This window comes from Tamandua tetradactyla, chromosome 3, assembly GCF_023851605.1.
Source record: "Tamandua tetradactyla isolate mTamTet1 chromosome 3, mTamTet1.pri, whole genome shotgun sequence".
In the NCBI taxonomy this organism is placed as follows: domain Eukaryota; kingdom Metazoa; phylum Chordata; class Mammalia; order Pilosa; family Myrmecophagidae; genus Tamandua; species Tamandua tetradactyla.
This window is the reverse complement of record NC_135329.1, coordinates 77,953,073-78,080,449: the sequence shown is the minus strand read 5'-3', so window position 1 is coordinate 78,080,449 and position 127,377 is coordinate 77,953,073. Positions and strand designations below refer to the sequence as shown.

Here is a 127,377-nt window from a genome sequence, read left to right as displayed (position 1 = left end):
TCATGACACCTTTTTTGTAATATAGGACATTTTAGGGTGGAAAGAGGCCAAGGTGTACATTTAGGACTGGCCCATTTTTGAGTTATAAATATTGTTATAACCTATTCTGTTTTCTCCCCAACCTTTTCTTGCCAAAACTATTTTAAAATTATTCTTGTAATACATTCTTCTCTTGCTGGCCTTGCTGACTTATTCCATGTTATCCACTCCCAGTGTGATGAATCTCTTTATAATTTTTTGTGACTTTTCTTTGATATAAGCTGGTGGTGTCTGCTGGCAGTTGACATTTGCTCAAATAGTCAGGATCACCCATCATATCTATTCCCTAAGAACTGTGCAGAAATCAAATAATCCTTTCTTAATCTCTTCATTCTCAAAGTACATATTTCTTCTGAAATTTCCCACTTTTACTGGATAACTGTGTTCTTGAAAATATACCTTTTAGTTAATACCCTATCTCTGTCATTTCTAAAATAGTAAATTTATCATAAACCAATTTGAATTTGAGTATTTCATAACTAATATTTCATATTTACTTCGCTTGTTATTCCTTCCATCCAATATGAAACTTAGCTGTCTCTATTTTAGGGAGAAAATTCAGAGTTTTCAGGAATTCAAAGGGTATATTCTTAATTATCTAAAAGTTTGATGATTTAATGACTAAGTTTTTTAGAAGAATGAGGGGTAAAAGATAGAGGAAAATAGCAAACAGCCCTTAAATCCATTATAAAACCAAAACACTAATAGATTTCTTTTTAGAAATAAAAAATGTCTTAATGTATTTGAGATTCTTTATTTATCCTGGGCATGACGTGAGGAATTGTAAACAACCAAAGTCAACTAAATTAAATGGCAGCCCCATAACCCCACCACACACAAATACACTGTCCTTACTCCACCTGGAGAGCCAGAGAGGTTTCACAGGTGAGATGTTACAGAGAGGTTTTCACTCACTTAGAAAATAAGCAACCAAGCTAAAACAATGCACGTGGGAATATTTCCCCTCCTCATCTCTTTATCATCTCTCTATCAGTACAAGGGTAAGTTTTACTTTCCAGAGCTCTAATGCCATGGATTCTCTGTTGTGTACTGAAGTGATATTATTGATCATAAATCCCAGAAAACATTGTAAACATGTTGACCACAAGTAGAACATAAACAAATTGAGAAAAAGTGTTTTTGTAATAAGTGATAACCAGACAACTATTATTTCATGAAGAAATGATGCAGATTGTCTTGATACCAGCCAGATGGGCACTCATAAAACCCAGGGCAGACACCATTTTGGTGAACATCAGGTTGAGTCAGGCTGACATCCGGTCAGTCTGAATTGTGGCTTCAGTGCCTGGGCTGTGCTACGAAAAAATGCACTGCCACTTTCACTGCAGCCCTGGAACCAGCACCTCCTGCCATCAGCTGTGGATTCTCCACTAAATGCTGTGTCAGACCTGGCTCCTGAGCCCCCTCATTAAAGGGATCTACCTGCAGTCCAGCAGCAATCACTCCTATGGCTTTTAAAGACTCTGTGTCCTCTACTTTTAAATGTGTCATGTTCCCCCGACCCGGTTATTGTGTCTTGCTCATATTGGCAGCTTATGATTAAGCAAGCAAATAAGCTGCATTGAGCATGCAAACAAGGGTTGTGTCAGATCTGCTTCCAAGAGATAAATATACTTTTGATTTTGATCTGTCTTTGGTTTGTTACAACAACTACATCTACATGACATTCTCTTCCTTAGAATGCCAGAAATTATAAAATCCCCAATCAGCTTGTCACCCACATGAATACCTCTCTATGAACACCAGCATTCGTCTTCTAGTCCAAGTTGACTCTTGACCTTGAACTACAATTTCTTAGCTCTCTTAGGTGCTTTACTCTGATCTTACTTGCATGCACAAGGCTCTATCACAAGCAAGTACAGGGACACAGGAGAGTCTCTTTAGCCAGTGGTATTTTTGATGCATATTAAAATTGTAACTTTGACATTTCCAATTGCCCTGATCCATCAAGCCTGACTTCTCAGCTTTTTGATGCCCCTACTGGGGTCACACAAGTCCATATTTATGAGCACTTGACCACTTTACTAAAAACAAAAAAGAATAATCTTTGAAATTTGGATATCAAATAGTAAAATGTCTATTTCATACTTTAATCAAATTACCATAGAAATTCATTTTAGCAAGGTAGTTAAAACCTCTATACAAGGAATCTCTTTCCCTCCCCCTCAGTTTCTTTTTCTTCTCCCCTCTTTTCAGTGCATTCTCTAAATTGTTCCTAGAGTAATTTAGGGAAGTAATAACATAGCCCACTGGATCTGAATTTCACTGGAGCTAGACGAAATGGAAAAATAATGACAAAAGGAAATTTCAATATCTATCTTTGTTGCAGTGAAGAAAAACTAAGCAAACATCCTGAATTATTAACTACTGATAACTAACTTCCTCCTTTATGAGTTATGTGTGAATCAACTGAGCAAATACTGCACATGCATATTATCTATTTATTTAAAAATACTTATTGAGCATCTACTCATATTTGCATACTGAATATGCAAAGCCCTATTTAATTTTGTCTAATGCTAAACACACACCATTATGAATTTGACCCAGCCGGGAAAGTCATTGAAGAACTGCTTGTGATGGGATTTGAAGGCCAAATAGAAATTAATTAGGCAACACTGAGAAATAAGAGAACCCCAGGCAAAAGATGAAGGCTCTTCTGTGGTGGGATTGAGTGAGACAAGGATGGGAACAGAAAGAAAGCCGGTGGGCCTGGAATTCAGAGAGGGACATGGGGTGCAAGATGGAGCCAGAGGATGGCCACTGAAGTAGGAAATGAGAATGCAGAAGTGGAAAAGGTAGATGGTGTCTGGTTCTCATCCTCCACAAGTCAGAAGGAGACATCCACCTCCAAGTGAATTGCGAGTCAGACTCAATAGGGACTCTAGCAGGGTTTAGAGGCAACAAGGTGGGGCAATGCAGTCAGAAGAACTGGTTGGGAGAAGACCTTGCCTGGGTGGGCAACTTCTGAGTTGGATGCTGATGGATGAGAATGACAAAGGAGGAAAAGCAAAGCAACAGCCAGAGTCTGAACCAGAAGGTAGAAAATACCTGACATTAGAAACAATTGGGTTATCAAGTAGCTTCACATCGTATCTCACAATTTCCTTTTCCAACTTTCTAATTTTTTTTTCTCGCAGAGCTTTAACAAAGCTCAAATTCCACATCATAGTTTTTTCTTTGCCATGTACCTTTTTACAAAATGGAAGGGACCGAGGTGGGAAGATGGCGGCTTAGTAAGACGCGCGGGTCTTAGTTCCTCCTCCAGAACAGCAACTAAAGAAACAGAAACAATACAAAATAGCTCCCGGAGCCACAACAGAGCCCAAAAAGACAGCTTACCCCATTCTGGAACGGCTGAGCGGGCAGGGAGAAGCCGCTGCAGTGAGATACCTGAAGGGCGTGTATTTTTCGGCCGGGGTGGCTGGCGATTGCGGTCCCCTCCACGCATGTGGCTCCCCGGTCTGACTGGGAACGTTGGATAGTGGGGCCCTCCCACCACGCTTGGCGTCTCGTGCCAGCTGGGCAATTTGGACCGGCACTCCCCCAAGCCGCGGCGGCTGGCGACCCCCCTTCCACGCGCGGTTTCCTGGGTCGACTGCGAGATTCGGATTGGCAAGTTAAAGGAGTCACAGCATCTTTTACTGGTGGGACCTGCAGACAGACGAGTGCCACAAGCGAAAAGAAAAACAGAGCCCAGAGATTTCACAGAAAAACCTTTCAACCAGCCAGGTCCCACACCCAGGGAAATCTGATCAAATGCCCAGACACCAGCAGAAAATAATGGATGATGCTCGGAAAATTGAAGATATGGCCCAGTCAAAGGAACAAACCAATACTTCAAATGAGATACAGGAGCTGAGACAACTAATGCTGAATATACGAACAGAAATGGAAAAACTCTTCAAAAACCAAATCAATAAATTGAGGGAGGATATGCAGAAGACATGGGCTGAACAAAAATAAGAAATAGAAAATCTGAAAAAACAAATCACAGAACTTATGGGAGTGAAGGACAAAGAAGAAAAAATAGAAAAAACAATGGATACCTACAATGGTAGATCTAAAGAGACAGAAGATACAATTAGTGAACTGGAGGATGGAACATCTGAATTCCAAAAAGAAACAGAAACTATAGGGAAAAGAATGGAAAAACTTGAGCAGGGGATCAGGGAACTGAATGACAATATGAAGCACACAAATATACATGTTGTGGGTGTCCCAGAAGGAGAAGAGAAGGGAAAAGGAGGAGAAAAACTAATGGAAGAAATTATCACTGAAAATTTCCCAACTCTTATGAAAGACCGAAATTTACAGATCCAAGAAGTGCAGCACACCCCAAAGAGAATACACCCAAATAGGCATTCTCCAAGACACTTACTAGTTAGAATGTCAGAGTTCAAAGAGAAAGAGAGGATCTTGAAAGCAGCAAGAGAAAAAAATCTGTCACATACAAGGGAAACCCAATAAGACTATGTGTAGATTTCTCAGCAGAAACCATGGAAGCTAGAAGACAGTGGGATGATATATTTAAATTACTAAGAGAGAAAAACTGCCAACCAAGACTTCTATATCCAGCAAAATTGTCCTTCAAAAATGAAGGAGAAATTAAAACATTTATAGACAAAAAGTCACTGAGAGAATTTGTGACCAAGAGACCAGCTCTGCAAGAAATACTAAAGGGAGCACTAGAGTCAGATACGAAAAGACAGAAGAGAGAGGTATGGAGTAAAGTGTAGAAAGAAGGAAATTCAGATATGATATATATAATACAAAAGCCAAAATGGTAGAGGAAAATATTATCCAAACAGTAATAACACTAAAAGTTAATGGACTGAATTTCCCAATCAAAAGACATAGACTGGCAGAATGGATTATGACCCAGCAATACCACTGCTAGGTATCTACTCAAAGGACTTAAGGGCAAAGACACAGACGGACATTTGCACACCAGTGTTTATAGCAGCATTATCTAAAATTGCAAAGAGATGGAAACAGCCAAAATGTCCATCAACAGACAAGTGGCTAAACAAACTGTGGCGTATACCTACGTTGGAATATTATGCAGCTTTAAGACAGACTACACTTATGAAGCATGTAATAACATGGATGGACCTAGAGAACATTATGCTGAGTGAGTCTAGCCAAAAACTAAAGGACAAATACTGTATGGTCCCACTGATGTGAACCGACATTCGAGAATCAGCTTGGACTATATCATTGGTAACAGAGACCACCAGGAGTTAGAAACAGGCTAAGATAATGGGTAATTGGAGCTGAAGGGATACAGACTGTGCAACAGGACTAGATACAAAAATTCAAAAATGGACAGCACAATAATACCTAAGTGTAATGTAACTATGTTGGAATACTGAATGAAGCTGCACCTGAAATATAGTTTTTTGTTTGTTTGTATCTTTTGTTTTTGTTTTTTTTCTTTTTCCCTTATATATATATATATTTTTATTAGTATTATTATTTTAATTTTCTTCTCTATATTAACATTCTATATCTTTTTCTGCTGTTTTGCTAGTTCTTTTCCTAAATTGATGCCAATGTACTAAGAAATGATGATCATACATCTATGTGATGATACTAAGAATTACTGAGTGCATGTGTAGAATGGAATGATTTCTAAATGTTATATTAATTTCTTTTTTTTTTGATTAATAAAAAAAAATTTTTAAAAAATGGAAGAGACTTTTCACATGATCTATTATGAATCTATTCTAGGCTGAAGCCTGGTATTTATCTTCAAATGCTCTGTCTTTATTTCCAATTTGTTTTTCGGTTATTGTTGTTTTTTTAGAGAGAGCGTCAGGAGACCCGGGACTTCAGGAAGCATTCAACCCAGTGAAATTCACTGAGTTTTAAAATCTTTTTTCTTTCATTTTCTTTCTAATATAAAACATGCATCTGACTCTGCTGCTAAAAGAAACTGTTTAAGATCTCTTTGGTTACCTCTTTTACTCAGGGGGGTAACTGAGCACTTGAATCATTCAACTGACTCTTGTTGCAAATAAAAGATAAATACTGTTACCCTTTGGTTGATTTGTCGGTACTGCCTACTTCCATTAGAAATTTTATTTTCAAACCTCTGATTATAATATAGGTTGTAATTAAGAGAAATATACTTTTTAAATTACTTGCTACTTTCATAACTGATTAGGGAGTGTTTCCTTGATGTTCATTTTGCTGGCTGGGGCATCAAAAGGCCTTCTTTTTTTTCAGAACTTAAAATAGAAGCTATAATACCAAGAAATATTTATATGCTTTATTGATGACATTATTCCAGAATCAATTTTCACCATTTTTGGGTCGTCTTATTAATAATGTTGATTTTTTTATGATACGGTATACCAATGTACCAAGTATTTTTACCACCCGAACTTTTCTTACTAGAACTATGATCCCTGGTTTCATTAGGTCTCCCTTTTCAAGGATTTCTTGTATAAGAGTGTATGTCTGGTTAATTTATCTGGTTCCATTTCATGTAGACCAAGTTCATGAGGTTAATTTCTTTGGAGGCAGCTCGGTGTTGTAAAGGAGAACTAAATTTGGTCCTAAACAGACCTGATTTTCCATTTCAACTTCCCCTGCCCCCACCCTACCCCACCCCATCCACAGGGCCCAGGAGAAAGAGCACCCTGTTCTACCTGGTCCCAAGACCCACCCAAGTCAGTTTTACTCTAAAACCCAGTTCTCCCTATAAACCCTAAAGCCCCAGATTCAGCCTTTTCTATGGGTTTACTTGTTTCTTCTTCTGGGTCAAATTAAGGTGTTTGGGCAGATTTCTCAATTTTACTAAACCACAGTTGCATCATTGTTAATTGGAGATTTTTTTAAAAAGCAATCTCACAGGGTACATGTGAATCATAAATGTGTTAAGCACCAAGTTAAGTGTCTGGCACAAAGCAGTTCTGAACAAAGGTAGCACTCTCCTTTCCTGTGCTTGACACTTCCTTTCCATCTATGGACCCGTCCACACTGACAGTGGCTCTCTTTATACAGGCCCCACAGCACTCTCGTTGGCTTTCTAGGCAGTAGCCTTGGATCATGCCCATCAGACATAAGGAGTTTCCACAAATCCTATCTGGATAACTCCATGTCCAATCCTGGCTTTCTCTGAAAAGACTGACAGCTTCCATCCTGACATGGAGCACTATCCTCTGGGGTCTCCCTGCCAGGAAGCCCAGAATTTTCCAGAACATCAACTCTGGCTTTCTCTCTACCCAAGAGTTCAGGTCTCAGCTTCTCTCTCTCCAGTCACATTTCAAAATAAGCTGTGAGGAGGAACCAGGCTGCACACTCAACAGTGAATTTGGAGATCTCTTCTGCTAAATATCCAAGTTCATGGCATTTAAAATCTACCTACCAGACAAAGCCACTAGTCCATTCTGCCCAAATATCTGCTATTTGAAAACAAGGATTGTCTTCCTGCCAGTTTGCAATAACACATGCCTCATTTCGGTCTACAGCCTCATCAGAGGTATCTTTAGAGCCCACATTTCTACCAACAGTGTTTTCATAGCATCCTAGGCCTTCTCTTTCAAGGTTCTCACAATTCTCCCAGATTCTTCCCCTTATCCATTTGAAAAGGCATTTCAACACGTGTGGCATTTGCAAACCACAGCAGCACCACTCTCTGGTATCAAAATCTCTTCCAGGTTGCTAGCTGCAGGAATGCAATACGCCAGAGACAGAAAGGCTTTTCAAAAAGTGGATTTAAGAAGTAGCAAGTTTATAGTTCTAAGGCCCAATTGAATTGGAAATGTCCCAATTCAAACAAGTCTACAGAAATGTCCAATCGAAGGCATCCAGGGAAAGATACCTTGGTTCAACAAGGCCAATGAAGTTCAGGGTTTCTCTCACAAGCAAGAAGGCCATGGCCAACACAGTCAGAGTTTCTCTCTGGTTTGCAAAGGCACATGGTGAATACGGTCAGGGTGCTTCCCTCAACAGGAAGGGCACATGGTGAGCAAAGTGTCATCAGCAGGCTTCTTCTCCTGGCCTGTTGTTTTCAGGAAGCTCCATGGAAGGCATGTTCCTTCTTCATCTACAAAGGTCCACTTGTGGGTGGACTCTGCTCCTCCTGGCCACGTCTCTCTGCTCTGCTCTCTGTGAATCTTCCATTCTCATTCTCCAAAATGTTTCCTCTTTTACAGGGGCCCAGAAACTCATCAAGACCCACCCAAATGGCTGGGACATGTCACCACCTAATCCAGTTTAACAACCACTCTTGATTAAATCACACCTCCAGGGAGATGATCTGATTACAGTTTCAAACACACAGAACTCAACAGAGACTATTCTGTCCTTAGGAAAGAGGATTTAAATTAGAACGCAGCTGCTCTAGGGGACATGCATCCTTTCCAATCAGCATATTCCACCGTTTGGACCCAAAAAATGAAATGATTTTCCCCATGCACAAAATACATTCATTCCATAACAATGTCAGAGAACCTTAAACCATTTCAGTAGCAAAAGACATGAAACACAATGTGAGAAATGGACAAACTCCTATCAAAGTTACTTGTGGGCCCAGTCTTTCTAAGGCAAAATTAACCTCTGGCTTTAAACCTGGAAAAACCCAACACAAGTCATTTGCTACCAACGTACAAAGGAGGAACACTCGTTGGACACACATATGCATTCCCATAGGGTGAAGGGAACCCAGGGGACACAGGACCCCGGCTGTTATGAAAACCTGCAGGGCTAAGTCCCTTAGATTTCAAAGTCTGAGAGTCATTCATCCTTGGGGCTTCAGAAAACAGCAGTCCGGCCCATTCCAAAGGCCTATGCACAGGTGTGCCTCTGTCCAAATGCAACTTAGGGGAACACTGGGGAGAACACCATTTTCTTTGCACCACCCTCTCCCATCATGGGGGCTACACCCGGGCTCTCTAGCATCTCTATGGCACATGCTCAACCCCACCATGAGGTGGCAGCCAGGCTTTTCTGAAACCCCAGAGAATGTGCTTCACTCTCTGCAAGGCCTGAGGTGGAATGACTCTGCCACTGGAACAAAGTGGAAAGCCCATCCTCATGTTGTTGGGCAAACTTATCCTCTCCATGGCCTTGGGTGATTCCCCTCTCCTGGTTGGATTTGTCTCAACTTCAGACCTCAGCCTCCATGGCTTTGCCCTGAAGTTAGTTTCCATCTACTGGGTCCCTTCTCTGAACCGCACCATCCAGACTGACAGTGGCTCTCTTTATACAGGTCCCACAGCACTCTCACTGGCTTTTTAGGCAGTAGCCTTGGATCAAGCCCATCAGAAATAATGAGTTTCCACAAATCCTTCCTGAATAAGTCCATGTCTGATCCCGGCATTCTCTGAAGACTGACTGGTTCCATCCTGACATGGAGCACTATTCCCTGGGGTCTCCCTTCCAGGAAGTCCAGAATCTTCCAGAACATCAACTCCTGCTTTCTTTCTACCCAAGAATTCAAGTCTCAACCTCTCTCTTTCTCTCTGGTCACATTTCATGATAAGCTGTGAGGAAAAATCAGGTTGCACTTTTGACACTGTATTTGGAGATCTCTTCTACTAAATATCCAAGTTCATAGCATTTAAAATACCCCTGCCAGAAAAAGCCACTAGTCCATTCTGCCTGAATATCTATTTGAAAACAAGGATCGCCTTCCTTCCAGTTTGCAATAACACATGCCTCATTTTGGTCTACGGCCTCGTCAGAGGTATCTTTAGAGTCTACATTTCTACCAACAGTCTCTTCATAGCATTCTTGGCCTTCTCTTTCAAGCTTCTCACAATTCTCCCAGGTTCTTCCCCTTATCCATTGAAAAGCTGTTCCAACTTCTGTGGTATTTGCAAACCGCAGCAGCAGCACCCCACTCTCCGGTACCAAAATCTCTTCTAGTTTGCTAGCTGCAGGAATGCAATATACCAGAGATGGAATGGCTTTTCAAAAAGTGAATTTAATAAGTGGCAAGTTTTCAGTTCTAAGGCTGAGAAAATGTCCCAATTCAAACAGGTCTACAGAAATGTCCAATCGAAGGCATCCAGGGAAAGATACCTTGGTTCAACAAGGCTGATGAAGTTCAGGGTTTCTCTCACAAGCAAGAAGGCCCATGGTGAATACAGTTAGAGTTTTTCTCTCATCTGCAAAGGCTCATAGTGAACATGGTCAGGGTGCCTCTCTCATCAGGAAGGGCATGTGTTGAGCACAGCGTCAGCAGCTAGCTTCGTCAACTGGCTTGCTGTTTCAGGAAGCTCCCTGGGAGGCATATTCCTTCTTCATCTCCAAAGGTCGCTGGTGGGTGGACTCTGCTCCTCGTGGCCATGGCTTTCTGATCTGCTCTCTGTGTATCTTCCATTCTCCAAAATGTTTCCTCTTTTACAGGTGTCCAGAAACTCACCAAGACCCACCCAAATGGCTGGAGACATGGCGTCACCTAATCCAGCTTAACAACCACTCTTGATTAAATCACACCTCCAAGGAGACAATCTGATTAGAGTTTCAAACATACAAAACTGAACAGGGATTATTCAGCCTTTAGAAAATAGGATTTCAATTACAACACAGTTGCTTGGAGCCCAGCTGATGTCAGTGTGAGATGTTGGTCAAGCTAGAACTTGGAGACGGTCATGGGAAGTCAAGAGATGAAAGCTATCCCTGGAAAATCAAAGTGAGAAAGCCCTATAGAAGCAGAGGCTGAAAGCAATGAAGCCCAGGAGAAGGGACCAGCAGAGAGCTCCCATGTGACTACCCAGCTTACAGAGTGTTCCTGGACCGTAGGCCTTTCTTGAGTGGAAGTAACCTCTTATTGGTGCCTTATATGGAAATTTTTATAGGCTTTAATCTGTATTCTTGTAAGTTATGAAATACCCCCCTTTAAACGCTGTTCCAGTTCTATGCATCATATTTCAGCAGCTTCCAATCTACAGCACACAGTAACAGGGAAACATGGGACCAAAGGATATTTTGCCATTAAATCCAAGGTGAGAAGGAAGAAAGGCATTTGGTTGATGGCTGGACATACTGGAATATCATTTCAAGCATAAGGAGAAAACAGGAAATGATCCATGTGAGTTCAGTAAACCAGTGTGAGGTCATTTCACAGTGGAGGGAAAAAAGTAGACACAAACTAAAGAAATTCAAGTCATCCTAATGTGATTTTGCAATAAAATACTTGAACGGAAACAACATTACCTATATTGTCTGTACGTCTCTCCTCCCACACTTTTCTTATTTAAATTGGGTATACAAAGGTGGCACTCATCATTTTCCTTGAACACATAATACTTCCATGAAAAAAAAATTGGGTATACACATAAATACTTTTGTAAGAAATAAGTAAAGTAGTAACCTTAAAATGCAAATACTCAGATAACCACAGTTATTAACATATTTGAATCTATATAGATTCTCCTCACCTATGCTGGGTCCCCTTTCCACCCGAAATGTAACTTGATCATATATAATTAGACCCTATTTTTGGTATAGAAAACAGGAGGCTATTTACTTTTTACTATTTCTAAGCCTTATTAATTAAACACAGATTTCTGAGAGTCGCTTTTACCTATATATTTTGATTCTTAGATATATTCTGGCTGCTATCCATAGTTTATGCAGTACACTATATGAAAATATGATTTATTTGTAAGTTGCCTTGCCAGAACACATACAGATCCTTTTTATATTTTTTCTCCTTAAAAATGAGGTTGACATGACCATTCTTTTTACCTGGTGAACACATGCAAGAGCATTTCTAGAACACTAAGCCTGGAAGTGGAACTGCTGGGACAGAGAAAATGAATGCATTCATTTTAAGGATAATGATCACCTCTTTCCCCAGGTTACTGTGCCAATTCTAACTGCTGCCTGCCTTGTGAAGTTCTTCTCACACATTCCTAATTCCTGGGCAGTTGTCAGACTTCTGAATCATTGACAACTTACTGGGTGTAAATTTACAATGCTTTGTGTCAGATTATGATAAAGTAATAGCTATGCATGGTAGGTATTTGTGTTTCCTATTCTGAAAAATGTCAGATCATTGTTCTCTGCCCATTTTTCTTCAAAATAATTTGCTTTATAAAATATTTTTATGGTGTTCAATATGTAAAAAATACTGATTTCTAACTACGAGATAAGATCTTGTCCAATTACCATGGGAATGAAATGGTAAATAAAATTGAGAAAAATCTTACTCTTTGCACTGGTTTCACCCACTGAGGGAAGGCACCTGTAGTTCTCCAGCATCACGTCACTGTACAGGGTCCTCTTTACAGGGCCCAGGAGCTACCACTCCTCCTGTGGGAACACCACAGCCACATCTGTGAGTGACATGGAGGCCTGTAACAAGACATTTCTGTTCATTTTGAAAGCCTCACAATTAGGTCACACAGAAAAATACATTAGAAGTCTATGCTTAGGATGTTTACTGTAAAGGTCTTAAAGGAAATGATTATAAAGAATGCCTATTTTGAATGTAATTTATCATATCCTTTGATGGTACTCAATTTGTGAAAATTCATACAACATAATATGTATATATTTATGAGTTATACATGTGTACTATCATCAAATATATTTGAAAAGATACATTTTTTAAACTATTTTTTACAGCATTAAAAAGCGAAAATATACTTCCTACAATTTTCATTCCATACCCCAATAGACTATCCTCAGCATACTCTAAGTCAGGGGTCAGCACATTATAGGCCAATTCCTTCTGGACTCAGTTTTTATAAATAAAGTTTTCCTGGAACATTGCAATGCACAATCATTTATATATTGACTGTGGTTGCTTCTGGGTAGGGGAAAGGAAGAACAGTCACTGCCTAAATCCCCTCAGACCTATTGTTTATTGTTATATCATATTTACACATTGACTGTGGAGCTGAATAAACTAGAGATCTTATGACTCTCACAGCTGAAAATACATTCTACCTAATGCTTCAGAGAAAAAAGTGCCAATTCCTGGACTATATATCCAATTAAAAAAGGACTGTCTTATTATATTCAAGTAACGAAGAAAGCACATTTTACAGAGAGAGAAATGTAGACATGTTTTTGGGCTTGGTTTGCATTCTGGTGGGGGTAGAACTACTGTAAATAAGATATCCTCAAATGTACTTGTGTTAAGGTTGGGTTCTAATCCATATTACTGGAATCCTTTATAAGCATAGTGAAAGTCAGACAGAGAATAAGTCACGAGAAGGAGGTGAAAGGCAGTGGAACCTAGAGAGGCCAGGAGAGGCTGCCACAAGCATTGCCATGTGAAGTAAAGACAAGGAAGAAGGACTGTTGGTAAGAGACTCAGAATGCCAGTGTTCTAGAGAAAATGTCACCTTGATTTTGAACTCCTAGCCTCAAATCTATGAGTCATAAATTCCCATTGTTTAAGCCAACCCATTGCATGGTATTTGATTTAACAGTCAGGAAACTAAAACACTAACAGAATATCCTTGTTCACGGGAAATGTACATGGAACAATTTTGTGTTCAATGTGTATTTGTGTAACCTGCTCTCAAATGTTCAGAAGATAGAAAGCATATACTCAGCTACAAATAGGAGTAGCCCAAAGGAAGAATGAGTAAACATGAATCAAAGTCAGTTGGGAGAATCCAAACTGAGGGATGGAAAGTAAAAAAGAATGAAGAACAATGAACTAAGCCTTGGAGACCAGTGGGACATCAACAGACATGTAGCAGACACTGCAGAAGGAGAAGAGAAAAAGGAAAGAAAAATTTGAAGGAAAATGGCTAAAATCTTCCCAAATTGGATGATCAGTGTTCACATACACATTCAAGAGTGTCAATAAACTTAAAGTATGATAATTCAAATACAAACACTCTTTATCACAAACATGATAAAATACTGCTGGAAGCCAAAGACAATGAGTGAATCTTGAAAGCAATAACAGAGAAGCAACTCATCAATTACAAAAAAATCCTGAGTAAGACCAACAGGCATGTAACTAACAAGTTTCTAAATACATGAGGTAAAAATTTAGTGAATGGAAAGAAATAGACATTTTGCCAATAAATCTAATGAAAGATGTCCAACATTTCATTCACCTCTACAGTGAAAAACTCCTCAGCAGCATTTTCTGTGGGAATTGACAAAATTCCTAGGACTATGCAACAGACCTAAAATAGCCATAAATTCTTGAAGAAGTAGGACTTGGGGACTATACACTACCATATTTTAAGACTTACTATAAAGCAACAGTAATTATGACAGTGAAGTACTAGCCAAAAGACAGATAACTGGGGCTTTATAGAATATAAAGTTTAGATTAGAGCTGCTCAGTCAATTGATTGACAACACAGGCCCCAATGCAACTTAGTGGACCAAGGATGGTCTTTCCAACTTGAGGGTTGTTACTGAAAAGATCTGCACTGTCACCTACATGAAAAAAATCAGGATGTTTTGCCAGACTTCAGTGTTTTGTTTCCACGAGGTTTGTTTTATTCTTCCCATCAATTAAAATCTTTAAGCAAATATTATCTGTCTTCTGTGGCTTTCAGAAATGTGAGAAATAAACTTGAAGCTCCACTTTAGAAATCTACACCAGAGGACCTGAATTTTCCTGGATGACAACTTTACCCACAATTCTGCCTTTCCTCCCTAATGAATCTTACCTAATATTTCTGATCTATTTCGAATTCCACTTTTCCATTTTAATGTGTGGACCCATAAACATTTATAAAATTCACCATAAAAAATGTTAAGAAACAATTCACCTGAGATATGTCCAATTTCTGCTCCTTTTGGAAGAGTGTAGAGAACGGGAATGGATAAGCTGAGGTACAAAAAGAGGAATTGAGTCATGAGAGATCTGGTGAGCTCCTTCTCTTCCTGCCTCAAAATCTTATCACAACAGCTTTCATGACCTGAACTTGTGCATCTCCTATAGGATCACCTGCGCTGAACCCCACAGTTCTTCAATGGTTGAATTAAACTCTTTTCCTATTGATGTATGAACAATCTATGTTCCCTCTGACCAACTCACAAAAAATTAAAAGAGGATTAATATTAATAGCTTCTTAATATTATTACATCTCAAGTTAGAAAATCAACAGAAAAAAATTCTGAAAAAAGAAAGATGGGATTTTTAATGACAGAAAATTTCTTAATCCTGTTGTTCTAACTGGTTGCTGTTTTTCAAGAGGACTTTTTGATCAGACACTTCTGTTGACTTATTGAGACAGACTGAGCACCAGTACTACTAGCACTGTGCTAAGTGATCCTGGAAAAGCCACTCCTTTGAGGCCTGATAGTTTATTAAGCTTTCAAGAGTCAGAAGTAAAATCCCCTACCTGTACTATTATTGGTGACTTGATATTCATGATAGAGGGAGCCACAGACAAGCTCTAGATGCAACCTGTGGTGATTGACAGGGTGTGAGAACAACTCAGAATCTAAAAAGAGTGAGGGAAGAATGAAGAAACTGGGAGGCCCTTGAAGGAGGGGTGGAGGCAGCATTTCCTCATCTCTGGCTGGTTCTGTCTTCCCTGCAGATAATGCCTTCATAATCCCTCCAGCGATGTGGCTGTTCCAGGCCAGTCACTCACCCCTTTCAACCCGGGTCACCACCTTCTGCAAGTTGATCCACGATGTCCACTGTCACATGGACTGGGACTGCTTGTGGATGTGGCCACATCACCACCTGGCTCACTCAGGGCAAGGGGATCAAAAACTACTTCTGGTGGACCAATTCAAGACCTGCTTTTTTATGGACTCTTCTGCCCTTCTCTGTAGCTCTGCTGAGTAGTCTCTGGACAGTGAGGCTGTTCTTTCCGGTAGGTCTCCTGTTTGTGCGGCTCTGTTCTTCGTGCCCCATGAGCACTGCTTCATTCCAGAGAGGCTGGGACCTAGGCCTGGGGAGAAAAATCAGGTTAGCTGAAACCTTCATCTAGAGTAGAGTTGCTCAAAATCAGCAGTACTGATATTTTGTGCTGGCTAATTGTGTGGGATGGGGGGCTGACTTGGGCATTGTGGAATATTTAGCTATATCTCTGGCCTCTTCCTAATAAAGGCCAATAGCACTTCCCTTCTCAGTTGTGACAAGCAAAACTTTCTCGAGAATTCCAAAAAGACCCTGGGGAGAAAACTGGCCCCCCCATCCCCAGAGAACTAATACAGGGTCTTAAACCTGACTCTTGGACTTCAGGACTATACTACCCATGTCTGTGGTCAGTGGCCACATGTGACCAAAGTACATGAAATGTGACTAGTGTAACATGTTGAAATAATATTTTGGATGTTTTGGGTTAAACACAATGTATCCTTAAAATTAATATCACCTATTTATTTTACTTTATTAATGTCACTAGGAGAAAATAAAAAATTACACACGAGGTCCCATTACCTATCTATCAGACAGGTGCTGCACTAGAACATCAGGCTGTGCCTACTAAAAGCAGACACAGACTTGACAGAGCAGGGAGGGCAAGAGCCTCAGTCTGGCCCAAGGTATTTGGAGAGATGCCAGAATTCACAGCATAAATGCACCTGGCAGAGAGTCATTGTGTCCACAGTCACTTCACCATCATAGTCTCGGAGATTTGGGTGCAAGTCACTGCTAAGTGCTGGTAACACTGAGTTGTAGGCATGGAGTCTATTAAGAATAGCCTGAAATTGGGAGACACAGCTGCATTTGCATCCTAGCTCCCCCACCCCTGAAAGTTATATTTAAAGGTTATTTAACCTTTAAAACTGTTTTCCTTTTTGAAAATATGGTGTTCAAGTTCACTAGCTGCCAGAACGCAATATACCAGAAACAGAATGGCTTTGAAAAAGAAGAATGTAATAAACTGTAGTTTACAGTTCTAAGGTCAAGAAAATGTCCCAATTAAAACAAGTCAGTAGAAATGTCCAATCAAAGGCATCCATCCAGTGAAAGATACCCCGGTTCAGGAAGCCTGATGAAGTTCAGGGTTTCTCTCTCAAGTAAGAAGGCACATGGCAAACACAGTCAGGGCTTCTCTCTCAGCTGGAAAGGCTCATGGCAAACATGGAATCATCTGCTAGCTTTCTCTCCTGGCTTCCAGTTCCATGAGGCTCTCTGGGTGGCATTTTCCTTCTTTATCTCCAAAGGTCGCTGGCCCTTTGGAGCCAGCTTTGGACTCTCTGCTTTGTGGTGCTGCAGCAATCTCTGCTCTCTCTGAATCTCTCTCATTCTCCAAAATGTTTGCTCTTTTATAGGACTTCAGAAACTAAACAAGACTCACCCAAATGTGTGGAGACATGCCTCCAGCTAATCCAGTTTAACAATCACTCTTGATTAAATCATATGGCTTTAAAAAACATGGCTTTTCTAAGGTACATACAGCATTTCAAACCTGCACATATGGTTACACCTATAATTACGGCATTTGTAAGGATTCTATGAAATACTAAGTGAAAAGAACAAAGCGGTGTCTGAATATGATGGAAGCCAACATTTACACATTACTTATTAAGTGGCCTTTGGCTGAATGATGCACAGGCAACACCTCTGCTCTGAGAATGACACCATGAGGGAGTTTTACTGACACCCTCCTTTTCAGATGAGGGACTGACCTGTAGCTCCTGTGAAAGTGCTGGGATTTACCAGGGTGTCTCTGACTGTAGAGCTCACTTTCCTGGAACTGCCCTATGTGTACTTGTGGTCCCCTTTATAAACCTTTACTATGCTTTGCTCTTCGATGTAGCATGCTGCTCTTATACTGAGCTGTGCAGAAGTCTGGGAGGTCCTGGAGAAGCAGCATCAGACAAGGGGGAAGGAATGGAGGGAGAAAGGAGGGGAGTTGTGGACAGGGGGTGGGGAAAGGGATGGCCAGGTATACAACCAGCTCTCCTCCTGGCTCAGCTGACCAGGGCTGTGTTGGGGTCACAAGCAGAGCTGGGGGAGCTGAAGGCAGGGACTGAGTCTTCTAAGTTGTTGGATTTCTGAAGGTCCTGTGGATTTGTCCTCTTTATAAATGTGAATTTCAGTCTTGGACAATTTGGGCCCTACTCAATATCATATGAGCTTCCTTGGAGAATAAAAAAAAACTTACTTTCCCTTAAACAGGTTTCATTTCCATTTTATCTATTTAGGAGAGTCTTTCACTGGTGCATGCTCTTAGTTGCTAGAGTGAAAGGAATTTTATTTCCATTTAATTTGTTCTTTGTTGGTGTACATAATCACAACTGATTTTTTCATGTTTATCTGGTAGGCTCCAACTTTGCTGACAATTTTTTAGCAGTTAGTTTTCCTGTGGATTCTTTGGATTTTCTATGAGAAGGATCATGTCATTGGGGAATAAAGTTTTATTTCCTCCTTTCCAATATGGGTGCCATATATTTCCTTTCCTAGCCTAATTCATCAGGCCAGAATTTACAATACAATGTTCAATAGAATTGGCAGGAATAGGCATCCATGTCTATTCAGATTTTAGTAAGAAAGTTTTGTTTTTCATGGTCGTGCCTTTTCATCTTTATTGACATATATTACATATTCACATGTGATGTAATCATCCAAAATGTACAACAAATGCTTCACAATATCATCATATAGCTATGCATTTATCATCACAATCAACTTTTTTTCTTTTTTCTGAAAAACAACCTATATACAAAAAAGCAATTAATTTCAAAGCACATTGCAACAATTAGTTATAGGTTTCAGAGTTTGGTATGGGTTACAATTCTACAATTTTAGGTTTTTAATGCTAGCTGCTCTAAGATATTGGAGACTAAAAGGCCTTACCTGGACACATATCCTGCATGGTCACAGACTCTAGGACACACGTCCTGCCTGGACAGTCTCATGGACACACTTCCTTTAGGACTCAGTCTCTAAGACACAGGTATGTCCTGGATACAGGCTCTAGGATGCATGATCTTCCCAGACATTTTTTAGGACACACACCTTCCTGGACACATGTTCTAGGACAAACATCTACCTGGACACAATACATCATGGACACGCTTCCTCCAGGACACATTCTCTAGGACACACATCTTCTTAGACACAGTCTCCTGAGAAATAAACCCTCCAGGACACAGTGCCTAGGATACACATCATTCCTGAACACAGCTATAGGACACAAATCCTTCCAAGACACAGCCTCTAGGACACACACCCTCCTGGACATGGTTTTGAGGACACACATCCACCTGGACACACTGTCCAGGACACATGTCTTCCTCGACACAATTTCTAGGATACACATACTGCCTGGATAGAGCTCTTGGACACATATCTTCCCTGAACATGGACCATAAGACACACATCCTCCTGAACTTAGACTCTAGGACAGATATTCTGCCTAGAGACACTCTCTAGGACAAACATCATCCTGCACACAGACTCTGGGACACTCACCATACTGGACACAGTCACTGGGACAAATGTCCTCCGTGACACATTAATTATGACACATGTCCTGCCTGAACACAGTCCCTAGGACACAGGTTCTACCTGGACACAGTCTCCAGGACACACTTCCTGCCTGGATACAGTCACTAAGATATGACCTGACTGGACACTGTCACTCGGACACACGTCCTCCTGACATGGCTTCTAGGATGCATGTCCCCATGGACAGAGACTCTAGGACACACAACCTCCTAACAGTGTCTAGGACAAACATCCTTCCTGGGCACAGACTCTAGGACACATGAACTGCCCAGGAAAACTTAAGGACACAAGTTGTGCCTGGACATAGTTTCCAGAACACATGTCCTACCTGGACAGAGCCTCAGACACATGCCCTCAAAGGCATAGTTTATAGGATACCTGCTCTGCTATGGACACACTCTTCAGGACACAATTACTCCTGGATACAAGCTCTAGGAAATATGCTGTCCAGAACACTGTCCCTAGGATACATACCTGGACACAGACTCTAGGACACACTTTCTCCTGGACACAGTTCAAGGACACACATCCTCCCGGACACAAAATCTAGGACTCACATCCTCCTGGATACAGTGTCTAGGGCACACATCCTGCCTGGGTTCAGTCTCTAAGACTAGAAGAATGAACATTAATAACTACATATCGAAAGAAATGTCAAGAACAAAAAGATAAATATTATCATACTGAATCATATAGACTAACTACAATATAAAATTTGTTTAACTAAAGTTGAGAGCATGGGATATCAGGTTGGGGTATATAGTAAAGGGTCCTAGATTACAAGCTCTTATAGCAGTCATATATATTCAGGAGGTATAACTATTAATTCTAAATTTTGAGATAATTAACAGTTTGTAATTAATGTGGTCTTTCCCAGAATCTTGGGCATTTATGTGACACCTGAGACTCAGAGTTAGAGCTTGGAAGTGCTAAAGGTCAGCAGTACCCTGTACAGGAACTGTTTTAAAAACATGAAAAAGTGATCAGACATTATGTAGAGATGTGAATGAAGCTGAACTGTACAGGACTAATGCATAGCAGAAGACTGGGTAAAGGATAATATCGTCCATATTCTAAAATGTCAACTTCTGTGTGAAACTAAAGGGAGAGGTGTTTCTTTGGTGTAAAATTTATATTTTGGGTAGTACACTTCACAATTTAACTTGCATGATCAGTTTAGTTAATACCATAAGCACATGGATTCTTGAATAAGGCATAAGATTTTGTTGGTTTGTCCAGGTTAGCATGATGCCATGATGAATCCCAGAGTGAGGTGGACAGTGAATGAAGAAGTATTTGCAAAGTCCCCTTGCAGGAATGAGGAGAAAAGGAGAAATATCCAACTTCTCCATTTGGAGAATTTCTGATATTTTCACAAGCAGTGGGGACAACCAAATCAATAGGTTGATCCCTCCATCTTGGGGTTCACCTTATGAAACTAATTTCTGCAAAGGATAGGATAAGCCTACTTAAAATTAGGTGTAAGAATCATCCCCACAAAACCTCTTTTGTTGCTCAGATGTGGCCTCTCTCAGTTGGCATGGCAAGTGAACTCACTGCCCTCCCTTTCTACATGGGACATGACTCCCAGGGGTATAAATCTCTGTGGCCACATGGGATAGACATCCTGGGATGAGATGGTACCTGGCAACAAGGGATTATGAAAACCTTCTTGACTAAAACGGGAAAGAGAGGAATGAGAAATAAATCAACTGTCAATGGCTGAGAGATATCAAACAGTGTCAAGACATTATCCTATAATGCATAAGAATAACAGCTAGAGGGGAAGTACATGAAACTGTAGAGCTATATTCAAGCCTTGTTTCTTGAGAGGATTGCATAATGATATAGCATTTACAATGTGACTGTGTGATTGTGAGAACTTTGTGTGCAATGCTCCTTTTATCTAGGATATGGACAGATGAGTAAAAATAGAAAATAGGGGGGACAAAGATTAAAATAATTTAGGCAGATGGAAATACTAGTGGTTGATGAGGGAGAGGTAAGGGTGTATGAGTTTTTTACTTTTTTCTCTCTTTTTCTGGAATGATGCAAATGTTCAAAACAATGATCAAGGTGATGAGTACACAACTATGTGATGATACTGTGAGCCACTGACTGTACACCATGTATGAAATATTTGTATGTTAAGAATGCTCATAGCTTTGTATATTGTTTTAGCAATAAAAATATATATGTTCTAATATATGATGTTAAAATATGTGTATAATTATCTGCTGAAGAGATAAAATTAGATCCATTCTTCACATCAAACACCAGAAAAAAACTCCAAATGTACCAGACCTAAGTGTAAACAAGCAACAACACAACAACAACAAAAAAACAGGAAAAGGAAATATGGGTAGGCTCCCATTTAAAGTGAGTATTGGGACTATATAGAAATATTTATTTTTACATCACATGGCAAAACTTGCTGTAAGTCAAAATATAGTAAACTGACAACTGGCAACATACAGCAATTTGTATATTCTTAATATATATAAAAGTTCTAAAGCCTGAGGAGAAATATAAAAAAATATTATTTCAATTGGCAAAAATGTTAAATAAACTAAAAAAGGTACTAAAATGCCCTGACACCTCTGTAAACTGCTCAACATCAATCATGGCAGAAAAATAAATAGGAACATACTCAAAGAATTTCTTTTTCACCCATCAGATTGGCAAAATTCAAAAGGTTGACAATATATTCTTTTGGCAAAGCTGTTGGGAAAAAAAGATATTCTCAAACAGTAACAGCAAGAATGCAAAATGATACAACCCCAAGGGGACAGAAATGGTAATTTCTAACAAACCTATGCAGGTATTTGTGTTTTCACTTAGAAATGACACTTGGAAGAATTTATTTAAAGTGATGCTTCTTGTGAATCCAAAATACCTGGGTACTGGTCAGTCCTTGCAGTATTATTTATAATTGTCAAAGGCTGCAAATTACCTGAATGCCCAACATAGGAGAGTCGCTGAATAAACTAGAAAGCAGTGTGATGGTGGCTCAGTAGCAGAATTCTTGCCTGTTATGCCAGAGATCTGGGTTCCATTCCTGGTACCTGCCCATGCCACAAACAAACAAATAAAAAATAATACAAATCTTTGTTTTTCAATGAACTGAAATAGAGTGCTTTCAGAGGATAATACTAAGGGGGAAACAAAAAGTAAACTGCATGGGTGGGCCATGGTGGCTCAGCAAGCAGAGTTCTTGCCTGCCATGCTGGAGACCTGGCTTTAATTCCTGGTGCCTGCCCATGTAAAAAAAAAAAAGTAAACTGCAAAAGCACATGTTTGGGGTGGGCAACACCTGCCATGCCAGAGACCCAGTTTGATTTCTGAAGCCTGCACACAGCAAAAATAAAAAGCAAATGTTTCTTTAGCATTCTATCTTCTGCGTAAGAAAAAGGACTAACCAAGGAGGCCTGTATCTGCTTATCATATCAAATGAACTACTAGGATGAGCTCAAAAAAATTCAGCTAATTACCTTTATGAGGTGCAGAGAATGGAGTAGAAGATGGAAGAAATAGCTGATATATTCAAAAAAAAATTCAGACCAATTGGTGGCTGCAGCGGTGACCTTAAAGTTTCCCAGGCACCTCTGACCTTTCTGCAATCCTCCCGCCTACTTGCAATGCTGGGGTGTAACCGCCATGTTCAGGCTATGCAGTGACAGTCCACCTTCCCGCTCACCTCCGGCTTTCCCCAAGATCTTCGGCCATCCACCTTACTCTCAGGCCCTCTGCGGTCCTTTGCCTTTCCCGCGCACTGCCCTTTTCGCAAATTTCCGCCTACACCATCCACCCTCACACCATCCTCCTCCTGCTGGCACACTGCTGGCCTTCCCATGCACAGCCCACCTTCCCCCATCTTCCAGCCACCCAGCGATTCTCCAGCTTTCCCACGATTCTCTCGACTAACCCATCTTCTGGCCATCAAGCAATCCTATGGCCTTCTGGCCCACCTCTTGCCTTCCGGCCCACCTCCAGTCTTCCAGCCCACCTCTAGCCTTCTGGAGAATTGCTGCCTTCCTGCAATTCCCTGTTTTCCCATGCTCCTCCAGCCTTGCCCTTGTGAAGGATTGAGATTTTCCATTGCTAAAAACTTAGGTAAAATCAGGGTCACAAAACCCAGCAAGCATCCTGTTATTGCAAAAGAACTAACCTCTCCTTTTCCACTTCTGTAGCTGCTGGCTTGCTTACTTGCTTCAAAAAACCCCAGGATGTGGTTTATACCTTTAAAAGCCTACACAAATTCAGGCTGGGGGCTGCACTCTGGTACCCCAGTAGTGGGGATGGAGGGCAGACTCCGGCTGGCTAATAGAGACTCTTAATTGGCTTGCAATTTGATATTGTATGGTCTGTTTGTTGGTGCACCCCACTACATTTGGAGGTCCCAGCGAGATGATCCCTAATGGGACATTTGGTGGCCACAGGTCCAGGGAGTCACCCCTGTGACTGGGTCCAACCTAGGCGAAGGCCTCGGAGAGACATTCCTCTGCCCCAGGTAAGGACCAGGAACCGGGCCGATTCCCCAGGACTCTCCAAAACTGTACAAAAATTGGTGGAGTCATTTGTTTCTGGAAATCTTACCGGTGAGTATACTATTTGTTTGGATCCATTTGGGGACCACCTGGAAGGCTGGACGCAGCGTTAATTCCATGGTCAGATCCCGTAGCAAGACGTTGCTCGGGATCATTGTTTAATTTGGTCGGTTAGTCTCATTGTCAGTGCCGTTGTATGGTAATTTGTGTCTCCCTCTCCTTGCTACTTTCCACCCTGTTGCTAATATGGGCCAGTCTAAGTCTTCCCCATGTACCCCTCTTAAATGTTTTCTTAAGAATTTCCAGGACTTCCAGTGGAAGGCAAAGGATTATGGAGACTCTGTAGATCGTTTCCACCTTCAGCTTTTTTTACTCATGGGAGTGGCCGACCTTTGGAGTGGGGTGGCCTCTAGAAGGCACTACAGATCTCAATTTAGCATACAAGGTTCATAGGATTTGCCTTTGGCAACCCTGGCCATCCTGACCAAGTTCCATATATTCTGATTTATTGAGACCATTACAGAAAAACCCAACTGGTTAAAGTCATGTCTAAAAGGAAAAGACAAAAAAAAACCCTCAGACTAATCAGGTCCTATTAGTGAAATCTGATAAGACAAACAGGAATGAAACGTCCCAGTCCCCATCTTACTGGGAGCCCTTGAGTATCCGCTTTTAATGGATCCCCTCCATATCCTTCAGCCCCTCTGTTTTCTAGGTGCCCAAATCCAGGGAACGGCTCAGGCTTCTGGAACGATCTGAGCTGGGAGGTCACCTTCAGTCTTCCTCACGTGAGGATCTGATCAGCCTATCACTCTTCCCCAGGTTTACTGTCCCCAGACTCTTCTGGGGCTCCGATACTCCCCTTAAGACAAGTTGGTCCTGCCCCCGGGAAGGAGCTCCCACTGTTCATGATGTATGTCCCTTTCTCCTCTAGCAATCTGTATAACTGGAAAAACCAGAATTCCTCTTTCTCTGAAAAGCCTCAAGGACTCATATCCCTCTTGGAGACTGTCTTTTTCACCCACCAGCCTATATGGGATGACTGTCAACAGCTCCTCCAGGCCCTTTTCACCTCCGAGGAGCGAGATTGAATCAAGAGAGAGGCGAAAAAGCTGATTCTGGGGCCTGATGGACAACTTAATACTGACACCACCAGATTGGAGGCTGTGTTCTCCTCCACCCGCCCTGGATGGGATCCTGATACAGATAGAGGTAAGGAGGCTGTCGATCAGTATTGCCAGACACTGCTACAGGGAGTATGAGCAGTGGCCAAGAAGCCGACCAACCTGTCTCGGGTAAGCAAAACCATACAGAAGCCAGATGAATCTCCGCTTTTACACCCCTATAGACCCAGAGGCGGCCGAAAATAGGTGGGCCATAAATACAGCATTTGTTACCCAGTTGGCCCCAGATATAAGGAAGAAATTACAAAAATTGGAAGGATTTGAGGGAAAGGTGCTGTCTGAGTTGGTAGAAATAGCCCAGAGAACTTTTAACAATAGAGATGACCCTGGGACTACGCAGTCCAAAAGAATAGCCAAAATTCTAGTATCAGTAATGTCTGAGTAGGAGAGACAGAAAAATAAACAAGGAGCTGGAGGAAGACAGAGAGGAGACCAAAAGCAGAAATTGGAGTTAGGCATAAACCAATGCGCCTATTGTAAAGATGATGGGCATTGGAAAAATGAATGTCCGAAAAACAGATCAAGAGGACCAAAACCCGCCCCAGTCCTAACTGAAGAGACAGACTGATGGGGCCAGTGCTCCATTCTCATGAGCCCCCAGGAGCCCAAGGTCACCTTACTAATCAGGGGCAAGCCTGTGGAATTTCTTGTGAATACTGGGGCAACCTTCTCTGTCCTTCAACAAGCAGAAGGGCGCATATCTAAAGACAAAATCTCCCATGCTCCATACAGGGAGCAATGGGGAAAACACGGTCTTATCCATGGACCAGAACTAGAATAACCAATCTGGGAAAAGGAACCATCACCCACTCCTTTCTTGTGATGCCAGAATGCCCATACCACCTCCTGGGGAGAGACCTCCTCCAAAAATTACAGGCCACCATCTCGTACAAAAATGAGTCAGCTGAGCTTTCCTTCAATGCAACCCCCTTGACACTCCTCCTTACTTGCCTGTTATCAGAGGAATACCTACTGACCACAGAACTAATGGAGCAGGCCCCAAGTCCCTATTTGCAGAAATTTAAAGACAAAATACCAGGGGTTTGGGCAGAAGCTAACCCACCAGTATTGGCCATCCACTGGCCCACCATCATTGTCCAGCTAACAAGTACCACCACCCCAATCTGGGTCCGGCAATACCCAATAAGTTTAAAGGCAAAAATAGAAATTGAGGTACACATCAAAAGACTCTGAAAAGCAGGAATTCTAGTCCCCTGCCATTCGGCTTAGAACACCCCTCTTCTCCCAGTTCAAAAACAAGGAACTGATGACTTCCGGCCTGTACAGGATCTCCGGGAGGTGAACAAATGAGTTGAAACCATTCACCTCACTGTGCCTAATCCTTATTTGCTCTTGAGTTTATTACCTCCCAGTCAGCAGGTGTACACAGTACTGGATCTGAAGGATGCCTTCTTCTCACTTCCTCTAGCTGCGGTAAGTCAACCCATCTTTGCTTTTGAATGGACAGACCCACAAGGGGGTTTTTTGGGACAACTTACTTGGACACGGTTGCTGCAGGGTTTCAAAAATTCCCCCACCTTGTTTGATGAGGCTCTGAGCCAAGATTTGGCCCACTTCAGACAAAAGCATCCAACAGTAACCCTCTTACAATATGTGGATGATCTCCCTTTAGCCACTGAAAATCTGGCTGATTGTAAGGAGGCAACCGAAAATTTATTACAGGAAATAGCCCAGTTGGTTACCAGGTATCTGCAAAGAAAGCCCAGCTTTGTACCAATGCAGCAACATACTTGGGTTATGAGTTAAAGGAAGAAAAAAGAAACCTGTCCTCTAGCAGAATTGAAGCCATCCTAAAAATACCCCAACCAACAACAAAAAAAAAGGTGCGAGAGTTCTTGGGGGCTGTTGGGTATTGCAGGCTCTGGATTCTGGGCTTTGTAGCAATAGCAAAACCCCTGTATGCTAGCACAGGGGGCAAGGAGGAAGCTCTCACCTGGACTGAGACTGAACACAAAGAATTCCACATGCTAAAACAAGCTCTTGAGCGCACCTGCCTTGACCCTGCCAGACTTGTCCAAACCTTTTCAACTCCAAGTTGCTGAAGCCAAGGGAATAGCGAAATGGGTCCTTACTCAAATACTAGGAACATGGAAAAGGCCAGTTGCCTATCTGTCTAAAAGACTGGACTATGTAGCGGCCAGATGGCCAAGCTGCCTCCGGGCCATTACTGCCATGGCCATCTTAGTAAAGGAGGCAACGAAACTGACTTTGGAGCAGGACTTACACAGAATAGCCCTGCACTCAGTGGAAACCTTGCTTAGGAGTCCACTGGAAAGATGACTTTCAAATGCCTGGATTACCCAATATCAGATTTTACTACTGGCTCCCCCAAGAATCCATTTCCTAAAAACAGCAGCCCTTAACCCTGCCACTTTGCTCCTAGATGATGACCCTTCCAAGCCCATCCATGACTGTCATGAAATTTTAGACTCTCTCACAAACCTGAGAGCCAACCTCACTGATATCCCCTGGCCAGATCCTGATGAAGAATTGTATACCAATGGAAGCAGTTACATCTCGGAGGGAATCAGGTATGCGGGAGTGGCAGTATTAACTGTGGACTGGGTCATTTGGGCTCAGGTTCTAGGGCATGGGACTTTGGCCCAGAAAGCTGAACTAATAGCCCTCACTCAGGCCCTAAGGTGGGGAAAGGGGAAGATAATCAACATCTACACAGACAGCAGATATGCCTTCACTACCGTGCATGTCCATGGGGCACTCTATCAGGAGTGGGGACTTCTAACTTTGGAAGGAAAGGAAATAAAAAATATACCAGAAATACTCGCCGTACTAGAGACTATCTTGTTACCAAAAAAGGCAGCCATTATACATTGCAAAGGACTTCAGACTGCCGAAACCCAAATTGTCAAAGGAAATACCCTGGCTGATAAAATGGCAAAGGAAGTTGCCCAAAAATCAGTGGGGACGCTGCAGATACTTCCAGTTTTACCAGGGTGAGTGCTGCTGAGCCCTCCAAAATATACTGGGGAAGAAATTAAACTGGGAGAAACTCTGGGCACTAGAACAGATTCAGATGGTTGGGAAATCCTCCCGGACAGGAGGATCCTAGTACTGGAGTATTTGGGGCACAATTTGATTGCCCAGGTTCACCGAAGTACACACCAGGGCAGTATGAAACTAACTGAACTCTTGCAGAGGGACTATTACATTCCCTGTTTGCAGCACCACGCCTGGCAGGGGTCATCGAGATGCCTCATCTGCGCCCAGGTAAATCCCGGCTGGGGAAAGAAGATACACCAAGCAACCAGGCTAAGAGGACAAGCCCCAGGAGAGCAGCGGGAAACGGACTTCATGGAAGTAACACCTGGCCTATATGGATATAAATACTTGCTAGTTTTCACTGATACATTCCCTGGATGGGTAAAGGCATTTCCTACCAAAACTGAGACAGCACAGATAGTAGTAAAAAAGCTAGTTTCCAAAACTGTCCCCTGATTTGGCCTCCCAATTGCAATGGGGTTCAACAATGGGCTGGCGTTATCGCCCAAATTACTCAATTAATAGCAAAAATATTGAATATCAAATGGAAATTGCATTTATAGACTGCAGAGTTCAGGGCAAGTGAAAAGAATGAATAGGACAATAAAGGAAACCTTAAGCAAATTACAGCTTGAGACTGGTGAAAACTAGGTGTCTCCTTTCATTTGCCCTCCTGAGGGCCAAATGCACTCCTTATATTAAAAGAATCACACCATATAAAATCATGTTCGGATGACCACCCCCACTAATTCCTAAATTAGGGGAGGAAAGGCTAGCCGAATTAAATAATCATTCTCTTTTAAATTCATTACAGGCTTTGCCCTCCAGTACTCAGCTAAATCAGAAGCTAATAAGGGCAGCTCATCCGGGATCAACTAACCCTGCCCCAAACAAACATCTGTTGCACTTGCAGCCTGAAGATCTAATCTGGGTTAAAAAACTTCAGCAAGCCACCTTGGGGGTCCAGTGGACGAGACCTCTGCCAGTAATCCTCTCATCTCCAACGGCGGTGAACGTTGCAGGAAAGCGGCACTGAATTTATCACACTCAAATCAAAAGGGCAGCTCTGGACCAGGCTCCGGCAAGATGGACCATCCAGTGGACCAGAGATCCACTAAAGATAAGACTCTCCAAGTGTCCCTCTGGGCCCTTAATTCTTCTGCCAGGAGCCACTGGGAAAAAACCCCACCAACTCACAAACTATACTTGGGGGTTACATAGAACAGTGGATGGGCAAATTATTGCTAAAACCTCCACCCCAGCGCAGCCCACTCTTCATTTTGACCTTTGTCAACTGCTTGGGAGCCCGTGGGACCCTCTTTTGTATCGGGCTAGAAGATTCAGCTGCAGCACCCTCTCCTTAGAACAGGGTCTATGACATACCCAACACTATGTCTGCCCTGAAGGGGGGAATCCTAAGTGTCTGGGGGAGGGTGAGTTTTACTGTGCAAAATGGGGTTGTGAAACACTTGCCCTCTGGAAAAACCAAGACCCCTTAATCTCTCTGACTAGAATAACATCTCCCGGTCCAAATGCCAGCACCACTGGCTCGTGTAACCCGACCATCATCAAAATCCCCTCCTGGCATATGCAAACCTGGGCCAGTGGTAAAACTTGGGGCCTCAGATTCTATGTAGCAGGCCACGACCCTGGCATCAGTTTTACAATCTAGATTTTCTCCCCGCAAACCAGTAAATTCCATTGGGCCAAATAGGGCCCTCAACCTGGCCTATGACCTGTACAGTCTATTTTCCCTGCACCTAGGGCTATACCTTCACCTAAAAACAACTCCAGCCCACCGAGCCTCATTACCCGAAACCCAAAGACTGACTTCTCCCCTTCCCCTAGAAAGTCCCTACTCGATATGTTGAACTCAGTCTTCCAATTTATGAATAGCACACAAGTGAATACTATTGAAGATTGTTGGCTTTGCTTAAATCCTGAACCCCCTTATTACACTGGGATAGGAGTTAATGTTTCCCTAGGTCTCGCAGAAACTCATGTCAGAAACCTCTCAGCACAAGAAGCGCACAACCAGCATCTGTGTAAATGGGGACAAGAACCAAAGCTCACTCTAGGCAATCTCCAAGGCCAAGGAACCTGTATCTATTCTGAAAACTTTAATGAAATCCCCTTACAGTAGCTCTTGCGGACTCCTCATATCTCTAGAGGACACCCCAGTTGGTGGGGACTACCTCCTTGTAGCCCCTGGAATCACCCCCTTCATAACTCCTCCAATCATGACTGCTGAAAGGGAGTTCTGCATTTTAGTTCATATTATCCCACAAGTATATTACTACTCTGGGGAGGGGGGTAGAGAACACTTAGGAATTACTTACCAGTCCAAGTGAGCTCCTATCCTAGTGCCCCTTTTAGTCGGGTTAGGCATTGCTGGGTCAACTGCAATAGGAACTTCTGCCCTTCTCACTGGAGACAAGAATTTCAAAATCCTCGGTAAGCAAGTAGATTCGGACCTCAGTGAATTAGAAAGCTCCATGGGTCGACTGGAAAATTCCCTAGATTCATTAGCCAAAGTAGTCCTCCAAAATTGGTGAGGGCTAGACCTCCTATTTCTAAAACAAGGGGGACTATGTATGGCTCTTGAGGAAATGTGCTGTTTCTATACCAACCACTCAGGAATAATCAAAAATGGTCTTTCCTTAGTTCGTAACAGGTTGCGAGAGCGAGAAGAACAGCACAAAACTGAAAGCAACTGGTATGAAAGTTTATTCGCCTGGTCCCCATGGCTTACAACTCTGCTTTCCGCTGTGGCAGGTCCAGTAGTCCTCATCCTACTGGGGTTATTGATTGGTCCTTGTATCATAAATTGCCTCACCACATATATTAAAAAAAGAATACAAGCTGTAAAATTATTAGTCTTGCAACCCCATTATCAGCAAGTCCCTCTATCGACAAAGAAACAATGATTTGATTCTATTGTAAAAAAATCAGTGGGGAATGTGAAGGGTTGAGAAAATTTTCCATTGCTAAAAACTTAGTAAAAATCAGGGTCACAAAACCCAGCAAGCATCCTGTTATTGCAAAAGAGCTAACCACTCCTTTTCTGCTTCTGTCCCTGCTTGCTTGCTTGCTCAGTTGCTTCAGAAACCCCAGGATGTGGTTTATACCTTTAAAAGCCTGCACAAAATCAGGCTGGGGGCTGCATTCTGGTACCCCAGTAGTGGAGATGGAAGGCAGACACCAGCCGGCTAATAAAGACTCCTAACTGGCTTGCAATTTGATATTGTGCGGTCTTTCTGCTGGTGCACCCCCCTACAAGTCATTTACCATGTACAACATGGAGTATGCTAAATGATAGTCATATGTAATTTCACTGACTTCTTATAGAAAGCCAGAGAGGGAGATGCTGCCATTATTCCTTTTTTTTTGCAGGTGAAGGAAGGGAAGCATGGGGAGATTAAGTAATTTGCCCAAGTCAAGATTTCAAGGCAAGCATTCAGCCTTAACACCTATCCTATACAGCTTCAGTCATAATTCACACCCCTCTGTGACTTCTGAAGACTCCAAGTCCAATAGCAAGGAAACGCCTTTTGTCCTTTCAATTTCCTATTTGAAACATCACACATATATATCTCTTGGCAAGTAACAGAGTGACTTACACTTGGGCACAATAAGATGTGAACAAAAATTAAGAGGGTAGGAAAATCTGTCCCAAGAAAAAATAAAGAATTGGGGGAACAACAAAATGCAAGCTTTGCCAACTTAATAACATTAAATAATTGTGGACCTGACTGTTGAAAATGGCCAATTATCAAGGTTAACATGGAAGCCAGTAATGGTTGTCATGAAACTATAGATAAACTGTTCAGTGTAAGCACACAAGTTTGTTATAGTCATCCAAATTTTAGGCAATGAACTGTAAATGTTGACAGCTCATATTTAGCAACTACACCTCATAGTTTTGGACCTGCTCTTGGGAATAAAATACTTTAAACAGTCCTTCGTACTATGCATCATACTGCTTTAACAGCCTCATTTATATAAATTGCTGTGCCCTTGTCTGTTTTAAAATGTCTGTGTTTTCTTTGCCAAAAGTCTAGTATCATTTACTCCTTAAATTTAGCTTCATTTCAAATTTCACTTATTGCTTCACTGAAACTTTTATGTGTTCCTGCTCTCTGTTGCAATTCCAAAGGTTATATGTAGCAACTGAGTGGAACAAAGCTTTCCAAATACCTCCCATTGCCACTGCCATTTTAAGCAGGTATCGCTAGATAACTATATTCCCAGCGATTTCAGTAAGTCAAATTCAGAGGGATAATTTTCTTAAGCTATAATAGAATTTTCATTGAGGCAATTTGTCTTCAATCCATGAGATATGAATTGCTCAGCTATCCCCAAGATTTTGTCTGAGAAATCAGAGTAAAGATACAGTCAAACAGTGGCATTTGTTATTTTGATCATAGGTACAAAGCAATATGATGACAGTTTGCGGGTTCATTTGCGGGTTCAATTTACATAAAGCAAAATTATCATTTTTGTGCCAGTATGTGGTCACCAGAGTTAATGGGTCTTTTAAGAGCCTCAGTTTAATAACAATAAAGGCCATTTATACATGACTTAATGTTGGAAGAATTAATACACCTCACAGCATGACCTTCAGTGGCTCCTTTGATGGCAACTAATGTACAGTCCCATGCTCTGAGATCCTCTGGATTTGAAGTTGACATTATATTCTCAGTTGTTTTTAATAAAATGAGATAGTAACTGTGGGTAGAAAGATCAGTGTGTTTAGTATGTAGATAGCACTTTAATAAGGGAGGAATTTTTACCAAGATTTAGACTATACTTAACCTCCAAAGCACCCAAATCATTTGTACTGATATCCAGGTGCTGGAAATGCTTGTTAATACACCACCATAACTGGTCTGGGAGGCTGTTCACCAGTCAAATTTCTTTTTTGACAAATAAGGAAGTGATTAAGGAGTTAACAACTATCACCTCCTGCAGCTCCCTGAAAAGGATACATGCCAAAGAGAGATGCAGTAGAGTAGTAAATATTCAATTGCGCTGATCAAGGACAGACACAACAAAACAAAGCACCACCATGTTCTTCAAAAATAGCAAGGTGTCAAGACTCTTCCTAGGCAATGTGAATTGTTAACTTGAGCCTCCATCACAAAATTGCATAACAGGGTCTAGTAGCCTGTGAAAGTGTTTTCCGACACATCAGCATCAAAGAGGTCCTAGCAAAGAGTCACCAAGTCATCTTGATTTGCCAAACAGAGTAAACAAACCTCCTTTGGCTGACAGATGCAGGAGAAACTATACTTTTCTGTACTGGTTGGCAGAGCTCAAATTGCAGAGAAGTGAAATACCAGGCTCAATAAAATAAATGAAGAGAATTTCCAGGCTAATCTAAAGTCTTCCTGAAAAAGTATAGGGATATATACATTTAAGACCAATGATCAAGCTTTAAAAATTTGAGATTAAAAAGGAGCCTAAATGTGCAATTATTTGGGAAGAAGCTTCTTTTACACATGTGGTAATCCATGTCCTCCTCTTGAAGAAACAAACACAAAGAAAGGATAAGGTGGGCACAAGGTTTATTGAGGGACAGGCCTGAGGGAAAATGGAGGGAAGCTAGAGGAGGCTCGGAGAGCAGTTCCACCATGATGCATGTCAGATCTGCTTGAAGCAGAGGGGAAAGGGAAAGGAGAGGAAAAGAGGGGGATCTTACAATGTAGCACAGGCTAAGAAAGTTTCAGCAAAGCCCAAAGGGAATCCTAGAGTCAAAGTCACTATCAGAGAAGTCCTGCATCTCACAGGAGTGGACCCACTTTAGTACCCACTGGCTGGGAGTAGCCCATGGAAGGCCACCCTTCCTCAGTATCAAAGCTGGGATAGATCCACCTGGAGCCAGCCTTTGGATTCAGCAGTCAATTATACTCTCTGCAGTGGGAGATGAGAGAGGGCATTTTCGTTACAGCCACCCAGCATTTAGTCAGACACTATACCTTCAGGAGACAAACCATTTTGAAAAAAATCTGAGTTTCAACTGGGTATACAAACATGAGTGATTTTACTTCACAATTGCAAAAATCAAATAGTTTTCTCTTACAGATAAATGAAAATTACTGTAGAAAACAGAATAAACAGCAAATTTCAGTTGACCACAAAAACTGAAAAAAATCCCAATTAATCAATCACTTTAAGTTTGTTACTTGTTTGTGCACATCATATTTCATACACTTTTAAGATTTTAGTCCAACAAGAGAGCAGTGGCATCAACTGAATACAGCCAAGAGAGCACACAAGGGAGGTTTGATCAGAGAGACAAAACAGAGTCTCATAGGCCAGGGCACACAGGTAAATGGAAACCTATGGGTCTAATAGGTAGAATATAAGATTTGCAGGTTACTATGCTATGTTTTCTTCAAGGAGGGACAAAGATGAACAATAAAAGCATCTCTGTACTAAGCTAAATACAAGAGGGGAGCTCCATTTTTCTCTGAGACTGCTGCACTTTAGAGAGACCCTGGGTAAAGCAAGAGGTCAAAAGGGCTGGTTTGTGCTGATGACATCTGTGGAGACTGGTAGGAACCTGAGTATATGGGCTGTTGGCATTGAATACAGCTGAGCAGAAATTGACTCTTCTTCCTAGGGTCACAAAAAGTAGCTCTCGTAGTCCTGACAAAAAATAAGGTACATGGATGGATGTTGATATGATAATTTTGGGTTTTCTAATAAACATATACACATGTTTTGATACCCTATGCAATTCTGTGCATTTTCTATTATGTCCAGAAAGCTGGACCAAATGTTTAAGAGCCTCTCAGATGTAAATGTGGGAACCATATTGCTATGTGGAGACCTTTTCTTCCAAGTAGAGACAACTGATGTGGTATAATGCAAATAACAGGGGAAACAGACTTTCCCCATTCTCCATCTTTCTGAATGATCTTGGGACAAATATCTGTCATAGCATGGATGCTAGTTTTCCTCCTCCAGTACAATGAGAAGAGTAGACTAGATAGTGTTTTCCAAATAGCTCCAGAGAGTTCACAGGATTTCTCAGTCCACCTCATGGGACTACTCTGGAGACTAAATAAAACTTGAGATTGTGGGGAAGTGCTATCTGCTATTTTATATTTGGGTTCCAGTAAAGATTCCATCTTGAGAAAACATTTGAGGATCAAAATTTTCTTGATTATGTCATTTCTAAGGTCTCTTCGGCAACACGATTCGAAGTCTTTGATTCAGGAGACTTAAAAAGGCTGTGGGACAACCGTAAAGACTACTTTTTCTGCACCTGGAAGTTGTTGTCTTAAGTGTAGCCAAAGAACAGCAATTGGTCAACAATACTCCCATTGAGTTTTACACATTTTGTTAATCTGAAAAAAAAGTCCTAGTCCTAGGAATCGGTGAACATTACCTTATATGGGGGGCGGGGGGCAGCAGGGAAGAGGGTCTTTGCAGATGTGATAAAGTTAATGTTCTTGAGATGGGGAGATTATCCAGGTGGGCTCTAAATGCAATCATACATGTCCTTGCAAAAGACAGGATGAGGGGGATTTGACAGAGGAAGAGATATGAAGATGGAGCTGAGAAAAATTTGTAGATGCTGGCCTTGAAGATTCAAATAATTCAGCCACAAGCCAAGGAATGCCAGCATCTAGCAAATGCTGGAAAAGGCGAGGAATAAATTCTCTACTATAGCCTCCAGAAGGAGCACAGCTCTGCCAACACATTGATTTTGGCCCATTGGTACAGATTTTGGACCTCTGGCCTCCAGGACTGTGACAGAACAAACCACTGTGGTTTTAAGTCACCATGTTTATGTTAATTTGTGTTTGGAATACATTAACTACTCAGTATGGTCATCTCTAATAATCTGGAACAGAGAACTTTTTCTTTTGTGTTCTTAAAGTAAATGTTTTATTCAAGTAAATCATATACACAGGAAAAATAAAGAAATCAAATCTTCACTCCCCCCCTTTCAGTTACTGGTCCCCAAAGGTAATTAATATCTTGACATCTTGACTTTCTAATGCACATTAGATTTGTGTTGTCTTTTTGTTGTTGTTTTAATTTATCTAAAGAGTCATATGGTATGTAATGCTTTTTTGTTTTGCTTAGCAGTATATCTATGGCATTCTCCAATATTGCTGCATGTAATTGCAGACCATTCTCCTTGCTGTAAAGATTATACTGTACTGTATTTACCCACTTGATGGTCATTTTGAGTGTTTCTACTTTCTTAGCTACTGTAACTAGGACTGTCATGAAGATTCCTGGTTAACATAAATACCTATTACTTTTGGGTAAACAGTGCCTGGAGTGAAAATACTGGACCATAGGGTATGTGTACATAAAACAGAGAATTTTATAAGAATAAAATATAACATAAAAGCCATCCCCAACTTATGTGGAGATAGCTCAATTATGTCTCATCAAATGTTAAAATTATACAAGAATTCAAGGTGGTTCAGTGATACAATGTCTGCCTTCCACATGGGAGACATGGGTTCAATTTCTAGAGTATGCACCCCATTATGCACCCCCCAAAATTGTACATGAATTTGAAACAACCTAAGTCCTCTGACTAGAAGTTCTTAGAGAAACTGGCTAAATTCTGGGGTCAGAGTCCTTCTTATGTTGGTGTTTATTACATTTTAAAGGTTGCCTTTATGTAGTAAAATATTCTAAAAATCAGAATAAATAAAATGAAACTTAAAGCCCAACATTTCTGAAATGTCTCTTTCTTATGGCTTTCTAGAAGTATGAACATCAGACCAATGAAAGTACTGAGTAAAGGTGACATGTCACACTTTACAGGCATGTCTAAGGCATTTTGAAACTCTTGCAGCTTCTCAAATAATCCAGAAAGATGTAAAACTATGGTGAAACGCATGCTCTCAGACATGAACGGGTGCAAAAAGATGAAAATATAATTAATTCATTGCACGTCTGTGAGACACTTCCAACAGTTACAGCCAGCAGAGCAATGGTGATATTTTTCCCACTTTCAGCAGAAATGGATTCTTTTTTAAACACTCTGCTTTGAATATTGTTGGTTTTTTTTTTTGTTTTGTTTTGCTTTATTTCTAGAATTGTCTCCATTCCCCTTCTTCTCAGGGTAGTAAAGCTCTGAGCTCTATATAGGTGTGTATAAAAGACTTTACAAAACAAAAAGCATTAAAGTTTACAGAGAAAAAAAGTACCAAGTTTTAGACTATAATGGAATCATCTTGGGGCTGAAAAGAAACAGCGGTCCAAAGGTTTATAGACTCACTATGAAAGCACATACAACTCCTAGCTCTCAAAATTAGGTCACGTGAAAAGAAACAGTTGATTGCTCAATTTGCTGAAAGTCCAATATTTGAGGAACTGACTATTTTAATGGCAGGCTTATGCCAGCAGTTACAAAAATGAGGCTTGAAGCACTGAAAATAGTCTCCTGTCCTTGGTGTATTTGTCCTTTTAAACATTCCAGATTGAGTTGGAATCCCTGTCTTCCTCCTACACCTTACTTCTAACCCCAAAGTGGTCCCTAATTCAGAACCAATTTGTAAAGCTCAAAGCAAAGTCTGGAAGTATCCCAAGAACCCATGACCATGCACCAATACTGCTGAATAGCTAAAAAATACACAGCTTTTGGCTAGGCATAGTTTCAGTAAGAGGAAAAAATAAGATAGATAATAAATCCATTAAATATAGAAACCTAAATTAATAAACAAAGAAGCTATCAATTGATTACTATAAAAGTACACTGTTGAGAAAATATATTTTAATATAATAATATATAATAAACACTTCCTAGTGTTTATAATGTATTAGAAATGATACATTTTGTCAGCCATCAAAAGCTACCAAGCAGAGCATTCTTCTAGGTACTGGGAATATAATAGTGAACAAATGAGACAAAAATCTCACCCCTCATGAAGTGTAAAATTTTAGTGGAGACAGACAATGATAAAGAAAGAAAATATGTCAGTGGGAGAAGGGCTATGGGGTAAGTGGTCATTTCAAATAGGTGGCCAGAGAAAGCAAATGACATATGAGTAAAGACCTGATGGAGGCGAGGGGCTAAGCCATAAGGCTACTGTGGGGGAGAGCATCCCAGGCACAGACAACAGCTCATGTAGGGCTCTAACATGGGAGAAAGTACGTCTGGATAATAGAGGCACTTTGATGGGCCCAGTGTCCTAAAGTGGGGCAAGCAAGTGGGAGAGCAGTAGGAGGTGAGGTCTGAGAGGTAATGGCTATGTAGAACCTTTCGAGCAATTGTAGGGGCTTTGGGTTTTATCCTGAGAGAGACTGAAAGCCTTTGTAAGTACAGGTGGAAACAGAAGAAGGTATCACACGATTTGTATTTTAAGGAATTATGTTGACTGCCATGTGGAGAATAAACTCAAAGAGAGCAAGAGCAAAGCAGAGAATGGTTAGGAGATGCTAAAATAAAGCAGGTGAGAGACAAGGGGGCTTGGATTATGATGTAGCAGCAGGTGTGATGAGAAGCGCTGACATTCCAGATTTGTTTTTCAAGGCAGAGTTGACAGAATTTGCTGATGGATGAAAAAGAAGATTCAAGAGGAATCCAAGGTTTTGGCCTAAGCAGCTGGGAAAGATGACTTTACCATAGAGGAAGCAGGGCAAAGCCACGTTTGGAAGGGAAGGAAAGGCATTAGCTATTTAGACCAAAAACTAAAGACGACTACTAGGCAGATGGATATATGACTGACTCTGAAGTTCAGGGGAAAAACCCAGGATGGGGATGTAAATTTGAGAATCACCTGCACACAGATGATGCTAAAAGCCAGGATACTGGAGAAGATCCCTAAATCAGGGAATATACAAAGACAAGACTCTCAGAGATTGAGTCCTGGGTTTAGTAGCACACAGCTTTTCTGGATCTCATGGCAAGAGATCCAGAGTTAGAGATAATCTCAAAGGGATTTTGGATGGCATGATCCCTTCAAAGAAAATACTGCAGGGTAAATTCAAGCATGGAGTGATGATTTTAACCAGAAACTTTCTGAAATTCTTACCAATGCTGGATGACTTTTATAACTAAGGATGAAGTCTACCTTTATACCCATAAAATTCTAATATATGAATATCTGACAAAAGTATGCAATAGAAACTTCCTAATTTATTTGTACCTCATATATGAGGATCAATTTGTACTGCCCAGATAAAATCCTACAGTAAGAAATGTGTTGCTTAGATCTGTAATTCAAATATTCCTGGAGAAGTTTCAGGAAGTTGCCATTAGATTCATGAATATCAGGGATTTAAATATAAAAGTGCTATTAATTAAATCAAAAGAACCCTGGGCTCATTTGGTGAAATACTGTGTTGATCAAGTATAGAGATGCAGAATCTTCTACTTCTGCTCTGATATGGCTAAACTGTTTGAAATAATATGAGGAGAGATTATGCAAGACTGATGATTTTTATAAATATTTAGCTCTGTAGCACATAAGATTAAAGTCACGTATGTCAAAAATATTAACAAAAAGTAATAACTTCAGAAAAAATCTAATAGTGCTTAATACTAGACAAGCATATCAATTATTTATCAATATAGCATATGTAGCTTGCACTATGCATATCTTATATTTGTATGCACATTCCCTTACCTCTAGAAACCCTGAGAAAAATCTAATAAGACCCTACATTATTCTTCCTGCATGGACGTTACCTGGTTCTTTATTTTTGAATGTACTTATAACTTTACAAGTAATAATTGGAATACACTGGTAGAGACATTTTAACCTTTTCCCTTAGCCTACCCTGTTCATCTTTGGAGTTAAATTCACCAGAGAAGGTTTCTGAAAGGTTTTGCTCTGTCACACACACATCAATACAACATCTTTTCTATCCTTCTTAGCACTCACTTTCAAAATCACTTAAGATACATGTAAACTAAAAAAGAGGATCAAAGCTGTTTTAAAGAAGAGTGGTATTAAAGACTCAGTGCGGAATGCTATCAAATTCTGTATGATGCCAAAAAGTCAATTTCATTAAGAAAAGAACCCCATGTCTCTTTCCTCAAGGAAACTCTCTATCTCAATCAAATAGCATGTTCTTTCCTCGTTGTAGGCAGTTTAAGCCACATTCTCAAACATTAAAATATTTAATTGTGTAAAATTAAAATTGTCTGTGGGAAAGTATATGCTTTACAGAAAGAAAGACCTTCTTTCAATTAAAGATTCTTCCTTGAGACAGCTAGAGAGTTGTAGATAACTATGGAACTCCAGTACTCACATATCTTCCACAGGATCTCACATATCTTCTCAGAGGAATTATAACATTACAGATTGAAGAATTAACCATGTCTTAAAATCAGACATGAGTACTCATTAGAGCTGAGCCAGACCTCAAAGCAAACCTAGTCCAGTCCAAGGGCTTTGCTGGTCCAGAACGGCCTCCTCCAAGTGTGGCACAGGGCTAGCTGTTGGCTGGACCGAGTGAACCACATGTCTCTTCTCATCTGGCAAGGAGCCCCATCTTGTTCACATGGCAGTGGCAGGGTTCCAAAAGAACAAAGGGAAACATTCTATGTGTCTTGAGACCTAAGCTTAGAACTGGCATGATATCTGTTTTATTCATCATTCTATTAGTCAAAGGAAATCACAAGACCAGGTATGATGTAAGAGATAGGAGAAAGTAGACTCCACCTCTGGATGGAAGGAACTAAAAAGACATCAAAAATGGGTCTGGGATACAGGGAGGAGAATAATTTCAAACATTTTTTTTCCCTCGATCTCCACATGTATTAATGGGTCTTTAAGTCTGGAAAAAAAAGTTGATATAAATCTTTGAATTAATCCTCAGAATAAAATAGAACTATGAATATCATTTTCCATTTTTCTACATTTTTACATTATTTCCCTCCTCTTTCTCTCTCTCTCACTCATTTACTCACTGTAGAGGGCTGAGAGGCAAACTCCAAAGATGTTAGGTCTGAATCCCCAGAACCTCTGAATGTTACCATACATGCTAAATTTTTTGCAAGGGTGATTAAGTTAAGGATTTTGAGAGGAGGACAGCCTCCTAGATGATCCAGGCAGACCCTACATGCCATCACAAAGGTCTTTATAAGAGAGAGGAAAAGGGAGATCAGTCACAAAGTGAATACAGCAATGTCAAGACAGAGGCAGAATTTGGGGTTAGGCAGCCACAAGCCAAGGAATGCCCACAGCCCCCAGAAGCTAAAACAGACAGGAAACAGATTTTTCCTTAGGGTTTCCTGAGGGAGAACATCCTTGCTGACACCTTGATTTCAGCCCAGCCATACTGTTTTGGACTTCTGCTACGTAGAACAATGAGAGAATAAATTTCTGTTGTTTTAAGCCACCCAGTTTGTGGTGGTTTTTTTAATAGCACCAATAGGAATTAATACATTCACTCACCCTTTCCTTCTTTTCCTTCTTTGAAACATGTATTAATTCACAATTGGTTAGTATTTGCTCCTGGCAATTTGGCAACTTGACACTGTAACACCAAAATTATGGGCCACAGGTTTTTACCTAAAGTTTGCCCTGATCTAATATCCTGGTCTTACCCTTGTACAGTATAAGACATAGACACTTACCCACAAGAAAGTATACAATTGTTCTCTCGTTGAGCTTCATCACCAGCCAAACAGAGATAAAAAGGTACCATCTTGGAATCAAAAGGTTTAAGTATTAACCTGAGGTGGTCACAGGTTTACGCCACATAAATTGAAGCACAATAAGTCCACTAATGTGTCCTTCATATTTCAAAGTTCTACCTGCCTAAGGTAATACAATGGCAGAGGTAGGAAAATATTCTTCTGAAACATAAACTGATATAACCCAATTTATACCCAGCTGGCTTTAAGACTATTAGAGCTCAAATAGATAAATTAATAATTCATATGCTATTATTCAATACATGTTCAGTAATCTCTATTTAATATAGAAGTAATTTGGGATTAAAATGACCAAAAGTCCTTTCAGCTACAGCTTTTCTAATATAACATTATATTGTTATCAGTAAGTGCTTCCAGAGTAACACTTTTACTTATTGGAATATGAAGGAATATCTTAACCCTGGAATCAATTAAGTTTGTTCACAGTTCTCAAATATCACTAAGAACAGGAGCATAGGAATGTTCTAGAGAAGTAATTCCCCTCTTTTATTTTTAGATAGTAAAGTAAGCACTCAAAAATATATACATTTTTACTGTCTTGTCCTACAATCTTTTAAAACTTTTGTTACATAGACACATTCATGTCGGTAATATTTTAGCTCCAGGAGTAATTTTCTCTAGTATTAGTATAATCATAAAAATTCAGTGACATAGATATTTCTCCCTTACTCTCTCTCTCTCAGGAATTTGTTCAGATTACAGGCTGTTAATTTTCTCCATATATAGGGTTACTGATACCACATTCACCTGAAATGCCAAATGCACCTAGCTTCGGTGTCTTAGCTAAAGGATAGGTTTCACTTGGAAATGTGATTCACCTTTCTGGAAGTTCTGGGCTGTCTAAACAAAAAATAAAGAGGAAAATAAAAAGATAAAGATTGTAAAATAATGGTAAATGTCTAAATTAAATTGTAGATCAAAAATATCTGTATAATAATGTCTAGCCTGATATTTTATAGCCTTAGACCATTTATTCATTCACTTACATATTCATTCATCTTCAATTATTTCTTAGGTGCAAGGCACTGTTCTATGCTCTGGGATGTTTTAGGGGAGCTCATGAGCTTACATTCTAGTTTCAGGGAGGACAAGCAAGGAATAGATAAGTGCAGAAAATGAATAAATGCTGCACAGGAAGATAAGCTAGGGTGAGGCCTAGAGAGTGAGTGAATGCTTCCTTAAAATGGGTGATCAGGCAAAAGCATTTTGTCAGGTGATAATTGAGCTGAGACCTGAAGGAGCTTTCCATGCAAAGATATGGAGGGAAGACTGTCCTAGGAAGTTTGTGAACAAAAAGTTTCTAAGGCTGCAGCAAGAGGGGAAGTCTCAGGAGATGAAGTCACAGGGCTAGGTGGGGAGGGGTGGGGAATTAATAGTGGAACCCTGGAGAATAGTTTAGAGGGTATTCAAACAATCTAACTGAGAAACCAAACCAATGAGTTTTCAAGCAGCAAATTCAAATTGTACATTGCCTGCCAAAAATTTCATCTTAATGAGCAAGTCTCTGAAACTCAAATAGGGCATTCCTGGTCAACATACTACTGTGAATATCTTGAGTCTTCACATTCTAATCTCTTTGTTCTTGTCAAGGGAAATGGACTAAGAAATGAGCTAGGTAACTGTAGCACTTTCCATAGTTAATTCTCAATTTACATAAGATTTTTTCAATTCCAAAGATATATACAAAGTTGGAGTATTGTTATTATGTTTAGAAACTCCAAAGACTCAAGTTATCTAAATATCATGATAAATGATTCACTAAATCGCCACTCTACTGACAAGGAAATTGGCCACTGAAATAATATTCAGAAATACAACAAAATGTTTGTAAATATGGAAGCTTTACACTTGACAGATAGCCCAAGCAGGAAAAATATGCTTTAATGAATGGTAGCTGGGGCATTTACAGCACTGCTATTTTTATAGATTCACCTTTTACTTTAGGCTCATTACTTACATGAGAAAGTGATCATGACTAGCAAGGAATTGCCTTACACATTTTTACTTTATGGGATAGAGGACATATCAAGCCCTCTACAACAGTTTACCTTTAGGAAAAAATAATTTTTTTAAATGTGCTGCATCACTAATACTTGGACTCTTGAAATTTAACAGGAAAAAGTTGAAATTTTAATTCTACCTATTGACCATGATAACTTACCCAAGGATCCTCATTATTGCCAAATAATTGGACTTACTCATATGCTATCAGCTCATATTACAAAGCTTCTATTAAGTGGGTGACAGACATCAGCAAATTTCAAATTTTATCTATGATTTCATTCATTCCACAACTGGAATTGAATGTCCACAACATGCAAAGTTGCTCAATATGTATGTATTAAAAGTGTTTGTCTCCTGTGATAATTAAGGGAAGGGAGAATGGAGCATTAGCTGATTGCCTGCCATGTGTAAGGCTGCACTGGGGATGTACTTTTAATTTTCACAGGAAATCCAGGAGGTCCAATGGTTAAATTTACACAAGGTTATAGTTAAAATGTGTCAGAAGCAGAGCACAGGAACTATCCAATGTCAATACCTATTCTTTTTCTATGACACCATATTTTTTTTTTTTTTTTTTTTTTTTTTTTTAAAGGAAAGACAGAGAGAAGGAAGGAAGGATAGAAGGAAGGAAGGAAGGAAGAAAGGGAAACATTTTTTAAACATTTTCTTGTTTTATTGTATTCTGTTTCTCCGTTTTTGTTACATGGGCTGGGGCCGGGAATCGAACCGAGGTCCTCCGGCATAGCAGGCAAGCACTTTGCCCGCTGAGCCACCGCGGCCCGCCAAACATTTTCTTGTTTTTATTGTATTCTGTTTCTCCGTTTTTGTTACATGGGCTGGGGCCGGGAATCGAACCGAGGTCCTCCGGCATAGCAGGCAAGCACTTTGCCCGCTGAGCCACCGCGGCCCACCATATTTTATATACATGTTTTATAGACATATTTTATGAACATATTGAATAATTCATGAAATGATGGTAATAGGATTTATTTTCAAGTGGCCATATTTGCACTCCTATGACAATACATACACCACAGGTATAGTTCTTTCAGCTCTAGGCTCCACATTTTACAGGACCCTCATATAATAACATGAACATAAAATATTTATCCTTCATATATAGAAGTAGTGAAATAAATGAAGTTCCAAATTATGGGTATACAAACTTTAAAATGTACTTAACTGCTGATAACACGGGAGTGATGAGAAACCAAGGTAAATTATTAAAGTTTTGCTACCTTCTGAAAAAGTTTTGGGAAATCATACAATTCCATTTCTCCCTGCATTATTTGCTATGATTCTTGTGACCACTGCAGCTCATCGGTGTTTCTAGAAATAAGGATTTAGCTAAATTTGATCATTTCACAATTGTACATTATTTTACTTGTCAAATTAAACATGTATTTACTTGCAATATATAGCTAAATTTAAATTCCTATAATCAAATAAATATGACTAGTAATGCTTTTAACTCTAAAGTAATGTACAAAAATATATATATATACATATACATATATATATACACTAGTCAGCAACCAAAGATACCAGGCTTGGCCTTTTGCCTGGCAAACAAAAAATTCCTTTTATCTAACACATTTCAGGCTACCACATACTACATTTTAGCTGAGATATTAAAGAATCCCTACCCAGGCAATTATGATGTGCACCAAAGGCAGAACAGCACTGCTTATCTGATAACTGTCTGTTACATTGCCACTTCCCTCCTTTTAAATTTACACAAAATATGGAGACTTTTTGTGAGCATAAAGCTTTTCTCTCTTTATGAACCGATTTTAGGTGAAGTAGTCTTAGTAATACTCTACAAAGTGAAAAAAAATTTTTTTTACCTTGTTTTTCTTCTAACATGAGTTGCACACTAAAACGCTTCTGTTCTTGTGTCTAAAATGTGTCTGTGTGCTTTCTAATTTTACATCTGTAATACCTTGGTGATCATTTTTGTCTACCATTTGGGAATTTTTAATGTAAGTTATCCTGTAAAGTTATGCATTATGGTATAGCAGTTATAAGACGCTCTCAATCTCCTCGTCATAAAAGGCTTTAAGGTGAACACAATAAACGTAAATTTATCTACTGGTGGACTGTTCGAATATTCAGTATTGCATGCTTTGGTGCAATAAAAATTGGAAAAGACACTTTAAAAAAATTTATAGTCTTCCTTCAAGCTTAGAATATTAAGATAGTCAAAGAGTTGCATTTTGACAAACACTGACAATATTTCTGCATTACACTGAAAAGCATTTTCCTCTGAAATTCTTGACTCACATGCAACACTTAATATTCAGTAGGTAATGTTATACTGAAGTAAATTTGTTCAGAAACATGACAGCTGTACAAAAACACATATAAAATAGAATTCCTTTGTAAATTTGGTTCCATGCCTGTCACTAAGCAGTGGATTTGGGAGGCATAATCTATAGGGTTTCTGCAGTCTCTGATCACTGCCAAATCTGTCTTGTTCTAGCTGATGGCTGACCAGTGACCCTGTAAAGAAGTACATCTTAGTTACAACAGTTTCAGCATTCCTAAGACAGGGTATTGCAATGATATTGTACCTCATCTTCAGAAGATCAATATAAAGAAATACAGATCTACTAATGATAAAGCTAATATCATTGAATTTTTGCCACACATAATGAGAAAAACAATTATAACCAGAATTTTGTGTGATGCCTTTGTAAGTTTTAGTGTTAAAAAAGTACTTTTGGCAGATTACTGTGCTCTGCTGCCAGAGGCCTACGACTTTGAGGAGGAAGGCGCGGAAGTGGTCGCTGTGAGGGGAACGCGTCCTGTTCGGTCCCAGCTTGGGAGCAGGGAACAGCTACTGGGGGAGTGGAGATGATACAGAGCAGCTCCTGGAGCCACGACAGAGATCAAAAGGACGGCATACCCCATCCTGCAATGGCTGTCTGGGAGAACCAGCTCTGGTGAGATCGCCGAGGGGCACGGGCTTTCCTGGGCAGGACGGCAAGCGGCCGGAGTCCTTCCCTTCCTCCTTCCCAGGCCAGCTGGCAGAATTGGGCAGGTGGTCCACTTGGGCCATGGCGGCTGGCACCCCCACCACGCGAGGCCCCCCAGACCAACTGAGAGAGTTGGGTCGGAAGTCCCCAGATCGCAGAGAACGGTGACCGGGGGGGTCGCTTCCAAACACGTGACTCCCTGGTCCGACTGGGAACGGTGCACTCTCCCAGGCTGCGGTGGCTGGCGCCCTCCCGCCATGCTTGGCGCCCCAGGCTGACTAGGAAATTCGGTCGGGTGCTCTCCTGGGCTGCGGCGGCCGGTGACTCTCCCCACGTTCGGACTCCCGGGCCGTCTGGCACTCTTCCAAGCCGCTTCAGCTGGCGAACATCCCCCACGGCGAGAGTTTTCCAAAGTTAAAGGACCCACAGCACCTTTTACTGGTGGAACCCGCAGACAAACGTGTGCCATGAGCGTCACCTACTGGGCAGGATAAGAAAAACAGAACCCAGAGATTTCACAGAAAAATCTTTCAACCTGTTGGGTCCAACACCCAGGGAAATCTGACTAAATTCCCAGACGCCAGTAGAAGATAATGGATCATGCTCAGAAAACTAAAAATATGGCCCACTCAAAGGAACAAACCAATAGTACAAATGAGATACAGGAGCTGAAACAACTAATGCTGAATATACGAACAGAAATGGAAAACCTCTTCAAAAACAAAATCGATAAATTGAGGGAGGACATGAAGAAGACATGGGCTGAACAAAAAGAAGAAATAGAAAAACTGAAAAACAAATCACAGAGCTTATGGAAGTGAAGGATAAAGTAGAAAAGATGGAAAAAACAATGGATACCTACAATGATAGATTTAAAGAGACAGAAGATAGAATTAGTGATTTGGAGGATGGAACATCTGAATTCCAAAAACAAACAGAAACTATCGGGAAAAGAATGGAAAAATTTGAACAGGGTATCAGGGAAATTAAGGACAATATGAACCACACAAATATATGTGTTGTGGGTGTCCCAGAAGGAGAAGAGAAGGGAAAAGGAGGAGAAAAACTAATGGAAGAAATTATCACTGAAAATTTCCCAACTCTTATGAAAGACCTAAAATTACAGATCCAAGAAGTGCAGCACACCCCAAAGAGATTAGACCCAAATAGGCGTTCTCCAAGACACTTACTAGTTAGAATGTCAGAGGTCAAAGAGAAAGAGAGGACCTTGAAAGCAGCAAGAGAAAAACAATTCATCACATACAAGGGAAACCCAATAAGACTATGTGTAGATTTCTCAGCAGAAACCATGGAGGCTAGAAGACAGTGGGATGATATATTTAAAGTACTAAAAGAGAAAAACTGCCAACCAAGACTCCTATATCCAGCAAAATTGTCCTTCAAAAATGAGGGAGAAATTAAAACATTCTCAGACAAAAGTCACTGAGAGAATCTGTGACCAAGAGACCAGCTCTGCAAGAAATACTAAAGGGAGCACTAGAGTCAGAAATGAAAAGACAGAAGAGAGAGGTATGGAGAGGAGTGTAGAAAGAAGGAAAGTCAGATATGATATATATAATACACAAGGCAAAATGGTAGAGGAAAATATTATCCAAACAGTAATAACACTAAATGTTAATGGACTGAATTCCCCAATCAAAAGACATAGACTGGCAGAATGGATTAAAAAACAGGATCCTTCTATATACTGTCTACAGGAAACACATCTTAGACCCAAAGATAAACATAGGTTGAAAGCGAAAGGTTGGGAAAAGATATTTCATGCAAATAACAGCCAGAAAAGAGCAGGAGTGGCTATACTAATATCGAACAAATTAGACTTCAAATGTAAAACAGTTAAAAGAGACAAACAAGGACACTATCTACTAATAAAAGGAACAATTAAACAAGAAGACATAACAATCATAAATATTTACGCACCGAACCAGAATGCCCCAAAATACATGAGGAATACACTGCAAACACTGAAAAGGGAAATAGACACATATACCACAATAGTTGGAGACTTCAATTCACCACTCTCATCAATGGACAGAACATCTAGACAGAGGATCAACAAAGAAATAGAGAATCTGAATATTACCATAAATGAGCTAGACTTAACAGACATTTATAGGACATTACATCCCACAACAGCAGGATACACCTTTTTCTCAAGTGCTCATGGATCCTTCTCAAAGATAGACCATATGCTGGGTCACAAAGTAAGTCTTAACAAATTTAAAAAGACTGAAATCATGCACAACACTTTCTCGGATCATAAAGGAATGAAGTTGGAAATCAATAATAGGCGGAGTGCCAGAAAATTCACAAATACATGGAGGCTCAACAACACACTCTTAAACAGCAAGTGGGTCAAAGAAGAAATTGCAAGAGAAATTAGTAAATACCTCGAGGCGAATGAAAATGAAAACACAACATATCAAAACTTATGGGACGCAGCAAAGGCAGTGCTAAGAGGGAAATTTGTTGCCCTAAATGCCTATATCAGAAAAGAAGAAAAGGCAAAAATGCAGGAATTAACTGTTCACTTGGAAGAACTGGAGAAAGAACAGCAAACTAATCCCAAAGCAAGCAAAAGGAAAGAAATAACAAAGATTAGAGCAGAAATAAATGAAATTGAAAACATGAAAACAATAGAGAAAATCAATAAGACCAGAAATTGGTTCTATGAGAAAATCAATAAGATTGATGGGCCCTTAGCAAGATTGACAAAAAGAAGAAGAGAGAGAATGCAAATATTATAAGATCAGAAATGGAATAGGAGACATATCTACTGACTCACAGAAATAAAGGAGTTAATAACAGGATACTATGAACAACTTTATGCTAATAAATACAACAATTTAGATGAAATGCACGGGTTCCTGGAAAGACATGAACAACCAACTTTGACTCAAGAAGAAATAGATGACCTCAACAAACCAATCACAAGTAAAGAAATTGAATTAGTCATTCAAAAGCTTCCTAAAAAGAAAAGTCCAGGACCAGATGGCTTCACATGTGAATTCTACCAAACATTCCAGAAAGAATTAGTACCAACTCTCCTCAAACTCTTCAAAAAAATCAAAGTGGAGGGAAAACTACCTAATTCATTCTATGAAGCCAACATCACCCTCATACCAAAACCAGGCAAAGATATTACAAAAAAAGAAAACTACAGACCAATCTCTCTAATGAATATAGATGCAAAAATCCTCAATAAAATTCTAGCAAATCGTATCCAACAACACATTAAAAGAATTATACATCATGACCAAGTAGGATTCATCCCAGGTATGCAAGGATGGTTCAACATAAGAAAATCAATTAATGTAATATACCATATCAACAAATCAAAGCAGAAAAATCACATGATCATCTCAATTGATGCAGAGAAGGCATTTGACAAGATTCAACATCCTTTCCTGTTGAAAACACTTCAAAAGATAGGAATACAAGGGAACTTCCTTAAAATGATAGAGGGAATATATGAAAAACCCACAGCTAATATCATCCTCAATGGGGAAAAATTGAAAACTTTCCCCCTAAGATCAGGAACAAGACAAGGATGTCCACTATCACCACTATTATTCAACATTGTGTTGGAGGTTCTAGCCAGAGCAATTAGACAAGAAAAAGAAATACAAGGCATCAAAATTGGAAAGGAAGAAGTAAAACTACCACTGTTTGCAGACGATATGATACTATACGTCGAAAACCCGGAAAAATCCACAACAGAACTACTAGAGCTAATAAATGAGTACAGCAAAGTAGCAGGTTACAAGATCAACATTCAAAAATCTGTAGTATTTCTATACACTAGTAATGAACAAGCTGAGGGGCAAATCAAGAAACGAATCCCATTTACAACTGCAACTAAAAGAATAAAATACCTAAGAATAAATTTAACTAAAGAGACAAAAGACCTATACAAAGAAAACTACAAAAAACTGCCAAAAGAAATCACAGAAGACCTAAATAGATGGAAGGGCATACCGTGTTCATGGATTGGAAGACTAAATATAGTTAAGATGCCAATCCTACCTAAATTGATCTACAGATTCAATGCAATACCAATCAAAATCCCAACAACTTATTTTTCAGAATTAGAAAAACCAATAAGCAAATTTATCTGGAAGGGAAGCGTGCCCCAAATTGCTAAAAACATCTTGAGGGAAAAAAACGAAGCTGGAGGTCTCATGCTGCCTGACTTTGAGGCATATTATGAAGCCACAGTGGTCAAAACAGCATGGTATTGACATAAAGATAGATATATCGACCAATGGAATCGAATAGAGTGCTCAGATATAGACCCTCTCATCTATGGACATTTGATCTTTGATAAGGCATTCAAGCCAACTCACCTGGGACAGAACAGTCTCTTCAATCAATGGTGCCTAGAGAACTGGATATCCATATGCAAAAGAATAAAAGAAGACCCATATCTCACACCCTACACAAAAGTTAACTCAAAATGGATCAAAGATCTAAACATTAGGTCTAAGACCATAAAACAGTTAGAGGAAAATGTAGGGAGATATCTTATGAAACTTACAATTGGAGGCGGTTTTATGGACCTTAAACCTAAAGCAAGAGCACTGAAGAAGGAAATAAATAAATGGGAGCTCCTCAAAATTAAACACTTTTGTGCATCAAAGAACTTCATCAAGAAAGTAGAAAGACAGCCTACACAATGGGAGATAATATTTGGAAACGACATATCAGATAAAGGTCTAGTATGCAGAATTTATAAAGAGATTGTTCAACTCTACAACAAAAAGACAGCCAACCCAATTACAAAATGGGAAAAAGACTTGAACAGACACCTACCAGAAGAGAAAATACAAATGGCCAAAAGGCACATGAAGAGATGCTCAATGTCCCTGGCCATTAGAGAAATGCAAATCAAAACCACAATGAGATATCATCTCACACCCACCAGAATGGCCATTATCAACAAAACAGAAAATGACAAGTGCTGGAGAGGATGCGGAGAAAGAGGCACACTTATCCACTCTTGGTGGGAATATCAAATGGTGCAACCACAGTGGAAGGCAGTTCGGCGGTTCCTCAAAAAGCTGAATATAGAATTGCCATACGACCCAGCAATACCATTGCTGGGTATCTACTCAAAGGACTTAAAGGCAAAGACACAAACGGACATTTGCACACCAATGTTTATTGCAGCGTTATTTACAATTGCAAAGAGATGGAAACAGCCAAAATGTCCATCAACAGAAGAGTGGCTAAACAAACTGTGGTATATACATACGATGGAATATTATGCAGCTTTAAGACAGGATAAACTTATGAAGCATGTAATAACATGGATGGACCTAGAGAACATTATGCTGAGTGAGTGTAGCCAAAAACTAAAGGACAAATACTGTATGGGCCCACTGATGTGAACGGACATTCGAGAATAAACTTGGAATATGTCATTGGTAACAGAGTCCAGCAGGAGTTAGAAACAGGGTAAGATAATGGGTAATTGGAGCTGAAGGGATACAGACTGTGCAACAGGACTAGATATAAAAACTCAAAAATGGACAGCACAATAATACCTAATTGTAAAGTAATCATGTTAAAACACTGAATGAAGCTGCATCTGAGCTATAGGTTTTTTGTTTGTTTGGTTGGTTTTTTTTTACTCTTATTATTACTTTTATTTCTTTTCTCTATATTAACATTCTATACCTTTTTCTGTTGTGTTGCTAGTTCTTCTAAACCAATGCAAATTTACTAAGAAACGATGATCATGCATCTATGTGATGATGTTAAGAATTACTGATTGCATATGTAGAATGGTATGATTTCTAAATGTTGGGTTAATTTCTTTTTTTCCATTAATTAATAAAAAAAAAGTACTTTTGCTGGTGAAATCTGAATAAGCCTTGTAGTTTAGTTACTAGTATGCACCAATGCCAATTCCCTGGTTATGAGAATGTACTATATACTTCATGTAAAATGCAGTCATTGGGGAAAGATTGGTAAAGGGCACAGGGGGATTCTAGTATTTTTGCGACCTCTAGTGAATGTAAAATTATTTCAAAATTGAAAGTTTTAAATAGTGTTTTTTTTAAAATTCAGTACTGTAGAAAGTTATTGTGTTTCTATTGTTTTATATTTCACTGGGTGATAAATAGTCAAGCTTCAAAGCCCAATATTATTTCGGTGCATTCAGAGATGTAAGTAGCACCTCATACCTTGTGAGGCAAATATTCTGTTTCCCATAGTTCAAAGCAACATACTTAGTATGCTCTCCCAGTAACAGATTTCTTTCATATTTTAAACTCATCTTCTATGGTTTCTGAAATATGCATTTACTCAGTGTTTCTTTTCTGAGATTATTTTTCTAATTAACTAATTCCTTCATGCTCTCTTTAGGTGAAAGACAAACAACATAAATTGCCCTTACGAAGACAAGTCATGGAAATAAGCAAAGTAAAAGAGTAAATAAAATATCCTCCCCCTAAATAAAGTAATCATTTATTTAAAAAATACATACTGACTTAATATTTGCCATCTGTCATCATCATTAAAGATGAGTCCCATCTCCACTTTAAGTTAAAGAGTAGCTTATACCTGTTGCTGTTGACAAGGTCTTAATGCATTGAACATTGTATCTGTCCAATAAACCTTTTATAAAAAAAGATTTGGTATTGTGTATAATTAAAAGTAGCTACTTAAAACTAGTATTTCAAAATTATGTGCAATTTATATTTTGTTCTACTGTGTTAGATAACAACACTGATACTTTTAGAAGTTCATCTTAATCATAATGAAATATATTTTAGCAATATAAATTATTAGAACAGTGTGATATTGCAATTATAAAACATACAGCTATATTAATTTTACTTCTAAGCATGTTTTTTTCTCAGATAACATCTCCTCTGCCAACCATTGTCTAGTATAGGTTCTAACACATAAGAAGAATAAATTTCAATCTTAAAAGCATTATTAAAATGCAGTATAAGTATTCCACTTATAACCTAAAAGTTTAATTCACCAAGAAAATTACACCTCATTTGCACTCTGTTTCGGCATTTAAAATTTTAAGTACATACCACGTCACACGCAATATGATGCCTATTATCTTTGAAAACACACAGAAAATAATGTGTTGTCAAGGATGCAGAGTAATAAAAATCCTTAGACATTGCTGGTGATGTAAACTCGTGTAGCCACTGTGGGAATCAGTTTGGCAGTTCCTCAGAAATTTGAAAATAAAATTACCATATGACTATGCAATGCTACTTCTAGGTATACATACAAAAGAATTGAAATCGGGGATTCAAACAGATAACTGTACACCAGTGCTTATAGCAGTATTACTCACAATAGCCAAATGGGGGAAGCAACCCGACTGTTCATCAACAGAGAAATGGATAAACAAAATGTGGTATATTCACACAAAGGAATACTATTCCACTATAAAAAGGTGTGATTTTCTGATGCATACTACAACATGAATGAACCCTGAAGACATCATGTTGAGTGAAATAATCCAGACACAAAAAGATGTTGTATGAGCCTGATTAGATGAAATACCTAGAAGAAGCTAATTTCAGAGACAATAGATTATAGGTCACCAGAGACTGGGTGCCAGGGTTGGCAATGGGGGATGGGATTTTTACATAATGGGTGCAGAATTTGTTTGAAGTGATGAAAAAGTTGGGGTAATGGGTATGAATGTTGGTAGCACAATATTGTAAATGCAACCACTGAACTGTATACCTGGAAGTCATTAAAATGGGAAATGTTGAGTTGTCTGTATGATTCTACAATAAAAGCTAAAAAAAAAGTTTTAAGCACATATAAAATTTCCATGTGGCCACAAAGAATAAAAAGATAGAACTAATTTAAGTTCTTTGTCCCCACCTTTACAATCACTGGGCTAACATGGTTTATTTCCAATTTACTTTCAAATGCAGTCTTAAATAGTACCATGAGGAGTTGGAGACAAGAATTCCATCTGAAACAAGTTTGAATGATTTGAAACCTTGACAAATTGACTCTCAAAATGAGTCTCTGCTGCTGAGTGTGAATGTGTCAGGGCCACAGGTTAATTGGGAGTTCTCCAAAGAATCTTCTGTGTAGAATTCAATGTTCATGCAAGAATATATAAGTAAGAAATGTGCTAATTTGATGCTTATATATATATATATTATTACTATTATTATTTATTTATTTATATATTTTTTACATGGGCAAGAACAAGGAATCAAACCCAGGTCTCCAGCATGGCAGATGAGAACTCTGCCTGTTGAGCTACCATGGCCTGCCCTGAAGCTTATATATATATTATTAAAAGTCTACTGTAGGGGGTGCAAGAGTAGCCAAGTAGTAGATTTCTCACCTGCCAGGCAGGAGACCCCAGTTCGATTCCCGACCCATGTACTTCCCAAAAACAAAACAGACAAGCAAACAAAACAAAAAACAATTCAACAAATGATGCTGTAAAAATGGGATACTCACATGAAAAAAGAATGAAACGTGACCCCAACATACATACAGCACACACACATACACGCAAAAAGTCAATTGCAACTGTAGCAATTATTTCAAATTTAGACCAAAAAAAGTTTTTTTTCTGGTAGGATTAGTTTATCACTGGCATTGCTTAGACTTGCCAGCTCATGGTGATACTAACAGTTTTTTTTAAAAAGCAGATAAAAGTTTGTTTTTATATTTGTTGGATGTGTTTTGTTTGTTTGTCTGTCTTACAGAAAATGCTCCCCTTTATTGCTTTCTCTGAAGGTGGGCCACTCCTTGGTAGTTCCTGGCACACTTAATGATCTATGCTCTTCCCTAACAAAACCTCAAACATTTCTCTATTTTGCTTTATCTATTTTTTATTTAGAAAATACTCACTCCTTGCACTTCCCCTCATTTCCAGCCATCAAAATCTGATCCCTTCACTTTAAGTTGTTCAAATACTACAACCCAAGGATTAGATGCTGTGAAGTGTTGGGGAAAGTAGACTGGACAGGGAATTACAAAAGCTCTTTTCTAGTACACACTGTTGAAAAATCCCTTACCAGATGTCCAAGCCCTGAGTCTCAGTTTCTAGAACCCTTAAATGAGGGTTTTAAAGTAGATAAATTCTAAGACTGCTTCTGTCACCAGAATGAAGTCTGACCCAGAAGATTGATCATAAAACTTCCATCTAACGTCTGTATTTGCTTGAGTTGTGCTTATTTTCAGAAAAAAAAATAACTTCAAACACTTGCAAAGAAGCTGCTGGAAATTGCAGCTCCTGCAGCCATTTCCCCCTCACTCCATGAGGAACCACAAAATTCCCAGCTAATGAAAAAGCAAGAACCCATCTCAAAGCTAACCTCAAGTTCCTGATTTACTGCAGCTGTGGAAGACCCCTTTCCAGAGCTTGCGCACTAAGCCTCCAACCCTAGCCTGACTTTACCTTTGCTCATAATAACAGCAAATTCTCAATCTCTGGGCAGGATTTCAAGCCATTTTCTGAACATGCAATGTATGTAAAAGCATGTTTTAGCATAACCAACAATTGTGTATACTTGAAACTAACTCTTGACAAAAACCCTTGAATTCTTTGGAAACCCTCTTGTCCACTTGTCCCAACTACCTGTAAGTGCATCCCCTGATTCCCTATAAAAGAATCCCACTCACCTCCCCTTCAGGGAGAAGGTGGCTTTTGGACACATATCCACCCTTCTCCATTCTTTGGCCAAAGAATAAAGTGCTGCTTTTTGGGCCTCCATCTGGTGTTGCTAGTGCTAACAGAACGAAATCAGGAGACCCATTTTGGGGATCCCACCAAAGAGGATGGGTAACACTTCCAGCTTTTAGAAATCTGCAGTTCTGTGATATGTAATCTATCTCTCAAACATTTATTTTTCTTTTATTCCCATACAGCCACTAATGTGCTTTCTAGAGTGATTCCAGGATATTTGTTTCTGGTGATCAAGTAGAACAAACAACAGGAATCCATGAGTAGCTGGACACATGATCAACAGTTAGTAATCTAGTGAAGACAACACCTAAGAAAATGAAGTTTGAGAAAATCAGAGTAGTGGGTGAAAGCTTCATTGGGGAGAGGGAATTTGAACTGACTTAGAAAGAAAGGTAGATGAAACTGTAGAACTGTAACTCAACAGCTTTGATACTAGAAGATGACTGAATAAGTACAGATAGAGCTTTTAAAGTATGACCGTGCAACTGTGAAAATCTTGTGACTGACACTCTCTTGATCCAGTATAAAGACAGATGAGTAAGACAAACAAAAGACAAAAATAAATAATGGGGGGAGGGGGAACATGGGATGTTTGAGTGTTCTTTTTTAGTTTTATTTTTACTATTACTCTTATTTTTACTTTTTGGGGAGTAATGAAAATGTTCAAAAATCTACTGTGATGAGGAATGCACAATTTTTTGATGATACTATGAACCACTGATTGTACCATGTGGATGATTATATGGTGTGTGACTATATATATATATCAATAAAATTGCATTTTAAAAGCTTAACTGAAGCAATGAAGAAAATGAAAACAAAAGTGACAGCTGGCAGGAGCAGGAAATGGGACCTCATAAAGGAGATGGAGTGTGGTGGGGGTACCGGTAAGAGGGAGAGATGGGGGTGTGTTGGTGGGCAGGGTGCCAGACACAGGGAGACAAGGAAAGTAGGACCAGATTGTGCTGGGGTGGACACCTGCTTTACCACGGCCCCATCAATCAAACTCAGTCTCAAAATTAAAAACCTGACACGAGTTTCTCAGGAAGTGTGGTAGCACTCCATAAAAGCACAGTGTGAATCAATAAGGCATCTCCTGCATCCCCCTAGGAGCTTACTATCCTGTTACAATGAGGGACAAGGCATCAAGATATGGGAAGAGAATTTTCTATCAGTTCCTTGCCCCACCTGTAACCACTCAGGTAAATCCTTTCAGCTGTTCCTAAACTGTACTTTATTTTCTGTAAATCAAAGAAACTCACGTTCCTGAAAAGCATTTAAACTTTTTAATGACATTATAGGTAGGACTTCTGTTCCTATTTCATGCCCCTTTTGAAAAATCAAGACTAGGGCTTCAAACATGAGGAGTGTAATCAACAGTAAGATGGAATCATGCACCAAATTTCCATTCTTATAAGTAAATCAACTCTGGTTTCAGCTTGCAGTCTTATTAAATAAGAAGGTATTTTACTTATTCCTTTAGACCTACATCCCACAACCCAACCCCCAGCTCCCTCTTGCTGATTTTCCAAGACACCTACCATAGATTGTATTCGGTGAAGAGAAAAACATTATTTTCCCATTGCGTAATTGTAGGCAATGTACCATCAGTGCAACAGTCAAGAGACCTAAGCAAAGTGGAAAGAAGATGAGATGTTTGAGAAGCAGCCTCTGGGTTATGAAAATATAATAATAATAGTTACTGGTGATGGTGGTATTGATGATGATTATAGTGACCAGGTACTGAGGGCTTGCCACGTGATGATAATACAAAGCTTCTTAACAACCTAAATCTCTCATTAGGAAATGTAAAGTAACTGCAGATGTGTGACCTAGGTGAAAAGTCACCTTGCTTTATTTTAAGCCTGCCATTAGCTATGGAAACTACTAATATAAAAATGAAACCTAATTTTACCTACCACATGGCAATACTTTGTAGAATACCATCAAATAAACCCTCTTCTTCTAAACCAGTCTCTGTGGCCTATTTTCTCCTCATCCCCTGAACTTCAGAAGGAAAATAAAGCGAACACCCCCTAATTCTAGTATTTCAAATTTATGTTTCATTGTTACTAATGTGTGTATTTAGACATGTATTATATAGTTTATATATACATATATTTAACATCTGAGAAGCAAAATGCATTTTAAAACTTTTGAGCCCTTTGGCATACTTCCTGGAAGTTCAGTAATGACTATAGTTACTCTTAATTGCCTTCAACACACTTACATGAATGCTACATTCAGCTGAATTATTTCCTGGATTCCCTCTAATTAATCTGATAGCAGCTGTTTTAAGGCCTGTGCTGATTAATAGTTGCAAGACAGCTAAATGCCTAGGACAAGAAAAGCTCTCTGAAGCTTATGTACACTCATTCACATAATTGTGTCTTCTAGGCATCAACATTTTGGAAAGGATCTTCTATTTTTAGATGACTTTATTATTTGTTTATATAAATCAGATGGTTTCACCCTAACTTACTGAAATATCATTTCAATATATTTAATGAATACTATATAAATTCAACATTTAAAAAGTGGATAGAAGAACATGTTTTAAAGATGTAAATAAGAGTTAAAGAAAGCAATGATGAGGCCTTGTACTATGCATTTATACTGGTTTCCTTGTTCTGGTTCAGAAAATATAAATGAGCTTTAGAATATCAATGATATATTAAATAAGCTATGCATTTAAAGTGCTACTAGACAAACATATGAGGACAAAGCATACATACTTGTTCCTTTTCACTACAAAAATGGCAATTTGATGTGATTCAGCCTATACATTCAGTTAAAATAACCACACATGAATAGTCCTTTCTAGAATTGGCACTGTTTAGGCAAAGTTTGTTGGTTAGAAAATTAAAGCCTGCAAAACAAAGACTTTCTAAAATATGAAAGGCAGGCCTGAGAGTTCCCTTCCCCAGGCTGATCTTTGGCCAATCCAGAATATTCCAACCTAATTCCAATTCCTTGAGTTTGCCCAGCAGGTGTTGTGCTTTCCTTGAGTTACACTATTCCTTCACTGAGACTTGCATGGCCTGTTGAAATACTACAAAGGAAAGCTTAAAAACCACTTCCTCAAAAAGCCTACGTCAAGATTTATAAACTCACATGCCTCTCCACAGGAGGTATAAATAACACATCAGGCCTGACTCTAGGCCCAAGTCAGGGCAGCTGAGGGTCAGTGCCACACCACTGCAGTGGCCAAGGTTTTTGGCTCTCATGATTTCAAGAGAGAAGCCCAAAATCCACAATTTAATGTGTGATATTCTGATTTTTCAATTTTAGCAACAAATTGAATACACGTTTTAAACCCTTGATGGGTCAAACAATACACATCTGCTGTCTCTTGACAGTCTGTGGTCTCTGAATCTTATAAGCCTCTGATGAGGAAATGGCTCTCCATACTGTCTTCTTCCACTGTACCCCGTTAGTATTTACACAGACAATCTGTCTGCATCTGCAGTAAAGGGATATGTGTGTATGTGTGTATGTGTGCATGTGTGTGTGTGTGTGTGTGTGTGTACATCCCACTAAGGCTTAGAACACAACAGAGCTCAATAAATGTCAATTCTTAGTAGGTAGCAACCATAGTTTAATGCTTGACAATGCAAGAACTAGAATTTAAACCCCCACTTAGGCAGGTTGTTTATTCTCTCAAATGTGAAATTTGTTTATTGTACAAGTTAATATCATAATCTACCCACTCTAGGAACTTGTAGTGAAGAGTAAACGGCATAACAGATGTGCAGCACTTGGGAAAGTGACAAATGCAGTTGTCAAGAAGGATCTGTGGAAAGTTCTATTGTCGATGGTTTGGACCCGCTTGAACTATTCCCCAAACTGACAAAGATTTTGCAAAATTCATATGAGCAGAACCATTGCCAGCCTGGAATGAAAGAGGCAGAGAAGGGATTAACTAAAGGAAGAATGACTTCAAGGATGCAACCATGGGTGCAAGAGTCTATACTGAAGAGCGGGCCACAGTGGCTCAGCAGACAGAGTTCTTGCCTGCCATACCGGACACACAGGTTGGATTCCCACTGCCTGCACATGCAAAAAAAAAAAAAAGCCTATGCTGAAGAGTTCTCCTTGGACTGAGAGAGCAGGCCCACCCACATGTATGGAAAGGGCAGATCCACCCCTGTGCTTGGAGAGGGCAGGCCATTTACCCCAATGCCTGGAGAGGGAGGGCCCTGCACTCCTTCCTTCAGAGAGAGTGCCCCCACACCAATACTCTGAGAGGGTGGGACCTGTGATCTATGTTTCTGGAGAGCCTGGCTGCCATCCAGATGCTCAGAGGGTTTAGGGCCTTCACCCTCCTGTTTGGGGAAAGCGTGGCTGATGACCAAGAGCTTGGAAAGGCCGAACAACAAAACATTGACCGATGACTCTCAGAATCTGAAATCTAATGCAGTTTTCCCTGTAGGGTTTTAGACTTGTTTGGGACCTGTGACCCCTGTTTTCCTGCTAATTTCTCCCTTCTGGAATGGGAATGCTTTTCCTATGCCTGTCCCTTCACTGTATCTTAGAAGTCATGGGAAGTAGCCAGCCAGAAATCAGTCAATCGAAACCTGGAGGAGAAAGAAGACATTGCCACATACATTGCTGTATGACGAAAGCTCAAAGATGGCTGGCCAACCAGAAAATATAACCCTGGGAAGGAGCAAACCTTCTAGCATCTCAAACTGTGAGCCAATAAATTCCTGTCATAAAGCTATTCCATTGTATGGTGTTTGTTTTTGCAGCGAGGAAACTAAACAGCTCCCCTAGCTGCTGCCTAGTTTTGGACCGCATAGGTTTTCTCAGAGGTGTTGAAACTGATCTCCCTGCTTCTTTTCTCAAACCCATGCAATCCATCATTGTCCACATTACTACCAGAAGGCTCTTTTCTAAAATAAAATCCTTGTCAAGCTAGTCTTCGGCTAGAAACCATTACCCAGACTCATTCACTGTGACCTATGGGAAGAAGTTCAAAAGCCAAACCTTTGTACTGACACGGCCTTCACAGTTCATACATACTTAAATTCGTTAAACTGGTTGGTAAATAGGAGCTTCCCAGGATTCAGGCCACATAGGCCATTCCCAAGCCACCTCCCCTAGAAGGGGACCTCCTGGACCTTACCCTCCCACTGAGCTGTTCTGATGGGTCAGTGTCCCAGCAATAGCACTTGAAAATTCTGACTATCTCATCGTCTTACTAGTCCTTCAATAACTAGCCTTGGCCTACTTTTCCAAACTCAACTCCATCCACTCTTCTACAAAGCTCACCATGGTCTCTGAATACACCATGTTATTTTAAATGGCTGTGCCTTTGAGCCTGCTGTGACTTCTGTTTGGATGACTTGTTCTCCCTCGTCTGCCTGCTGAACATGTATTCATGTTTCGATCCAGGTTCAATATCACCTCCTTGATGAAGTCTGTCTCCTTATATAACAAGGATCACCTTTCACCCAACTTCCAATAACACATTTATTATTTCCTTCTAAAGCCCCTTTCACTGTTCTTTGAGCACATGCTACACTTAGGCTGGGGCAAGTATGCGACATTTTGACTAGAGCATGCAGTGGACATTTAAAGATAAGGTCAAGTCAGTCATTAACCACAGTCAAAGGGGACAGGTATTACAGATAATGATATTATAGAATATAGAATTTCTCTGATCATCAGAGAAAGTGTTATTCTAATATTTCCAACATTCTTATATTTCTCATATATGTTAATATAATTAATACATAACATATCACATGTGAATTAGTTTTCCTTTCTTATATCAACTTATAGCCTATCTTTCACACTCATACTCTGACAAGTTATTATAGCTTCATGGCAGAAAGAATTAATCATTATATCTCATCCCCTAGAGCTAGTACATTTTTAAAAGGAGCCAGAGTTTCCATATTTCAACAGAGAATATTATATTTATCAAAATCAGGTATATTGCAAATATTTTTTCACTGTGATTACCTCAGTATAAAAAATAAATTTATAATCCTCATTAATCCTTTTAATTTGAAGATTACTTATTATGATAAAATTCCAGTACCCCAAAATAGACTTGAACTGGACCTCAATTAATAAATCAATTGGCATTTACTTGCTGCTTCACATGTGTATGAGCTTTTATACATCATTAGCTAGACTTTGTTACAGAAATGCTATTTTTCTATTTTCTTTTGAACAACACAGCAGTTGCCCTCAGATAAATTTTATTTTCATGCATCAATTGCATATTAATCTTGAACATAAGTATGAGACTCTATATAATAAAATAGACATTGTCAAAGAAATGCTTGTATTTTAAATTTCTGTTTATGCACAAACTTGCCTTCTTCAACTGAATTTATTTTTTCAGCAAGTGCATATTTAACTTGAGGTATAGGTGACTGATTTCCCTTTAAGAAAAAGCAGACTTAAACACTGGAAACTTAAGCTGGTCTAGACTTGGAGCTTTGTATAAATCATGACAATGTTTTTGTAATATAGGGCATTTTAGGGTGGAAAGAGGCCAAGGTGTACATTTAGGTCTGGCCCATCTTTGAGTTATAAATATTATTATAGCCTATTCTGTTTTCTCCCCAATGTTTTCTTGCCAAAACTATTTTAAAATTATACTTGTAATACATTCTTCTTTTGCTGGCCTTGCCAACTTATTCCATGCTATCCATTCCCAGTATGATGAATCTCTTTCTTTTTTTGTGACTTTTCTTTGATATAAGCTGGTGGTGTCTGTTGGCAGTTGACATTTGCTCAAATAATCAGGATCACCCATCATATCTATTCCCTAAGAACTGTGCAGAAATCAAATAATCCTTTCTTAATCTCTTCATTCTCAAAGTACATATTTCTCCTGAAATTTCCCACTTTTGCTGAATAACTGTGTTCTTGAAAATATATCTTTTATTTAACACCCTAACTCCATCATTTCTAAAATAGTAAATTTATCATAAATCAATTTGAATTTGAGTATTTCATAACTAATATTTCATATCTATTTCGCTTGTTATTCCTTCCATCTGAAATGAAACTTAGCTGTCTCTATTTTAGGGAGGAAATTCAGAGTTTTCAGGAATTCAATGGGTATATTCTTAATTATCTAAAATTTTGATGATTTAATGACTAAGTTTTTTACAAGAATAAGGGATAAAAGATAGAGGAAAATAGCAAATAGCCCTTAAATCCATTATAAAACCAAAACACTAATAGATTTCTTTTTAGAAATAAAAAATGTCTTAATGTATTTGAGATTATTTATTTATCCTGGGCATGGCATGAGGAATTGTAAACAACCAAAGTCAACTAAATTAAGTGGCAGCCCCATAACCCCACTACACACAAATACACTGTCCTTACTCCACCTGTAGAGTCAGAGAGGTTTCACAGGTAAGATGTTACAGAGAGGTTTTCACTCACTTAGAAAATAAGCAACCAAGCTAAAACAATGCACATGGGAATATCTCCCCTCCTCATCTCTTTACCATCTTTCTATCAGTACAAGGGTAAGTATTACTTTCCAGAGCTCTAATGCCATGGATTCTCTGTTGTGTACTGAAGTGATATTATTGATCATAAATCCTAGAAAACATTGTAAACATGTTGACCACAATTAGAACATAAACAAACTGAGAAAAAGTGTTTTTGTAATAAGTGATAACCAGACAACTGTTATTTCATGAAGAAATGATAGGGATTGTCTCGATACCAGCCAGATGGGCACTCATAAAACCCAGGGCAGATGCCATTTTGGTGAACATCAGGTTGAGTCAGGCTGACATCCAGTCAGTCTGAATTGTGGCTTCAGTGCCTGGGCTGTGCTGTGAAGAAATGCACTGTCACTTTCACTGCAGCCCTGAGACCAGCACCTCCTGCCATCAGCTGTGGATCCTCCACTAAATGCTGTGTCAGACCTGGCTCCTGAGCCCCCTCATTAAACGGATCCACCTGCAGTCCAGCAGCAATCAGGCCTATGGCTTTTAAAAGTGTCCTCTACTTTTAAATGCATCATGTGCCCCCAACCTGGTTATTGTGTCTTGCTCATATTGGCAGCTTATGATTAAGCAAGCAAATAAGCTGCATTGAGCATGCAAACAAGGGTTGTGTCATCTGCTTCCAAGAGATAAATATACTTTGGATTTTGATCTGTCTTTGGTTTGTTTACTACATCTACATGACATCCTCTTCCTTAGAATGCCAGAAATTATAAAATCCCCAATCAGCCTGTCACCCACATGAATGCCTCTCTATGAACACCAGCCTTTGTCTTCTATTCCAAGTTGACTCTTGACCTTGAACTACAATTTCTTAGCTCTCTTAGGTGCTTTACTCTGATCTTACTTGCATGCACAAAGCTCTACCACAAGCAAGTTACAGGGACACAGGAGTGTCTCTTTAGCCAGTGGTATTTTTGATGCATATTAAAATTGTAACTTTGACATTTCCAACTGCCCTGATACATCAAGCCTGACTTCTCAGCTTTTTGATGCCCCTACTGGGGTCACACAAGTCGATATTTATGAGCACTTGACCACTTTACTAAAAACAAAAAAGAATAATCTTTGAAATTTGGATATCAAATATAAAATGTCTACTTCATACTTTAATCAAATTACCATAGAAATTCATTTTAGCAAGGTAGTTAAAACCTCTATACAAGGAATCTCTTTCCCTCCCCCTCAGTTTCTTTTTCTTCTCCCCTCTTTTCAGTGCATTCTCTAAATTGTTGCTAGAGTAATTTAGGGAAGTAATAACATAGCCCACTGGATCTGAATTTCACTGGAGCTAGACAAAATGTAAAAATAATGACAAAAGGAAATTTCAATATCTATCTTTGTTGCAGTGAAGAAAAACTAAGCAAACATCCTGAATTATTAACTACTGATAACTAACTTCCTCCTTTATGAGTTATGTGAGATTCAACAGAGCAAATACTGTACATGCATATTATCTATTTATTTAAAAATACTTATTGAGCATCTACTCATATTTGCATACTGAATATGCAAAGCCCTATTTAATTTTGTCTAATGCTAAATACACACCATTATGAATTTGACCCAGCCGGGAAAGTCATTGAAGAACTGTTTGCGATGGGATTTGAAGGCCAAATAGAAATTAATTAGGCAAACAAAACTGAGAAATAAGAGAACCCCACGCAAAAGATGAAGGCTCTCCTGTGGTGGGATTGAGTGAGACAAGGATGGGAACAGAAAGAAAGCTGGTGGGCCTGGAATTCAAAGAGGGGCATGGGGTGCAAGATGGAGCCAGAGGATGGCCACTGAAGTAGGCAATGAGAATGCAGAAGTGGAAAAGGTATATGGTGTCTGGTTCTCATCCTCCACAAGTCAGAAGGAGACATCCACCTCCAAGTGAATTGTGAGTCAGACTCAATAGGGACTCTAGCAGGGTTTAGAGGCAACAAGGTGGGGCAGTGTAGTCAGAAGAACTGGTTAGGAGAAGACCTTGCCTGGGTGGGTGTATTAGTTAGGGTTCTCTAGAGAAACAGAATCAACAGGGAACACTTGCAAATATAAAATTTATGAAAGTGTCTCACGTGACCGTAGGAACGCAGAGTCCAAAATCCACAGGGCAGGCTGCGAAGCTGATGACTCCAATGGATGGCCTGGATGAACTCCACAGGAGAGGCTCACCAGCCAAAGGAGGAATGCAACCTGTCTCCTCTGAGTCCTCCTTAAAAGGCTTTCCATGATTGCATTTAGCCTCACTAATTGCAGAAGACACTCCCCTTTGGCTGATTACAAATGGAATCAGCTGTGGATGTAGCTAACGTGATCATGACCTAATCCTATGAAATGTCCTCACTGCAACAGACAGGCCAGCGCTTGCCCAATCAGATGAACAGGTACCACAACTTGGCCAAGTTGACACCTGTCCCTAACCATGACAGTGGACAACTTCTGAGTTGGATGCTGACGGATGAGAATGACAAAGGAGGAAAGGCAAAGCAACAGCTAGAGTCTGAACCAGAAGGTAGAAATGCCTGACATTAGAAACAATTGGGTTATCAAATAGCTTCACATCGTATCTCACAATTTCCTTTTCCAACTTTCTAATTTTTTTTCCCACAGAGCTTTCACAAAGCCCAAATTCCACATCATGGTTTTTTCTTTGCTATGTGCCTTTTTAAAAAGATGGAAGGGACTTTTCACATGATCTATTATGAATCTATTCTAGGCTGAAACCTGGCCTTTATCTTCAAATACTCTGTCTTTATTTCCAATTTGTTTTTCGGTTATCGTTCTTTTTTTATAGAGAGCATCAGGAGACCCTGGACTTCAGGAAGCATTCAATCCAGTGAAATTCACTGAATTTTAAAATTTCTGTTTTCTTTTATTTTCTTTCTAATATAAAACATGCATCTGACTCTGCTGCTAAAAGAAACTGTTTAAGATCTCTTTGGTTACCCCTTTTACTCAGGGGGGAGTAACTGAGCACTTGAATCCTTCAACTGACTCTTGTTGAAAATAAAAGATATATACTGTTACCCTTTGGTTGATCTGTTGGTACTGCCTACTTCTATTAGAAATTTAATTTTCAAACCTCTGATTATAATATAGGCTGTAATTAAGAGAAATATATTTTTGAAATTACCTGCTACTTTCATAACTGATTAGGGAGTGTTTCCTAGATGTTCATTTTGCTGGCAGGGGCATCAAAAGGCCTTCTTTTTTTTCAGAACTTAAAATAGGAGCTATAATACCAAGAAATATTTATACACTCTGTTGATGACATTATTTCAGGATCAATTTTCACCATTTTTTGCCTTTTTCTTAATAATGTTGATTTTGTTATAATACGGTATACCAATGTATCAAGTATTTTTACCACCTGAACTTTTCTTACAAGAGCTATGATCCCTGGTTTCATTAGGTCTCCCTTTTCAAGGACTTCTTATATAAGAGTGTATGTACAGTTAATTTATCTGGTTCCATTTCATGTAGACCAAAGTCATGGTTTAATTTCTTTGGAGGCAGCTCAGTGTTGTAAAGGAGAACTAAATTTGGTCCTAAACAGACCTGATTTTCCATTTCAACTCCCCCTGCCCCCACCCTACCCCACCCAATCCACAGGGCCCAGGAGAAAGACCATCCTATTCTACCTGGTCCCAAGACCCACCCAAGTCAGTTTTATGCTAAAACTCAGTTCTCCCTATAAACCCTAAAGCCCCAGATTCAGCCTTTTCTATGGGTTTACTTGTTTCTTCTTCTGGGTCAAATTAAGGTGTTTGGGCAGATTTCTCAATTTTACTAAACCTCAGTTGCATCATTGTTAATTGGACTTTTTTTTAAAGCAATCTCACAGGGTACATGTGAATCATAAATGTGTTAAGCACCAAGTTAAGTGTCTGGCACAAAGTAGTTCTGAACAAGGACAGCACTTTCCTTTCCTGTGCTTGACACTTCGTTTCTATCTATGAACCCATCCACACTGACAGTGGTTCTCTTTATACAGGTCCCCACAGCACTTCTGTTGGCTTTATAGGCAGTAGCCTTGCCTCATGCCCATCAGACATAAGGAATTTGCACAGATCCTATCTGTATAACTCCATGTCGGATCCTGGCTTTCTCTGAAAAGACTGATGGCTTCCATCCTGACATGGAGCACTATCCTCTGGGGTCTCCCTGCCAGGAAGCCCAGAATTTTCCAGAACATCAACTCTGGCTTTCTCTCTACCTAAGAGTTCAAGTCTCAGCTTCTCTCTCTCTCCAGTCACATTTCAAAATAAGCTGTGAGTAGGAAACAGGCTGCACATTCGACAGTGAATTTGGAGATTTCTTCTGCTAAATATTGAAGTTCATGGCATTAAAAATCTACCTGCCATTCAAAGCCACTAGTTCATTCTGCCCAAATATCTGCTATTCGAAAACAAGGATTGTCTTCCTGCCAGTTTGCAATAACATATGCCTCATTTCGGTCTACAGCCTCATCAGAGGTATCTTTAGAGTCCACATTTCTACCAATAGTCTCTTCATAGCATTCTTGTCCTTCTCTTTCAAGGTTCTCACAATTCTCCCAGATTCTTCCCCTTATCCATTCGAAAAGCTGTTCCAACTTGTGTGGTATTTGCAAACCGCAGCAGCAGCACCACTCTCTGGTACCAAAATCTCTTCCAGTTTGCTAGCTGCAGGAATACAATATGCCAGAGACAGAAAGGCTTTTCAAAAGGTGGATTTAAGAAGTAGCAAGTTTATAGTTCTAAGGCCAAGAAAATGTCCCAATTCAAACAAGTCTACAGAAATGTCCAATCAAAGGCATCCAGGGAAAGATACCTTGGTTCAACAAGGCCAATGAAGTTCAGGGTTTCTCTCACAAGCAAGAAGGCCATGGCCAACACAGAGTTTCTCTCTGGTCTGCAAAGGCACATGGTGAACACGGTCAGGTTGCCTCCCTCATCAGGAAGGGCACTTGGTGAGCAAAGTGTCATCAGCTAGCTTCTTCTCCTGGCCTATTGTTTCAGGAAGCTCCATGGAAGGCATGTTCCTTCTTCATCTACAAAGGTCACTGGTGGGTGAACTCTGCTCCTCCTGGCCACGTCTCTCTGCTCTGCTCTCTGTGAATCTTCCATTCTCATTCTCCAAAATGTTTCCTCTTTTAAAGGGCCCCATAAACTCATCAAGACCCACCCAAATGGCTGGGACATGTCACCACCTAATCCAGCTTAACAACCACTCTTGATTAAATCACACCTCCAGGGAGATGATCTGATTACAGTTTCAAATACACAGAACTCAACAGGGACTATTCTGTCCTTAGGAAAGAGGATTTAAATTAGAACACAGCTGCTCTAGGGAACATGCATCCTTTCCAATCAGCATATTCCACCGTTTGGACCCAAAAAATGAAATGATTTCCCCATGCACAAAATACATTCATTCCATAACAATGTCAGAGAACCTTAAACCATTTCAGTAGCAAAAGACATGAAACACAATGTGAGAAATGGACAAACTCCTATCAAAGTTACTTGTGGGCCCAGTCTTTCTAAGGCAAAATTAACCTCTGGCTTTAGACCTGGAAAAACCCAACACAAGTCCTTTGCTGCCACCGTACAAAGGAGGAACACTCATTGGACACACATATGCATTCCCATAGGGTGAAGGGAACCCAGGGGACACAGGACCCAGGCTGTTATGAAAACCTGCAGGGCTAAGTCCCTTAGATTTCAAAGTCTGAGAGTCATTCATCCTTGGGGCTTCTGAAAACAGCAGTCCGGCCCGTTTCAAAGGCCTATGCACAGGTGTGCCTCTATCCAAATGCAACTTAGGGGAACACTGGGGAGAACACCATTTTCTTTGCACCACCCTCTCCCATAATGGGAGCTGCACCCGGGCTCTCTAGCATCTCTATGGCACATGCTCAACCCCACCATGAGGTGGCAGCCAGGCTCTTCTGAAACCCCAGAGAATGTGCTTCACTCTCTGCAAGGCCTGAGGTGGAATGACTCTGCCACTGGAACAAAGTGGAAGGCCCATCCTCGTGTTGTTGGGCAAACTTATCCTCTCCATGGCCTTGGGTGATTCCCCTCTCCTGGTTGGATTTGTCTCAACTTCAGACCTCAGCCTCCATGGCTTTGCCCTGAAGTTAGTTTCCATCCACTGGGTCCCTTCTCTGAACCGCACCATCCAGACTGACAGTGGCTCTCTTTATACAGGTCCCACAGCACTCTCACTGGCTTTTTAGGCAGTAGCCTTGGATCAAGCCCATCAGACATAACGAGTTTCCACAAATCCTTCCTGAATAAGTCCATGTCTGATCCCGGCATTCTCTGAAGACTGAGTGGTTCCACCCTGACATGGAGCACTATTCCCTGGGGTCTCCCTTCCAGGAAGTCCAGAATCTTCCAGAACATCAACTCCTGCTTTCTTTCTACCCAAGAGTTCAAGTCTCAACCTCTCTCTTTCTCTCTGGTCACATTTCATGATAAGCTGTGAGGAAAAATCAGGTTGCACTTTTGACACTGTATTTGGAGATCTCTTCTACTAAATATCCAAGTTCATAGCATTTAAAATACCCCTGCCAGAAAAAGCCACTACTTCATTCTGCCTGAATATCTGCTATTTGAAAACAAGGATCACCTTCCTTCCAGTTTGCAATAACACATGCCTCATTTTGGTCTACAGCCTCGTCAGAGGCATCTTTAGAGTCCACATTTCTACCAACAGTCTCTTCATAGCATTCTTGGCCTTCTCTTTCAAGCTTCTCACAATTCTCCCAGGTTCTTCTCCTTATCCATTGAAAAGCTGTTCCAACTTCTGTGGTATTTGCAAACCGCAGCAGCAGCATCCCACTCTCTGGTACCAAAATCTCTTCTAGTTTGCTAGCTGCAGGAATGCAATATACCAGAGATGGAATGGCTTTTCAAAAAGTGAATTTAATAAGTGGCAAGTTTTCAGTTCTAAGGCTGAGAAAATGTCCCAATTCAAACAGGTCTACAGAAATGTCCAATCGAAGGCATCCAGGGAAAGATACCTTGGTTCAACAGGGCTGATGAAGTTCAGGGTTTCTCTCACAAGCAAGAAGGCCCATGGTGAATACAGTTAGAGTTTTTCTCTCATCTGCAAAGGCTCATAGTGAACATGGTCAGGGTGTCTCTCTCATCAGGAAGGGCACGTGTTGAGCACAGCATCAGCAGCTAGCTTCTTCAACTGGCTTGCTGTTTCAGGAAGCTCCCTGGGAGGCATATTCCTTCTTCATCTCCAAATGTCGCTGGTGGGTGGACTCTGCTCCTCGTGGCCATGGCTTCCTGATCTGCTCTCTGTGTATCTTCCATTCTCCAAAATGTTTCCTCTTTTACAGGTGTCCAGAAACTCACCAAGACCCACCCAAATGGCTGGAGACATGTCGTCACCTAATCCAACTTAACAACCACTCTTGATTAAATCACACCTCCAAGGAGACAATCTTATTAGAGTTTCAAACATACAAAACTGAACAGGGATTATTCAGCCTTTAGAAAATAGGATTTCAATTACAACACAGTTGCTTGGAGCCCAGCTGATGTCAGTGTGAGATGTTGGTCAAGCTAGAACTTGGAGACGGTCATGGGAAGTCAAGAGATGAAAGCTATCCCTGGAAAATCAAAGTGAGAAAGCCCTATAGAAGCAGAGGCTGAAAGCAATGAAGCCCAGGAGAAGGGACCAGCAGAGAGCTCCCATGTGACTACCCAGCTTACAGAGTGTTCCTGGACCGTAGGCCTTTCTTGAGTGGAACTAACCTCTTATTGGTGCCTTATATGGAAATTTTTATAGGCTTTAATTTGTATTCTTGTAAATTATGAAATACCCCCCTTTAAACGCTGTTCCAGTTCTATGCATCATATTTCAGCAGCTTCCAATCTACAGCACACAGTAACAGGGAAACATGGGACCAAAGGATGTTTTGCCATTAAATCCAAGGTGAGAAGGAAGAAAGGCATTTGGTTGATGACTGGACATACTGGAATATCATTTCAAGCATAAGGAGAAAACAGGAAATGATCCATGTGAGTTCAGTAAACCAGTGTGAGGTCATTTCACAGTGGAGGGAAAAAGTAGACACAAACTAAAGAAATTCAAGTCATCCTAATGTGATTTTGCAATAAAATACTTGAACGGAAACAACATTATCTATATTGTCTGTACGTCTCTCCTCCCACACTTTTCTTATTTAAATTGGGTATACAAAGGTGGCACTCATCATTTTCCTTGAACACATAATACTTCCATGAAAAAAAAAATTGGGTATACACATAAATACTTTTGTAAGATATAAGTAAAGTAGTAAACTTAAAATGCAAATACTCAGATAACCACAGTTATTAACATATTTGAATCTATATAGATTCTCCTCACCTATGCTGGGTCCCCTTTCCACCCGAAATGTAACTTGATCATATATAATTAGACCCTATTTTTGGTATAGAAAACAGGAGGCTATTTACTTTTTACTATTTCTAAGCCTTATTAATTAAACACAGATTTCTGAGAGTTGCTTTTACCTATATATTTTGATTCTTAGATGTATTCTGGCTGCTATCCATAGTTTATGCAGTACACTATAAGAAAATATGATTTATTTGTAAGTTGCCTTGCCAGAACACATACAGATCCTTTTTATATTTTTTCTCCTTAAAAATGAGGTTGACATGACCATTCTTTTTACCTGGTGAACACATGCAAGAGCATTTCTAGAACACTAAGCCTGGAAGTGGAACTGCTGGGACAGAGAAAATGAATGCATTCATTTTAAGGATAATGATCACCTCTTTCCCCAGGTTACTGTGCCAATTCCAACTGCTGCCTGCCTTGTGAAGTTCTTCTCACACATTCCTAATTCCTGGGCAGTTGTCAGACTTCTTAATCATTGACAACTTACTGGGTGTAAATTTACAATGCTTTGTGTCAGATTATGGTAAAGTAATAGCTATGCATGGTAGGTATTTGTGTTTTCTATTCTGAAAAATGTCAGATCATTGTTCTCTGCCCATTTTTCTTCAAAATAATTTGCTTTATAAAATATTTTATGGTGTTCAATATGTAAAAAATACTGATTTCTAACTATGAGATAAGATCTTGTCCAATTACCATGGGAATGAAATGGTAAATAAAATTGAGAAAAATCTTACTCTTTGCACTGGTTTCACCCACTGAGGGAAGGCACCTGTAGTTCTCCAGCATCACATCACTGTACAGGGTCCTCTTTACAGGGCCCAGGAGCTGCCACTCCTCCTGTGGGAACACCACAGCCACATCCGTGAGTGACATGGAGGCCTGTAACAAGACATTTCTGTTCATTTTGAATGCCTCACAATTAGGTCACACAGAAAAATACATTAGAAGTCTATGCTTAGGATGTTTACTGTAAAGGTCTTAAAGGAAATGATTATAAAGAATGCCTATTTTGAATGTAATTTATCATATCCTTTGATGATACTCAATTTGTGAAAATTCATACAACATAATATGTATATATTTATGAGTTATACATGTGTACTATCATCAAATATATTTGAAAAGATATATTTTTTAAACTATTTTTTATAGCATTAAAAAATGAAACTATACTTCCTACAATTTTCATTCCATACCCCAATAGACTACCCTCAGCATACTCTAAGTCAGGGGTCAGCACATTATAGGCCAATTCCTTCTGGACTCAGTTTTTATAAATAAAGTTTTCCTGGAACATTGCAATGCACAATCATTTATATATTGACTGTGGTTGCTTCTGGGTAGGGGAAAGGAAGAACAGTCACTGCCTAAATCCCCTCAGACCCATTGTTTATTGTTATATCATATTTACACATTGACTGTGGAGCTGAATAATCTAGAGATCTTATGACTCTCACAGCTGAAAATACATTCTACCTAATGCTTCAGAGAAAAAAGTGCCAATTCCTGGATTATATATCCAATTAAAAAAGGACTGTCTTATTATATTCAAATAACGAAGAAAGCACATTTTACAGAGAGAGAAATGTAGACATGTTTTTGGGCTTGGTTTGCATTCTGGTGGGGGTAGAACTACTGTAAATAAGATATCCTCAAATGTACTTGTGTTAAGGTTGGGTTCTAATCCATATTACTGGAATCCTTTATAAGCATAGTGAAAGTCAGACAGAGAATAAGTCACGAGAAGGAGGTGAAAGGCAATGGAACCTCTGGCCAGGAGAGGCTGCCACAAGCATTGCCATGTGAAGTAAAGACAAGGAAGAAGGACTGTTGGTAAGAGACCCAGAATGCCAGTCTTCTAGAGAAAACGTCACCTTGATTTTGGACTCCTAGCCTCAAATCTATGAGTCATAAATTCCCATTGTTTAAGCCAACCCATTGCATGGTATTTGATTTAGCAGTCAGGAAACTAAAACACTAACAGAATATCCTTGTTCACGGGAAATGTACATGGACCTATTTTGTGTTCAATGTGTATTTGTGTAACCTGCTCTCAAATGTTCAGAAGATAGAAAGCATATACTCAGCTACAAATAGGAGTAGCCCAAAGGAAGAATGAGTAAACATGAATCAAAGTCAGTTGGGAGAATCCAAACTGAGGGATGGAAAGTAAAAAAGAATGAAGAACAATGAACTAAGCCTTGGAGACCAGTGGGACATCAACAGACATGTAGCAGACACTGCAGAAGGAGAAGAGAAAAAGGGAAGAAAAATTTGAAGGAAAATGGCTAAAATCTTTCCAAATTGGATGATCAATATTCATGTACACATTCAAGAGTGTCAATAAACTTAAAGTATGATAATTCAAATACAAACACTCTTTATCACAAACATGATAAAATACTGCTGGAAGCCAAAGACAATGAGTGAATCTTGAAAGCAATAACAGAGAAGCAACTCATCAATTACAAAAAAATCCTGAGTAAGACCAACAGGCATGTAACTAACAAGTTTCTAAATACATGAGGTAAAAATTTAGTGAATGGAAAGAAATAGACATTTTGCCAATAAATCTAATGAAAGATGTCCAACATTTCATTCACCTCTACAGTGAAAAACTCCTCAGCAGCATTTTCTGTGGGAATTGACAAAATTCCTAGGACTATGCAACAGACCTAAAATAGCCATAAATTCTTGAAGAAGTAGGACTTGGGGACTATACACTACCATATTTTAAGACTTACTATAAAGCAACAGTAATTATGACAGTGAAGTACTAGCCAAAAGACAGATAACTGGGGCTTTATAGAATATAAAGTTTAGATTAGAGCTGCTCAGTCAATTGATTGACAACACAGGCCCCAATGCAACTTAGTGGACCAAGGATGGTCTTTCCAACTTGAGGGTTGTTACTGAAAAGATCTGCACTGTCACCTACATGAAAAAAATCAGGATGTTTTGCCAGACTTCAGTGTTTTGTTTCCACGAGGTTTGTTTTATTCTTCCCATCAATTAAAATCTTTAAGCAAATATTATCTGTCTTCTGTGGCTTTCAGAAATGTGAGAAATAAACTTGAAGCTCCACTTTAGAAATCTACACCAGAGGACCTGAATTTTCCTGGATGACAACTTTACCCACAATTCTGCCTTTCCTCCCTAATGAATCTTACCTAATATTTCTGATCTATTTCGAATTCCACTTTTCCATTTTAATGTGTGGACCCATAAACATTTATAAAATTCACCATAAAAAATGTTAAGAAACAATTCACCTGAGATATGTCCAATTTCTGCTCCTTTTGGAAGAGTGTAGAGAACGGGAATGGATAAGCTGAGGTACAAAAAAGAGGAACTGAGTCATGAGAGATCTGGTGAGCTCCTTCTCTTCCTGCCTCAAAATCTTATCACAACAGCTTTCATGACCTGAACTTGTGCATCTCCTATAGGATCACCTGCACTGAACCCCACAGTTCTTCAATGGTTGAATTAAACTCTTTTCCTATTGATGTATGAACAATCTATGTTCCCTCTGACCAACTCACAAAAAATTAAAAGAGGATTAATATTAATAGCTTCTTAATATTATTTACATCTCAAGTTAGAAAATCAACAGAAAATTCTGAAAAAAGAAAGATGGGTTTTTTAATGACAGAAAATTTCTTAATCCTGTTGTTCTAACTGGTTGCTGTTTTTCAAGAGGACTTTTTGATCAGACACTCCTGTTGACTTATTGAGACAGACTGAGCACCAGTACTCCTAGCACTGTGCTAAGTGATCCTGGAAAAGCCACTCCTTTGAGGCCTGATAGTTTATTAAGCTTTCAAGAGTCAGAAATAAAATCCCCTACCTGTACTATTATTGGTGACTTGATATTCATGATAGAGGGAGCCACAGACAAGCTCTAGATGCAACCTGTGGTGATTGACAGGGTGTGAGAACAACTCAGAATCTAGAAAGAGTGAGGGAAGAATGAAGAAAATGGGAGGCCCTTGAAGGAGGGGTGGAGGCAGCATTTCCTCATCTCTGGCTGGTTCTGTCTTCCCTGCAGATAATGCCTTCATAATCCCTGCAGCGATGTGACTGTTCCAGGCCAGTCACTCACCCCTTTCAACCCGGGTCACCACCTTCTGCAAGTTGATCCACGATGTCCACTGTCACATGGACTGGGACTGCTTGTGGATGTGGCCACATCACCACCTGGCTCACTCAGGGCAAGGGGATCAAAAACTACTTCTGGTGGACCAATTCGAGACCTGCTTTTTTATGGACTCTTCTGCCCTGCTCTGTAGCTCTGCTGAGTAGTCTCTAGACAGTGAGGCTGTTCTTTCAGGTAGGTCTCCTGTTTGTGCGGCTCTGTTCTTCGTGCCCCATGAGCACTGCTTCATTCCAGAGAGGCTGGGACCTAGGCCTGGGGAGAAAAATCAGGTTAGCTGAAACCTTCATCTAGAGTAGAGTTGCTCAAAATCAGCAGTACTGATATTTTGTGCTGGCTAATTGTGTGGGATGGGGGGCTGACTTGGGCATTGTGGAATATTTAGCTATATCTCTGGCCTCTTCCTAATAAAGGCCAATAGCACTTCGCTTCTCTTTGTGACAACCAAAACTTTCTCGAGAATTCCAAAAAGACCCTGGGGAGAAAACTGCCCCCCCCATCCCCAGAGAACTAATACAGGGTCTTAAAACCTGACTCTTGGACTTCAGGACTATACTCCCCATGTCTGTGGTCAGTAGCCACATGTGACCAAAGTACATGAAATGTGACTAGTGTAACATGTTGAAATAATATTTTGGATGTTTTGGGTTAAACACAATGTATCCTTAAAATTAATATCACCTATTTATTTTACTTTATTAATGTCACTAGGAGAAAATAAAAAATTACACACGAGGTCCCATTACCTATCTATCAGACAGGCGCTGCACTAGAACATCAGACTGTGCCTACTAAAAGCAGACACAGACTTGACAGAGCAGGGAGGGCAAGAGCCTCAGTCTGGCCCAAGGTCTTTGGAGAGATGCCAGAATTCACAGCATAAATCCACCTGGCAGAGTCATTGTGTCCACAATCACTTCACCATCATAGTCTTGGAGATTTGGGTGCAAGTCACTGCTAAGTGCTGGTTTTAATTTGTTCTTTGTTGGTGTACATAATCACAACTGATTTTTTCATGTTTATCTGATAGGCTCCAACTTTGCTGACAATTTTTTAGGAGTTAGTTTTCTTGTGGATTCTTTGGATTTTCTATGGGAAGGATCATGTCATTGGGGAATAAAGTTTTATTTCCTCCTTTCCAATATGGGTGCCATATATTTCCTTTCCTAGCCTAATTCCTCAGACCAGAATTTACAATACAACGTTCAATAGAATTGGCAGGAATAGGAATCCATGTTTATTCAGATTTTAGTAAGAAAGTTTTGTTTTTCATGATCATCTTTTCATCTTTATTGACATATATTACATATTCACATGTGATATAATCATCCAAAATGTACAACAAATGCTTCACAATATCATCATATAGCTATGCATTTATTGTCACAATCAACTTTTTTTCTTTTTTCTGAAAAACAACCTATACACAAAAAAGCAATTAATTTCAAAGCACATTGCAACAATTAGTTAAAGGTTTCAGAGTTTGGTATGGGTTACAATTCTACAATTTTAGGTTTTTACTGCTAGCTGCTCTAAGATATTGGAGACTAAAAGAAATATCAATATATTAATACAGCAATCATACTCATATATTAAACCCTACATTCTCTGTATCACTCCACCATCATCTTTGATCTTTCTCCCACACTTTAGGGGTATTTGAGCTATGCCCATCCTAAGTTTTTCACTTTTGAAGGACAATTTGGCTGGGTAGAGATATTAACTGGAAGTCTGTCTTGTAGGATCTTAAATATATCATACACTACAATCTTGCCAACATCAGCACCAGCTGAGTAGTCCCAACTCAATTTTGCATGTTTTTCTTTATATGTAAGTAGATTGTTTTTCTGTTGCTCCTTTCAGGATTATCTGCTTATCTTCATTTGAAAAACTGATTAGTATGTGTACTGGAGTAGGCCTACATGTATTTATTTTATTTGGAGTTCATTGGGCTTCTATGATTTGCATATTTATGTTTTTTATAAGGGTTGAGATGTTTTTCCCTCCTTATATGCTGAACTAATCTTTCTAACTGTTTACTCCTCTCTTCTCCTTCTGAGACACGATGATTCTAATATTTTTGCACTTTCTTTTGTCCATCATTGCCCTGAACTCCAATTTACATCTTTCCATTTTTTTCCTAAGTGCACATTTGTGTATTCAAAATCATTTTTCCTATCCTCTAGATTCCTTGTTCTTTCTTTTGCCTCTTGAAATCTGCTGTTTTGTGTTGCTACTATATTTTTGACTTGGTCTACAGCATCTTTCACCTCTCTGATATCTGCTATTTTTCTATTAATTCTTTCACATTCCTCTTTATACTATTCTAGTGTCTTCTTGATCTCCTTTATGTCATTAGCCACCCCATTTACTTTATATGGTAGATTTATATGAACATCTTTGATTAGTTGTTCCAAAGTCTGTATCTCCTCTGGTATCTTAATTTGGTCATTAGGCTGGGCTCTATCTTTCTGTATCTTCATATGGTTAGAGATCTTCTGTGGCCTTTGAGACATGCAAATATCTTGATAAGGTTCCTTTGGAAGTTGATTTCATTCAGTAGTCTAAAGTGTTGTATTTGCAGGATGGATGTGGAGCAGGATGTGGAGCACATCCATGTGGTGATGGGCTGTGGCACACGCATAGGTACAGGTTGGGGATGTTATGCTGGTGCCTGTGAGCCTGGAGTGCAGGGCTCTGGGCTGTGGAGGTGAGGGTGGGAGCTGTGGGGGTGGAGTACAGCTCAGGCAGGCCCGGCACACACCAGCAGGGTGTGACATGGGGGACACAGAGGTACGGTGTGGAGGGTGGCAGAAGGGGGGGTTTGTGGACACATGGGGTTTGGTGCATGGGCAGCATGTGTGTGGGTACATGGAGTGTGGGGATTGTGGGTAACACAGTGCTTGGTATGGGGCCCAGGTAGTACATGGTGCAGGTGTGTCCTTCTACACAAGCCACTGCTTGTACACCATGTGTAGATTGTGTCTGTGTGAAGTTTTGTCAATAAAAATATTTGTTTTAAATGACACCCATGTGTTTTTTACTAAGATCCTTCTTGATGCTGAGAGATTTCTTATAGCTCCAGTATATTGAGTGATTTCATTATGGATGGGTGTTGTTCTATCAAATGCTTTTTCTGTCTCAATTAGGATTATCATGGGTTTTTCCCTGCATCCTATTTACATGGCACATAATATTAGCTTAATTTTATAAGCTGAATTACCCTTTATTCCTGGAGTAAATTCTGCTTATAATAGTGTATTATATCTTAAAAATACAGCTTGATTGAATTTGCTACTTACAGAGCATTTTGGATCAATATTTCTAAGAAATATTAGTCTGTATTTTATTTTAATATTTTGGGCTAGTATTGGTATCTTGGAATGGCTGGTCTCCCAGAATGAGTCAGGATGTGTTCCCTCATATCTCCTACATTTTGGAAGTGACTGAGAAGGCCAGATGCTAATTCTTTAAAGGTTAGGAAAAACACCAATGAAGTCAAGCAATTGTGCACTTTTCTTTTTTGGAAGGTTTTACATTTCTGATTCAATCTCCTTACTTGTTTGTGTCTGTTCAGTATTTCTATTTCTTCAGGGTCAGTTTAGGTAGTTTGTGTGTTCCTTGAAATTTGTCCATTTCATCTGGGTTATCTAATTTGTAGTTGTTATAGTTGAGAGTAATATTCTCACTTTCATTTCTGCTTTTAGTCATTTGAATTGTCTCTTTTTTATGGTTGCTGTAGTAAAAGTTCACCAATATTGTTGCTGTTTCAAAGAACAAACCTTTAGTATCCATCTTAGTTTGCTGGGGCTGCTGCACAAAGTACCACAGATGGACTGGCTTAAAACAGCACATTTAGTTTCTTACACTTTTGGAGGCTAGACATCTAAAATAAATGTGTTATCAGGGCCTTGTCTCCTCTTAAAGGAGAGAATGCATTACATACCTCTCTCTTGGCTTCTAATGGGTGGCAATGAAATTCCTTTGCTTCTGGCAGTCTGATTCAATCTTTGACTCCATCACATGGCTGTCTCTCTATTTCACTCTTACTGTGTCCAAGCTCACTCTTCCTAAAACAACAATCATATTTTATTTTGCACCATTCAAACCCCAGGACTCATCCTCTTGAAATACCAGGTGGTGGCTACATCCTCTCTAAGCTCTGGGGAGTTGACCCCACCTCTTCAGTCACGAGGCTGGTATTGACCTCATGAGTTGAAGATGTCCTTAGGACCAGACAGCTGCACCAATGGTTCTATCTTTCAGTAATTCTTATTTCATTTTGTTCCATTTCTGGAACAAATTTATCTATAGATTAAACACAGTACCAATCAAAATTCTAGGAACCTACTTTGAATATTTTAAAAAAGCCAACAACTTAAATTATCTGGAAGGGAAAGAGACTCCGAATAGCTAAAAGCATCATAAAAAAGAAGAATGAAGTGGGAGGATTAATAGTCCCTGACTTTAAAATCTATTATATGGCCACAGTGGTCAAAACAACATGGTTCTGGCACAAAGATAGAAGCACTGACCAATGGAATTGTGACTGCAGAAGCAGACCACCAAATCTATGGTCAACTGCTTTTTTGACAAGGTCCCCAAATGCTCTGAACTGGGACAAAATAGTCTTTGCAATAATTAGGCATGGAAGAACCGGATATCAATAGCCAAGAGAATGCAAAGGACCCCTATCTTACATTTTACACAAAAATTAACTCAAAGTTAACATCTAAATATAAGAACTAGCATCATAAAGCTTCTAGAAGAAAATGTAGGGAAACATCTTTAAGACCTAGTAATAGGAGGCAGCTTCCTAAACTTTACACACAAAGCACAAACAACAACAACAAAAAATAAATGGGAAATCCTCAATATCAAATGCTTCTGCACCTCAAAAGACTTTGTCAAAAAGGTGAAGAAGCAGCCAACTCAATGGGAGAAAATATTTAGAAATCATATATCGGACAAAGGTTTGGTTTCTTGTATATACAAAGAAATCATAAAACTCATCAACAAAAGAACAAACAACCCAATTATAAAATGGGCTAAAGATATGAATAGGCATTTTTCCAAAGAGCAAATATAGATGGCTCAAAAGCACATGAAGAGGTGGTCATTTTCATTGGCTTATAAGGGAAATGCAGACCAAGACTGCCATGAGATACCACCTCACACCTATAAGAATGGCTACTATTAAATGTTGGAGAGGATGTGGAGAAACTGGGACACTTTTGCTCTGCTGGTGGGAATGTATAATGGTGCAACCATGATGGAAGACTGTTTTGCAATTCTTTAAGAAACTAAATATCAAGTTGCCCTAAGACCCAGCAATAGTATATACCAAGAAGAGCTGAAAGCAATGACACAGACAGACATTTGCACACCAATGTTTGTAGCAGCATTATTCATAATTGCCAAAAGATGGAAACAAACCAAATGCCCATCAACAGATGAGTGCATCAACAAAATGTGGAATACACATACAATGGAATATTACGCAGCAGTAAGACAAATGACATCCTGAAGCACACAACAAGATGAATGAGCCTTGAGGACATAATGCTGAGTGGAGTTAGCCAGATACAAAAGGATAGATGCTACATGAGTCCACTTTTGTGACCAGCATAAAGATATAGTCAGAAGCTTTATAATATGGAATAGAGGGGACTGAGAGATACATAGAAGCTAGAGATGGGAATATAGCCCTCTTACTTCCTATATTCTGGAGCAGCGAGAAGGAAAAATATGAGAGGATCATATGGTAGCCCATGACAAACTCTGGGATTTGTCCTGTAAACACTGGTTGAAGAATGCTTTAAAAACTATTGCTTTTTTATTTCTTAGCTTGCAAATATGCTATACTATACAATTAAAAAAAAAGAATTGCAGTATCAGGGCAAGCCAGCCAGGAATCAAGAAAAAAGGCTTAAAAGTGGTGGGATCTGACAGCGCCCTGGCCAGCCTATCCCTTATTCCACCACCAGCTTAGCATGGATTCACTCAGGTCCCCAGGGAAGATCCATGGCCCCAGTTTCAGAGGGAGCAGAGCAGCCCTCGTGTATACACTGGGAACATTTGTGTCTGGCACAATCTGTCTGGCCATGGCCCATGGGGCTCGCCCTCCCAGAGCTGGTTCTGCATATGGAAGGTGGTTCACTGATCGCCATACAGAGAGCAGGCAAGTGGTTGCCTGGGGAGAGGGGCTGCTGACTGCAGGATGAGCAGTGCAGTGGCCAGGACCATGAGGAAAACATTTCCTAGGGAAGAGAGAACATTCACACCCATGTAGATGGGATTTCTTAGGGCCAAACCTGCATGCCCAGTACAAGACACACCTGCAGAAAGGACTAGGGAGGACTTGGCCTGGAACTATTTCCAGACTCACTGTATGGAAAAAAACTGAAGGAGAGCACCTGCCCAGGCCTTCTGCAAAGACTGGAGAAGGTGTTTTCTTTTTCCTTTCTTTCTTACTTCATTTCTTTTGTCAGTTTCTGGCATTCAAGGAAAGCTCGGTCATAACATTAGCAGGATATAAGTTTAAGGAATGCATGCCTCAGAGTCAAAATTCCAGCAATGATGCATTAAAACATCAAAATTTCCAAGTTTAATTAAAAGAGTACAACTCACAAAGAAACAGGAAGTGATGGCCCAGGTGAAGGAGAAGATTAAAGCACCAGAAACCACCAGTGAGGCTGCTCAGACCTGGGACATTCCAGACAAAGACATTTTAAAAAATGGTGCTAAATATGCCCAAAGAGATAAAGGAAACCATGGACAAAGAACTACAGGAAATCAGGGAAATGACAGATGAGCACAAAGTGAGTATCAATAGTGAGATGGAAATTATGAAAAGAAACCGAAGTTGACCATGAGTCTGTATCTGGCAAAAGTACCTTTAAAAATGAGGGAGGAATTAAGACATTCCTGGAAAAACAGAAGCTGAGGGACTTCTTTACCATCAGACTTGCCCTACAAGTCATGCCAAGTCATACCCTGCAGGTTGAAAGGAAAGGACACTAGACATGAAATCAAAGCCACAAGAAGAAATAAAAATCTCCAGTAAATTAATATCATAGGCAAATATAAATACCAGTACTATTGTATTTTGTATTAGTAATTACACTTTTTGTTTCCTATGGGATCTAAAAGTCACATGCATAAGATATGATAAATCAATGTCTGGGACTTATAATGTGTAACTATGTAATTTGTGATATGAGGTACAAAGAATTGGGTGGGTGAAGGGGTTTGGGAGGATAGTTTATATGGTACTGAAGTTGTTAAATTGGTAGCTAAGCAAATGAGATTGTTAGAAAATTGGAGTGTTAAATTTAAGATCATGGTAACCATGAAGAAACTTAATTATTAAAGAACATGCAAACTGATAGTGACAGAAAGTAGAGCACAGGTTACCAGGAGTGGAAGTTAGGGCAATAAGGAGTTATTGCAAAGTGAGTGTAGGGCTTCATCTGGGGTGAAGGGAAAGTTATAATAATGGATACTGGTGAGGACCCTGCAACATTGAATGTGATTAATCCTACTGCATTGTGTGCTGGGAGGGCTGGGATGGGATGGTTTATGTTGAATATATGATTCTACAAAAAAAAGAAAAGGAAAGCTGAACAGATAATGACAATTAAATGTAATACATGATACCAGATGGGAGCTAAGAATGGAGGTAAAAAGGTTCAAAAGGACATTAGTGGGACATAAGAAAATAGTAGAATATAGATTGTAACCTTTATATCTTAACTTTATAGATTTAAGTTTTTGGAGCTTGATAAAGTACACTTAAGGTGATTATATAAATGAATATGCTAGTTTATTGGAAACGTACATGGAAGTATTATGTGCCAAGGCATAAAATGTGGACAACCTGCTCTCAGATGTTCAGAAAATAGATAGATGTACAGACAGACGGACAGGGCAAAGGAGGCAAAATGTTAAAACTGGCAGATCTGGGTATCTGGTGGAGGGGGTTTGCTGGTGTTCTCTGTATATGGGGTTTGTATTAATTGTGCTGCTGTCTTGTAAGTTTGAAATTATTTATTGCCAAATAAATAATTTATTTATTGCCAAATTATTTACTGCCAAATAAAAAGTTAAAAATATATATAACATTATTCTATTGATGTAAAAAAAAGCTCTTGATGATTTTTCCCTATTTTGAAATCTTCACCTTCACTAAACATTTTTAAAGTGTTATAAAACTCAGTATTTTAAATTATAATTACGTAATATCTTTTCATTGTCTTAATTTTCATGTAGGACTGTTCTGATACTAATCCTGAGATTTATGCCTTTATACTTTTCATTGAGGTATTGCTAAAAATTATTCTATGAAAACCTAATATTTTCAGTTCGGAAATACAGTACTTGAATAGAAATCAACAGACTTTAAAAGATTTTAATATACCCTCTCCAATAATTAAAAGCATGTATTTTGCTTAGAATTTATCTGTTTTCTTTACAAGTCTATAACTTTATTTTGGCAATAACTAGTGAGATTTAATTAGAGTGAAAACTCGCAGTTTATCTCTAAAGTGATAAATGTATGCAGAACTTACAAATATTGAATCTCCATAATAGCACACGAAAATAGCATATTAAAAAGTAAGATTGGCAATCTGTCCTATTATAGATAGATAAACAGAGAGACAGAGACAGAGAGAGAAAAGAGAGAGAGAGAGAGAGAGAGAGAGAGAGAACGCAAACTCTGTTTACACCAGCTCATCATCAGTTGAGACTGCCTCCTTTTACAACATCTGCCAAGGGACCATGCCAGCTTCATCTCATGAATAGGCACCAGACCCACCTCCTCCCTCCATCTCCACTGCAGGCCCCGGGATTTCTTTCTAGCCTATTACCACAACCCAACTCACTGTCTTTGGTTTGGCCTGCTCCAATTCCTCCTCCACAGAGGGTATGTGACTCTATCACTTTTCTACTTCAAACACTGTCTGACTCCCTAACAGCCTTCAGAATAAACCAAAACCTCTTGGCCTGTCACACCAGACCTGACATCAGTCAGTCACAACCTCTCCGTTGGTTCACACCAGCCTCCCAACAGGCCCCCAGACTCCAGCCAGAGACACCACCTGTGACAAGTCCCATCTTTTCATGCCTCTGTGCACATGCTACTCTCTGTCACACTTCCCCACCCTTGTCTTCACCCACCTAAATCCTTTTGGGGACAGCTTAGACTTTACCTCCACTGCAAAGGCTTCCCAGACCTTCTTGCTCTCACCTTTCTGGCGCAGTTGGTATTTTACTTATATGTATAATGTATATGTATATATTTATATATAGTTGTGTATTCATCACCATGATCATTTTTAGAACTTTTGCATCACTCCAGAAAAAGAAATAAAAAGAAAAAACCCACACATCCTAAACCCCTGACCCCTCCCTCTCATTGACCACAATGGGGTACTAAACTCCACAATGCCCTCTTGTGTCAATACACCCAAGAAATGGAATCTTTTAAGAGTCTGGTGTAACTGTCTACACCACTTACTGGAATCACAAAAAGAAGTCTGATTTATGAATTTGCTCCCCTATGAGTATAACATGAAAACACACCATCAGCTTTTCTATGTAATACACATCATCTCTTACCTGATGAGGCAATTTCTTCACCTCTTTTCATTCCCAATCTTTTATAAATTCCTCTCTCAGGACCAGCATAGATTTCTTGAGAATATCCAGTCAGTTTGCAGACAGGCTAAAGAAAGAGAACAGCTGGGAATTTTTACAGGAACAAATAAGAGAAAAGTAACAACATCTAATGCAATTTGTGCAAATTTTACCTGCATTTAGTGTCTCAAATAAAAATTTTATCTCTGGAACAGATTTAATGTTAATATTTACCTCAATATAATGGCAGGATGACTGTCCAATCACTATAAGAGTGACATTTCCTTCCTTCAAAGAAAAAAAAAGGACAGACACAGATGATTAGAAATTATATACATTTAAAAACTAAAAAATAGAAATGAAATTATATGTTTTATACAACTTCCCTCAACCCAAGTTTTTTATTCCATTCTAATGCTACCTATAGGCTTTTAAAGCAGCAAAACTGCATGACCCAGAGCAAAGAATTATATGCTAAAATGTTCAATTAATTTAGATGATTCTTTTGCTAAGAATTTCAAAATGATATAGATAATAATTCTCTTCACTTCCCCCAAAGGTAAACATAAAAAAGAATAAAAGCTATTAAAGTTGGGTTATTTAATCAGACAATTTTACCTTCTTTAACATTCCAGTTGACATCTTCTGTTGGACACAGATCTTAGATTCAGAAACGCTGCCCAGTCCCTTCACACAAAGCTCAATTGGATGAACTCACTGCCCTCACCCCTTTGTGGGACATGACTTCCTGGGCTGTAAATCTCCGTGGCAATGTGGAACAGGACTCCCAGGGAAGAGACAGGAAACAGCATCATTGGACTGAGAAAGCCTTTTTGACCAAAAGGGAGAAGAGACAAATGAGACAAAATAAAGTTTCAGTGGTGGAGAGATTTCAGAGTAGAGAGGTTATCCTGGAGGTTATTCTTATACATTACATATGTCCCTTTCTGGTTTATCCTGTATTGGAGTGGCTGGAGGGAAGTACCTGAAACTGTCGAGCTGTGTTTCAGTAGCCTTGATTCTTCAAGACAACTGTATAAATATATAACATTTACAATGTGACCATGTGATTGTGAAAAACTTGTGTTTGTTGCTCCTCTTATCCTCATATCCAGGGTATGGACAGATGAGTAAACAAATATGGATAAAAAACTAAATAATTGGGGACAAAGGGTAAAATTAATTGGGTAGATGGAAATACTAGTGGTCAATGATGGGGAGGGTTAAGGGGTCTGGGATGTATAAGATTTTTCTTTGCATTTTTCTAGAGTGATAGAAATGTTCTAAAAATGATCGTGGTGATGACTGCACAACTATGGGATGTTATTTTGTGACACTGACTGTTTACACTGCATGGACTGCATGTGCATGAAGATATCTCAATAAAAATATTACAACAAAAACAAAAAAACTCACCTGGAGACAAACTTATATATGTGTTTGAAGGAAACTATAGATACCTGGCTGTCATAAGGATGAGGGGTGTGCATCTATTAACAACTACACATTTTTACCTTTCAGATAAAATATTTCCTACAGTGAACAAATATTCAGAGTGTAACAATAGAAGCAAAAGAAAAAAAAAGAAGCAAAAGGAAAAACACATCAGCAATTTCCAGAATTTATGTTTTTGATCATTATCTTTCGACATTTGAAAACAGACTGTTAAGTAACATGAAAATGACTACCATGTTTAGTAGTTTATAGGCAGGCAGCCTTGAATAAACTAGGACAGAAGGCCATTGCTAAGGAGCCTCTTGTCTTTTTTGGAGGTGTTGGAGAGGTGAAAGAGGGTGAGGAGCTAAAACTCTGGCTCTCTGGGTGTCTGCGCACTCCACACACCCCTACTGCCCTTCTTAACCGCAGGTAGCTTTCAGAAGTTCCTCTTGAAGTGGGCATGAGACCCTTTGCTCTCAGAAAACTTACTTGTAAAAAACCTGGGGATCTTGGCCTGATCTTCTACATATTCCTTGCAGATATTAAACTGAAAATGCTGAAATTACAACAGGGCAAAGAGGGTAAGCTAGCAACATAACATCCTCCAGGACCAGAAGGGACCAAGTATTTCTTCATGGGTGACGCTAATTGCCAAGACAGGGTGGGGAGTGAGGGAGGGGGGTGAGTGCCAGACGCGCCCGGTTTGCATTAAAATCCGGCTGAACCCAATCCACACTGAGCCACTCCTCTGCCTGGCAAAAGGGCCTCGGCTCTGGGAGCTGTTTCCCTTTCCGTTAAAGGAAACGGGAGGAGCAGTTCCCATTCCGCAAGCCTCTAGAGGGGTGAAAAAGTCCCGGCCCCACGGACCCTCCCTCACAGGCTCCGAACCCTCCGAGGGCCCCGACGCGCACCCCGGGCGGGGGAGGCCCCCTGCACCTGCCGCCCCGCTGCGCTCTCTCTGCCGCCCGCACTCACCGCACGAAGACCACGACGCCCGGCGCTCCCGGAACAGCGCGCCCAACAGCACCCGCTTCCTGGAGGCGTCCAGCGCCGGCAGTTCGCCCACTGCGGAGCCAGAAGTAACCCCGCTCAGGCCCGCTCGGCGCCGGAGTTGCGTAGCCACTGACCTGCCGCGTGACCTGCAGCGTGGGGCGGGGCGGGGTGCGGGGTCCTGGCGGAGCTTAAGGGGCGGGACCGGGTCCGGGGAGGGCCGGGCGCGCGGGAGGAGCGGCTCCCAGCTGCTCATGGGGTCGGCGCTAAGCCGGGAACGGGACCCCGGGGGCAGGGCGCAGGTGTCTTGCCGGGAGGCTCGCAGGGCGCCGAGCGGCGGAGGCGGAACGAGGTCCCGGCGGGCTGGTAGCTGGCTGGCCCACCATCTGCGGTGAGGTCCCGTGGTGCCTTGCTTGAGGGAAGTGAGCTGGGTGTCTCACAGTGATTCGGCCTGGCATGGATGGAGCCATCCCAAGAAGGATGCCCAGCACCCCACCAGCCCTGGACCTCCCAGGCCAGATGCTGCTAGTCCCATTCCAGAGGCTCTGTAGCTCATCCTCCCCTCACATGCAAAAACCCAGGTCCAGCATCCTGGAGCTGTTTACAGCCTGGGACTTCCCCTGGAGGGAAATACAGTATCAGATAAATTATGCAAGGACAGGTCCAACTCAGGCATTCTGGTGGCTCCAGAGCAGATGGCTTCTTGCAGATCTCGATCTGTCAACACCAAAGGCATGCTATTCCCAAGATGTGAAGGAGCAGCACCCCCTGGACCTCCAGGCTCGCACAGAGCTACATCTGCCAAACTTTGGGCAGACAGCTGGGACAGCCAAGGGGGCCTTCTCCTGAGAAATTCTTGCCTCCTGGGCAACTGCCCCTGCTGGGCTGTTGTGAGGGAATGGAAGCTACTGGAGGAGATGGCACTGGAGGGAAGTCCTGGGATGAGCCCTCCTGTCCTTGAGGTACCATCAGAGGCTCCTGTACCAGTGCTGTGCTGGTTTGAAACTCATGTACCCCAGAAAAGCCATGTTCTTCTAACCCAATTTTGTGGGTGGGACCTTTGGATTAGGTGGTTTCCATGGAGATGTGACCCCACCTATCCAAGATAAGTCTTAATGCACTTACTAGAGTCAATTTAGAGGGAGGCATTTTGGAGAAAGCATAGATGCTTAAAGACTGAAAGCCCCAGGAGAGTTAAGCAAGGGCCCACAGAAACTTAGGGAGAAAAACATCCCAGAGACATTAAAAGAAGACCCGTGGGACACAGAGAGAAAGCCACTGAAATCAGAAGCTGAAAGCAATGGAACTGGGAGCAAGGACCAGCAGATGCCAGACACGTGCCTTCTCAGTGAACAGAGGGGTCCCAGCTGCCAGTGGCCTTTCTTCAGAGTCCAGGTATCGCCCTGTTGATGCCTTAATTGGGACATTTTCATGGACTTAGAACTGTATATTTGTAATTTAATAAATCTCCTTTGAAAAAGCCAATCCATTTCTGGTAAATTGCATCCCAGCAGTTTAGCAAATGGAATGCATGGTCAGCATAAGATTGTGTATTACCAGGCCCCAGTGTCTCCCCATGAAGAAGTATGTTGGGCCCCCTTGCATTCAGAGAAGGCATCTGATTAGAGTGAGAAAGGGGCTGGGTCATTTCCATTGGGCAAAGGTTGGAACCTCGGGGTTCAGACCTGAAATCGAGGACTCTGGGTATTAATGTCCATCTCTGGCTCGTTGTTCATTGCTGGCAAGTTGGGAGAAAGAGCTGGAGGAGAGTGTCCCTCTGAGCTGGCCACAGTATCAATGGTGCCCTGGTAGAATGGGGCAGAACTGGACATTGCAAACTCAGATAGCACTGCTCTATAACCACTTGGTCCTGTTCTTCCTCTCCTCTTAATGAAACTCCTGCTGCATAATCAGCTCACTTAATCTTCTCAGGGGTCATATGGTCCAGGTGGTTGTGTCCTATGGGCCCAGGTGGGGAATTCATGGAAGGTGGAACCATCTCATCTGGAGAAAAAGGCACATCTCCATGTCCTTTAGGGCCAAATCGAGCTCCCACATCTGTGAGGAGTCCAGGTCCCTTACCTGGGCTTTGGGATTGAGCTTCACGGCCTATATCAATCCTTCTGGTTTCTTCTGAGATTCATCTAATAGCCTAGTTTCCCCCACTTTGTCCTCCTGTGAATCCCCTCTCATTGGAAAAATCATATGATGGATATTTCTGAGAATTTGTAAGGAGCACTCCCTGTGTTCCAGCTTCCCCTGAGATAGCCCATCGGAGTTCTTCCCCAGAATGTATGGCTCTCCACTGGACACTGGTGGGCTTTGGGATCTGAAGAAGAGCTACTGTTCTCCTGGAGACAGGGGTCACTGGTCAGTTGTTAGCCATCAAGTTTGGCCTGGTACCCTCTGGGGGTAGTGGGGTGGGCTGGTGGGGCTGCCTACAGAAGGAGCAAGTTTTTTTCCCACTCTAGGATTCTCCAGTCCAGGGCTCATGGGGCTGCAGCAGCCTTGGTTGCTGGTACTAGAATGGGTGATATTGGCTGCAACACTGGTAGTCTAGAGAAAATTCTGGTCCTGCTTGGTTGGAACTGGGGGCTGTTGTGGGATAGGTTTTGGATCATTCTGAAGGACAAATAACTGTGTGCTCAGAGGGCTGTGTGCTCTGTCTGTCTTGCTAGGGATGGTCTAGATATGCAAAGGGATAATAGTTGGCTCTTCACAGCTTCTGTAGCTTTAGGGATCATCTTATAGAAAACATGTACACCAACTGGGTGGCAGTCCTTTGTGCAGGGGTGAGCTCTGGGGGAGTAGTCTGGCCATGGGAATGGGGGTGACCTGAGGGTTGTAGCTTTGATGGGGTCCTCCAGTGTGGTATGTGCCAGGAATCCTGGGGCTTTCTGTGGTCAACAGAATTACCTGCTTTCATGTCAGAGTCATTGCGTGGAGTCCCAGTGTCTCTGCAATCAGAGGCAGCTGTGGAAATATGTGGCTCCCTTTTTCCCTTGCCCTGGCACCGCTCCCAGCCCTGTGCTCCCACCTGGGCCAGAGAGGGCTTAAGGGGTGTGGTCTCACTCTTGGAGCCATAGGGGGTGGGCTGGGATGGGCTGGCTGAGTCCCCTGTGCACACTCATTGGAGAATGTGGAATCCAGTTGGGGTTCCCCAATGGGACAGAGCATCATCTCTGTGACTCAGTGCTCTTCTGTGTTTCCTGGTGCAGGGATCCTTGTAGGGCTACCAGGATGGGCAGTGATCACCACCCTGAGTTCGCCAAGCTACCCTGGGTCTGTAGAGGGCAGGGGGGTGTCCCCTGCATGCTGGCCTGGCATGGGCTTTCTCCCTCTTCACTTCTTTCTGCTGTGGAAGGGAATCCTCTCCCTCACAGCTCCAGCCTTCTCTGGCTGTGCCTCCTACTGCCACCAGAACCTCTCGCATTGTGGGCCCCCAAAACCTCAAGGGTTTTGCCACTACAGCTCTCAACCTGGATGCAATCCCCTTCTCCAAGGCAGCCCTCATCTTTCAAGATGTCCAGTTTGTCCTTTACACTGGAAAATGGAAGAAATTTCCAGGAGGGCCCCTACCTCCCAAACAGAAGTGAATTTTTAAGTCAAGGTGGAGCAACACTAGCGGGTCCACATTCACTCCACAAAGCAGGCCTGGGTGGGGGGAGTGGAGCTGAGATGGGCAGGGGGTTTCAGGGGTGGGACCAGGGTGAGCAGTGGTGCAGCATCTCCACTGGAAGCCTATACGAATTTTTAAAATGATCTTTATCCAAAATAATGAGAAAGAGAAACAAGGAAAAGCAAAAATACAAGGTGAGAAGGCATCTAACTGCAAATCAGGCATGGGAAAGGGCAGTGGACAACAGTGAAAGCGAGAGACATGGCACTGCAGCCACAGACACATTCCCAGGCAGAGGTGCATGCTGCGCCCAAGTGAGGGCAGGAGGTAGAGGAACTGGGTGGGCTTGGGCACCACCAAGATGCTGCACCAGCACCACCGTTGTTCCCCATACCCAAGGTCACCTGGGGGCTGTGAAGGAAACCACAGTGAAGTGGAGAAAATGGCCAAAACCCTCCAGGTGTCTGGCTTGGCTGAACCTGACTGGTAAGATTGAGCTGAGGAGTGGGTATTGGAGGACCCCTGAGTCTTCTGCTCCCCAACACTGGCTCATTCTATCATTGCTGTTCCTCAGAGCTCTGGGCCAGGGCTGGGAGCAAAATGAGGGAGCACATTGTCTTGTTCCTGGGAGCAGTAGAGAAGGAATTTACTTCCAGGGGGACTAGAGACTCAGAATCTAGACCATGTCCTCCCAAGACCTCCTCCTGGCACCCCCAACTGGGAGGCCCTTGGGAGTGACTGCCAGGCACTGGCTCCAGGGACCCCTACACTAGGGGGCACATACCCCATCCCCCTATACTTCTTGGGGACTGCCATGAACTGGGGCCTGGTTTCACCAAGGGAAAATGAGATCATGACTGAAATAAAGGGCCCTGGAGAAGCCCACCATCAACAACAACATAGTGGATTATAGATGATATTCCAAAATAAATGTGAGAACAGATTAGGAAATTAAAATTCACCTAATAAATATATTTCTTGCTTCCAGTGCTACTGCTAAAAGTCTATCAATCATACTCTTATTTCTTTGTATGTAATCTTTTCTTTATCATTCTAAGCTTTCAACATTTTCAAAACTTTAATTTTACTATAATATGTGAATATTAAAGAAGTCAATGGAGTAGTATTCTCAAACTATTAGAGGAAATAACTTCAAATGTGGAAAATAGAGCTTTTATCCAAACAGACTATCATCCAAGTTTGAAGGCACGATAAACTAGTCTCAGGAATTCAAGGCCCAGAAGCTTTGCCATCCAAAAACTACAAGGAGGATATGTTTGGACTCAGTGTTTAATTACAAGAAAAAAATATGGCAAGAGGTATCTGGAATTAAAGATAATAAAATATCTTGGCAAATGTTTTTCTTAAAAAAGAACTAAGACCAAATAAAAACAGAAAATACTGTTCATAATAATCAAGATTGAAAAGCATCCATATGCTAGGCAAGTTGTCACCACCACCTCTGAGTGCTTGCTGGAGTTTATGTCTTATTCAAAGATAATAAAGAAAAAATACATGTATAAATAGTGGACAAACAATTATGATCACAGAAAAATGGTAAATATGTCAATAATTGCATCACATGTAAATAAACTGACACAGGCTGAAAGCAAAAAGAGAAAAAAACTTCTGGCAAATAATAACCAGATAAAGTTGGTGTAGCAATGGTAACATAACATAAATACTATACGATAAAGTAAACTTCAGTGAAAAAAGTGTCTTTTTAGGAATACATTCACTATATAACTTTGTAATGGTTCACTTTCCTAAGAAAACTCAAATGATTATCTTAATAGATGCAGGAAAAGTTTCACTATCTATGCATGACAAAGAAAGCAGAAAAGGAAAAAGAAACTCTACAAAACAAGACATGGATGGAATGTTTCAACACATCTAGAGCACCAAAATATCTACAAAAAAAACCCAAAAGTATTCAAAATAATTCACACTATTAGAACTAATAACTTAATTTTATAATGATGCCAGAAGTAAGGTAAACGTACAAAATTTAATATATGTTTGCATACCAGAATCAAAGAAATATTTTTAAATAGGTTAAAATATTTTTACAATACTGTAAAAAACACAAATACCTAGAAGTGAATGTAACCAAAGATATAAAAACCTATATATCAGCACTACACAAAGTGTGGATTGTGAAATGTTTGTTACTAGTCTATAATGAGATAAACATTTTAAGTATGTCAGTATGGAAGTTTTGCTGTCAATTTTGACATTACCTCAGTATTTTTATTTCATTATACAAATATGCTACACGTGAAACAAACAAACAAAACAATAGTTCCTTCAGCACAGATAGTTTGAGAAGCATTGTTGCATCCCGTAACCTACTTTCTTTTGAGAAAAATGAAAGGCCTCCATTAACATGAATGTTGTAAAGATGAAAAAAATATTGTCCTAAATAAATCAATAGATTAATATAATCACAATAAAAATCCAGTGGGCTTTTTGTGTGTGTATAAATTGGTAAGTTGAGTAAAAAATCTGTATCACTTGCAGAACTGCTTAAGAAGTGCCTTTATATAGATTTATAAATCTATAGTCTTGCAGAGTGTGATTTTAGTGTGAGACTAGAGGACAAACCAAGAGAACCACAAGGAGAGTCCAAAACAGATTCACACACTTATAATTTTCTGACTTTTGACAAAAGTGATACTGCAGTATAGAAGAAAGAGGATGGTTTCATCAATAAATGGTGCTAGGCTGACAGGCTATCCATAAGGAAGAAGGAATAATGGCTTTACTTTACACCATATGCAAACATCAATTAAAGATGGATTTTAACTTGAAATATAAACAGTAACATAACAAGGGTTCTGAAGGAGTACATAGAATGGTATATGTATGGACTTGGAATTGATAAAGATCTTGAACTTTATATATAAAAGATGCTAAATGATAAAGGAAAAATAAGGGAAATGATGAACAGAGTTAAAATTAGGAGCACCTGTCCATCAGAAGACACCATTAACAGAGCTAAATTTCAAGAGACAGAATGAGATGAAATTGTTGTAATACATATGGTACATCATATATGAAGGGCTTGATGTAAAATATATTTAAAATATTTATAAATCAATAATACAAACATAGGCAACCCATTAGTAAAATAGGTCAAAGATTTGAAGAGTCTTTACACAAAAATGATACTCAAATGGTCAAAAGAGCCTATGAAAAATGTGCTGCACTTCATTATTCATCAGGGAAATGAAACTAAAGCCATCATCTAATGCCAGTATATATTCACGAGATCCCAAATATAAAAGACTGACAATAGTTCTGCAAAGATGAAGAGTAAAAGCAACTCTTACGTCCTGCAGGTGGAGGTATAATTGGAGCAACCACTCTGGGAAACTACCTGGAGAAGTTTCTACAGCTCAACATACCCATATCTTATGCACAGCAATCTTATTCCTAGGTTCCTACCTAACAGAAATACATCTATAGGTTCTCCAAAAGATAGAGAGGAAGTTTATTATAGCACTATTCATTAGGGTTTACAACTAGGAATTGCCCATCAACAATGGAATGAATATACTCATACAATAAAATAAATACAACAAGAATCTCAGTAATCTACAACAACATGCAATGGATAAAGTTCAAGTGAAAACAGCCAGGCATAAGGGTACATGAAGCTTGATTTCATTTATAAAGGACAAAAACAGGCAAATCTAATCTATGGGGTGAGGAGAGTGTCATGTGGGGAAGGGGTATTCACTGCCAGGGGCACAGACTTCTGGTCTCCCACCATCCTCTTCCTTGATCTTGTGCTGCTTGGACGAGTGTGTTCATCTCATGAAAATTCACTGGGCTCTAAACTTATGTGTCGATTTCTGTATGTACATTACATTTCAATAAGAAGTTTAATGAAAATATTAACCCTCATTTGTGATCAATTTTTTCTACATTAAAAAAATTACCAGATATCCTTACCGAAAAAGAGTATATATTAAAAAATAAAAATAAACAAACTGGCAACACCTAGAAAAAAGTCATTATTCTTCATTAAATTCAAGAATGAAGCATGAATGCTAGCTATCAACACTTCTATTCAACATCGCAATGAAACCTCCAGTCAGCACAAAACTAAATGATCAACAATAAAAGACAGAGAGAGACATAAAGATTGGAAAGGAGAAACTAAATCCATCATTACTTGTGGAGTAAATAACTGTTAAAGGGAAATCTATGCCACCTCTAAAAGAATTATTAGAAATAATAAGAGAGTTTAGCAAAGTGGAGATTTTATATCTATATAATAGCAGGTTGACTGGGGGTTCCCCAAATGGCATGTCCACTTTCTAATTCCTGGAACCTCTAAGGCTGACCTTCCCAGCAGAAAGGGTCCTTGCAGACATTAGTTATGGCTCCTGAGATGAAGAGAACTTCCTGGGTTATCCAGATGGGCCCTGAATTCAGTGGCAGATGTTCTTATAAGGAAAAGGTGAGGCAGACAGAGTATTCATGGAGGAGAAGGTAACAGGGGCAGAGATTGGATGGATGCAGCCACAAGCCAAGGAATACTGAGAATTACCAGAAACTGGAAGAAGCAGGGGACAGAGTCTCAGCCTGAGCCTGTGGAGATGGTGTGGCCCTGCTAACACCTTTTGCTTTCAGGTCCTGGCCCCAGAGCCATGCCAGAATATGCTTCTATTGTTGCAAACAGCCACATTTGTGAGTTTTTGCTACAGCGACCTCAGGAAAATAATGCATTTGGTAAAGGGAGAAAGATGAGCTGAGCAATGGAAAATAGCAGCATCAAGCCCATGGTGTGAATGAAGCCTTGGTGTGTGACAGGACAGTATCTCAGATTCGAGGGGAGGATGGGGTGTTTGATAAGTGGACTGCAGAACAAAGACAAAATCCCACCTCACACCACATGCAAAACACAACTCAACATGGGTTATCTGTAGGGTTTAAAAATAAACCTTCAAAACACCTCCTGGAAAATTTGGCTGACTACCTTTAGACTTTGCAGTAGGGAATGATTATTCAACAAAGCCCAGACACATACATTACATTAATAAAGAATTGAAAATGATAGATTTGAGTATATCAAAATTTAAATTTTTTGCACATCAAAATAAACCTTAAGGAAAGCCAAAAGATAAGCTACAAGCTGGGAGAGGAAATGTGGAGAGCATAAAAAAACAGTTTTTTAGTATAAGAAAATATATAAAGATGTCATTTAACAAGACTGATAAAGCAAAAACAACCCAACATAAAAGTTGCGAAAATACAATATATGTATTTTTTTACAAAGGGAAACACATAAAGACAATAAATATATGAAGAGCTGTTTGGGATCATTACTGAATAGGGAAATGTAATCAAGGGCATGGTGAGGTACCATTGCACACACATTTGACTGACAAAAAGCTTTAAAGTCTGAAATAGTGTAATTTGGAAATATGGCTGCACAGAGTTTTTATACACTGCTCAGTTGTGTAATTGTTGCAATCACTTATGAAAAGAGTCTGGCTTTCTATTTTGAAGTTGAGCTTTCCTAGTCTCTCTGACCTTCCAGTTCTATTTCTTATCATGGAACAAGCACATTTTCATGAAGAGCAAACGCTGGGTGCAGATCAGGCTCCAGGTAAGGTGGAGGAGCTGACTTCCCCATGAGCTCTCTGGTGGCAGTAACAATAGGCTGGGTGCAGCCCCTTGATGAGTGCCGAGGAGGTGGGCACTGTACCAAGTAACAGGCCATGAGGATGAGAAGGAGCAAGATGCCTTTCTAAACAAGCTAGAAACAAATGAAATTGAGCAGATGCACTGATTGGGAATCTTAAAAACAAAGTGATGTAACTTTTCTGTAAATAAAAGTCTATTCTAAAATAAAAGTTAACTTTAAAAATCGTGGCACAGCTTAAGGGACAAATCAGCAGTCTCTAGAAGAGAGCAGTCTGGTGAATGGCCTGGGCCTCTGTGGGCCTCCATGGACTTCCTTAGGTCTCCAGGGACCTCAGTGGGCTTCTGTGACCTTCCATGGTCCTCTGTGAGACTCTGTGGGCCTCCATAGTACTCCATGGGCCTCCATGAACCTCAGTGAGATTCTATGAGCAACCATGGGCCTCCATGGGCCTCTATGGACCTCTGTGAACCTCCATGGGCCTCAGTGAACCACTGTGGGCCTCCATGGGTCTCCATGGACCTCCATGAACTTCCATGGACCTCTGTGAACCTCCATGGGCCTCTGTGAACCTCTGTGGCCTTCATGGACCTCTATGGGCCTCCATGGACCTCTGTGAACCTCTGTTGCCATCTGTAGACCTCCATGGACCTCCGTGGGCCTCCATGGGCCTCCATGGGCCTCCATACACCTCCATGCGTCTCTGTGGACCTCAGTGGGTTTACATGAACCTCCATGGGCTTTTGTGAGTCTCTGTGCACCTCAGTGGACCTCTGTGAGACTCTGTGGGCCTCCGTGGACCTCACTGGGCCTCTGTGTACCTACATGGCCTCTGTGAACCTCGGTAGGCCTCTATGAGTCTCTGTGGGCTTCCATAGATCTCAGTGGGCCTCCATAGGCCTCCATGGACTTCTTGGGCTTCCATGAACCTCCATAGGCCTCTGTGAGCCTCTGTGGGCCTCCATGGACCTCTGTGAGACTCCATGGGTCTCCATGGGCCTCTGTGAACCTCTGTGGACCTCTCTAGGCTTCTGTGAACCTCCATGGGCCTCTGTGGCCCCAGGCTTTCTCCAAGGGCTGAAGAAAGGCCAGCAGAGTTGTCTCATGGCAGGCTCCATCCTACCTTGGAGTTGTGTTGGAAACAAGGGGAGGCATAAATTGATCTCTAGAAAAATGAGGCTGGAAGAGGAAAAGGCTAAGAACCAATTACTCATACACACAGCCCTGTTTTAAAAGGCAGGTCACTATAGCCAAGGTGACTTCCTGCTCCCTTGGGGCATGACTGTCTTCTCCTCAGTTTTCCAAGAGGATCTCACTTCATTAAAAATGAGAAAAAATCCAAAAGAACCCACACCAAAGCTGTGCAAAGATTTAAAAAACAGAAGAAGAATAAAAATGCAAAATGTAGCCAAAGAAGATGTGGGGAAAAAAAAGTATTCACTGGAACAAAATTTCCATCAAGAAGATAAAATTTCTAACCAACCCACATCACCACAAACAGAAAAAAGAAATAACAAACTAAACGAAGCAATTCCTCTATAAAAACAGAGCTCCAAGAAAGAACTATTACATCCAGAGAAGCTCTGACAGGACAAGAGATAGAGAGGAAATATGGGTTGGCAGACCTCAGAATAAAAGTCAAAGAGAAAAATAAAAACATGGCAATATTGAAGAGCACATTGGAAGTCACATATGGGAAACAGGCTGCACCATATTTCTCTCATTTCTTAACCACACATATCCTCTTTTTCTCACCTAGCTTAGATTTTTGACGCTAGGCTTACTCCCTCAAATAAGCTCTCAAACATGGCTCTTCTCTCCCTACAACTGATAAACCCAACTCTCCACCTTCTCCAGCTTGACTTTGAGCAACTGCGTAGGCTGCAGAAAGAGGCACACCTGAGCTGAAGGTCCTCACTTTAATTGATGTCTGTGGCCCCCAGGTTGACGACCCACCTCCCTCCATCACAGGAAAACAGGTCCATGGGCTGTTCAGCTGCTACACCCTCAAACTGTGCTAGCTGGTATGCTGGCTGGAATTGTGGAGCCCAATTTGGACATGTCTTGGTCTTGATCTGCAATTGGTGGGTGTGGATCTTTTCTTAATAGAATCCTTTCAAGATACCTCAGTTGAGGTATAGCCCTACAGGATCGGGCTGGGCTTTAATCCAGATTACTGGATTCCTTTATGGACACTATGAGGGTCAGCTGGAGAGAGAGAGAGACACGGGGAGTAGTCAGAATCTGGAAATGAAGGGAACCTGGAAGGGAAAGGAAAAGACATGGCCATCATGTGCATTGCCAAGTTAAAGAAAAGACAAGGAGCAGGGATCACAGGCAGCCAACCCCAGAGTGCCACAGATTCCATGAAGAAAGTGTTGCCTTGATGATACCTTGATTTTAGACTTCCAGCCTCAAAACCACCAGCCAATAAATTTCTGTTGTTTAAGCAAATAAATTGTATGGCATTTGCTTTCATGGCTGGGAAATTAAAAACTCTGGGTCAATTCACTCCTCCCACCCACCCCATCTCTGACAACCAATTTTTGTACAACTTCTCTATTCTTAAATATCCAATACTATTCAAATGCCCCCACCATCTCATAGAGAGACCAGAAACAGTCACAAGGGGCCTGCCCATGACTCTGAAAACAGGCACCCTTCTGGCTCCCTCTGGGAACTCCCTGCTCTCTATCTCTGGCCAGTTCCTCCTTCTGCCTGTGCACAGTCTGATCCCAGTCACCTGCCAAAGACTTCTTTCTCCTGTTGTCTCCTCTTTCCAAAAGCACTGGTTTCCTTTCCTCCTCTAGATCATTCTCACATGCATGCAACCATGTTCTAAAATCATTCTTTAAAAAAATAAGAATGCCATCTCCTCATCCAGCTACGGACCCCATTTCTCTGCTGCCCTTTACAAAAAAAATTACTTAAAAGTGTGATCTCTCACTTTTTTAACCAATTCCACGGAAATGCACTTTTAAAGATGGATGCATTGTCATTTCCCCTTCAGGGTAGTTCCTGGTCTTGGCATCCAGGATGCCACAGCCATCGGGTCTCCCTCCTGCCTCAGTCTCCCTAAAAGGACCTTCCTCATCATGACTGCTAGCTTTGTGTCATCCAGAGCCCTGACCATGGGCGCCTTCTCTTCTCTGTTCATATTGCCTTCCTAGATCTCATCCAGTCCCACATTTACATCATTGGCTTCTACCTTCTCCTTCTGCTCAGAAGCCATACAGACCACTACTCACTCCACACCTCTACTTGTTTGCTTTGAATTTTGCACATTTAAAACCACAAATTCTTGTGTGTACTCTAGTTCAAACCCTCTCCTCTCTCTTTCTTATCTTGTAGGTTTTTTGGAAAAGGAAAAACCTTCAAATCAGCTTTTACTCCCTCCCTTCTCCACCCCACTGCTCACCCACTGCCCAGTGGCCAGCGTTACATCCAATGGACCTTGACTTTGGACACTCACCATCATTTCTCACTGAAGTAGCTGCCTGTATCCTTCTGCTCCCACCTCAGTCTATTCTTCCCTCGGTTCACGGGGTCACCTTGTTAAAACGTGAGCACATCAGGTCATTCCCCTACTCGAAACCCAACAATGCATTCCTAGTATATACAGCAGAACCCAAGCCCCTGCCCTGGCCTCCTGCAGCCCTCTGGGGTCTCACCTTTTAGCAATCCCCCTGGGGACCTGGTATTCCAGGAGACCGCCATTTTTAATTACCAAAATTCAATCTGTTTGGGTGGATTAGGATGCCATTATTTCAATCTTTAAAAAAAAAAAAGAAAGGTGAATATTAATGTATTGAGATCAGAAACATAATAATTCTGTGTTGGTAAAAAGGTGAAACAAATGCACAGCCACCATGCATAGGCCACAGTGGATGAGAAGGGTTGCCCATTGCACAGGTGTCACTGCAGAGCTCTGATTTGAATAAAAGCTTGAAGCCTTTCTGGGGTCGTGGAACACATACATGACAGAATTGAAACAGATATGGCTAACTCTGAGTGGGATTTTCCTTATACATGACAGAAACAAGAAAGATAAAGAGAAACTGGAAATATCGTGCCTTTAATCAAGAGATACAAGACTAAAAAAAATGGTTCTCAAAAGAACCTTGAAATTATAAAAGCAGTTATGGGATTATTTGAAGACAAAGGAATCAAATGAAAAAGGAAACAGCAGATAGAGGAAAATATCACGAGAGTTAGTTTATAATTATGTCCTCATTAATATTCTGAGTCAGAAAGAGGTTGTCAACAGATGGAAATATTTGCCCCAAAAATGAGCTCAAGATTCAACTGTGACATCAATAACAAACATTGTTTTTTTATGATTGTGCTTTGAAGAAAATTAAATAGATACATTTAAAAATTTTTATGACTAATTAAATTGTATTATATGTAGTATTTATTTTGTTACACTTAAGTACTGTGGTCTTATTAAGTTTTCTTCTAATAATTTATAAAACAGCCATGTGGGCTTAACTTTTATATTTTTGAAATTTTATGTTTCACTTTATGGTTTTTAATATGTTAGTCATTTTTAGAGTTCAGTATATCATTTAGTTTCAGTATTTTATAATGAGACTAACTGCATTCTGATTTTACATCCAGTGAAATTTCAAATGCTTGTACCATCATTTCTGTGCAGCTCTGGGATCATATGGGCTCTCCCCTCTGACCCATCTACTTCTGACATCCTGGCCTCAGGCTGAATTCCAACGTGGTCCCTCCCTGCCACAGGCCTCTTGCACATGCTTTTCTTGCTGCCTGGCTTGTGCTCCTTCAGTGTTCAAAAGCTATCTCAATTCTTCAGGTTTTTGCTACTTATTACTAAAGGCAAAACTTTAAACAGCTAGAGAAAATATTAGAGAATGACTGGAAAATATTTCTTTAATTAATAAGAGTGTAAACCAAAAAAGGAAAGATTAATTATAATACACTGAAACAAAGAACTTCTTTTCATCAAAAATCACCCTAACAATGGGTAAATTCAACCCACCAGACAAATTTGCAACTCATGCCACTGATAGTGGATAGAAATTCAAAGTATGAACCGCAAAATTTCAATTATCAATACCATTAAACACATGACAAAGCATTTCACAGGAGAGGAAATTGAAAGGACAATTAACACATGAATAGATATTATACCTCGTTAGTAATCAGATAAATGAGAATTCAAAGTAAACTGGATATTTCAAGCCAAAAATTTGACAAAATTAAACAAAAGAGTCTTGACACTTGTAGACAAATGCATGAAACAGCAGAATGTCTTCAATACTCCATGTTCCAAACACTTTGGCAGTGTAAAATAAGTGGCATTATCTTGTAAAAACTAAGCATACACATAACCTACAATTCAATAATATGACTCCTAATTGTATATCCCTGAACAAGAAAGCAAAATATTTAAAGAATTATATGACCACACCTAGAAATCTGTATAGACTGTTCTTGGCAGCATCATGGATAATGGCATACAGCATGGAGACAACCCACCATCAGTGGGATAATGAAAGAATGCACTGACACGTGAAGGTGTAGTTCTAATAACAGGGGTGCTGGCTTGGCTGCAGCTCCGTTTCCCTGGGTGGGGACTCTGAGATGTCCCCACAGAGCAACAAAAGCAAATCAGAGCAGGACACAGGCAGAATGGCAGCATGCTTGCTAAGTACACCGACAGGCCATGCTCAGCAATCTGCTGCTCAGGCACACGTGCCCATGGGGAAGGTGGTAAAGGAAGGGAAGGGAAAGGGAAACCAGTCTGGGTGTTCCCTTGGTGGGGTGGACATGGGATGAGGAGGAGCACATGGGACATAAACCCTGTCCATGTTCTGTTCCTTAATTAGAAGGAGAATGCAAAGGTGGTTCTTATCAGCGTGATTCAAATCTGTCACTTTGGTGAAAGCAAACCCTTCTTATTTAAAAGCATTGAAAGATAAATTGAAAGAAAATATACCATTTATATCAGGAACAGATAAGAACAAAACTATTCAAGAATGAGCAGAACAGAAACAAACAGGATTATAGAAAGAACAATGTTAAACATTATCAAAGGATTCACCCCCAAAATAGTTAAACACAGGATATTCCCAGGAATGACCTTGAACCAGTAACCTGCATGCAGCCACATGCCAATTTTTCCCTCAGCCATTTAGGAGTGTAAAGGGAGCTCTGTACTGTACCTTATCCTCATTGTGTGTATACAATTATTTAATCTGACCTCCAATGTAACTACATATCTGACTCTCAAGTTGCACAACAGACACAAAGCAGCAAGAATATCTAAGAGAAATCTTTTATGAGTACTGAGTAGACATTTGCACCACCTCCCAAGTGCCTTGCCATATTATAAGCAGCATGACAAAATATGGATCCAGTAAGATGAAAACAATCAGAGCAGGCCCAAGAGCATCTGGGGAACCAGCATGCTGGAAGGCATCATTTCACAGCAGTGAACAGAAGACCAAAAATTCCAAAAATGGTTTTCAACAACAGTGTAGTTATTTGGGAATAAAGAAAATAATTTAGACACCCACCTTACTGCTTACATGAATGTAATTACGAATGGATTGAGTAAAGGATAGAAAGCACAGCTGTCCCGGAGGAGACACTGCTGGTGCCCTGCAGACCCCTGTCCAAGGTGGCTGCACCCACATCCTGGCAGCTGCAAACAGGTACCACTGAGTTTCCACCCGGCACCCTTCTTTGGAGGATTCTCCTCGTCCGGACAAACCCAGAGGTGCCGGGGAGTGACCTGCAGCCAGTGGGTTAGTACCACGGGGCAGCAGGTGGGGCAGCGGGATGCACCTCACACCCCAGGGGCAGGGAGCAGGCCTCTCCTGAAGCCACATCCTGGCCCAGTTCCTTCCAGCTCCACCTGCCCCTTCACCCCCAAAACATGAGCCACAAACACCCCCGCCCCCACCCCATGTTCCATTTCTAAATAATCACACCTCGTGTAGGTATTACAAGTGACATGGGGAAGGTTTTTAAATGATTTTAAAGGAAGGGAAACTTTTCTTCTAAACAACTTCACTAAAATCAAAAGCTTAAAGTAAAACTATGATGAATTCTACTAAAGTTTTAAGCATGTTTAACAGAATGGCAAAAGCATGCAGAAATAAACTTTAAAAATATGCATATGTGAGTATGGCAAAAATCAGCAGGCTGATTTCACCCCTGCTCCAAGGAACAACTGGAGAAGTCACAGAAAAACAACCAGGACAGTGGTTCCAGGGTGCAAGTGACCTGACAGGGTCTTCTATGCCACATAGGTAGGTCCTGGATGAAAAAGCTGAGGAGTTGAGGTGCAGGGGACTGGATGAGTGGGCTCCATCAGGACTCCACCTGGGACAAGACGTCATGCCCAGGAAAGTACCTGCCCTGCAGCTAGCTTGGGAGACCATGCTTCTCAGCTCTGCAGCCCAGAGTTCCCTTGGGGAACCCAGAAGCGAGTAAACTTGCTTTACTGCTTATACAGAGCATCTAATTGGTGCATAGAGCCTACCACTCCCATTTCCAAGTGAGGCCCAGAGCTCCAGGAGTGCACAGACAGCGAAGCATGATAAGGAAGCAAGCCACATGGCAACTCACGCCCCATGCCCCCTGTCCTGCCCCACCCTGAATGCCCTTGTACTCTCTGTCCCACCCCTCACACTTCATGCCATTGGTACCCTGCACTCTACCTCCACACCCTGGGCCCCTGGGCCCTAGCCCTTCCCACCATGAGCCCCTCACACCCTTCGCCCCTAACACTCTGTAACCCTGCATCCCATGCCTCTTGCACCATGCATCTCCTGCACCATGCTCCTGCATTATTGCACTGCATGCTACCAGGCTCCCCCACCCACCCCACACCCCTTGGTGCCACCCCCTCCACACCCAATATCCCCCTGTACCCTTATACACACACCACACCTCCTGCACCACATATCCATGCTATACCCCACACAGCACCCTCATGTCCTGTGGCCCTGGTTCCCACATACCATGCACCTGCACAACACACTGTACTCTTACACTGTGCTCTCCACAACTTGCCTGGCTGGCATACATTTCCAGCTTGGCTTGATGGATGCTGGAAAATTATTTGATGAAATTCAGCATTCTTTTTTGACAAAAACACTTCAAAAATAGGAATCAAACACAACTTCCTCATTATAATGAAGGACACATGAAAACCCATAACTCACATCACACTCTACAGGGAATGACTGAAAGCCCACTCCATAGGTAGGGAATGACATAAGGATGCCCTCTGTCACTACTATTATTCAACTTTGTACTAGAACTTCTAGTGACAGCAATAGGCAGGACAAAGTAAAAATAAGGCATCCAAATTAGAAAGGAAGAAGTAAAACTTTCAATATTTGCAGATGACATGACAGTATACTAGGAAAATCCTGTGAAATCTAGATGGATACAAGAGTAATGTGCAAAAATCATTAACATTTCAACACAAAAGCAATGACTTAACTGAGGGGATAATTAAGGAAAAATTCCATTCAAAATAATAAACTAAAAGAATCAAGTATCTGGGAATAAACTTAACTAGAGATGTGAAGAACCCAAACGTATAAAACTTCAAAACATTGCTGAAAGAAATCAAAGAAGACCTAAATATATGGAAAGACATTCCCTGCTCATGGATAGGAAATATAAATGTAGTTAAGATGTCAATTCCACCCAAATTGACATACAGATTCAAAGCAAGACCAATCAAATTTCTAACAACCTATTTAGAAGACTTGGAAATGTTAGTTATCAAATTCATCTGGAAGAGAAAGGGGCCTCAAATAGTTTGAAATATCCTAAAAAATAAGAACCAAGTGGGAGGACTAACACTTCCTGTTTTTAAAGCTTATTACAAAGCCACAGTGGTCAGAACAGCATGGCACTAGCACAAAGATGGAAGTACTGACCAATGGAATCAAATTGCGAGTGTGGACCTAGACCACCAAATCTATGGTCAACTGATCTTCAACAAGGGGCCAAAATCCACTGAACTGGGACAAAATAGTCTTTTCAGTAAATAGGCATGGGAGAACTGGATGTCAATACCCAAAAAAATGAAAGAGGACACTTAACTTCACACCCTATACGAAAATTAACTCAAAGTGGATCGAAGACCTAAATATAAGAGCCAGTCCCAAAAAAGTCCTAGAAGAAAATACTAGGTCTTTAAGACCTAGTAACCTAGTAACAGGAGGTAGCTTCCTAAACTTTACACCCAAAACACAAAGAACAAAATTTTAAAAAATAAAATAGATAAATGGGAACTCGTCAAAATCAAATGCTTCTGTGCCTGAAAAGACTTTGTCAAAAAGGTGAAGAGGCAGCCAACACAATGGGAGAAAATATTTGGAAGTCAGGTATCAGATAAAGGTTTGATATCCTGCATACATAAAGAAATCATACAACTCAACAACAAAAGAACAAACAGCCCAATTATAAACTGTTTAAAGATACGAATAGACATTTTACCAAAGAACAAATGCAGATTGCTAAAAAGCACATGAAGAGATGTTCATTTTCATTTGCTATAAGAGAAATGCAGATCAAAATTCCAATGAGATATCACCCCATACATATAAGAATGGCTGCTAGTAAACAAACAGGAAACTACAAATGTTGAAGAGGATGTGGAGAAGTGGAACACTTATTCACTGCTGGTGGTAATGTATAACAGCACAGCTACTATGGAAGACAGCTTGACGGTCCCTTAGAAAACTAAATATCAAGTTGCCCTCTGACCCAGTAATAGCAGTACTCAGTATACACTTAGAAGAACTGAAAGCAGCGACACAAACAGACATTTGCACACTAATGTTCATAGTAGCATTATTTACAGTTGCCAAAAGATGGAAACAAACCAAGTGCCCATCAACAGATGAGTGGATAAACAAAATGTGGGATATACATGCGCAATAAGAAGAATGAGATCCTGAAGCATGACAACACCAATGAACCTTGAAGACACAATGTTGAGTGAAATAAGCCAGACACAAAAGGACAGATACTATATGATTTTGTAATTATGACCTTGGTAAAGGTAAACTCAGAGGCTTATAATATAGAATATAGGTGACCTAGAGACACACAGATGCTAGAGATCGGTGAACAGATAAATAATGAGGTTGCACTTAAATGTAAGGGAAAGGACTGAAGTGAAGGACATTCATCAGTGGTTTTCTAAGTAATGTTAACATATTGAAAGTGAACATGATTGAAAGGGGTTGTACCGAGCCATGTATAACATCGATTAACACTACAAATAAAAATCAGGGCTTGCATGAACCACTTCAAAAGTAAGAATCTTGTACAAAGAGTCAATAACAGAGTAGTAGAGGGGAAAAACTACTATTGCATATTATGGCCTATATTTAACAAGAAGACATCAACAGTACCACGGCAATACTAGGGATAATTAATTGTGGGGGTAGGACAAGAGTTAAGGGGAGGTTTCGACTTTTTATTTGGTGTGGTATGTATATCAGTTATTTTTTTCTTGGACACAATGAAAATTGTCTAAAAATGAGAGTGTTGATTACTGAACAACCAAGTGAGGATAATGTGAGACATGGATTGTTGACTTTGGAAATTAAATGATGCCCAGTGGATGGAGGTGCCTGAAGGATACATTGAGAGGTAGAATGGTGAACTGTGATGCATACATATGATGGAATAATGTGCTGCTACAGAAAGAAATGAAGTACTGAGGCATGCAATGAGGTGAATGAACCTTTGGGGCATTATGTGGTACAAAATAAGCCAGAAACAAAAGAACAAATATTGTATGGTCTCTTTTACAAAGTCCCTAAAAAAAAATTGGGGCCTAGATTGCAAGCTCTTAATAGCAGACACATTTATTAAAGAGCTGTTAATGTTATTTCTAGATTTTGAGGAACTTTGGCTGTGTGACACATAAGACTAAGAGTTGAACTTCTTCAGCTTGCTCTGCTACATATACCAACTGTTAAAGAAACCAAAAATAAGTAAGTACATAAATTAATAAATAAGGCTTCAGAGATAAGACCTAAGCCAATTGGGTCAGGGCTAAGGTAAATCAGAATACAGGGGTAAGGATGACAATATCTGTACTTTAGAACCTCACCTACTTTGAGACCAAAGGAAGAGAGGTTTATTTTGTCCAAAACCTAAATTTTCTGTAGCACATAATCTAACTCAACCTATCTGGAAAGCTGGTTTACACAACCCAAACACAGGGAGCCCAGAGTGTGAATGAGGGCTTGTAATTTTTATAGCTTAAGTTAATTCCCAGATACATCCAAGAGTATCATAGGCAGTTAAGTGAAACATATTGGAAAAGCCCCTTGAGGGATGGGAGGAAAATATGGAAATATTAAACTTTACCACTAGGGAACCCAAGATACTATATCAAACATTGTGGACTCCCAAGTCAATAGGCCAAGCCCTTGATCGTGGGGCTCACGTTTGTGAAGCTTATGTAGGTAGCACATAAGCATAGCTTACCTACAGTTATACCTGAGAGTTACTTCTGGAGGACCTCTTTTGTTGCTCAGATGCAGCCTCACTCTCTCTAAGCCCAACTCTGCAAGTGAAATCATTGCCCTCTCCCCTATGTGGGACATGACATCCAGGGGTGAAAGTCTCCCTGACAGCTTGGAAGAGGACTCCCAGGGATGAGTCTGGCCCTGGCACCATGGGATCAACAATACCTTTCTGACCAAAAAGGGGGAAAGAAGTGTAGGAAATAAGGTATCAGTGGCTATTATATAACAGCCACTATAATATAATAGAGTCAAGAGGCTATTCTGGAATCTATTCTTATGCAAGCTTCACCTAGATATTGCTGGTTACTATGGTTTGCCAAATCCCAACCAAAACCATTCCTGCTAACCCTAAAGAAAACCCAGGGCTCCATCTGAGATTCTACAAAAGTTTCATGCACTAAGATTACTTTCCAGAAACATGCAACCTCTAGATGGTTCCTAGACCTAATAAGTCCTGAAACCCAGAAGGCCCAGCCTCTCCAGAGTATCAGCTAGTTCCATCCCCTGTCCTATATTATTAACACCCCTTTCCAACCTGAAAATATTAAAAAGGTCATAGCTCAAATACCTCTAAAGGTTGGGAGAAGGATCAATGGAGAAGGAGATGTTTAACAGAGAAGATAGGATTTAACAAATGAGTATGACTACTAAATCATTATATTGATATTTCTTTTTAGTCTCCAGTGTCTTGGAGCAGCTAGAAGGAAAAACCTAAAATTGCAGAACCCATACCAAACTCTGAAATCTGTTCTATAGCTGTTTGTTACAATATACTTTGAAATTTATTGCTTTTTTGTATACGTTATATTTCACAATAAAAATGTTTTAAAATATGCATATGCAAATATATGCATTCATAACCTACATTTCATGTATTTAAATATGTCACTGTAAAGAAATAATTTTCTTGCTTAAAGATAGTTATCAAATTATTAAGAAAAAACTAATATCAATAGACAGATAAGTAGAGTATATGCAAAAAGATTTCACCTAAAAGGGAAATAAAATTATCCCTTAACCAAATGAAAATATTCTCAATCCACTAAGAAGGACTATAAAAATTAAAACTGCAATCAGATAGTGTTAGGTACAGATGAGGATATAAAAAAAAATCCTGTTATCTCACTAACTTGGCAGGGTGTTGCTAAACAGTTACACATATAAATCAGAAATGAGAGTAAAATTTTACCATCACATTGAATAGCAAATGGGTGATAGTTTTCAAAATTTCTAGCATGCTTATTCTTTTACCAAGGAATTCTGGTTCTACGAATTTATCCTGCAAATATTATTACAGATGTGTAAAACAGTTCATGGCCAGTAACATTCATTGTAACACCATTTATTGTCCTAAAAGAATAAGGAAAGAAAGTAAATATTCATGAATAATTAAATAGGTAAGACACAGGTTAAATAAATTATGATACAGTCATGCAATGGTCTGGTACACAGTCATTAATGGAAAAAAAAAGGATGAGCTCCCCACTTACTGAAAAGGGGAAAATCTCCAAAACTCTCTAAGTGGAAACTGCATGCTGTCATGCTAGGGTTTTGTGTTCAAAAGAAAAGAGCACAGAAGGTAGTGCACCTGTGGAGGCACTTGCAGTGTAACCTCCAGAAATCTGCACAGGAAGGTGGGGGTGTAGTCCTCTCCAAGGGGCCAGGGGCCAGGGTGTGGGGGGCCTGAGTCTGGGACAAGTGGAGCCCTCTGCCTGTGAGCCTGAGTGGGTGCTGAATGGGATCCTGTCCAGGCTCCTCACAGATGCCCCTTCCCCTGAGCTCCCCAGACCCTCTGTGGTCATCTCCCCTGAACTTCCCAGGCCCTCTGTGCTCCCCAGGCCCCCTGCAACCCCCTCTGTGTTCCCCAGGCCCCCTGCACCCCTCTCCCTCATGGGTCTCCTCAGTCCTTGTGTCCCTGTTCTCACCCCTTCTCTCCACTGGGTGGGCATCCTCAAGTCCATCCAGGGGTGCAGTCTGCTACCTGAGGACTCTCCATGCTTGCGAAGGCACCTGGCACAGGAGGGGCTGTCTCGCAGTTGCATCTTGGCACTTTCCTGCCACCGTCATCCCTAGAAACCACAGCATGGCCAACTGCAGTGACACGAGCAACATAAAGCTAAAGAGACCAACCATCTCACCCAGTGTCACAAAATGCTATAAGTTACTGGGCCAGGACCCCATCCTGGTCTTCCTGGTGCAGGATTGAAAGCAGAGGGGTGGGAGAGAAGGTCCTTCTCACATCCATGCTGCAAGCTTACTGTAAAGTTACCAGAGCAGGCTGTGGCCATGCCCAGCCACAGAGATCCCTGGGGACCTTTTAGAGCTGACCAGGGAAAGAAAGCATCTCCTGGGAGTAGGAAGGAAACCCCGCAGCATAGGGAGAGCCAGACAACATGGCGGGAGTCAGGGTCAGCCATTCATCCAAAGAGCCAAGCAGGGAGGGGCTCAGGCTCAGGGCCCAGGCAGGCAGAGACATGGACCCAGAGTCTGGAGGGTTTGGGCTTGAGCACAGGGCAGGGAGCGCAGGGGGAGCAGGCCGCCATCTTCCCTGTGCCATGGCATCCACACAGGCCTACCAGCCTCCCCAGAACTTGTGCTGGCCTCCAGGATGCCCCTGTAGGCAACTGGGCCTCACCAAACCCAGGGAGGCCATGAGCAGAGACCAGGGCACAGAAGACACCAGGTGGAGGGGTGCATGAGCAGGGCAGGTGGGCTGGAGTGGGGGCTGCCCCTCCGGGCCTGGGGGCACAGTGGGGAGAGGGCATAGCTTCGCCATCCCAGACTGCCATGAGGGAGCAGCAGGGGCCCAGCCTGCAGCTGCTCTGATACCCCAATTACCACACACAGGGTGGCTGAGACATCTGGAAAGTGGCATCTCACAGCTTCGTCGTTTGGAGATCCCAAATCCAGTTGTCCATGGCCATGCTTCTTGGAATGCTGCACCTCTGGTGGTGGTGGCCTGGACACAGCATGCTTCCGGCCTCCACCTCTGCTTCTTGCAGGCTGCTCTACAGGACCCGGCATCTGGATCCAGCCCACCCCTGCTCCCTTGGCCCCCTTAACTAAGCTCATCTCCCGAGCTCCATTTACAGGTGGGCCCACGCCCTCAGAACCGGGTCAGGACCTGAACATGTCTTTGCTGGGGATGCGAGTCCATCCTCAGCACGTGCCCGGGCCATCCTCAGGAGAGCCAGCATGAGCTCGCTGTCACAGCCAGCAAGTCAGGCACCTGCAGAGCCTCTGCTGTCCTCAGCCACACCCAGCCCCCATCGCATCCTGAGCCAGTTCTTGTAGGTGGAGCTGCCCGGCCCTCTGCAGGTCCCCCTCTCCATCTGCGTCCCTGCTGGGGCACCTCCATCCACAGAGGTCTGCTGGGGCCACTGTTCCACCTGACCCAGCCTGGCTCACCTGGAGGCTTTCACTTCAGGCTCACGGGGTCTGCCAGAAACAGCCTGCAGAAGGCAGACTGCAGGGCACGGTGTCAGCTGCATGAGAGGGGGAGGTCCCAACTGCACTGGGGGTGGGGGTGTGAGCCCCTGGCTGCACTGGGGAGGCCTGTGGTGGCAGCAGCCCCATGTCCTGCTGGGGGCAATGTGGCCGGTCTCTCCTCTGCAGCAGCTCTCGTGTCTTACACCAACGGCTTGGCTTTTTGACACGGCATCTTTACAACTGACCAGTGCTCTGATTTGTTGCAGATTGGGTGCATGTCCATGGGGGATGCAGTCCTGGCTGCCTCTGGCCAGGCCTAGAATAAGAATACTTGTCCTGGAGCCTGCAGCAAAGCATAAAACAGCCATGGGCCTTGGGCCACACCTGCTCTCTGCCTGTCCGTGCCTCAGGCCCTTCGCCATCTTCCAGCCCTGAGCATTTGTCTCCCTGACCACTGCAAGGCCATCCTTCAGAGGGGGCTGGAACTCTTTTGGGTGGCAAAGCCTGGCCTGGGATGTCCCCCCAGATACACAGCTCCTCAGGGGACTGCCTGTGTGGCACAGTCACCTAGAAGCTGCCCAGCAAGCTGACCACCTCAGTGGCAGGGGACCATGCAGCTGGCCTGAATGCACCTACTGCCCCCATGCCCACCTGTTCTGCTGCAGGGACATAGCTGCCTGTTGTCAGAGAAGCTTCCAGAGGAGGGAGCTGAGGGCTTGGCCCAAGTGGACAGATGCTGCCTGGTTCACCCAGGACACCAGAAGCGCAGCCAGCCTCCTTGAGGACCCCAAGGAGGCCAACCCAGCAGGCCCCCAGCCTTCCTCATGCACCAGCGGCACCCAGATGCTGGGAAAAGGAGGGCATGAGTGAGAGGAGGGGAGCCTGGGGGGACCTGTCCCACTTTCTACCCACCAAGGAGGACCCTGCTCCCTCCACTGCCCCTTCCGACCTGAAACCTGGATACAGCCAGGTGGGAAAGGCCTGTCTGGAAAGAAGTCCCCTTCCTGACTCTGAGAGCCCATCCCTCTGTCAAAGCAGTGCAGACCCCCTCTCTGTGTAAAGGTAGACACAGTAGGGCCCAGGGCCTGCCAGGGCAGGTGACCCATGTTCATGGTGACACTCCCACTGAAGGACACACCCAGAACCAGCCATCACTCCAGCGAGCTGGGTGCTGTCCTCCCCACATTGAGATGGACCACAGTGTCAGGGAAACACTCAGCCTGCAGGGATGGTGCTGCTGCTGGCTCTGAGGAGGAGCTTGGCCTGGGGCCTGGGGTCAGGCTCTCATGACTTCTCAGGGGCCTCGCTGGAGGGGAGACATGGCAAGATTGCAAGCCCCACCCTGCTACATGGTTCTCATCACCAGGGCAGGGCAGGGGCTCCATGCAGTCACAGGCAACAAGGACAGACCCCAGGGCACAAGGACCCACAGCCATCACCCCCACAAAGTTCCAGGTGGAGAAGCCGAGTCCTGGGAGCTGGCTGCAGGAGCCCTGGTCTCCACTTTGGGGGGATCTGGAGAATGCACAGCCTTTGCCCTGCTGCCCTGGATGCCTGCTGCCCCCTCCTCCACAGATGCTGTGCCTTCTTGCTGGAGCATCCTTTGCTGCCCTCTGCCTGCCCCGTGCCCACCTCCTTGGCCTCCTGAGACCCCAGCACTTGGGGCCTTCTTCCTTAGGCACAGGTGTCATCCTTCTCCACCTCTGTCTATGGGATGCCTTGAGAGCAGAGTCCTCCTTAACCCCCATCTGGGTCAGCTCAGTCCAGATAGGGTGGGAGACTCCTCCTTCTGCAGCTCCCCAGGCCAGGCAGGGCCAAGGGCCCTGAGTACAGGGCAAGCCAGTGAAATGAGGGGGGTGGCAAGTGGCTTCCCACCTGGACGTCCCTGTAGCCAGCGGTGCTTTGTTCTCGAAAGCCACCTGGCACTGAGCACAGGGGAAGGCTGGCATGAGGGCCTGCACTGGGGATGACAGAATTCATGGGGAGCCCTGCCTCTGCTGCCACATGGCTCAGCTGTACCACCTGCACCACCCTCTCAGTTCTTACAACCCCAGGCAGCAGGTTCAGGTGTTTAAGGTTAGGACTTGGGGGCCAGGTAGCTGGCAAAGGCCTGGAAAGAGCCGGTGGTTCCAGGCTCACAGGGGCTGCTCCCATGCCCTGGCTCTGGGGGCTGCATTGAGGGCTCAGCAGGATCCCATGAGGTGGGCTCTGGACAGTGGCAGCTCACTGCGATCTTCTCAGACATACGCTGGGAAGGAGCAGCTGTGCACAGGCGTCTTGGGTCTGAGACACCCAAGACCACAGATGGTTCATTTGACTTGCCCAGAATTTCTCCACCTTATTTGGCCATGAAAGCCCCCACCTGCCCCACCTCTGCTGAAACACCTGTGACCTCTCTCAGGTGGACACTGGCCCTTGCCTACTCATGATCACTTCTTCCCTTCTTCCTGGGTCAGAGAGCCTTGCTGGTTTCTCAGGGATGGTAACATGTCCTGCACAGAGCACATTCTGCAGACTCCTTAACAGTTAGGAAGGGAGGACGACATAATTCTCCCAAGTGGAGTTATTCAGAGGTATCTTGTGGGGCTTCCAGTGTTCAAGGTCATGATACAGGGTGACTTCCCCCAAGGCATGTCCTTTGCTGTGCTGCCATGGGAGCATGTCTGTGATCACTGGAGCTGCAGCAGCCATCTTTCAACCAGGGAGAAAAGACCCAGAAAATGGCAGCCTTCTGCTCTGACACCTTTGGACCCTGGAACTAGGGTTAGCAATTTTGATTTCTTGCTAAATGATGCTAACAATACCTTACTTTGTTTAAGCCACTGTTTTGTGTTTTATGTAAATATTCTATGATTTGCAACTGAATGCCACCCCTAACCCATACCAGACAGCTTTGTCCTATCCATAGAATGCCCTAGGAAGCTATGGTAGGTGAAGTGTCACCTCTTCTCCCTGGCCTGGGTTCCAAACCTGATTATCTCCATTTTACAAATGAGAAGATGGATGATCAGGTTTATCCACTAGGAAACAGTAAAGCCAGGATCCAAACCCAGTTTAGTCTGATGAGTCAGTTCTTGAGATCTGGAATCAGGGATTTGGGAATACCAAAGCAAAGCAGGTCAATTTCTCTAAAGGGCGCAGCCTGGGATGCCAGCCTGGGGCTGTGCTGTGTGCTTGGGCCATGCTGGTGGGTCAAGGCCATCTGCCCCAGGGCTGCCTGGTGAAGCCATTCCCATCCCTGGGGACCACTCCTGAGGCTCTCACTGCCCAGCTCCATCCTGGTGTGAATTAATAGCTGTGTGGAGCCATGATGCAGTGGGCAGGGCCCAGGCTGCTGAGGAAACAGTGGGGCCAGCAGATGATCCGGGCAGTGTGTGGACCCACTGCACACTCAGTACTGAGCTCTCATGCTGTGTGGCCTTTCCAGGGGACTTGGAGAATGAACTGCCATGACCTAACAGACTCTACACGGGGTGCTGGGGGCCTCTGAAGGGCCTGGCCTCAGGGCTGGCCACAGCCATGGAGACAGGGCCATCTCTACTACCAGAGCATCCCTGGGAATGACTGGGCCTGGCAGCCAACTCACAACTACTGGATGGACACACTGGCCAGTGGAACGGATGAAGGGAACCTGGGCTAAGTGGGAGGGACCCTAAGGAGGAGGAGGGAGGGGAGGGGTCCTGAGGCAAGAGGGAGGGAGGGAAGGAGAGGATGGAGGAGAGGGACCTTAGAGGAGGAGAGAGGGAACCTCTGGGAAGAAGGAAGGAAAGGATCCTAGTGGAGGAGGAAGGAGGAGAGGGAGTCTGGAGGAAGAAGAGGGAGGGGAGGGAGGGAGCCTGGGGGAGGAGGAGGGAGGGGAGGGAGCCTGGGGGAGGAGGGAGCCTAGGGGAGGAGGGAGTCTGGGGGAGGAGGGAGGGAGGGAGCCTGGGGGAGGAGCGAGGGAGGGAGCCTGGGGGAGGAGGGAGCCTAGGGGAGGAGGGAGTCTGGGGAAGGAGGGAGGGAGGGAGCTTGGGGGAGGAGAAGGGAGGGGAGAGAGCCTGGGGGGAGGAGGGAAAGAGGGGCTGGAGACTAGGGGAGCAGGGAGGTATGGGAGGGAGCCTGAAGGAGGTAGGGGAGGGAGTCTTGGGGAGGAGGAGGGAGGGGAGGGAGGGAGAGGGTAGAGGGAAGGGAGCCCTGGGGAAGGGAGGGAGTCTGAAGGAGGACGGAAGGTGTGAGGGGAGGGAATGGAGTTGGCCCAACCCAGTGATTTGTAATTCCTGCAGGATTTGATTCTCACTTTGCCACAGCCTTCCTGTGCAACCTTCAGTGGGCTGTGTCATCTCTCTGAGCTCCAGTTGCTTCATGTCCCAAGAAAACGAAACTATTCTAGGTTTCCATAAAAATGAAAGAGCAGAAGGCCACAGCCTGGCCTGGCCCAGGGACTGCAGGCAGCAGATGTAATAACCATCCTTTTTCCTCCCCAGCCCCTTTGGCTTACCTGAGAAATGGAGATCCCTTTCCCCCAACCACCCCCCTGGCACCCCCAGACAGCTTCCTGGGCTCCCTGTTTAGTTCCCTGAGCTCTGCCAGTTACTGCTGGGCTGGCTGGCTCCCTTCTCACCCTGTTGGTCTGGGAGTCACCCACCTTTCACACCTCTGTTGAGCGGCCCTTAAACCCAGCTCCTCCCCAGCACAGGGTCCTCGCCATGCTCATGCCTGCCCCCATGCACACCTGGCCCTCCACCCCTGCAGGCTGACCCACCCTAGGCCCCTGGAAGGTGCCCCGTCCTCTGTGGTGCCTTCTCAACATTTCTTCTCCTTCCTCTAAATTCATCTGATTTTCTGCATCTTAAGCCCCTCTTTGAGTGAGAGCTTTGGGGAATAGCCTTGCCCCTGCGTTGAGTTTTCATTTTCAAGGTCATCTTGCATCTCCCATGATTCCATGCACCACTATGTTCTCACTAATCATCCCTGAAGGAAATCAGAGTCAAACCCCTTCCCTCCTCCCACACTCTCTCTGGACCTGCCTCCTCTCCTGTGCATTTCCCTCCTCCAGTGCGACCAGGTGAGCATTTTCAACACTGGGATCAAAAAGGTCGGCACCTGTGACTGTGACCTTACAAGGTGGTGCAGTCTGGGACCTGAGATGGGAGAGGGAAGGTTGTCCTGGTGTGCTTGCTTGAAATTGTCATGTACCCTAGAAAAGCCATTTTCTTTTTCATAATCCAACCCATGGGGGCAGACCTACTGTGGGAATTTTTGATTAGGTGGTTTCCATGGAGATGTATCTCTTCCCATTTAGGTGGGTCTTATTACCCTTACTCGAGTCCTTTAAGAGGGAAACATTTTGGAAATAGCTTCAGAGCTGACAAAGATAAAGATTTTTTGAGATGTAGAAAGAAAACACCCCCAGGGAAGTTGTTTGAAACCAGAAGCCAAAGGACCAGCAGATGCCAGCCATGTGCCTTCCCAGCTGATGAAAGTATCCTAGATGCCATCGGCCTTTCTTGAGTGAAGGTGTCTGTTTCTGGATGCTTTACTTTGGACATTTTTATGGACTCAGAACTGTAAACTTGCAACTTAATAAATCCCCTTTATGAAAGCCAACACATTTCAGGTATATTGCATTCCAGCAGCTTTAGCAAACTAAAACACTGAGTTATCCTGGGATGGAGGCAGTGTAACCTAGAGGTTCTTCTAAGAGGGGAGAAGGAGGTCAGAGAGGGAGTGGGGAGACTGCTTCACTGCTGGCTCTGATGGTGGGGGAGCTGTGAGTCAAGGAAAGAGGGACCTTGAGAAACTGGAAAAGGCAAGAGAACAGCTTCTCACCTGGAGCCTCTTGAGAGCTACCTGCCTGGCCAACACCTGGCCTGTAGACTTCTGACCCCCAGAATTGAAAGATGATAAATCAGTAATGTTTCTAATAATTTATTACAGCAGTGATAGGAAGAGTCTCACCAGGGTGACAAGAACATAAGCAAAGGCCACCAGGGGTGGGGCCTGATGCTGACCCCAGCTCAGCCACTATTGTGGCAGGCACAGGTGTAGCCACGGCTGAGGACCTGGAGGCCATTCTGCTGGAGACAGGAGGCAGGTGGAACCTTGAGGGCGGGCTGGGGATGGTTGGGCCGGTGCAGGGCCCTGTGGTGGGCACGGGGGTCCATCCTGGAGCAGCACAGAGCTTCGTGCCAGTGTGTCCCCAAATACCAGCAAGTGGCATGAGCAGGCAATTTGCTCATGTGGAGATGCTGGCATCTGATGCCAACATGGGCCCCTAGCAGCCAGCAGGCTGAGTTACTGCAGTTCCTGCACACTGTGGCTGGAACCCGGGCCTGCCTCCCACCCCAGTGACCTCGGCCATCCTTGGGGAGAGGTGGGATGTGGAACAAAGCCCGGGTCACAGGGCTGCCACTCGTGCTCCCTGTGGGGCTTCCACATAGAGCTTTATGAAAAAGGCAGAGGCAGGCTTCGCTTGTGTAACTGATCTCCAGACAATTATGAGAAGAAAAAGTCTGTTTATAACTTATCAGGGTGCTTCTATTTTCATCAGGTGCCCAAAAAGCTAGCATGGTGCTGTCGGGTAGGCCATCCCCAGCACAGAGGTGCAGAGCTGTGAGCCCCGCCGGAACCCACCCTCCCTGCCACCCCCTGGATGCCCCCAGTCATCCCACCTCCTCTGAGCACTGCCTCACAGCTGTCCTGGCCTAAAATTTGAGCCCGTGGGGTTTGCAGAGCCCAGTGCTGCTCAGATGTCCACATGGGGAGACTTTCTGGAACACAGCCTGATCCGGAGGCCCAAAGATGTAGCCTGGAGGCTGCACTTCAGCCACGTGTACCTGAGATGTGATGCTCAGATCTGCATCTTCCCTCTCCCGTAACCATATGTGCTGCTTGCATTTACATCCATCCACCTAGATGGTTTTAGCAATTTGGGCCTCAGCCACACTAGCCTCATTCCAAGAACTCAGTAGGCCCATGTCCTGGTGGCAGAGCAGACCTAGCATTATCATCACCCCAGAAAGTTCCACTGGCCAGTGTTAGTCTGGAGCAGGGCATTGGTGGGCACTGATGAGATGGGGATGGAGGACACCCTGCCCCCACCCCACCTGTGACCCTTCCCCTGCTGAGTGGTCCCCCTACCCTGCTGAAGCCTTCCGCCCCCTCATCCATCCAGATGGCTGATCCCATGGCCTCCCCTGGGCATCCACTCTGCACCTGGCCCTGGGCTGCAACCCTCCCAGTCTCAGGAAGCCTGGGCTCTGATGGAAGCCTGGTGCCTCAACCCCCTAATGTGGGCAGAGTCTGGTGAGGGTGGGAGAATCGAGTCTTTAGCCAGGTGCCATGGAAATGACAGAAGTCCCTGAGTTATCCCAAGAGGGAGGCGGGAGGGAGGGCTCCCAGGGCAGGAAGCGCTGAGCTGAATCCCAAAGTGTGTGGGAGCAGGCAGGTGTGAGGAGGCCACGGGGGTCCAGCAGAGGGTGGCAAGCTCCAACAGCCCAGAAACATCCAGGAGCAGAAAGACTTTGAAGCAGGGGAGACTCTCCCCTGAGGTGTGGGGGATGGGCTGGGACCTCAGTGCAGGTGGGGCTGGGAGGCTGGAAGGGCCTCAGGGCTTCCTGAGAACGTGGACTTAACCCTTGAGAACCCCCAAAGGATGGGCTTCCAGAATCCCATGGAACTCTGGAAAATCCCCTTCCTGTGTGTTTTATGCAGCTAGAGCAGTGGGTTGCCGGTCCCACATACCGTCACTGTCATCCCCACCCTCTGATTCTGGGTTTGGTCACTCCCCGGGCTGCCCAAACTGCCCCAGGTTCGGAATCAAGGGCTATGAAAGAAAACCAAGGGTCCAGGGTGGGGAAAGTTGAGGGAATTTTCTCTGCCTCTTTGTGTTGTCAAGGGCCCTAACAGGTAGCAGGGAGTTCTCAGGGACAGCTGTCCCAGCTCCAAGTCTACCTTGTCACCAGGTAGGTAAGGGCCAGGAGCCAAATGGAATATACCTTCCTGGCTGCCCAGCAGAGCATGCCCCCATCAGGGATTTGGTTGAGGCCTTCAGGTTTCTAGGCTTGAGGATGTTCCATTGTGAAGAAGCCTAGCCCTGCTAGAACACAGCACTCACCCCACACCCCCCCAGGCAGGGAAAGCCCTCAGTGTGGTGCGGGGCAGGGAGTGTGCGGGGAGGGTGGTGGATGAGCTGCAGCTTCCAGCTTTTTATGGGGCCTTTGTGGGTACATGGGCTGACCCTGGCAACACAGGTGCAGGTAGAGGAGGCTAGCAGGGAGGTTGGAAACAAAGAGAGGGCAAGAAAGGTTTGTTCTGATGATGGGTTCCCCTATAGGAGGCAGGGAGAGTGCTTCTCAGGAGGACCACCCCTCTGTTGGAAACTTGGTCCTGTGAATGCTGGATTCTGAACCATCAGATTCAGCTCTTTTCCTGGGGAGGATAAAGTCAGGGGGTTGAGGATTACGCTGCAGTCCCTGAACCTGTAGACTAAGGCAGAAGTGGGAAGTGAGGGTGGAGAAGCCCTAGTCTCCAAATGCCCTGGCCCAGTGAAGTAGGGGGACTAAGGGAACAGGGGGTACCCTATAGTCAGCCCACAGCTCACCCAATTCCCTCCACCAACCGAGAGCCTATGATTAATCTTGCTACTCAGTTAAATGTGGCTCTGACTCCAGTTCTCCCTGTGGAAGGCTTTGGAGAGCCCAGCACCACTCATTCTAATTTTGGCTATGCGAGCCCTTGACATGGGGTGGGGAGGGAAGAGGGGGCGATGCTCTGGGGTTCCTGGGGCCAGCCAGTCTTGAGCAGGAGCCATGACTCCAGTGCTACCTGGCCAGGTGTCTCTCCCAATTCAAAGTGTGCCCCAGGCAGGAGCATCTCTGGTGTTCCAGCCCCTGAGCTTCAGCAAGCAGGAAGCACCCTGGCAGGTATGTCAAGATGTTCTCAGTTGGAAGTTTGGTCTTTTGTGGTGAGGACAAGGTCACTGTTGCTACAACATCCCGGGTGGGCATTGTGCATGTTTAGTCCCCTTTATCTTTCTAAGAGCACTAGTTAGTCAGTGTTGTCCTTTTCTGTTTAGAAGATAAATCAACCCGTTCTCAAGATGATAAAGTTGCATAATGTATATAAAGTGTTTACAACATTGCCCAGCACAGAGGAGGTACCCACAAAAATGTCCATGAGCACCCTCATCTTCCTCAACCCAGAGCCCTGCAGCCCCTGAAAGGGTCTGACACACTCCAGAGAAAGGGTGCGCTTACCTCAGCTGGGAACGGCTTTTATTTTTATCTGCTATTTATTCTCCTGACTCATAAAATTTCACCCTTTAGAATACCAGTACAAAATGTTTTCTAAAAAAAATAGTAAAAATGCATAAAATGGATAAAGGATATTAAACATCTTTTATCTCTCGAAATGTGACTTTAAGTGCTTTCACTCTAGGATTCCCACAGAAAAATGAGATAAAAAGTAAGCACAAAAAACATAACAAACTCTCACTCCTGAAAACTTAAATTTTAAAATAAATAATAAAATAATATAAAAAACATTCTCTAGAACAATAGAACATTATTGGAGTGGGTGATCAGGAAGAGAATTCTGAGTGGGCACAGAATATAATTCCCTGACTGCCATGCCCGGGTCCCTCCATGTCCCAGTGGTGGAACCCTGGCACAGCCTGCCCTCTCCTTGACCTTTCTAAGAACAGGGGGGCACTGGAGTGGAGAGGCAGACACAGGTACCAAGGCTGGGCCAGCCTTGGCTGGACCCTGAGGTGGACGCTGCCCGGCTGGGATTCGGGGACTTGGCTGATAGGGGGCACTGGAACAGGATATTGTGCATGAGGAAAGAGGCCCTGTCTGTCTTGTTGACCAAGGAAATGAGCCAGCACCTCTGGGAATATTGAAGGAGTCAGAGCCGGAGGGCCCCAGCCCATCCTGGAGACCAGGGGGAAGGGAAGCCCCAGCCCCTCCGGCATCCAGTGCACCTCAGGTCCTTGGGCACACTGAATGGGTCCCTCTGCAGCTCATCCTGGGATGCACTACAGACCCCAGTGGAAGGAGCTGGGGCTTTATTCCTATGGGAAGGAAATGTCTTAGGTAAGGAATGTGCCTCCTGCAGAGAAAGCCAGGTGCCAGAAGAGCAGGGAAGCCCGCAGAGGTGCCGAGACCCCTTCCTGTCACAAAGGGAGCAGTGAGAGGCTCAATCATGGGAGTAGGTGGCCCAGTCTTCTTTTCATTTCAGAAGCACTATGCGAAGGATGGGCCAGAGGGGAGAGGAAGGGATTGGGAGGCCCAGAGAAGGGGCATGGTTGCAGAGTTACACCTATGACCCAAGGTTGGTGACAATTCACTGAGAACTCAGAAACTGTTCCCTGGAAGCCCTACTCTGGCCCCAGTCCCCTGCCCATGTCTGGGGGAGGCTCCCTTTCTAGGTACAGTCCCATTTTTACCAGTGGGTAGAGCCAACTTGGAACCTTAGCTTTCAGTCCAGTTAGTGAGTGGCTCAGAGACCTGGAGAAGAGGTGAGCCTGCCCTTGAGGGACTCACCTGGTAGGTGCTATCTGGGGTTATGCATGATGGAAGGAAGGAAGGAAAGAAATGCAGAGAGATCATGGGGTGTTAGGATGGAAAGAAATCTTGGAGACCCTAGTCCAATCCTCCCCTTTTTTGGATGGAGAACCTGAGGGCCCTGGAGCTGAATTGAATTGTCTAAGGTCAAGGCAAGCCAGTGGCATGGACAGAGGGGACCCCATGACCTCTGTACCCCAACCACACAGTACTGTGACCACATGCTGCTGCTAAAGTCAGGCTATCCCTCTCACCAAAGAGACTCAGGACACATGTCATAATTTAGTGAAGATTGAGAGAAAGTCTCAAATGATGTGAAGAAAAGCAGAAAAGTAAAATCCCTATGGAGGATGAGGGGGGAGGGGGGATTGATGACTGTATTAGTTAGGGTTCTCTAGAGAAGCAGAATCAGCAGGAGATATTTGTAAATATAAAATTTATAAAAGTATCTCACATAACCGTGGGGATGTAAGAGTGCAAGATCTGTAGGGCAGGCCACAAACTGGCAGCTCCAATGAAGGTACTCAATGAACTCTCAGGAGAGGCTGGCTGACTGAAGCAGGAAGAGTGATTGACTCCTCTGAATCCTCCTTAAAAGCCTTCCAGTAATTAGATTAAGTGTCATTCATTACAGGAGACGCTCCCTTTAGTTGATTGCAAATGCAGCCAATGTGGTCATGACTTAAGTCCATAAAATAGCCTCATAGCAACAGATAGGCCAGTGCTTGCCCAACCAGACAACTGGGCATCACCACCTGGCCAAGTTGACACATAAACCTGACCATGACAATGACTTTTTCCTCTCAGAATTCCTTGCTCTCAGAAGCTTCCAGGTGAGCCCTGGGGAAGCAGCTCCCAGCTTAATTTCTAGTCTTCAGGCAGTTCCAAAAAGTTCCCCTACAAAGACAATCCATCTCATTGATGGATTGGTCACAGGGCAGCTCTGGGAGGTTGGCCAGGCATTTGTCAGGTATGTCCTTAGTACAAATGGGGATAAACACAGGGGTAAAACATCCCAGTGCTTCTGTTCATGATTCACCAATGCTCAGAGGCAGTGAAAAAGAGAAAAGGGCTGGCCCATGGGCATAAGTTCCAACTTCTCCCTTCACTGGCTTTACCCTTTAGGACAATGCAACTGCCCTGGGTAAAGTTCCCAAAACACAGAACCTGCTTCTCATGAAAGCAATCCTGTAAACTGAAGGGGATTTTCAAATGGGAAATATGATTGTGTTCTTCACCATCTTAAAATGATGTAAGAGTCTCTTCTGCTTTCATGTGTAAGTCCAAATTCTTAGTTTTGAATTTAAGCCATTCAATGATCTGGAATTAACCTATTGTACAGATTAATCACCTGCAAAAAATCCCTAGCTGTGGTCCCCTGCTAATTCTTGAGCACAATGTGCATTGCCATATCTGTGTTCCCAGAAGCCCTATGTGTCATTGAATCACAAATCAACTCTTTTTTTTTGTTTTTTTTTTTTATTTTTATTTTTATTTTTATTAACGGAAAAAAAAAAAGAAATTAACACAACATTTAGAAATCATACCATTCTACATATGCACTCAGTAATTCTTAACATCATCACATAGATGCATGATCATTGTTTCTTAGTACATTTGCATCGGTTTAGAGGAACTAGCAACACAACAGAAAAAGATATAAAATGTTAATATAAAGAAAAGAAATAAAAGTAGCAGTAATAGTAAAAAACAACAACAACAAACAAACCAACAAGCAAACAAAAACAAAAAAAAACCCTATAGCTCAGATGCAGCTTCATTCAGTATTTTAACATGATTACTTTACAATTAGGTATTATTGTGCTGTCCATTTTTGAGTTTTTGTATCTAGTCCTGTTGCACAGTCTGTATCCCTTCAGCTTCAATTACCCATTGTCTTACCCTGTTTCTAACTCCTGCTGAACTCTGTTACCAATGACATATTTCAAGTTTATTCTCGAATGTCCGTTCACATCAGTGGGACCATACAGTATTTGTCCTTTAGTTTTTGGCTGGATTCACTCAGCATAATATTCTCTAGGTCCATCCATGTTATTACATGGTTCATAAGTTTATCTTGTCTTAAAGCTGCATAATATTCCATCGTATGTATATACCACAGTTTGTTCAGCCACTCTTCTGTTGATGGAGATTTTGGCTGCCTCCATCTCTGTGCAATTGTAAATAACGCTGCTATAAACATTGGTGTGCAAACGTCCGTTTGTGTCTTTGCCCTTAAGTCCTTTGAGTAGATACCTAGCAATGGTATTGCTGGGTCGTATGGCAATTCTATATTCAGCTTTTTGAGGAACCGCCAAACTGCCTTCCACAGTGGTTGCACCCTTTGACATTCCCACCAACAGTGGATAAGTGTGCCTCTTTCTCCACATCCTCTCCAGCACTTGTCATTTTCTGTTTTGTTGATAATGGCCATTCTGGTGGGTGTGAGATGATATCTCATTGTGGTTTTGATCTGCATTTCTCTAATGGCCAGGGACATTGAGCATCTCTTCATGTGCCTCTTGGCCATCTGTATTTCTTCTTCTGGTAGGTGTCTGTTTAAGTCTTTTTCCCATTTTGTAATTGGGTTGGCTGTCTTTTTGTTGTTGAGTTGAATAATCTCTTTATAAATTCTGGATACTAGATCTTTATCTGATATGTCGTTTCCAAATATTGTCTCCCATTGTGTAGGCTGTCTTTCTACTTTCTTGATGAAGTTCTCTGATGCACAAAAGTGTTTAATTTTGAGGAGCTCCCATTTATTTATTTCTTTCTTCAGTGTTCTTGCTTTAGGTTTAAGGTCCATAAAACCACCTCCAGTTGTAAGATCCATAAGATATCTCCCAACATTTTCCTCTATCTGTTTTATGGTCTTAGACCTAATGTTTAGATCTTTGATCCATTTTGAGTTAACTTTTGTAAAGGGTGTGAGAGATGGGTCTTTTTTCATTCTTTTGCATATGGATATCCAGTTCTCTAGGCACCATTTATTGAAGAGACTGCTCTGTCCCAGGTGAGTTGGCTTGACTGCCTTATCAAAGATCAAATGTCCATAGATGAGAGGGTCACAAATCAACTCTTATTTTCAGAAACATGCTGATTCTCCCTTCCTATGCAAAAATTATCAGACCCTGGATAAAGTTTCAGGACACTGGACTCTGGGCTGCTCCATCCTATGTAGGTGCAGTCCATCTCTGCCGAGCAGAGAACAATTTTGAGGGAAGAGTAAGTTGGACAGAGCAGGTTCAACTGGGAGATTGTGCATAATGAGAGAGAAGATGGCACAGGCTGGATGGGAGCTGGAGTTGGAGGGGTGGAGAGGAGGAGATAGATTGGGGAAAGGAGAGAGGTTGAGGATTGAATCTCACCTCCCACAGAAGACACATACAAATCTTAATCCACATTCCTGTGAGTGTGAATATGTTTAAAGAAATTATTAATGTGTGGTCAAATAGAATGATGGTGGGTCTTAATTCATATGACTGACAACCTTATGAAGAGAGAAAATTGAGACACTAAGAAAGCCACAAGAATAAGATAGAAGATGGAAGAAGGCAGAAAGGCAAGATCACCATGTGATGGAAGATGTCATCACTAAAACATTACCAGCCCAGGGGGAAAGCATGGCTTCACCGACATCTTGATTTTTCACTTCTAGCCTCAAAACTGTGAGACAAAACATAAATACTTGTTGTTGAAGCCAGCCCATTTTGTGGTATTTGTCATAGCAGCCCTGGCAAACTAAGACAATAAGTAAATAAAAATGAACAAAATGAACTGACAAATTTAGCCAGAACACTAGTCGTGCCCCTTACTGAGACCACCCACCTTGCCTGCCAGCTTGGTCTGCTTTCCTGCCCTGGAGATGGGGAAAGGAAGCCTGGAAGCAAAGCTCCTCTATCCCCACCCCCCAATTCATAGATCTCCCCAGGTGAGAAGCAGACAACCAGGGCCCAGGCA

At 41.8% G+C, this 127,377-nt stretch overlaps 1 long non-coding RNA gene and 2 pseudogenes across 3 annotated transcripts; all 3 read right to left on the bottom strand.

Moving 5' to 3' along the window:
* Positions 1-14,550: 14,550 nt before the first annotated feature.
* Positions 14,551-88,712, bottom strand: LOC143676170 (uncharacterized). 3 transcript variants are annotated; one of them, XR_013171882.1, is made up of 8 exons: positions 88,609-88,712; positions 86,815-87,025; positions 86,431-86,484; positions 86,179-86,284; positions 80,504-80,627; positions 16,400-16,662; positions 15,603-15,908; positions 14,551-14,830 (listed from the first exon to the last, which is right to left on the bottom strand). It is a non-coding gene; the product is annotated as an uncharacterized LOC143676170 (long non-coding RNA). The 3 variants fall into 3 exon arrangements; XR_013171880.1 differs by lacking the exons at positions 14,551-14,830; positions 15,603-15,908; positions 16,400-16,662 and adding exons at positions 73,141-73,283; positions 75,677-75,735; positions 76,507-76,812 and having other exon boundaries at positions 88,609-88,710; XR_013171881.1 differs by lacking the exons at positions 14,551-14,830; positions 15,603-15,908; positions 16,400-16,662 and adding exons at positions 73,141-73,283; positions 76,507-76,812 and having other exon boundaries at positions 88,609-88,710.
* A 177-nt stretch (positions 88,713-88,889) lies between these two features.
* On the bottom strand, positions 88,890-90,359 carry LOC143675660 (B-cell CLL/lymphoma 9 protein-like; annotated as a pseudogene).
* A 101-nt stretch (positions 90,360-90,460) lies between these two features.
* On the bottom strand, positions 90,461-91,803 carry LOC143676169 (B-cell CLL/lymphoma 9 protein pseudogene; annotated as a pseudogene).
* Between the last annotated feature and the right edge of the window lie 35,574 nt (positions 91,804-127,377).